At 34.8% G+C, this 144179-nt stretch overlaps 4 protein-coding genes across 4 annotated transcripts; 3 read left to right on the top strand and 1 right to left on the bottom strand.

Moving 5' to 3' along the window:
- Positions 1-8339: 8339 nt before the first annotated feature.
- On the top strand, positions 8340-46408 carry LOC123547598 (monocarboxylate transporter 9-like). Its single transcript, XM_053551883.1, has 5 exons — positions 8340-8735; positions 40376-40519; positions 41263-42057; positions 42734-42784; positions 43986-46408. The coding sequence occupies exons 1-5, from the start codon at positions 8480-8482 to the stop codon at positions 44123-44125; spliced, it is 1386 nt and encodes a 461-aa protein (XP_053407858.1). The 5' UTR covers positions 8340-8479; the 3' UTR covers positions 44126-46408.
- Positions 46409-54987: 8579 nt separating this feature from the next.
- Positions 54988-78581, top strand: LOC128559351 (uncharacterized). The gene is made up of 17 exons (XM_053550674.1): positions 54988-55179; positions 56954-57197; positions 63019-63159; positions 63343-63681; positions 63979-64035; positions 64634-64726; positions 68448-68517; positions 68665-68814; positions 69154-69291; positions 70839-70995; positions 72811-72946; positions 73831-73895; positions 74638-74810; positions 77137-77272; positions 77529-77657; positions 78072-78144; positions 78445-78581. Exons 2-17 carry the CDS (start codon positions 56960-56962, stop codon positions 78579-78581), a joined length of 2232 nt encoding a protein of 743 aa, XP_053406649.1. The 5' UTR covers positions 54988-55179; positions 56954-56959.
- Positions 78582-89555: 10974 nt separating this feature from the next.
- LOC123547597 (sideroflexin-1-like) lies at positions 89556-115968 on the bottom strand. The gene is made up of 11 exons (XM_053551882.1): positions 115815-115968; positions 111661-111827; positions 109550-109720; positions 105122-105220; positions 104551-104626; positions 102545-102630; positions 101404-101575; positions 101233-101263; positions 94215-94239; positions 94011-94058; positions 89556-91983 (listed from the first exon to the last, which is right to left on the bottom strand). Exons 2-11 carry the CDS (start codon positions 111819-111821, stop codon positions 91887-91889), a joined length of 966 nt encoding a protein of 321 aa, XP_053407857.1. The 5' UTR covers positions 111822-111827; positions 115815-115968; the 3' UTR covers positions 89556-91886.
- A 67-nt stretch (positions 115969-116035) lies between these two features.
- Positions 116036-136130, top strand: LOC123547596 (transmembrane protein 128-like). Its single transcript, XM_045334826.2, has 5 exons — positions 116036-116268; positions 124682-124812; positions 126330-126415; positions 133641-133808; positions 135885-136130. The coding sequence occupies exons 1-5, from the start codon at positions 116172-116174 to the stop codon at positions 135988-135990; spliced, it is 588 nt and encodes a 195-aa protein (XP_045190761.2). The 5' UTR covers positions 116036-116171; the 3' UTR covers positions 135991-136130.
- Positions 136131-144179: the final 8049 nt, after the last annotated feature.

Genomic DNA, 144179 nt, shown 5'->3' with positions numbered 1-144179 from the left:
GGAGTTTTTACTTTTATTTCTATTTTATTATCACAGCAGCGTTATTTGTGCCGTGTGGCGGCCGTAATACGTCTCCCCGTACATTCAATCAGAACTGTTATATTTCGATCTTTTTAGATCTTTCAGCATGACTTTTATGTTGACTGTGTTATTGGTAATTTTAGTTTACTTCGGCTTGGGTGGTTTCAATACTGCCGTTTTCATAGCTTTGGGTATTGTATAATCAACCCTTGGATATTTTAAATTCCATGTTTGTTTTTTTTAGTTCAGCCCATTGATTTCCCAGTTAGGGCAAATTCATTACATACGCATTGAAGGTTCCATGTGCATCGTCGTATGAATACGTCTGCATGTGTCTCTAAATTGTTTTTGGTACTTGTAATATGTGTAAATGTTGCGTTTTGCTTAACCCAGGGATAGAGGGCATGGACGGTAGCATCCATTTCCATAACCGTCCACGAACAAGCTCTATCAAACCGAGCCTGCAACATTTCACTTTTGTCGTGTTGAGCGACCTGTGAGTGTCTAGGTTTTCTTAAAAGATATTTTATATTTGTATCATATTTAACTAATTTCTAGTAATTTCAAATAAAACATTTAGTAATTTAAAGATATTGACAAAATAGGAAATGGCGAGTTACCTCTATTGTTCAGTATGTTTATATGTATAGAATATATTAAATCATTATTTGGCATAATTCTCCTACTCAATAATTGCTAATTTCAACCTTGATGCAGATATTCGCCACAATATTCAATGCAATCCAAGCGAATTTCACAATTTACTTGACATAAATAAAGTAAGGTTTCACAGAAGATAAACATTTGATTTATTCATATTGTATTGCTTCTTTCGCATGGTATAACAAATTCACAAATAGCGAGCGTAATTTAACACTTTTATAAATGCGTGAATATTCAACTTATGTAAAAGCAAAAGGGTCAGACAACTAGGTTTAACAATATTAGAGTGTTGGCCCTTCAAAAATAAAAGAAAAAAACCCATGCATATATATCTTGTTAATTTTAATTGCGATTGTAAAAAGGGAACCGTAATAGTATAACCACAGCATGATATATTCACTGTATGTTTCAAGAAATATTTATAAGGTCCAAAATGCCATTGCATATTAAGGTTCTTCACATGTTAACCGCAAAAATACACTTAGCAAGATAGCCGCATGAGATGCCAACGTTCTCCTGATATTGTAAAGCCCTTTCCTTTTTATTGATTAGTATTTACGTCAGATTTGGGGATGCATGTTTCAGACAAGTAATTGGTATTCACATGGTATTCCCATGGGAACAAATTGTGCACTTCTTGTCGCACATTTGTTTCTATATTATCATGAAAGAGATGTTGTACGCAGACATTCATTATTTCTAAAAACACTACTGAATCAAATATTCTAAGTACAAAAGTATAATGCTTTAAAATTATTTTTGTTAAAGTACTTAAAAAATAGATGGCCAAAACAAAACATTTAACCAAAGAAATTTGATTTTCTTAATATGATTCTGACAACAAAATGTGTCAGAGTTTTACATTTTAGAATGTTTACTATATTCTAATTCCCATGCATTGTATACTGACATGGAAACTGCAATTTATTTTATTATTGAATGTGCAGTTACGGAAAACAATAATGTGAAGAAATGCAACAAAAATTGTCGGAATGTCTGCTTACACTTTTTCACCATAATGAGAGTGTCGAATTTTAGTAACACATCGTTATTTCATATAATAAACTTAAAAGGGTATTGTTGTTATAACTATTGGCCCAACCCTTTTGTGTATTTACATTGATGTATATATGAGATTACAATGTATATATGAATAAGGTAAGGTAGCAAGGTACACTTGAATTCGAACATTTTGGGCGCAGCCAGGCGTTCATATCAGTACCACTGTATTTTTATATAAGAATATGTTATGAATACATAAAACTGAATGAAAACAATAAATCTTACTTATTTGTTTGATTGTTTGTGTTGGGTTTAACGCCGTTTTTCAATAGTATTTCAGTTGTGTAACGGCGGGCAGTTAACCTAACCAGTGTTCCTGGATTCCGTTTCAGTAAAATTCTGTTCTCCACAAGACTAGTAACTGCCAACTTCCCCACTTGAATCAGAGGTGGAGGACCAATGATGTCAGGCACAACGTCGTTTATCAAATCGTCACGGAGAACATACGCTTGGGGATCGAATCCGTAAATCTGCGGTCTCCCTATGGAACTAAGCGGACGGGCTGCCTTACTTATTTGTTGTGTATTTCATCATATTCAAGTATACCACACATCAAAGGAAGTAACCAAAAATGTGACTTGAAAACTCCATTTCTTGAAATAAAGATGATTGAAAAGGAATAAATGGCCAAAAATCTAGTTTTGTTTGTAAGCAGTTTTACAGCAGCCTTACAAAATCAGTCATTCATTAGTAACCTACACCAGAATGAAAAATGGCTTAACAATATTTGTTCGACACAGCTGACTCTTTGGAAATACACATAACCTCTTATGTTTATACACACATATATTAGTAAAATCAAAATCCCTTTCTCTAAGAAGTGTAAACAGGAGTCTTAATACTTGATATAAATAATTGTTTTGCAAGAGCTATGCTAGACGGTGCACTCGTCATTTTATTCAGTTGCCCTCATATGTGAAGCGGATTTCTCCGTAGCCACTCGCATTACAACTGCAAGTCCAGAAAAGACAATTATTTTTAACAGATTGTGTCTTTTTTAAAAATATCTTTTAATCGCAATCTTTCTACATCAATATGCAGTTTGAAGAGTGCTACAGCCATTTTTGCTAACAATTCAGCATATACATGTATATAGGAATCTGCAGGGGAAAAAAGAAGAAAAATGTGCGATATCACGGAGGTTTGTCATTAATGCACACGAGAAGTCTGTACTTTGAATTTAACGAGCTAGGGGCCAGACTAGAACAATGTGGCCGAAATACGATTTAAAACTGAAAGGAAATAATGTTACATGAATACTGAATCTATTGCAGTATGTTTTCAACCGAGCTACATTTTTTCCCATTTCAAAAAAACAAGGAAGAATATCCAACAGGGAAAGCCACGTTCCAAAAACGCAGCCTCCCCAAAGGCACACACGAACAACACTCGCACACCACACACACACACACACACATACACACAAAACAAACACACAAGGACAAAACAAACAAATACAGGAACACAGTGGGGCATAGCCTTGGAACGGTCAGTGGCAAAACCACCACTGGGGAGTTTAAACCGGTTTATGGTGCACCTAACCTCGCTCTTACCCCCCACCATGTTCCAAAGTCACAAGACAGTGTAAACAAAAGTTATCCCCGCCAGGTGAAACACTAACATACGTAAAGGCAACAGAAGGCATGTAATGCAAAACACAAAAATGCTTTTGTGTGTATATATATATAAATGCAATCCTTAGGAACCTAAAACGCATGTACTCAATACCTTTGCAGAAGACAGAGCAACAAGGGAAACACCCTTAAGGGCAGATAATATACCTCCCTTTGTTTACATACAATTTCCTTGTAAAATGCATAGAACTCAATAGTGAATAAGTCATAATTTTGATCACATTTGCATATGAATGTATTATATAATAGAAGTTTTTGTGTTGAGGTATTGAACATAAAATCAAGATAAAGGCATACCGCCAAATGAAAAAGACACAATCCACATCTATCAAGAACTGAAGCATTTATTATTCCAATATCATACATATACAAAATGCGGCGAAACAAGCTTCCATTGCCACCCAACACCACCCTTTATCCAGTGTATTTTTTCTGTTTTATCAGATAAATTTTCACATTTTCATGATTTTATCTCTGAATATTGATTTTGTTCTATTAAGGACAATTTCATATTTTGCAAAAACATTTATAATATCACTCATGTATAAACAGAAGTACGTTAATTTCTTAAAGGCCTGTTGTTTAAATTACAGGAATGCGACGTGTATTATGTTTATTTGTTCACTATTTTGTGTTTTTTATCACAAAATGAATTTAAGACACCAAACATATTTTATGATATCAAGTACTAATATCTGAAAATAATGACTTTTTTCGATATGTACTAATTGATTTTATGATATCATTAAATAAGTGAAAATCGTAAAATAATACTACTGTGTTCAAAAGAATGATATCTATCAATCGAATTAACAATAAGATATAATTATATACATTTTGACATATCTTAAATGATTTTTGATATCAAAAAAATGTATTTTCAAATATCAAAATCTTAATTTAGTATATAAAAAAAATAGAATTAAGGATATGTTGAGTAAACCATGTTTATAAATATCCAATATTCTATTTCCTGATATCTGTAATTCGGTTTATGATATCTTAAAATTCACTTAAGGAGTTATTATTTATGATATCAAAAAATCACTATAATATGTATAAAAAAAGCATACAGTGCACTAAGGACATCACAAAATGCACTTTAAGATACAACAAAATAGTGGATAAATGGATATATTTCACAAAACATTATGTAGCACATTATCTGCAATGCCCTTGTTAAATTTCACTTGATGTTACACGCAACATTGCTATCAAACTGTCATACTATAAAGTACATATAGTCATACAATAAATAGCTATAGGACATTCATATAACGAGTATATCCTAATTGTCATTGTTGGTTACAGACCTGTAAATAGATTTACATAGAATTACTGTTTGATGTTTTGAGTTCTAACTGTGACTATCCTAACTCTCGTACAGTTTTGGAATGCACTTCATTTTGCAGAACAATTTTAGTTACACATAAAGTCTTCAAACTTTTATATCAAACATATGGGTTTTTACCACTCTTTGTTGTTTGAATGACCTCACTTTCTGTTCTGAGTGATTCTTTTGCGAATTTCTACATGTAACTCTCTTATACCGTGTTCACACTAGCAGAATGGTTTTATTTTTATTAGGCACTAATTGGCTATAATTGGTATTTGACATTCAAAACCCATCAAAATATAATCTAGTTTGCGTCCACACTTGGAAAAGAAATGTGGTTTAAGTATATACATGTAATGTTGGAAGTTAACAAATATCTTGCAATAAGCAAAAAAGGTTACAAAGAATTGAGGCTAACAGAAACAAGAAGGGGTCATCAATATTTAAATTTCTGTGTTCATCTAAGAATTTCTGTTCATTCCATCTATTGTCCATTTTGAGCGTCAGCATGACTCCATATCGCAATTTAATGCTTTTGTTTCAACAACAGTCCAATTACTTTTGCCAGCCACAGCATCAATTGTTTGATACAAAAGAGAAACACATGGTATTCTTCCTCCAAAAGGTAAGATCTGTGGATTTGGGATTGTAAAACCAGTTATAACCCACATTTGCGTTCACATTTGTAAAATAATGTAGCATTACTTTTTAATGTAGTATTAAAACCACCTCCCGAGGTAGTTTTAATGCTACATTACAGAAACCACTTGACCTTTACAAAATTCACGTTTTACACCACATATAGTGTGGACGCAAACGAGTTTAAAAAATAAACCCAAGTTAATGTAGGATTAAAAACGTAGTCTGAACACGGTATTATATAAAACTTTACAGTAACTTACAAAGAAAATGTGCCTCCCCAATTGAAATACAGTAATTAATTCCTATTTACGTACCTCCTTTTAAAACATCCATGTGGTGCAACGGAATTGGGCATCGGCCTATTAGACATTTTTATTCTAAAAACAACAGTTCAAATCTCAGTGGTGGCGACATGTTCAATTTATCGACTCATCTTCCGAGTAGGGATTTTTGTCTTACCGATGCTGGAGTTCGCGTTGCCGTCTGTGTCTGTAGATTAACATAGTTTAATTCTATATATATCATTACTCATTGGTGTTACATCTCATCACATTTTATCTTCATGAAAATGTGTTTTTGTATTTTATTTTGTAATTATTGCAAGAGATTATACTCATTTTTGTGTTCGTTTTTCTATCTACTGCTTAAGGGAAGGGCAGTTACTATAATGTTGTCAAAACTTGTTGTCCGACCCTTTTGCCCTTTGATAATTTTATTATTATTATTGTTATTATTATTATTATTACACCAGATTTATATAGTGCCCTTTTCATGATAAACACGTTCAAAGGCGCTTTAAATATAGCAAACGCAGCCACACAGGGCGCGAAATTCATCCTCTACTAGTACAGACACAGAGCGATCTGACCAGAGGGACAGAATGAGTAAAGCCCCCAGAACAGATAGAGAGAATAGACAGTCTGGTTCTTTAACGTGCCCGGCGTATAGCACCGATACACGCGAAGCCGTCTTTCCTGGGAAGAACCAGTACAGGCCTCTAAGTTAGGTGGGAGACACTCAAGAGCATCTCAGAAATTTCCAATTCCTGGACCGGGATTCGAACCCCGGTCATCTGGATTGACAGTCAAGCTTTTTTTCCACTAGACCACCGGCCCACCTGTTTATGTTGAAATTGTTAGTGTAACAACTTTATATCAGAGTAATTAAATATGACTTAATCATTGGTTTAGCTTCAAGCTTAAAATAGTTGTTTTCATCAACACACTCGCCATATGACACAAGAGTCAAAGCTTTGGCGTCAGACTTTTATGAATCGTTAAAACTTTGATGCATTTTCACTTTATCTCTGTTATTACCCACTGAATTTGCTTCAAACTTAAAAGAGTCGAACAAAAATATCACCTACATCGTATAAAGTCCATAAATCCTTTTGACAATTTGACAATAATTTTCATGTATTTTGCCCCTTTTTCACATAAAATAAATTAAAGATATTATTCATTTTCTCTTTATCGCGGGGATTACATAATGAATTTGATTCAAACTTGAGACATTTGTTCCACATAATCATACAGATATCACTCAAGGTCCATACGTTTGGCCCCAAGTATTATGAATTATGTTCCATTTTTACAATGATTGTATTAACTTTCACTCTGTCTCTGTATTTACCTAGTGGGTTTATTTCTTCACTATTTTGAATTCATCTTGTCATTTAAGAAACTTCACATATAAAATGTTTCCCCAGACAAAGCAGTACGTGTATTAGGTGGTAGGGCGTGTAAATCTCTCCCATAAGAGCGCTGATCCCTTAGATATTTTTTATGATATTCCTCCTTTCTGAACACATAAATCGTCTCTTCTTGTCGCTGTTTATTCCTTTACAAATGGATTTAATGCAATGTGTCCTTTTATAACACCAAGAAGTAAAATAAATAATATAAACATACGTCATTTGCAAGTGTATACAACACATTGATTGGGTATTTAAATAGTTATTTTATACTTATTTGTAAAATGAAAATATGATAGACAAGAGATTTCTATACATTATTTTACCTTTTTCTCTTTCAATTATTTATGAAAAACCATATTGCTATATTCTATTTAAAAGATAAAACAAAAGCAGTCCGAGAGACAGCCATTCTCCCGTCGCTGTGTTTTAACTGGAATGTAGGCTAAATCAGAGATGATATGTACATATACATGTACAAACATGTATATCGTTTCGGATTAAACATTATATATATATATATCCCTATCTTTTGTGAAAATTTAAAAAGGATACAAATTCAGACGCAGGTCATATCATAACTGGTAATTCGCGGTAGCGTTGTTTGTGCCGTGTGGCGGCCGTAAAAACTCTCCCCGTACCTCCATTCAGAGCTGTTATATTTCGATCTCTTCAAATCGTTCAGCACGACATTTATTTTCTGTTAGTGTACTGTTTAAGTTTTCAGCTTAAACATTTCGGCTTGGGAGGTTCCAATATTCCCGCTTTTAAAGCTTTGAGTATTGTTTAATCAACTCTTGGATATGGTGCCTGCTTTTTAATTTTGTCTTTTGGCAGTTTCTGTGATGTGCAGGATCCATAACCACAGATCCCTTCTCTAAATTCCAGTTTATTTAGTTCTGCCAACTGTTTTCTCGTTTAGGGCAAACCCATTATTTTATCTGCGGACAATACGCCGCTTTTCATGGTATTGCACTCTGTGCATCATTGAAGGTTCCATGTGCACCGCCGTATAAATACATTTTCGGATGTCTCTAAATTGTATTCTGGTACTTATAACATGTGTAAATGTTGAGTTCTGCTCAACCCGGGGCTACAGGGCGTGGACGGTAGCTTGCATTTCCACTACCGTCCAGGAACAGACTCAGTTAAACCGAGCCTGCAACATTTTCGTTTATGACGTGTTGGGCGCCCTGTGGTTTTCCACTTTTTTATTTTATATAAATTGTCTATAAATACCCGTAATTGTTTACAACTGTTATCAAATTAACAAACAAATGGATAAGGAATGTATTCAATTTGTAATATAGTATTTGCACGTTGCGCTCTGTGATTTTAACTATAAGTACACCATTTATTGCTGTTTGTACGTAAAGTAATATTATAACTAAAACATTGCAATACACGTGAACATTTTATAAGTCTATAATGGAGAGACAACAAAATTCAGAGACAAAAGTTGAAAATTTGGAAAATTCATCTGATAAAATAGAAAAATTCAAACGCCTGGATAAAGGATGGTCTTGGGTAATAATGGTCGCCAGTTTCGGTGCATTTTGTTTAATTGGTGCAAATATGTATGGTGTAGGAATAATGCATGCTACCCTACTCAAGAGGTATGGATCAAGTGTGTCCCTTACATCATGGGCAGGATCGTTGCAGACAGCTTCCATGTCTCTCGGAGGTATGCATTACTTTGATTTTATGTTCAGTAGATCACTACAAATAATCTCTTTAGAAGTTATAATTTGACGCTGTATCTTTACATGTTAATGTATGTTGATATCAGGATATGATTTTGGTGATTTCTTAAACAAATCTGCCATATAAAAGCCTTTTTCAAAATTTTGAATCAACTACTGAATAAAAAGTTTAAAGATTGCATAAATACACATTGAAACATTCTTTATCAATTGGTATAATTAGTTTTTGAAACAAAAACAAAATAGTAAAGTATAGTTTCATAGAATAAGTTTAACCAACTGCCAAAAAATGAATTTGCCGGGAGAAGCTAATGAGGCCATGAACCACGGAGAAAAGGAAAATGTAAACAGTCATTTTTGTTACAGCAGACAGCTTCATGTATATCGATGAAATTAACACCTACAGCTTTGCTAGAAAGTAGTTTTTAAATTTGAAAGTGGGCGTTTTTATTGTATTTAAATAATTCTAATTATAGATGTAGAGAATTAAACTACATGTACTTACAATGAAACATAGAGATTAAACCTATATGAACAGCTGATCGTGTTTTAGACCTTATTGTAGCAACACTTGCTAATCTTTGTATATATCCCATACTTCTATAGTTTATTATTTCGTCACTGATTTCTAGATTATGTCCATTATCGGGTCAGTCAGCAGCGATAGAAGAAACAAATGATTCTTTGATTTTGAAGTTTACAGCTCAGTTTTCATTGAGAACATTGAATATAAGGAATGGTATTGCAATTTGTAGTTTGTTTTCATAAATTTGATTCAAATTTGGAGGAACAAAGTTATGGATAATATAATTGAATAACCAACAATATAATATAATTCTTATTTCTTCTTTAACTGGCAATTGTTTACATTTTCTTTTGAATCATTCAAGCAAGCTAGTTTTCGCTGACATACAGCCAAGAGTAGCTTGGTTATCTCCTCCCACAAATATTTACTGCCAGGGTAATAAAAGTTGGGATTCTAAATTAAGATAAAGCTGGTAATTGCGCTAACTATGTTGTTGATAAAAACTGCTATCAAAATACATACTGTAAATATATATCAGGACGCCGAATTGATTGTTCTAGCGGGGGCGCAGTAACGCCAAATTCACAGCTGTCGCCAGAGCGACAGCATAATCATTTGTTACTGGTTGTAATTGAAGAAGGTAGAGCCTCTTTACCGCCAAAGAATTTACCTGAGAGCTTGATATGCAATTCTGCGTCTTCAACCAGTGGTACAGAAAAATTCTTAGTTGATATGGTAGTTCTGTCTATTTAATTTACATTTCCAGGCTTCAACGCGAAACTAGTCTATCTGCTTCTATTTCTATATATACATAGACTAGTTTCGCGTTGAGCCCTCGACTTACCGTTTATAGTGTATTAGTCAACATTATACGAGTATTTATGGTATTGGATAGGATAAGTTAGAAAATGAAATTATTGTACAGCAAAACCTGTTTGTGAAAATAAAAGTTTTACTGTCAACACTAAATCTCTACTGAAAGTACGTTATCAATTTTTAATCGAATTTAATTTAGATTGCAAACGCTGTTGAATATGTCAGTGAGATTGTATTGCACTGAAATGGTCAGTTGACGTATCTGTCCTTTCAGTACCATCATCAGTGTACCATTTCAATAGCGGAATGGGATACAAACAAATGTTGCAAATGGATGACAGAAATGAACAATCAAACTTATTAAACAATGATAACGTTTTGCATCATTTTTATTATATTGTGTGTATGTATGTAGGAGTGGTTCACTTCTGAGTCTGTTCTTCTGAACTTTTATTTAAGCAATATTTCAGGAGATATTACCACTTTTGGTATGTTACCAAAGTCATTTGTTTGTATATAGCAAGAACAGCTGCAAAACAACAGGATATAAGTTTTTTCTCTTTTTGTTCTCTTTTTTTCAGCAGTATTATATTGCACATGTGGTTATAGTTATAATGCGTAATGATGTAATTGGAGTCAGTGAACTTTGATTTTATACCAATCTTTTGACCTTTGTGTAGGCAAAATGCAAAAAAAAAAAAGAATAAGCACAAAGTATTTTCTTTCAGAATGACGAGTTTCGTGCTATATATAATATGATAGTGTTGACAACAATTATATTAGTTACACTGCTAGTTGGTGACAGGATACGGGATTTACGTTGTCGAGGAAATCAATATCAGGCGAGAACGTAACGATTTCATCTTGCTTTCTCCCATTTACTTCCATATTCTGAATTTGGACATTATTTATAATCAAAATCCTTATTTTGCCTAATACTCTACAATTCAATATTTGCTAAATAAATCGCAATTAGACAATCAAACGGGAAGTGGTAATAAAAATGTCAATGACAAAGACTAAATACTATCAAACTGATAGGTAATGCTATAATCCGTAAATCGACAAAGATAAAAAGTACTGCAGACTGAAATTTCTTTGGTTTATGATACCACGTTTTGTTTATATAGTTGATTAACACGGGCCATATAATGCACAATGAACTGTATTTTGAATGTATCACATAAAACATGAACTGGTTCAGAAACAAACAAAAAATGTTCCATCCTTTCGAAAATCATCAGATTTCACGATGTCAGAAATGTCTTAATACTTCGGATAGCATCCCGGTTCCTGTTAAGTCCTTTATCTTGCACGTAGATTAAATGATCCTACAACAAGCTGCTTAGTAACAAATATGTTAATTCCTTTGCTTTACGATGATTTAACTTAGAGCACGATGTCAACCAAGTTCAAGTTTTAAGCTTAATTTCACATCAGGGCATATAATAATGCAGTAGATGTCAACACTGATACACATGATGAACCAGTGTAAGACAATACTTAGTGTATAAACAGCAATGCAGCATACTATACAGTTCAAAATAGTACTATATATCATCAGATGTTACTATTTCAAAAGTTACACATGTGCATCCAACTATGAGATAAGTAGAGTTAATGGAGAAATGATCTTACAAAATAAAGCTAGTTAAATTTTTGCCTTGATTTTACAATTCATAAGATCATCTAGATTGAGACAACTAGGGTGGTTAGAATAATATTTTAACATGAACTTTTTTACTTTTTTTCTACTGACACTAAAAGTGTCACATTCAAATAGATAGTGAAATTCATCCCCTATTAAAGCAGCATGCCTCCAGATTTTGGCTAAAAAATAATCTTTCTTTCAAAATGAAGTTTGTCATATTATGAACATTAGAATATGAATTTTTGTTTCTAAAATATTAGCATTTTAAAAGTTCCAAATCAAGAAAAAAATATGACCGCGCCGGGAATCGAACTCGGACCGCCGCGGCAACAAAGACATTTTTCCGTCGTTGTAACCAATAGCGCTGTAGCTGAAGTAGTGAATAATGACTTCAAAATATAGATATTTATAATCGAGACAGTTTACCTGGAGTAAAAGCGTGACAAACGCTTTTCGATCGATTTTCATCGTAAAAAGTAGTAAAAACAGCAAATTCTCATGTGTTTCATTAACATAAAGTTTGTCAGTAATTAAGTTTTAAAGCCTTCTTAAGAAATATAGCATTTATTTCAAGATATCTAAAAAAATACTTTTTGTTGTCGAACGATCTGGAGGCATGCTGCTTTAAATTTTTGTCACAAATTGTACATTTTCTTTCACGACGCTAAATTATGAGGCTAAATATCCAAATATTCTTCAAAACAATGTACTTCTGTATACATGCGGTACACATGGCATTTATGAGAGTTATCAACAGAGTAATTCAAATATTGTACAAAGTGATCTGGCAATCTAGTCTTAATAAGTGATTAAAACTTTCTCAAATTTGCAAAATTTAGATTAAGGTAAACACAGAAATATTTGATAAACAACATCTTTACCAACAATCTACTTGACCATTACATGTTTTGCTGTATGATAGATATTTAAAATATTCTGAAAAAGTTGTCACCCTCTAAAAATGAATGTCATTTGTAAAGAAATGAAATAAAACTATTGCTGAAAACCGCGTTCCACCTACTTTTGTGAAATTTAAGCACATGGACATTATTGCAAATGCATCAAAACATGATATGTAACAGTTCTTTGAAAATGGAGTTTAAAATGTGGTGACTGCCCGAAAGTTTGGCCCCTTTATGCAGTCCTTTTGCGTAATTCTATGTATATACCAGTATACTGACAATTGTTTTATAGAGTAAAATACATGTTTTATATGCTGTGCAATTTTCATGTGAAACAACCCTTTCTTTTATGTGTTGCTATTTGATTTTTTTCTCAAACTGTAAGACTAAGCGTACATAAAATACGCTCATCAAGACTAGTCTTATCAAAAGATATCCAAGGAGAAGTAAGAAAATTATTCTTATCCAAATAAGAAACAGTTTTATATAATACCTTGCAAATTTTGTCATCTTTAGCATTTAATACAGCTCTAATAACATAATGCTCGAGATTTGGCCTAAAGAGTTAGATTTAATACCTAACTCACCATATATCATACACTTCGGTGTGGATAGTTTCAAGTTCAATATGAATTTACAAAACTTTAAGGTGGAATGCGCCTAATTTGAAGTTGTTGGGTTCAGTTTCGAAATTTTGTTTAATACAAAATTCAGCATATTCCTCATAGAATGCGTATTTTAATTTTTTGATATTTCTGTAACTTTTTTCTCTACAAACCTTCAAACACGACTATTGACGTCCATTTTTGATGAACCATTATTTCACGTCCGTCAGACTGTTTTCTTAAATCGTTCTGTTCAGTCAACAAGTATCGATTTGCTTGTTTCTCATCATATTTTCATTTAAAAATGTCTTTGAAATGGTGTATAATTTGTGGAGATCATTTTAACGTTGAAGTCGATATTTACGTTCAAGTGACGTCAGAGCGACAAATATGACGTTTAGTTATGAATAAAAAGTTTGCGTTAATCTTGTCTTAATATGTAAAACCCAAACGATAGAATTTGACAAAAAACTAACATGATCATGAAAACTTTATTTTCTGTCGATTGAAGGAATAAAATTATGGGGTCACCGAATTCGTTCTCGCGTAATATTACGTTACGCTACCCCTACCCCCAAATCACAAGATAGCGCAATTGAGTATTTTTTCATGTATCTCCTCCTTTTAGGATAAACTCTACTATTTTATTTTTCCTAGTAAAATTAAATCAAAATAGCCTTTAAAACTCTGTTACAATAGAGAAATAATATCTGTGTAGAACTCAGATTTTAATGTTTAGATTATATTTGATATATGAGAATGCGACAAAATCAACACCCCGTTACCCTTTGCGCTGAATTACATTACTCTACTCCTACCTCAGATAAAAAAATATGCGTAATTCAATGGATTTTCTGATTCTCGTGATCAAGACAAACTCATCTTTAACCTATTTAAGTAGAATTTAATCAAAAGAGGCCTTTACAACTATTAATGATTTCATTCAACGTTACAAGTGAAATTATTCATCTCGCAAGTTAATAATAATACATGAAAACTCATGTGTCGATGCACATTACATTGTTAACATTTACAAAAATAAATTAAAAAAAACAAACCGACAGAATATAGTAAAAATCCTTTATTTGAATTATCACAGCCTTTTAATTTTAACAAGTACCAGTATATAATTCCATCACATGCAGCTAATAGAACTGAGGCAAACAAATATAGGCCTACATTATAAATATATGCCATAAATATCTTATTAGTTAATATAGGTGCATTCTTAATGAAGCCGATTCGAACAACAACCAGTCTTCAGAAAATAATACTGGGGTAAACAGAACCTGCATGCCAACCTCGGCACAGTACGATAAAAGTAAAACGTAGGTGAAAATGAGAAATATTCATTTTAACATAACACATAACTCGGAAAAAAGTGCTAATACAACTTTTTAAAATTTAGAAAGCCTTTAGGTAATTATAACATCATGTTCGAGTAAACATTATTTTATCTAACTTTATTACAAATTTTACGTTTTTGGAAATATTTCGATTGTTTGGAGAGTAGTCGGACACCCCGATTTCGAATAAAGTGAATCCTCCTGAATAACCGCGGGAAAACAGCTACGGAGGCTGTTGCTCTGAAAAGATTAATTTATTTAGCAACTTGGCTAGATAGAAACACCATCCTTTGCAAAGAGGTTTTAGCTCTCCGGAGATGTGTGTACAGATGTTATCCTTGTATTCATAGACACATAATAGAAACATATTCCATACATAATACTGTTTCCTAATATTAGAAACATAAGAAATACGAGTAAAGAAAACATTCCATGAGATAAAAAAGAAAGATCGTTTTTTTTTGTTTTTTTTTTTTTTTTTTGTTTTTTTTTTTTTTTTTTTTTTTTTTTTTTTTTGGTTTTAGCTCTGTTTTTCTACGTTACTGCGGCAGTTAACCTAACTGTTTCCTGAATTTGATTCTTCAACAAATTAATTCTTATTTCACACACTAAATCATGAGGTGAGGATGTACATGTTTCGGACACGTGGCATCTAGTCAAAACGCAATGCAGCATACAGTACGTAAAATGTACTATATTCATCAGATTGTACATTCAAGTTACACATGTGCATCAACTATGAGATAAGTAAGAGTTAATGGAAATGATCTTACAAAATAAGCTAGTTAAATTTTGCCTTGATTTTACAATTATAGATCTATTGAGCAAATAGGTGTGGTTAAATTAAATACTTAAACATGAACTTTTTCACTTTTCTACTGACACAAATTTGTCACATCAAATAGATAGTGAATTCATCCTATAAAGCAGCATGCCCCGATTTGGCTAAAAATAATCTTTCTTTCAAAATGGAAGTTGTCATTTATGAACTTAGAATATAATTTGTGTTTTAAATATTAGCATTTAAAGTTCCAAAATCAAGAAAACATATGACCGGCGCGGGATCGTACTCGGACCGCTGCGGAAAAAGACAATTTACGTCGTTGTAAACCAATACGCTGTGGGCTGAAGTAGTGAATAATGACTGTGGCATTCCCCTTTTGATATTTTCTTGTGTTTTTTTTTCAAATTAGATATTATAATCGAGACAGTTTACCTTGAGTAAAAGCGTGACAAACGCTTTCGATCGATTTCATCGTAAAAATAGTAAAACCAATTTCATGTTTTACAACATAAAGTTTGTCTATTGGTTTAAGCCTTCTTAAGAAAATAGCATTTTTCAGAATCTAAAAAATAACTTATTTGTGAACGATTGGAGCATGTTTAAAATTTTGTCACAATAATGTACATTTTCTTTCAACGACGTAAATTATGAGGCTAAATATCAAATTTCTTCAAAACAATGTACTCTGTAACATGCGTCACATGGCATTTTGAGAGTTATAAGGATTCAATTTGTACAAAGTGATCTGGCAATCTAGTCTTATAAGTGATTACGAATTTCTCACAATTTGCAAATTTAGATTAGGTAAACACAGAAATATTTGATAAACAACATCTTTACAACAATCACTGCCATTACATGTTTTGCTGTATGATAGTATTAAAATTTACTGAAAAGATTGTCCCCTCTAAATGATTCTTTGTAATGAAATGAAAAAAATTTGCTGATACGCGTTCACTTCTTTTGTGAAATTTAAGCATGGCATTATGCAATGCATCAAAAGATATAACCATTCTTTGAATGATTTCAAATGGTGAACTGCCGAAAGTTTGGCCCTTTATGCAGTCCTTGAATTCTGTATATACCAGTAAACTGACAATGTTTATAGAGTAAATACATGTTTATAGCGTAGAAATTTCCATGTGAAACAACCTTTTTTATGTGTTGCTATTTGATTGTTTTCAAACGTAAGACAAACGTACTTAAAATACGTCATGCAAAGACTAGTCTTAGTCAAAAGATATGCAGAGAAGTAAGAAAATTATTCTATCCAAAATAGCAAACAGTTTTATATTCCTTGCAAATATTGTCATCTTTAGCATTTAATAAGCTTAAAATACCATTGCTGAGATTTGCTAAGAGTTAGATTAATACCTAATCACATATATCATACACTTCGGTGTGGATAATTTCAAGTTCAGTATGAATTTACAAAACTTAAATGGAACTGCTGTAAAACCTTGCGATTTCTAACACCCTAGACCTCGCCATCATACAACAAAATTGGTGCAATCATGGTATCGAATAAGAAAAATTGTATAGAGATAAGGAGATTGAGTTTGCGAGATTTTTTAATAACTGAAAACATGGCTTGTGTTGCCTGTTCCAGAAGTTTTGCTTTGGTTTTAGAGAAATTGCCATTATAATTAAAAAGTATACAAAGGTATGGACAATCTTCAACAGCTTCAATTCTCTTGTCCTTATAGAAACATTCTGGAATGTGTTTCAATTTAGATTTACTAAAAACAACCATTTTGGTTTCATCCTCCTTAACTTGCGACCCCTATAATCTATAATAATCATACATAGCATTTAAAGCACTCTGTAACTCTATAATTATGGCTTTCAGCCAATAAGACTGTGTCATCAGCATATAACAAGAAATTCCCTAAATAAACTTCCATATCATCATCATCACTAAAACACTTATACTGAGTTAGATCATTCAAAAATATTGAAAACAAAATTGGCGATAAGTTTTCACCTTGACGTAAAGACACTTTTCTATAATCAACAAAGTCACAATACATCTTTCTCTTAAAAGCTAAATAAAAATCAATCAACAATTGTAAAGAAAATATGTGATCAACAGTACCTGTTCTTCACTAAGTAAATTGTAATTTTCAAAGTAACTATTAAATCTTTCATTTAAAATATTTGTTAACAAAATTTGCCAAAACAGCTAAGAATAGTAATGCCTCTGTAATTGTTGGAATCACGAACCTCACCTTTATATTTATATGTTGGCAAAACAACTCCAAGACTCCAAACATCAGGAAAAATTCCGGAATCAAATACAACGTTAAACAACTGACAAATCTCGTTATTAGCATAGTTTTAGTACTCGTTCAATATGTTGTCAAAAGGGCTTTTGTTATTTTTCAAGCTTTTAACTACCTTGTTGATTTCATCAATAGTAGTAATATCAACATTTAATTTGTCATTATTACAAAGGAAAAAATCAGTATCCAAACCATCCAAACCATCAGTAACAACCTCATCAATGTTATCAATGTCTTGGTTACCGTGGCCGTCCCCATTAGAGAGGTATTGTTCTTCTTAATCCGCTTCGTACGGCTAACTTCACGAACCTAAACTAAGTAAGAGAATGAAAACGACAAAAAAACACTAAATTTACTTTCGGAAACGATATCTATAGCTGGAGCAAATAATCTGACTTGATTCAAGTACACCAGCGATTTAGCAGATATTTAGTTTTAGTCAAACTTCATATTGGAAAATTACTAGCAGAATATGGAATATAGCGGAAATGCAAGAAACGTGTAGAAAGCTAGATAAACGCTAATATTATAAAAAAAAAAGAAGGTTAAACAAATGAAAGTGATCAAACCTTAATGTTTATATATTAAACTTATCAAAGAACTGTAAAATTATTACATAATAAAAACGCCATTATGGGGTAATATTAATTATTGTGTTTCATAGTGTAAGAAGACAGAAAGTTTGTTTTTGTGGAGTTTAAAAAACAAGGATAGGTATCCAAAAGGGAAAGGCACGTTCGAAAAACGCAGCCTCCCCAAACGTTAATCCAGAACGCAGACGCGCACACGACCAACACACACTCTGACACAAAGCAAACACACCAACATACACTCACAAAAAACAAACATACTAGGGCAAAAACGAACAAATAAAGGAACACAGTGGGGCACCGCCTTGCGATTGTCAGTGGCAACATTGGGGAGTTTAAGCCGGTTAATGGTGCATCTAACCTCTCTCTTACCCGCACCATGTTCCAAAGTCACAGGACCGTGTAAATAAAAATTATCCCCGCCAGGTGAAACCCTAACATACGCAATGGCAACAGAAGGCATGTTATGTTACAAACAAAAATACTCTTGTATATCTATATAAAAAGCACTCCTTATGAACCCAAAACGCATGTACTCTATGCTTTTGTAGAAGTCATAGCAACAAGGGAAACACCCTTAAGGGCCAGACGAAACAAGCCAGAAGACAGAAATCAAAACAGCTCTCAGTCCCTGTCGGATTTAAGAGCTACCTGTTCCGTCAGACACGATCAACGCGGAAAGAGTAGCGTTCAACGGTACAAAGGCTGAACACCAAACATGCGGTGTGTCTCAAAACAGTCGGGTCATAACCCCTTTTAATAAAACGTTTAACAACTTTTCTAAATACAATTGGAAAATTACCATGACCATAAATCTTACGCGGTTTGTAAACCACATCCCGATAAAAATCGGATTTTGATATACCTTCTCACAGGAGTGTCTTTAAATTACTTTTATATTTTAAAACCAAATCTGAATTACGATAGTAAAATGTAGCAAAGTATTTAATAACGGTAGCCCTGTTGAAGAAGCTTACTTGTAATATATTGATTACGTTCACTGAAATCCTTAACACGCTCTTGCAAACCGAATTAGTTGAGAAATATATATCCTATAAGATGTTACCTGCGGTATATTCCATCCAAATTAGGGAAATTTACAATACTAAAATTAAAAACATCCCTCTTGTTATTTTGGTATGTATACAGTTGTCATAAATAGACAGATGTAAATCTAGAAATGAAGCAGTAGTATTGGTCAGTACTGGTTCTTCCCAGGAAAGACGGCTTCGCGTGTATCGGTGCTATACACCGGGCACGTTAAAGAACCAAACTGTCTATTCGCAAAGAGCTAGGCTAAGTTAGCCGGACAAGTCTGTATCTAAAAAGGAATTCTCTCTATCTGTTCTGGGGGCTTTATCTTACTCTGTCCCCCTGGTCAGATTGCTCTGTGTCTGTACTAGTAGAGGATGAATTTCGCGCCCTGTATGGCTGCGTTTGCTATATTAAAGCGCCTTTGAACGCGTTTATCATGAAAAGGGCGCTATATAAATCTGGTATAACAATAATAATAATAATAATAATAATAATCCGAATTGTAAGTTTTATTTAACTGGAGCTCCCGGGGATAAGTGGTATCCAGCAATTGAGCAAAAAGAAGGATTATCCATATCAAGAATATCATCAAAATAGCGTTATGTATTATTAAATGCAGTAATAATTTCTGTCTGCATATTTGCATAATATCTCTTTCATAACAATATAAAAACAAATCTCCGACAAGGGGTGCACAATTTGTTCCCATGGGAATACCAATTACTTGTCTGAAAACTGCATCCCAAAATCTGACGAAAATAGTGTTCAATAAAAAGGAAAGAACTCTATAAACTTTGTCACAGGTCCACATAGTATAATTTTTAACAATGCAATTAGTAAAACGTGCCTTGTTGAAATTGCAGTCGAGAAAAGTAGCATTTTCCCTGGTAAAAGTCTTTTGAATTAGGGCAGTTAGTTTTTCATTAATTGAATTATGTGATTAAGTGGTATACAAAGTAGAAAAATCGTACATATGACTGAAGACACCTTGCAATTATTAATTCTAAACTTATCCAGGTTTTTGCCAGAGTTTCTTACCGACCAAAATAAGTTTTAACCAGAGTTTTCGCAAACTATTTCACAATATCTTTTCACGTGGGCTTTTACAGCAATATGGCATAATGTTAATAACTTAAATATTTGTAGTGGTACACGAGCTTGAATAAACGATCAAAAATCTTTATATCTTTGTTTATGTATTTTTGGAACCCAGTGCATGTACATTGTTTGAAGTTTAATTTGCCAGTCATCTATACGAACTTTCAAATTTGAAACTTCAGCGATGTGATCAATGATCAAATGTTGTTAAACAGAAACATTTAATGTATTGGCTTTAGGACTATTTAGTTCGTTTCGTAAAACATTGATATAATGTAGACGTCAAATGATTATAATGTCGTTACCGGCCTTGTCTGTTGGAACTAAAACTAATTGGAACTTTTCAAATTCCAGGTTTTAAAAAATAACTACAGTTTCCCCATATCATGGACAATCGCTACCGCCCCCGCCCCGCTCCACGTTGTACGATTTGACCGACCAGAACGAAATTGTAGACGTTTCTGTGCTAAGAAATTCTATTGCACTTAAGTACGATACCTCCGGTACTTATCAATATATATATTTCAGCATCAGATCACTTTACCGAAAATGGTACATAGTACTAGTATGGATGACAACACATTTAGCCAACCCTTAGCTTCTTTTGCTCTGGGACTATGGCTGATGATAGAAAACGAAAACAGAGAGTGGACAAGAAACATTTCAAAGGTCCGACATTATATGAAGTTTTGACAAACTTCTGTTTTTATGTCGCGAGGACTTAAGGTATTTAATGCATTGCCTGTGTATTAAATGGGCTTAAAGTTAACACAAATTGTTCATGCAAGGGTGGAGTGGAATGTCGTGATAATACTAACCCGATGGATGACGCAATTTATTTTTAGCTTCGGCAGGAAAATCAAGATATTTTATGTAATAAACATTGTGTTAGATATTGTTGCATAGCCTATCATATACACCTTTACATCCGATTTCCTAGGGTGACAGTGATGTCCCAAATATATCGATACTGTTGAGAACACTCGGGAAGTTTGAATGCGTTTGTCATTTTGGAAAGACAGTTTCCACAGAACTACAGTGTTTATTGAAGAAAACCTTTGTGAAAATAAATGGCAGTGCGAAGACACGAATATTTGACTGAGTATACACTATAGTAAAAGCATTAGTTTATATGGATGAAACTTTGTTGTATGAAGAGACTATATTGAAATAATAAAATAGCGACGAACAAGAACACGCAGTTTGAATGGCAGTTTACACGTACACAAACAATTTTTGTGCATGAGGTGTCGATTCTCTCCTGATTCTCGTCAGGCACTGCTATTGATTTTTCTATAGGCTTCCATTATAAGAAATGATTCTGTCACATACCCCAAAATTGAGATATGACAATTAAAATGTGATTCTTTTAATAAGTAAACATGTCAGACACCAAAAATAGTATTTGTATATAGGCTTAACAGATCCATTTTTTTACAGTTTCTCTTCAAACACATATAAAAACCTATAGAGGGCAAATGCCAACTGGCACGTACTATTCTAAAATGACAATTAAAAACTCATACATTCAGACACTTGTAAGCACAGAAAACATTGCATTGCTTGCTTGTGACACAAATGTTATGATTGTAAACATTCAATCAGCTTATGTCGCATTGACTCTTTCGGGTTTCAAAAACAATAACTGACCAAAGAGAATATAAAATTTCAATATACATGCATTTCAGCTATCGTAATTTTAAAGTAAACATTTACGAAAGGAACAAATGTGTTATTATCACCCTCATCCAAAATCTAAGCCTTTAACTAGTATTCCATTTTATGTTTAACATGTCATAAGTCAAGTGTACTGAAAATAAATGAAAAATGAAAAAAAACTTCATTTTCTTATTCAAATGACTCTCATGAAAATAGTGTTAGGCAATATAAATAAAACTGCTCCTGTATTGAGTGCATACAGCCCCTTAAAAAGAAATACTACTTAAATTCACTATTAAGCTTAAATGCTGCAGCAGGGTTCTGTTTTCATTCCCCTAAAAACAGTGCTTTTCTCCATTGGCAACACATTTTCTCATCCTGAAAGTGACTTCGGCATTTAATATGTAGTAAATAATCAATAGCTGTTATTTAGATAGAGCTTATATACTATTAACACTAGCATTAGAAATTGTAGATCTTACAGGTCTTTCTTCTGCATTTTTTTTTTCATCACTGTTTGGCCACATTGTCATAGAGACAGAAACAAATGCAAATAAAATGCACAAATAAAATTTAATATTCTCGTGAGAAATTATTCACTCTAAAATAAATGACTGTCAAGCATCTCTATATTTTCAGACAATTTTAGACCTTGAAAGCTAAAATGATGTTTTAGAACACATCTTTGCAATTAAGAATACCTGCCAAACTAAACTTGCATGAAAATAGTACTGTCAAGCCCAAAATACCACTCTTAAACAGTTAAAAGCTGACATATAAGAATTATAAACATTTAAATGGAGATAGTTAAATTCTAACATGTGCAACTAGTTCAATTCTGATAATTTTCTGGTTTAATTTTGGCATTTTCCTGACAAACTGACGAACAACAACACTAGAAATAAGTTATAAAGCATATACATATTGCTGGAAAGCATATTAGATATGAATGAACTTATCCAGAAATAATTTTGTTCAAATGGCATATGAGCCGTGCCATGAGAAAACCAACATAGTGCGTTTGCGACCAGGATGGATCCAGACCAGCCTGCGCATCCGCGCAGTCTGGTCAGGATCCATGCTGTTCGCTTTCAAAGCCTATTACAATTAAAGAAACTGTTAGCGAACAGCATGGATCCTGACCAGACTGCGCAGATGCGCAGGCTGGTCTGGATCCATGCTGGTCGCAAACCCACTATGTTGGTTTTCTCATGGCACGGCTCATATACTTTTCCTGCTCTATCCAACAAAATAGCACACCACAGACTATTATTTGATCCTAAGAAGTCCTTAATAATAAAACTGGAGGCTGGCTGAATACTTAAAAATACAAGTAAAATAACTATAGTTTTTTTAACATGACTTCCAACACCTTTTTCTCTTCCTAACACACCTACCTCCTTTCTTGAATGACATATAGAGACCAAATGCCAACTGCCACATACCTTTCTAAAGTGATAATAAAAGGCATGCATTCAGTCAGACACTTATAAAATATTCCAAATTTCACAGAAACCATTGAATTGCTTAGTTTTGACCAATTTTATGATTGTAAACATTACCTTCTAATGGTAACATTTACGGCGCCAAAACTGTTCCATAAAATACCTCTACTGATAGTATCATAAGCTTTCTTAAAATCAATAAAAGTTTAGAAAGAAGATTTCCATAGTTTTTTCCTAGTATCAATGATACTGGTGAGTGGTAAAATATGATCAGTAGTACTTCTACCCTTACGAAACCCATACTGTTCATCAGATACTTTACTGTGTTCTTCAGACCATTTTGATAACCTAGTATTTAATATGGAACAATACAATTTATACATTGCTGGAGCAAGTGAAATTTCTCTATAAGCTGAGGGATTTCTTTTATCCACTGTCGAAAATTTGGGGATCGGTTTAATGATACACTTACTCCACAAAGATGGAACAGTTCCATCATCCAAACATATATTAAATAAAACGTGTAAAAATGAAACAGATGTATCATTAGCTAAAACTTCAACTGGAATATTGTCAATACCACATGCCTTGCCTTTATTTGTAGAGGTTAAGACATTTTTAACTTCCAAAATGGTAATGTGATCATTAAAAGTATCATCTCCATTACTCACAGAGACACCGACATTAAGATTTACAGCACGTGTTTGTTTAGCAGTCTGAAACAAAGAACTGAAGTCATTCTTCCATTTTGAAAGAACTGCATCAACGTCACCAGAAATTGAAACATCATCTAGTATGACTTCCATAGGAATGGAATTTTTAACAGAATATTTCACTCCAATTTTGCCAATAGATTTCTAAAGCGTCAACGTTACACTCATTTAAAAGATCCTGTAATGAAAACCAGTGGATACGTTTTACTCTCTGTACCTCCGGGTCAAACAATTTGCGTTTACTTACAAAAACAGACTTAAGTCTTATTCTATTGACTCTACTATTGCAAGCTACCCAGGGGTTTTTCAGCTGTACAAACCTCAACCCAAAGTTCAGATAACTTATCAGACCACTAGGGTTTACCTGAACTCCGTTTTCTACTACGTCCGTGGGATTTTATCTCTTTGTGTGGTAGATTATTTAACATTCTTTGTTTAACGATACTACACCAGTCTGAATAAACATCATCAATATCCGATTGTCTACGTAAACCAGTCTCAAGCTTAGATCTTGCTTCATTTATTCTTAACAAAACCTCGGGATTATACAAAAATAAATATTGAGGGACAGTTTTATAGTCAAACTTAGTATACGTATCACCCTGTACATTATAATCGACGTTACTACGTTCAAAGTCGGACATAAGACTATGTATTTGTAATTCCCAGATAAGTAGGGAATGGTCTGGTAGAGAAGAATGTTCAAAAGTACCAATACTACCAACTTTGGATACAAGTTTTGACACTCTTATGACATTGAAATTCTTAAACTTAGATAAGCTATCATGGCTAACAAAACAGTGATCAACAACCGCTTTACCCTTGATTGATACAGACGTAAAATCATGGCCTTACTGCTACGGCTATTTAGCATACACATATTTGTGTTTATTAAAAAATCCATAAGAATTTCTCCGTATTCATTACATTTAAATCAATTATATCACTGTCACTAACTTCATCAACTCCTCATATACCTATTTTTTATTATTATTAAGTATTACTATTATTATTATTATTATTACTTTTATTCTACATTCACGGAAGGAAAATAAATGTCTTTCAACTCCACTATACACATCGTCTTGGTCTGCTGTGCTAATTGCCCTCCAATCAATTACTGTTACATAATCGCTGATAAGGAGCAGATAAGGTTGGAGTTGTTTATTGGACTGGGGGCACTTATATAGTGGATAGAGGCCTTTAACCTGGTCTGCACATGTCTAAAATAATGCACAAGAGAGAAATAGGTGTCTCCATGTAATATAAAGCTGGAATGTTGTACTTCTATGAGCTTCATATAACACTAAGTCCCAGCTTGTGACTCTGGGTACTTCCCCGACGTTTCCGTACTGGGATATAATTACGCCACGTGTCGAACTACTTTAACCCCTCCAAGTCGTAAACTGAGACAGGCAAGTTTGATGCAACTTTCTAGTTGATAACTTGTACCGAAATTGAAACCTACAGACAAAGAATAACTAAATATTTAATATCCTCAGATAGAACAACATCTATGTTTACTTAACGGCATGATTCTGGTATAATAACCACCAAATGACAACTTATAACTAATAAAACGACCGCAAATATCATTGATATCTAACAGCTAGGAAAATTTCAATAATTGTTATTTATGTATTTTGTATGGTTTCGTAAATAAAAATAAGTTTGATAAAACAACAAAAAGGTACATACTTTAGGGACTGAATTATACAATTATACTTGAGGCGTATTTTTACCGAGTTTTCTACAAACATTTTTCCTACATAATTTACTTATTTGATATTGTTCAGTTGTGATACATTTTGCTATTATTCAGCATTCATAACGATATGCCCAAGACGAAAATTGTGACATACTAATATACATTTGTGTATGTGTGCATTATATATACCCCTGTTTTTATATACAGCATACCACCTTCGTAATAAATGTAATGAGAAAAATATGAAACAGAAATAACAATTATAAAATGAAGAAAAATTGTCAGAAAAGAAATAAATATCAAAATTGCGAAACACATGCAAAGAGTAAGTCCGCGAGCGACATTTCATAATAGAGAGTTTGAGATTTCAACCTTCGCCTTCCCCTTCAACGTCTCTTGCGAAGTTAACGTATGAAGTTGAAGTTCGATTAAAATTCCTTGAGATTTCAAACATTAGAATGAACCTTACTTCTTTTAATCCGCCCATTCAATTTATCCGTAATTATGATCGTTTTTTTCGTGCATTTTAATACCAATTGTCCGAAAGGGCAGGAATTTTACAAGAGGTTTTAAAAATGAAAAGAATGAAAATTAAATGAAAAAAAAAACATTTCAATTAATATAATCATCGCATGGATATAAGAGCGATTACCTAAAAAACCAACAAAAAAAACAAAAACAACAACAACAAAAAAAAAACCACGATAAAACAATGTGAACAATGTAAAAACTCGTTAGTGTTGCTCCAAACATTTAGGTTTTATATAAAATTATGTCAGTATAGTCAGTATACAATGCACGATTGTAAATCATACACGAGAGGAAATAAAAATGATTATTACATACCTAAAATTATTTTCCATTGGGTTTCAATGGACCGCGATCGTGCAATATTTTTCCATATCATGACGTTGAACGCTTTCATATCGGACTAGTCCCAATCCGTGACTCTAGTTACCTCCCCTGACGGTCCGTCCATTGCGAATCTCGTTTCTTTAGATTTTTGTTGCTATTGTGCATTTGTTTAATTTGTAATTTATGCAACATTTTGTTTACTTTTACACTTTGATAGGGTAGGGGTAGGGTAGGGTCACATCGAGTTTCAAGACTGACTTTCTTTGTAAAATGTAAGAATCAAAGGGGGAATTAACCCACAATGTCTCCTGCCAGGCTCTGGTTCCAGCATTTAAAAAATGGAGTTATCCCATACGGCTAACAGGAAAAGTCTCTCATCATGATATCATAAATCTGAAATTGTCTGATACTTCAAAAGAATTTTCCGTCTTACTAGTACCATTTTACGTTTATAATTAAAACGCAATTGTCGTATTAAGTGTCCGACAGAAACAGATTGATTTTATTTGGATGTGAAAATAAAATGTTCAATCAAATGATAATCGCGCGTAATTATTTATTTTTCGAGTAAAATGACTGTCATGCCATGTGCCTCCATCCAGATTTCAGTCTTTGATGCCGAGTATGTGGATAGAGTAGATGTAAAAAGAATGAAGTTTCGACTTTCGTGACATCACATCTTCGGACGTTCAAAACTTCTCTTCATACGACAAAAAGGCCCATCTGGTATAATCGATACCGCCTGGGGACACAAATATGCCGTAGAAGTTAAAGTTTGAACAAAATCTCAAAGGTTCTCAAAATCAGTTGATAACTTTATACTTCCAGGTTCAATTCAATGTATTTAGTTAAAATCATTAGCCATACAAAACTTCATTATTCTTATACCTATTGATAGTGTTTCGCATCAAATTTAGTCTAATTATATATATGGATAATCAAATAACTTAATAAGCAGAAATCCTGAAACTAAGCTTTTTATTTCGCATAGTAATAAAGCGAAGTCTTAGGCTTACGTGATATTACATGGAAAACTTTAGTAGCAACGTGTGATTTAAATAAAATACACGCATATCGGTGATGTTTTACCCAAAATATATATGAGAGACGTTGAAGGGGAAGGCGAAGTTTGAAATCTCAAACTCTCTAATATCTAATAAAGTGAATACGTTATCTATTACACTTAAGAGTCATTTCACATTTTATTTGTTTTTGTTTTTTTTTTAAAGCTTCTTGATTTGACAACTAATGTTCAACCATTGTAACAGGTGTATATACTTAGTTATCAAGTTGCCTCTATACATTAAACAGATTAAATTCATGATTAAACTAAAGACTACGAATCGAGGTTCGTCCCCGGGTGAGGCGTATATGATAGCATTTGTAAATGATATACGGATCATCGGTTACTACAACAGAATGACGTCTGTAAAATGGTTTAAGAAACAAGAAAAAGCTAAAATTGCTTGATTCAGAAGCTTGTTCTCAGACATGTGCTCGTTTATAAATATTTCTATTTTCATCCTGTCTCACTCGCTGAATCATAACAGAATTAATTTGATCACGCATGTAGATGCTGTCTCGGTAAGAAAACAGGATAATCGCAGGTAATACGTTTATTTATACTTCAACATAAGCAAGGCGGTATCTTCAAGGGCGTTCATCTTTTGTTTAGTGGGAGCTATAGTCTCGTTACATAACGTAACATTTATGTTATATTGTTTCCTCAAAGGTAAATGGTGTTAACACTCTGTATAGAAAACACAACAACTGGTATAGATTGAATAACGGGTATTTATCAAAAATACCAAGATCTAATTTGAAATAAATTATATAAATTATACATGGTTTTCTATATCTGGGCGACAAGTTCGAATGTATCAATATGAATATGAAAAAAGTAATGATAAATAATGTACGTTTGCACATTTACTGCTTTCGGAAAACAAAGTAATGTTGTGTTGTTCTTTTTGTTTTCTCTCTATTGGCTGAACAAACTCTTGTAAGCCAATAATAAAAATAGTAGTGACAGAGATACTACAATATACAAAGAGGATAGAAAAATCGTTTTAATACTTGTGTTACGCATCATATCAGTTTGGTTTAGATGCATTAGCGGACAACGTTGATCTTTCTAACAAAACTTCCCATAAATGTTTATGTACGTGTAAGCTGCCATTGAATGCGATGTTCGTGAAAGTTGCCATTGAATGCGATGTATGTGTAAGCTGCCATTGAATGCGATATACGTGTAAGCTGCCATTGAATGCGATATACGTGTAAAATGCTATTGAATGCGATGTACGTATGTACGTGTAAGCTGCCATTGAATAAATGTTTGTGTAAGCTGTCATTGAATGCGATCTACGTGTAAGCTGCCATTGAATACGATGTACGTGTAAGCTGCCACTGAATGCGATGTACGTGTAAGCTGCCATTGAATGCGATGTACGTGTATGTTGCAATTTAATAAATTTCAATATTATCTTTTGCACAATATTTTATGCATATTTACAAATGTTCTGACTGTATTGCATGCTCATTCAAAGTTTCATATTATTGCACTGCCATTTTAAGCCGTAAATAATTTTAAAATGCATTTCTTTCAAAAATATTGTCGGTCCGCGGAAAGCGTCTTCAAAAATAACAAATGCTTTCAAACTTCCCGAGTGTTCTAAGAAAATATCAATACATGGCGCACATTACAGGTATCCAGAGAAATCGGAAGGTAAGGGGCATATGATAGGGTATGTAACAATAGCTAACTCAATGTTTATCGATATAAAATATCTTGAATTTCCTGCTGAAGCGAGAGAAAGTGTCGGCCATTTCTCCGTGCATGTCGTCATTTTAAGTCACGTGATACTGATTTGGATGCAACACTAAATCTGCTCTGTTTATAGAAAAAAAACTTATTAGATATTGACCACAGATTTTATAAATTCAATTTTATAGACATTATCACGTTGTATTATTGTTAAAAATGATCTAGATATTTTAAAACATGAAATGGGGTATTTTCAATTTTGTAAACCATTCGGTGCCTTAAAACAGTAAGAGTAATAAAATCTATAACATGATCCCCTGGAAGGGTTGAACTCAACCAAGGGATATCATAGCAAACCCAGTTTCATTTCAGGAAATGAAATGCACACACCACTCAAGCCCTTAGCACCAGCTTAAGACTTTAGGATTCAAGAGGACCATTAGTAATACAACATTCTGTATATGTACTGTCACGGTCGCTTAGCTGCTCTCTGGGTGGTAGTTAAACTCTGTAACAAGATTCTCTTGAAGCCACTAGTAGTCGATGAAGAGGAATTCTATTATTAAATGAGTGGATTCAATGATCCCAAATAACTAGAAAAATAGTATCACTGAGTCCAATTACAGAGAGTCACCATTCAACTCTTCAACACTGTTGTTAAATCTTAGTGTTATTGGAGACTATGAATATGATGAGCATACCAAAACTCTGCTGATTTTAAGTTTGCAATAACGAATGGATGTCTAAATATACTAAAACTTCAGAATAAATGGTAAATGGACTTTGAAATGATATTTTGCCACTTGATTTGCAGCTTTTCGTATTAGGTTCAATTTAGTCATTACATACAGCGCTATTCTTCATAGGCAAAAACATTTCTGCAGTTCAAACACATTTGACATTTAAATTCTCCAGCATAGTCAGTGTTGTTTTTGTTGATAATCAGACAGAAATGATTTTTGACCCCCTTTTATCATAAGTAAACATAAATTTCGAATTCAAACTCTTTACTAGTCAAATCATGTCAGTATCGAAGAAACAGTCATAGGAAAAAAAATCTTGTTTTTCATGTATACAAGCTATAGGTATTATATCTCTGAGATAACTGTTAAAACAAATTTCATTTTTTAATACGATTCTTGCCTTTATATGTTATATTCTAACACGATCCGCAGCAATTGCTATATAAACATACAGCGAAATCGCCTATACATGAATCTACGATAAAATATGGTTGGCTGTTACATTTCACCCCCTATGATTGTGACATAAGAGATTCTACTTCAGTTCCATTACAAACGAACTATTTAAGGGCAAAACGGTTGAAAACAGCATTTCAAAAACATAAATATGATACAAAGTCATACTGACTTATATGTATGTGTAGGACCGTAAAACACGTTCTGATCTCTACGAGCGAATTCAATTAGCTCAGTTATGATTCAGCGGTGACGTCATAAATGTATGACATAATGATGTGACGTCATATAAAAGTTAAGCTCGTAACTCGTAACACAGGGTCAACTCGCCTAATTTGATGATTCTGTTCATAATTAGTTTGCGAGCTGTTAGATTACTAATTTATAAATACTTCTCAAAATTCTGATAAAAAAGAAACAAATATCTATACGTTCCATTTACCATGCAACACTTTCCAACCGTAGGTGGTAAATTGTAACAGTATATGACCCGAATGACGTATTACGCTGAAAATGTAGTACTGTAAAATGCGAATTATTTGCGGTGTTAGAATCGAAATAATAAATCTGTTCCAATAATTTTATCAATTAATAAAACATGGGCAGTCGTTTGGATGCGAATAATTAAATCACTCGTGCAACGCACTCGTGATTTAATTATTGCGCATCCAAACTCCTGCCCATATTTTATTAACTGATAAAATATAGGAACAGATTTATTATTTCTTAAATCATTAGTATTTTTGTACGACTTCCAAACTACTACCCACGAAAGAAATAATTTTGAGTCGTTATTTTACAACCTTCTGTTTCCGTAACATAAATTTGAAAAAAATTCTTTTTCTGTACTTTTGTTCCATTTACACAAAGTGCTTGAGTTATCCGTCGGAAAGGCTCAAAACTTGTTGAACAATGTCTGTCAAAAGGACGCGGAGCCATTGTAAATGTAAAACTAACTTTAAAATCTCGTTGCTAATTCAAATTAAGAGATGGATATATACGTGGATGAGTACACCTTTCTAAGTACTGGATAAACTTTGTCTCTTTTCCATAAACTTGTGTCTAAATGTTTAAGAGTATACCGTTATCAGGTCTTGTGTTCGTATGTCAGGTAGAACTATGGTGGACCTTTATATGTTTCACAAATAATCGAAAATTACCTTTATTAGTTGAAGGGAACAAATTATGTTAATGTAACCATTTAAGTAAATATCACTTAAAGACTTTCAATTTAGCTTGATTATATATCATTTAAAAAGCATTTTGTATTAGGCATTTTGTATTAGGCATTATGCATTAAAAATTAGTATGAAACACCGACATTTCATAGATTCCTACATTAATATAAGCCCTTTGGAAGAACCATCCTTTACGCACCGAAGGTCTTTAGTTGCATGTCGTCATCCACTGTAATAATGAATCAATTGCTGTAAAACCGAAACATCTTGTTATTATTAATTGAATCTAAAATATAAATTCTGATTAAAAACAAGCCCCTTTGGGTTCACAGATGAACTTTGTAAAATAAAGAAATAGCAAAACTAATTCCTTTTTAAAGATAACCCAGGAGATTGTTTTTTAATTTAGTCATTACCAGCTTCTGAAGCAGCTTTCATGTATACGGCATATCCCTTAATTTCTATGGCCTCCTTTGAAATTTTAACTTACGAACGAGCTGTTTATTTAGAAAAGGTGAAAAAGTTCTGTGTGCTGAGTAAACTAAAATCTTTTTAAAGGGGTGGGGGTGGATGGGGAGGACGTGCGTATGAAGGCCTCTTAAGTTATTGAAAACGTATAGCAAACACATTTCTAATGAACAGTTTTATAGCGACTTATTTTTAGGATTGAGTGTTATATTTATTCCGTTAAGATGGGTGTGAACTACATTGGGATTTTTAAGCAAATCCGTGAATTATATTAGCTCGTAAATTCGAAGAATATGCAGACACCTGCATCAGCGTCACGATTTTATTAAGTTTTCTATGTAAGCTCGTATCGCAATATTAACTCATTGGAATACACTTAATCACTGTGATTATCTGACATACAGTGCATAGGTTCCATAAAAATCATAAGACACTATTTCAGGGATTTCACGATTTTATGCGAAAACAGCAGGTTATAGTTCTTAATTTTTGTAAAAGGTTTTACATTTCAACATTTATATTTCCAAAGTTTGTTTTATTAAACGCACTTGTTGGTAAGGCTCTATTGGTAGTGTAGTTTGTAGTATTTCTTTCTTAAATAGTATATGATGGCACCATTAACCGGGGGGATTGAACATCTATATGCAGCTCGTCTGGGCCTACCATGTGATGCTTTAAGCACTGGTATTTGCAATAGGGGCAAAATGACCTCAAGGGGAGGGATGCAATCATGACTGTTTGTTACAATAAGGCTGTTATTATTATTATTGTCATTATTAATATTGTTATGAAAACTATTATTAATATTATGTACAACGCCATTGAATATATCATTGTATAAAATAGGCGTTTAATCAAATTATTCAGTTTCAGTCAATTTACAGGATAAGCTAAATACAGTCTGCGTATCAAATTAATAAGGGTGTGATTAGCCGATCGATTAAGGTCTTCTAGGTAGAGAAGTGTCTTCCAGACCACTGCTGTAATTATTCGTCGTAGGTTAAACGAAACATAATTGCACCCCTATGAAACCTTTGTGAAAAATTAAAAGAGAACCATTTAAATTGTTAAAGTGTGGTGTTTAGTTTTGCTATTTGAAAAATGTTAGATAGATGATAGAATAACACAAATGATATGAAAACGTCATAAACTTCTTGTCTTATTACAATTCGCCATCTTTTCCAAAGATATTTCTTGTTTGTTTGTTTTTGTTTTGTTTTTCTTTTGTTTTGTTTTGTTTGTTTAATTTTTTTGTGTGGGTTTTTTTTGTGTTTTTTTCGCTGTTGTATTTTTTTTTTTTTTTTTTTTTTTTTTTTTTTTTTTTTTTTTTTTTGTTTTTTTTTCGGGGGGGGGGGGGGTTTCAAAGGTGATGACCCTTTAAAAGCTACATTTGTTTGGTTTTTGGTCCAAAAATATACCCCTTTTAGCTCACCTGAGCCACAGACTCAAAGTGAGCTATTGTGATCACTCACCGTCCGGCGTCCGTCGTCCGTCCGTCCGTCTGTTCACACTTTCCTTTAAGCAACATCTACTCCTAAACCACCAGGCCAATTTTAATGAAACTTCACAGGAATGTTTCTTGAATGGTCTTCTTTCAAAAAATGTTCAAAAAATATTGTATTCCGTACAGAACTCTGGTTGCCAAGGCAACCGAAAGGAAAAAATCTTCTTGTCCAAACCCACAGGGCCTAGGGCTTTGATATTTGGTGTGTAGCATCACCTAGTGGTCTTCTATCAAGTTTGTACAAATAATCCCCCTAGGGTCAAATATGGCCCCGCCCCGGGGGTCATATGCTTTATATAGACTCATATAGGGTAAATCTTTGATGGAAATTCTAATGGTTTCACATAGTTTACATAGACCATAAACCATAGGGCCAAGGGCTTTGATATTTGGTATGTAGCATCATCTAGTGGTCCTCTACCAAGATTGTTCAAATTATCCCCTTAGAATCAAATATGGCCCCGCCCCGGGGGTCATATGCTTTATATAGACTCATATAGGGTAAATCTTTGAAAATCTTCTTGTTCAAAACCACAGGGCCTAGGACTTTGTTATTAGGTATGTAGTGTTATGTATATGAGATTCCTTCTATAAATTTTATTGATTAGTCAATGTTTACTGACCTAGTTTTAAGACATCATTTAAATGAGTTGTTTTCTACTGTGTTCCAGAATATCCTACCTTAATACTGATAAACAGTGTATATTAATTATTTTTAGAAAAGATTGTCCTTGATTTTTTCCATAATGTTCTTTTTATTCTTAGTGTACATGAAAGTTCTGGAACCTTATATTTAAATAGGGTACTGTCTAACAAAAGGCCAGATCTTAGATTATTACTTAACGAAACTTTCCTGTATTTCTTAATAACAAAATATTACCAGTTTGGATATCTAACATTTGAAGGATTTACATTAAAATTTCTGGATTTAAAAAGTTATCTTTGAAGAGAGGAATTACAATTTTTGGATATACTAAAGTTACTTTTGACCTGTTGTAAAATATTGTGGAATTTATTCTGATTATATTTAAATTTGACCTGGACAGGATTTGGACTATTTGTACATATAAGATTGGATTTTACGGCTCTTTGACATTTTTTAGGGTATTTGAATTGTTACTTAAATTCATGAATAAATTTTTGTTGTTGTTAATAGTTGCTGGTTTGTCTTTCTGTTACTTTTTACTGTAACAAGAACTTGTTACCATTTGACGTAACAGTAGCATCATCTAGTGGTCCTCTACCGAAATTGTTCAAATTATCCCCCTAGGGTCAATATGGCCCCGCCACTGGGGGGGGGGGGCACATGGTTTAAATAGACCTGTACATGAAAAAGCCTTTAAAAATATTCTTGTCTTAAACCATAAGGCACGGAGCTTAGAAATTTAGTATGTGTTATGCTCTATTGGTTCTCTACAAAGACTGTTCAAATCAAGACCCTTCGGTCAGTATAGAAACAAAGAAAAATATCAAACAGGGAATGCCACGCACCAAAAGCGCAGCCTCCTCAAAACGAACCCCCCAGGCCACACGCGGTTAGTCCCTTGTTTTACATAGACTTATTTGTTTTTGAAGCAGTGGCAAAGAAATTCGAACCGCAAACATAATGTTTGATACAGATTTTAATATTCATCTTGAATTGTCATAACCATGACTTACTGACCTACTTTCTTGTTTTTGAAGGTAAAGCATAGAAATTTGAACCACGTTTATAACTTTTGATACTGATTTCAATACTCATCTTTAATATTCTTAACCCTAAACTACTGACCTATTTTCTTGTTTTTGAAGCTACAACAAAGAAATTTGGACCACCAGTTTAATTTCTTAACAGATTTGAGTTGTTATCTTGAAATATCTTTACCATGACCTACTCACCTTGTTTTTGTTAGTGACGCTTAAGCAAAGAAATTTCTTTAAGCAAGCAAACTCATGTGAGCGATATATGGCCATCATGGTCCTCTTTTATGTCTTTGCAATATTTCGCTTATTTTTGTTTGTAAGCTAGTACTTAGGTAATTACGAGTGGGAAGGGGTTAAACTTTACATAGAGAATATTACATGAGTGACTTTTCATATTGAATTTACTAAACGAGTTGAATAAAATAAGGCGAGGCTCTGTCGAGCATTTTATCAATTTTATTCAACGAGTTTAATAAATTAAATGTGAAACATCACAAATGTAATATTCTTTTCATCACATGTTAGCTTTTCATGTTGAAACATCAAAAACTTCTACTGTCTTTAACTACTATAAACAAGTCAAATTGACAAACGTCTCCAATATTGTACAAGATGACCAACGTCTCCTATATTGTAAACGACGTCGGCGTCAAAGCTTTATTAGACTAGTGTATTATCAATTTTATGTAATGGCTTTGTTACACACCTGCGACGTCAAACATGTATTAAATACGTGTTCACTGTGTTGATTTGATACGCAGTGCACAATTCCATAATCCTACTCTGCATTTTTACAAGGTTATCCCCTTTCGCAGTTTTTGGGGTACATTTTTGTATGTAAATTTGTATTTCTGTAGCCCTTTCTGGATTGAAACTTCACACATTTGTTCACTGTGGCAATATGACATGCTACGCAAAGATCCCGTTAACACTATTCTGCTTCATCAAAGAAACGGCTCATTTTAGACGTTTGGAATAATTGAGTGTTGCTGTCCACTGACAGCTCTTTTTAAAGAAGCTTGTCTGTTTTGAGTAATGAATATCAGATCTTTACAACCTTGATTAAAAGATCCGCCCAAGTTAATTTGTGTCGATTGTCGTAAGAAAGGAGTGGGGTTTTTTAATAAATAAGTGTTTGTTTTTCGCCGATTCGAAACTAGAAAAACAATGAACGAACTCTTTCGCTCATGTTTTTGTAAATGATGTGAAATCTTGCGAAAGATATTGCCCCGATTTATTTTGCACCATTGTTGTTTTCCAAGAAGGTTAATCAAAGCTTGATTTTTAATGTGGATTTGTTTACATTGTAAAATTTTAGGTCATGACAATTTTCAAACTTTGTTTGGTATAGTTATAAACAGTTTTATTAGAAGTGGTTAAGATTAAACTGTTTTGAGACATACTGCATGTTATTTTTGAAATTGTACGCTACGCTTTCCTACTCTGTTTGACAAAAAAGGCAAAGGACCCTAGGAAAGGTAGTTCTTAAATCCCAAACGGACTGAGCTGTTATGTAATTTGGCTTCTGGCCTGCTCCGCCGAGCCATTAATGGTGTTTCTCTTGGTGCTCTATGTTCTGCAATGGCATTGAGTATATGTTATTTTTGGTCCTGGTCCTGAATGTTTTCTTTTTATTTAAAATTGGATATCCATCCTTGTTTTTAGTCAATAATAGATAAAAGTGAGTGAAAAGATACCTCCATTTTCCATTCGTAGCAATCAACATCTGTGGATATAGACAACGTCATTACTAAAGCCTTCTTATCATTATTGTCTTCATCATCATTATCGTCGTCGTCGTCGTTGCCGTCGTTACACAATCATCTTTATTAGCTTCTAAATTACTATCTGAGGCAACAACTATTATGTCTAAAGGTAACAACTGCTTCTTATTTAAAATTCTAAAGGTATTAGAAAACAAACCAGCAGCTATTAAAAATAATAAATATATTTAGAAAAATAACACTTCAAATACCATGCAAATTTTAACTAGCCATAAAGTCCAATTATAATATGCAAGAACAGTCAAAATCCTGTCCTGATCAAATTTAAATTCAGTCAGTATTAATTCCAAATTCCTCACACAGAATTTAAACTAAATGTAGTTTATCCAAAGAATATAAATCCTCTCTTTAAAGATGATTGTTTTATCCACAAAGTGAATCCATCAAATGTTATATGCTCAAGCTGATAATTCTGCCATTAAGAAATGTAGGGAAGTTTTTAATACGAACTTACTTTAGGTTCTGTCCTGTCCTCAGACATTTCTCTACTTAAAGCGTCATGGAAGGTTCCAGCACTTACATGTATAACCAAGAATAAAAAGAAGATTCTGAAAAGAAATTCAGAATAACCCAGACTTGAAAAATAGTATAAACATACTGAAAAAACCATCTATTTTAATCTACAAATAACTTATCGCCATACTTGATGTCTTAAAACTAGAAAAGGCTTTGCGATGAATAATAAAGTGTAAGACTCTTTGATGCTTTTCTCCTAAATTCAGTAAAAACGGACGGAGGGAGAGGATTTTTGTATTTGAGGAATTCTCTTTTAACGATGTTTCTTATTACAGATCTGGTGCAGTCGTTATCATCGGAGCGCACGGCAAACATAGGCAATATTTACATGTCAGCACGCAATTAGATTACAATATGAATAATATACTGACTATAGGTTGGATTTAGGATTACCATGGTTACAAAATATATTCATGAAAGATAAAAGATTTCAAATCGCTTGAATCCGGTATATACCGGAGCCTTTAATATATCACAGGCGCGCCAGATCTGTTTATGTCACAGTCATATCTTAATTACCATAACGCAATCTGTATCCGTGGCCGAGTGGCTAAGGTCGCTGACTTCAAATCACTTGCCCCTCATCGATGAGGGTTCGAGCCTCACTCGGGGCTTGAATTCTTCATGTGAGGAAGCCATCCAGCTGGCTTACGGAAGGTCGGTGGTTCTACCCAGGTGCCCGCTCGTGATGAAATAATGCACGGAGGGGCACCTGGGGTCTTCCTCCACCATCAAAGCTGGAAAGTCGCCATATGACCTAAAATTGTGTCGGTGCGACGTTAAACCCAACCAAAAAAACCCAACCAATCTGTATCAAAACAAGGAAGAATATCCAACAGGGAAAGCCACGTTCAAAAAACGCAGCCTCCCCAAAGACACACACGAACAACACTCGCACACTACACACACACACACTCACACACGCACACGCACACGCACACATAAAATAAACACACAAGGACAAAACAAACAAATACAGGAACACAGTGGGGCACCGCCTTGGAACGGTCAGTGGCAAAACAACCACTGGGGAGTTTAAACCGGTTTATGGTGCACCTAACCTCACTCCTTACCCCCACCATGTTCCAAAGTCACAAGACAGTGTAAATAAAAGTTATCCCCGCCAGGTGAAACCCTAACATACGTAAAGGCAACAGAAGGCATTTAATGTAAAACACAAAAATGCTATTATATAAATGCAATCCTTAAGAACCTAAAACGTATGTACTCAATGCCTTTGCAGAAGACAGAGCAACAAGGGAAGCACCCTTAAGGGCCCAACAGGCCAGATGACGGAAATCATAATAGCTCAGTCCTGGTGGGAGTCCTCCACCTGTTCCGTCAGACACAATCAAAGAGGAAAGCGTAGCGTCCAACTGTAAAAGGGCTGAACACCAAACATGCGGTGTTTCTCAAAATAGTTGGGTCAAAACCTCTTTTCATAAAACGTTTAATCACTTTACTAAATACAATTGGAAAATTGCCATGACCCAAAATCTTACGAAGTTTGTAAACCAAATCCCCTTAAAAAGCGGGTTTTGATATACCTCCTCATACTTTAAACTTTTAGCATTTCAGTACGTTAACGCAATACAATTTTGCATCATGACCCTTCCTTGGATATGGAAATACATCTGATACATCGGTATAATGACATGATACCGAAGTTTAAAGAAGATAATGTATTATAAGTTATTGTGGAGAAACAAAAGATCAAGACAAAATCTTACACTGACTGCACTAAATACACGAAAAAAAAATTACATACTTGACATCATTTTTTTTTAATTCTTAAGAATAAAACGAAAACTCCATTAACAGATGTCTAGCACTGTCTTATAAAAAAAAATGTGGCCGAAATTTACAGATCGCCGTCTACATGAATAAGTTCTATTTTTCTGAAAGGAATTTACATTTCTTCATGCAACGCTGAAAGACACGTGTGTAACAGCCAAATCAAAATAGAAATTATCAGTCACAGACTCCTTTGTTTAACTCTTAACATTTACAGTATTCTCTTATATGGACAAGAACACTCTAAATTCATCGTCTGTAACAAGACCGAGAGACCTTCCATTACAGTGATGATATTAGCGAAGCTGATAATAGATTTTGAATCATGAACATTAATTTCAATATCTTAAACAAAGTCATTAAGAAAAAGATAGGTTCAAATGTACGAGAGACCTTTCATTTCAGTGACGACAGCTGATAATAGAAATCGAATCATGAATATTTATTTCAATATTTAAAAGAAGTCATTTCAAATATATTTAGCGGGAAATTTGCATCGGCAATGATCAATTTAACAAGAGAGCAATAAAATATTGTTCAATGATTATAACAATATTTTAAAGCTGTAACATATGTTTAATTGCTCCGGTACATTACAAGTCTAAAGCGTTTAGGTTTTAAGGTTTGTGTGAATGCCTCATACATTTCCTAATTGCAGCGTACAGAAAATCTTCATACTGACTTGATAAGATGACTTGACTTATATTTTACAGCTCCTTTTTCAAGCTTTTTTGTGGACAGATTCAGTTGTCGGACAGCGGTAATGTTATCAGGAATACTTTTTGCGGCTGGATATCTGGGTACAGCATTTGCGCCTAACATTGAAACAGCAATTTTCACCTTGGGAATCGTTGCCGGTATGCTCAATCTTTAAATATAAGTATTGTTTTATAAATAGAAACTCCAGATGGTTTATTAAAGGCAACCTTACATTATAAAATTAAAGCTTTCAAAGGTAGTCCTGTTAACAAATTACAGCCTCAGTAACTTAGTAGTAGAGCGCCCACTTTAGTATGGGAGGTCATGGGTTCGCTCCCTTTCCACATCATAAAAACAAAGAAAAGTATCAAACAGGGAATGCCACGCACCAAAAGCGCAGCCTCCTCAAAACGAACCCCCCAGTACGCAAACGCGTGCACCACACACACACACACACACTCAAAGCTTACACATCAGGATACCATGGCCGTGAAACATGGTACTGATTCAGATATAAGTTATATATAATTCTAGTTAGGACATTAAATGATTCTATTTATCAGAATGAAATGAAACAATCAACAAAGATTAATACGAAAATGTAGTTGGAGAGACGGACCGCATAAAGTGATTCCTATAAACCTGGAAAATAATGTTTGTTTGGGGGTAATGATTATGTTTTTTGTTGTTGTTTTTTTTGTTGTTTTTTTTTATGTTTTTTTTTTCTCTTTTTAATCAGGTTTTTTATCAGGAAGGAAAATAATAATGTCTTTTAAAACACAACGGCTATGTTTTCACAGTTAACTTACAAGACCTTTTATAACGAAATGCCTAACGACTGGTGGTTATACATTTCACACAAATTCACCCCTGATTCTTATATATATATATATTTCTGCAGGTTGTGGTGCTGGTGTTGGATATACAGCAAGCATGGTTGTCATTGAATTCAATTTCAAACGTAGACGCCACATTGCTTTAGGTTTTGCGGTTTCTGGAATGGGTGCCGGTCTCTTTGCGCTCTCACACCTGATGCAACTGGCTCGCAATTACTATGGATCTGCAGGGTTTTTTATTATACAGGCCACAATGTCTCTGAACATTGTAACGTTTGGAGCGATGTATTTTCCAAGTCAACTGGAACTACATACACAAGAAATGCGCAAATGTAACAAAGATAATGCAAGGTCCGACAAATCAAAATCAAATTCCAGCGAAGGCTTTACGCAGTATTGCAACGCTTTATTTAACAAACCAATAGCTCTTTTGAGTGTTGGAATGTTTTTTAACTGTGTCGGGACATATTTGATATATTTGCATCTGCCCGTATATATTGTGTCGAAAGGGTTCACTGATAATCAAGCTGCATGGATGGTATCAGTGACAGGTATATTGGCTGTCGTTGGCCGTATAATAACCGGATTCGTTGCAAATCTGAGCATGTTCAAAGAAATTTGGCTATACGCAGGTACATTGGGCGTCGTTTCTGTTATCACAATTGTGTATCCGCACATATCATATACATTTGCAGGGCATATCGTCTTTGCGGCAGTCCTTGGTACGTTTTTCGGCAGCTGCTATGTACTGATGACGGCAGTAAATATACGTATTGTTGGTATCAAGTTTGTGTCTGCAGCAGTAGGAACTGAGCTTTTCTTTGGCGGAATTGGTGCAGTTTTAGGACCAGTAATTGCTGGTAAATACAAAAACATCTTCTTACATCTAATTTTACATCGTCTAATAATCATAATTTCACACACTAGTATATTAGTTATCAAGCACCTAAAAATATCTTCTGTTTTAAAATTCAAGACTAATAAATAATAAAGGAAAGGAACCCTCTTTGAATGTGTCTGAAGTAACAGGCAAAAGTCTCTATGATACCTTTAAAATCCAACCGGAACTAAGCTGGTTTGATATTTGTCTTCTGGCCTGTTTCGTCGAGCCCTTACGAGAGGTTTTCTTAATGCGCTGTCTTCTGCAAAGTAAGCCATTGAGTACACGCGTTTTTATGTTGTTTTTTGTTTCTTTTTTTCTCCTTTTTGTTGTTCTTAAGGTTAATTTACAGGAACGTTTTTTGTATTTTACATGTTTTGCTTTTGTTTATACTGTAATTTTGGAACATGGTGGGGGTAGGAGTGAGTGTAGGTGCGCACCATTCTAAGGCGGTGCCCCACAGTGTTCCTTTATTTGTTCGTTTTGTCCTCGAATGTTTGCTTTGTCTTTGTCTGTGCTTGCCCGTACATGTGCTTTTCTGTGTATACTAGTCTTGCGCACATCCGCGCGCTTTTGGGCGGCTGTGTGGCTTCACCTGTTGCATATTCATCCTGTTGATCGTTTTATCATAATGTACTATTTGCCTTTATTTTCAGGTGTATTGGTGGACAATGGCGGTACATACGAACAATCGTTTACTTTTGCAGGTATAGTAAATATCATATATTTTCTAAATGATAATCTTTGTCGTCCGCCATAATATTGAACAAACATTTATAAACAACCGCATTTGTGTTGACCTTTGGTCTATACGGGTTTTGGACAAACAATTACATCATTCATGTGATTAAATCAGTTATACATACAGCGTAATAAGATATCAATATTAATTGAAAATGTGAGAATCACAGGATTTGAAGCTGATAGTATTAACATTTTGCATGTTCTGCCGCGCTGCGGCCGAGGTGCTGTAAATGTGAAGAGCATATGTTTATTTACAGGTTAAAACATCTGCAAAATATCAAGGGATAGATTGGTACCCAAGCGCAGTAAGGCGATGGTATCCCTATATCCCGAGTAATTCTGCAGACGTTATGATACGAAACGAACATGTGTTAACGCTATTCTAGCATAAAACTTGTAAAACATTTAAGAAATTAATATATTGTCCATCAATCCGTTATTCGTTTTAACCTTGGCGCTAAACGCACATATGTAAAAATAATGTGACAACAGTGCGTGAGTGCGAAACTTTCACGATTAACACATTTTACTTTCCAGATTAAACACCCCTGACAGCGACAAACACTGTAGTTTTATGTTAACATACCCGTTAAACACACTAAACTCGCTTACATGATACCCTTAACAAAAGTTAAGTTGTTGAGTTGTTATACCCACCTAGTAAAATTAAAAAAACGTATTTGTATACATACATAGTTTTCATAAAGTGCCATACTGGCCAAATACGAGTATCTGACAGTGTTCACAGCACCAGTTTTACGAACGACTGAGTTACTGTCTCTCAACATTACAATATTTACTACGTATCTAAAATTCAAGCTTCTGATACAGGAACGCTGTTTTATTTTGCAACTCCACAGACCGCTCAACACAACAAAAACGAATTCGCAGATGTGTTCATACGGCAGTGCACATGAAATTCGCATGTAATTCCATGAAAAGCGGCGTATAGTTCCCAGTTAAAATAAAAGAGAAAACAATAGGTAGAACTACACAAACTTGAATTTAGAAAGGGGATCTGAGGTTATGGAGCCTGCATAATATATAAGTTAACATTTACTTAGTGTATTTGCCAGTTGATATTTGTTAGTACATAAGTAAGTCTTCAATTTGAGAGAATTGTTCCATTGGCACAGTCACAATCAATACCTTAATTCTTTTCAGGTGTTTGTATCTTCCTAGCGGCAGTTTTAAGCATTCTTACAGTGTGTCATAATGTTCCTCGAAAAGAATTGGAAAATCAGAATGCAGACGAAGATAGTAAACCTGTGAAGCTGATATCAGTCACTTCATTGTCTATGTAAGACATGATAACTGATATATCGTGAATTTGTTGCTAGTTTCCTGGATACTGGCTATTAACAGTAACCTATATAACAGGAGAGAAAAGGGGAGAAGAACTATATCAGTTCTTTTTCGTCCTAATCCCTTTCATGTAATATGTTTTCTTATTTGTGAAATGTAATTGTAATTAGGCCGGATATAATGTCAGAATCTCAAACTGATTCCAACATAGGGTTTCATTCATGATTTACAATCTTTAGTTACCTTAATAAAGAATCTAAACCAAACTCTAAACATTAGAGCAGTTTCCTTTTAATTTAACAGGGTATTGCAAATTTAACTGAAATAAAAGCAATTAAACGAAGAACATTAGTATCATTTCTCTATTCATATGCTTGTATTACATATTAACACATTACAAAGTAGTTTGAGAAGATCTTCTAAATAGTTGCTGTAACTGTTAAGGTGCCGCCACAAACACAATTTAATAGCAGTTCATATTTTCAGGCCTAGTATTTTTCTCTTGAAAATTGCACTAAAGTCTTAACAGTTGGTCAAATTATCATCAACATGGAAACACATGATGATTTATAGTATATACGCCGCTTGGGAAATGTTTGAGTCTCGTTTAGACCGAAAGCTTACCCTAAAATATTGAAATCTTACGGGCATTCAAACTCCATTAAACACATATTTACAAAAGACAAAATTTAGTTCTTTTTGAAGTACAATATGTATACTGCAAAATCTTATGGAATGTTTGTCAAAATTGTTCCTGGTTGTTGCATTTGACACAAAAATACAACTCCATGTAAATTTAATTTAAAAAGTTGTTTGTACATGCATTACTGACCACAGCTAGCTAGGTAAACCAGTACACATCGATTGTTGAATGCAACACTACACTAACTCTATTGATTTATATTGGAAGATAAGATAGTTTTTCATTGTACAGTCAACCTATAATATCATCTGTTATTATGTCACTGTATATTATGTGTGAACAGATTTACAAATTGGATAAATTGGATTTTTGTGTATAATTCAGTAACCATGTAAAATTTCAAAATAAATTCTCTAAGACTGTGTTCTTTACAGTCTGATTTACAATTGGTTGTAATTATTTTTTTTTACATGATAGAATATATATTGAATTTGACTAAATGTAAAATTGCATAATTTTGTCATTTTAGCCAGAGAAAAATATCTAATAAAGCATAATACAGGTAGTGAAATGCAAATCCTTTTACGTGCATATGTTCAATTCAGAACATAATTTATGACAAAATTATTGACTTTAGTGCAATATTCAAGAGAAAAATACTCGGCCTGAAAATATGAACTGCTACTGAATTGTGATTGTGGCGGCACCTTAATGTATTGTAGCAAAAGTTGATGTTATCAAGTACCCAACTCATCTGCAGTAACATTGGGATTACATTTTTCTTTTCAAATCCCCTATAAATGTTTTTTTTCTTGTTTCTGACTTTGAGATACAATTGTTCGATGTTCAACTACTTTTAACTCCAATGCCGACGAGTTTGTTTAAAATTCTATGCTCTGAATTTGGCAGCTATGTTCTGAATTTTGACACCCAGTCGCTTTGTGACAATAATGATAAAATACTAAACGGAACCTACCAGTTCTTTCCAGAAATCTAAACATTTCATTTTATTCTGATATTTAAAAGAACATTTATGCTATAGTATACCAGTAGTAGAAAATTACAGCACATGATCAACAGTAATTGACACAATACGTATTAGAGAATTCTAGATGCAATATCTCAAAAAAATGTGGAATGATATTTTAATAGTTTCGTTTCCTAACATATTACTTATTCCACACCAAAACGTTTATGTTGGAATTAGTTCAACCTCAAAAGTCAAAATGACCAGCCTAAATGCAATTTTGAAGTAAATAATTATATTTTAACTAACGGTAACGTACTTATTAACAAATTATATCTTTATAGCAGATTTTCCTTATGCTCTATGCTTATGATATATCACCGTCATTTATTCAATATCGACACTAAAGCATCATGCTGCTTGTTAATTGTTTCGCAATGTAGGACTTGGTATTAAGCCAGATTACCGCTATCTAAAAGTGACAGAAGTGTAAGGAGCTATCGGCATTTACGTGGTGGCACTATCGCAATACCTAAAAGCACTTTGTGTAACAATGCAACATTTCAATGTAGAGAAGAGTTTGTTTGTTTGTTTGTTTGCTTGTTTGTTGTTTTTTATATATAACGGTATATATAATGGTGGTTTGGATTTCAATAAATCATGTACATATACGTTTGTTGAAAATGTCTTTGATAAAAAAGAAATTATTTTAAACTATTATGCTCCGAAATGCAAAACAAAGTGGTTGGGGCCTTAAAATGTACTGGTTCGATTCCCGGTCGCGGCTGATATCCCGACTAGTGTTCAGTGCTGGGTGATTTACTTAAAATGGTACTGTTTCCAGCAGTATCGGCCTAAACTGGATGTTGGGGAGGTAAATATGACGTCTGCCGTGGCCTTGGCTTGGAACAAGTTGTTCCATTCATTCCAGTTGGGAACTTTCGTTGACTACTCACGTTAAACAAGGACCTTTACTTTACTTTTACATCACCATGTTGTGAATGTCTATTCTGAGAAAAAGAAATCAGACTACTTCATTCTTCCATTCCATGTATAAATAGGTCGGCAGTTTCGACTTTATTAATACTTATTCACAAGTAATAAGGCCTCTCCACCAAGAAAGCAAGTCAAATTCGGTTATGTTTACCTGGTAAAAATCATCCATATATTTGCGGGTTACATCAAAGCCATATAACTCCCATTAACGCCCCCTCTAGAGCCTTGGTTGACCACATTATAATTACTGAGAATCAGGAAATCCAAAGCTAAGCTGATGGTCCAGAATCTCGTGACTAAATTTATAGCCTGGCTGTTTTTTGTGGTGTTTTTTTTTTTTTTTTTTTTTTTTGGAGAAGGGTGTTATTGCAATACATGTAAAATATTAACTGTTTATCCTTAGAACTCATCAAATAAAGGTCTTATATCAAAACTTTAAAATTCATTTTTTGGCATCTGATAGAGGAAAGAATGTTGAATTTATATGAAATAAAAACAAAAAACAATGTCCAAAAAATGTCAATTCACCCCTCTGAGTATCCTTCATGACAGAAATGACTTTCTCTTAAAACTCAGTAGCATGAAGATTTTAGTGTCTAAAATACAACATTGTTGCAGGATGGATTTTCTCCTCGACTAGTCTCCCTCACCCTCCTTCACTTTAGTATACATACACACATAATACACTGTATACACTATCTTGAGTCAGGGGTGAAGCCAACACACCCCTGTTCCTAAAAATTACAAGCATACATTTTTAAAGCCTGGAATTCAGATATCGGAGCATTTTAAATATTTTTTTCTGCTCGCTCTGCTCGCAAGCCTGGCATCAGTAATATTATATTAAGCTGAAGGCCAGAAGAGAGCATGTCTTCTAGTTATACAAGATAGTTTGCTTCTTCTCCCTTTTTCTACCAAACAGACTGCTTGTACCTTGTATAAGGTCTAGACAGTCATCATTTTTGTTTTACCTAAAATATATTGGTGAACTTTATCAGAAATTCTGCATTTTCATCAGATAACCACACAGGTCCAAAGGCCAGGGCATGCTCACGATGCTGACAGGTATAATTACTATATAAAAAATCTAAAAGTGGAAAGTTTCCAAATATACATGGAAATGTAACAGAGATGTTCTGCAACTGTTTTTTTTTTTCGTGGAAGCATGCACCCGAGCCCCACTAACATCAAGTTATGGCTGGCTTTGCCCCATTTATCTTTTAGATATCAATTACATGTATATAATTAATGCGTACGAACAGTCATGGCCATGTTTTACCATTTTTGCTTAGAGAAGTCTATTACTGTCCTCCAAATCAGAGACTCGCATTTAGCTATTTCATGTGTACTTGGGCAAATTACTCAATACAGAATGTATGCCTTTATCGCACTTGTAAGTTTTGAATAACATTTGGGCCTAACAAATGAAATTAAGGCCTTGAAACTTTGATGTTGAAATATACCTATTCTATAAGAAACAAATAAATATATAGAATGAATTATAAATGTAAAGTATTGGACGTAAACTGCAATTCTACAATTTATCGGTATCTTAAAGTTGTTTCCCCTTTTTGCAAGTTTGGTGATCCGAAGTTCATATCTCTTGTGATTTTTGACACTAATTATAACTTTCTTAAAGATTATGTCCAACAATACCACCATTATGTTTTTAATTGTCCACAAAGTTGAAAAATATTACAGTGTACTTACAGCCAAGACTTTAGCCGACTGACTAAAACAAAAGTCGTAAGAAAAAAAAGTGAGTTCGAGCCCCGGTCCTCAAACTAAAAATTACTAATATAGGGATAAGAATCCCATCTGTGGGTGCTTTACACATGACTTGCTCAAGAACCAGGAACGCTTCTGGAATTGGAGCGTCTTCTGTATCTTGCAATATCCTCCCAGTAATACTGCTAACTGTTCTGGAAAAGTCGCCCAAATGGATAACCGGTGGCGACTATAAACAAGCTTACATACATAGGGAAAGTACCATCTGAAGGTATAAGAACTTTTGTTTCGAATCTCTCGGGTTGGGCGTAAAACAACACATCACGTGTATCAATGCTTTACATTGGGAAAGCCCTGCTTTAGTTCTTCTGTGTCTCCTGAAATTTTATGAGCGCCTGAAATTTTGAATAATTTAAATTTCGCCGAATCTCGGAATATTTTACGATATACAAATGAGCGTTGCAATTATGAATTATACACTCGTTGATAATTAGGAGTCACCGAAACCCAGAAATGTGCCAGTTGTGAATAACACTCTTCAGGGTATAAAAATTCTTCTAGCATTTGCGTTACGAATTACACCTTTTGGCATAACTTTAACTTTGCCCGATCACTGACCAATTCTAAATAAACGTGAGGAAAATCATCTATGAGCGTCAGCTATGAATTTATACACACTTCGTGATTCCATTTTAGCACACGAAATATGCAAATGATTTACCGATAATTGGGCTGCAAATGATTGCCGGTACTTGCGACTAAACTTCTATTGCCGATCACGGCCGGAAATCCGGACACGTTTTTTTAAATCAAATACATGCGTCACCTCGTTTTATGAAATATACATAGGATGCACAGTATCATGGACGAAAACAAGGTATTTAGCCGAGGTGTGTAATTTGTAACTTACATGTGTGTCGTTCACTATTTTGGAATTAACCATTTGAAATTATAATTTTTAATTTTCATCTGTTTATATATTTTTGGCAATAAAATCTTTAGGGTCGACGGTACAAAAATAGGGTCGGTAGGGTCAGTGAAAACAAACAGTTGATTTCATTTTAATTCCGTCATTTGAAAAAAACAAGAGGGCCATGAAGGCCTTGTATCGCTCACCTGACCTATTGACCTAAAGTTCATCAAGATTATTCTGACCAAGTTTCGTTAAGATATGGTCATAAATGTGGTCTCTAAATTGTTAACTAGATTTTCCTTTAATTTGACCAGGTAGTCTAGTTTTTGACCCCACATGACCCAGATTCGAACTTGACCTAAAGATCATCAAGATTAACATTCCAACTAAGTTTCATGAAGATACAGTCATAAATGTGGCCTCTAGAGTGTTAACAAGCTTTTCCTTTGATTTGACCCAGTGACCTAGTTTTTAACCTCCCCTGACCCAGATTTGAACTTGACCTATAGATCATCAAGATCAACATTCTGACCAAGATTCATTTAGATATGGTCATAAATGTGGCCTCTACAGTGTTAACTAACTTTTCCTTTGATTTGACCTGATGACCTAGTTTTTGATCCTACATGACCCAGATTCAAACTGGACCTTGAGACTGTCAAGATTAATATTCTGACCAAGATTCATGAAGATACAGTCATAAATGTGGCCTCTACAGTTTTAACAAGCTTTTCCTTTGATTTTACACGGTGACCTAGTTTTTGACCCTAGATGACCCAATATCTAACTCATCCAATATTTTATTGAGGGTAACATTCTGACCAAGTTTCATTAAGATTGGGCTTAAATTGTGACCTCTGGAGTGTTAATGATCTTTTCTTTCGATTTGACCTGGTGACCTAGTTTTTGACTCCAGATGACCCAATAGCAAACTCGTCCAAGATTTTATTTGAGGGTAACATTCTGACCAAGTTTCATTAAGATTGGGCCAAAATTGTGACCTCTAGAGTGTTAACAATCGTTTCCTTTGATTTGACCTGGTGACCTAGTTTTTTAACTCAGATGACCCAATATCGAACTCGTCCAAGATTTATTGAAGGTAACACTCTGACTAAGTTTCATTAAGATTGGGCTAAAATTGTGACCTCTAGAGTGTTAACAGTCAAATTGTTGACGACGGACGGACGGACGATACGATGGACGACGACGGACACAGGGCGATCACAAAAGCTCACCTTTGAGCACTTCGTGCTCAGGTGAGCTGAAAATCACGTATATGAATGCTCACTCCGGACAAGTTATGTTCTGGGCAATGTGGGAGTTTGACGTTTCTTTAACGTAACAGTGTGTACATACCACGTGGTTTGTGACGTCATTTTCGGGTATTACGGCAAGAAAATTAATAAACAAATCCGTCGATTCAGAACTTAAAAACACCGTAAGTATTTCATTTTTTTCGCCGATTTTAATAATTCTTTTACGAGGCTCAAGCAAAAATAGTGGGCTTTAAACGTAAGGTAATGATTTTCTGAAATTCTAAGCAGTTTTTGCAAAGGTCCGTTCCAACCCTGAAATACTGAAAATTTTTGGAGGGTATAACGGCAAGAAAATCCTGTGTTTTACAAAATAATGCAGGATTGCTTTCTTTTACATTGTTGTGCCTTTCACCGCTGGTTATTTCGGTTCCAAGAAGACTCGCGAACCACTTTTCTTAAAATGAAATGGTAGGTATCCGTGAAAAAAATGTGTCTTCGGAAAATGCTAATACGGCAAGAATGATATGACGGCAAGCAGATTCATGAATACACTTATTGTTCCTTTACGAACAGACTGGCAGATTATTGTGTTTGAGATTCATTTCCTCTTGAAAAATACCTGTTAACAGATTTCTTTAGCTTTTAAGATTTATTTCGGTATGATGTGATATGAAAGAAGGGTTTTTTTTAATGCTTCTTAAAGATCGTTTAGTAGATCGTTTTTTTTTGTGTCATTACTTGTTATCTAATAATTTCGGGCTTTCAGAAGTTTCCAAATTTTTACTTTAATTATAATCTCAAGAGGTATCTTAAAGATGATTCCCTTTGTACCTATACTGTTGCATCCACGAATGCTAACAACTAAATTGCCAAAAAGTGAACAAAAAGTATTAATAATTGAAAAATATATCCTAAATGTTCACATTATATCTTTCCTTATCAAGCATTAGTGAGAGTTGGGCCTCTGATCAATACCTGATAATGTATCGAAACTTCATATAGGATAAGTCTTTGAGATTTCGAGATTACAGTGATAGATCTACAAACATATTGATACGAAAAACCTGATGTTGAAGACGAATACTCGGACGACGTATTTTAACTTTTTAAGAGTAATGACGCGAACAAAGACTAAACTTAAACTTGGGAAACGATCTAAGACGTCAGAGTTCAGACACAGACACCAACAAGCGAGTTCAAATGTAAAGTCTGTTACCTCATTGGTACATACAGAAGTTATCAATAAGGTTTTTTACTATAAAAAATAACACATTAAATTATGATAGTATAAGCAGATAATTAAACACTTTTAAAAATTGGTTAAGATTTTGAAATGTAAAACATAACAGTAATATTTAATAAAGAAATGAAATGATTTTTTCGGTGTTCATGCGAAATGAACGACAGAATAGAATCGGCAATTTAATAGGATCGGCAATAGGAATGGATCGGCAAGTTTAATAGGATCGGCAAGTTTAATTTCTTATAATTACATTATATTTTCTTTCCATTTGTAAACTATATAATATTATGAATTGCATATGATTTGTAGTATTGAGCATTAAAATCAACTTCCCGGCGATTCTGTTCACCAGACGGAACAACTGCGATGTCGTCTGAGGAACGTTCTTCCTGACTATACGCGGACGTCGTAAAAACACCGGTAGGTTATCACTAAGTAGCGATGATGTAACTTTCGCGCCTTTCCTTTTGCTGTTCATACGAAATGAACGTCAAATGTAAAAATGTAAAATTGGAAATATTCATTTTATCAGACCCAACAAAGCAATGGCAATACAACAAATGCAAAATCAACAAAAGGCCACCAAGCCAGGTTTGTAGTTTCCATATACGCAACGATATATCACGCACATTGAAACTCATAAATGAAGACTGTGCAGCATCCTTTTGTGATAAATTTGTATTTCAAAATTATCTTTTATGTAAACAAAAAGTTTTACTGACGATGGGGAAACTATGATGAACGTATATGATATATTATTGTAAGAGTAAAGCTTTTCCATTTCGACTTTGCATCTGCCGTATCGTCCATTAATCGCAGTTTAAACAATGTAAAACATATAATTGTAAATAACAGAACTATGCATATGTATGCAGTATTTCCTGTATGTCATACTAGAGTGTAAAATGCAGATGCACCTTTAAAAATAAAAACAATATCTAAAACGTATATTACAGTAATGTGTTAGAATATTTTCTAAAATTGGACACTTCCATAGCGTAAAACAACGACTAGAAGAATGTGATAAATTCGATTTTGAGTAAAACAAGTTTGTATCTCATAAAAAACACACTGAACGTGAGACAAAGAACTATTGCTTTGAATAAAGCGTTAATGATAAGACAAAGAGCATATTTAAGTATGATATTGATCTGCTCCTGTTGGTTAATAAAACATAGTTGACACAGACGGAATCAAGGGTCGGTGTAATATCTTCCAAATACAGGTCATGTAATGAAACTGTTGTTTACCAAGTTACGATCCAAGTTATGGTAAGGATCGCAGAATCATTACTGAAGATAACTTCGACTTATCATGAAACTTAATTAAGAATCATGTATCCAGTCATATATAGATGAAACCATAAAGTGGTGAAACTTTATGCTCTAAAAAGGGAGCATATAAGTAAACGTATGAAAAGAAAAGGTTTATCCTGCTTGATAAACGTAACATTGTAAATGTGAATATTCTTAAGATTTTGCATAAATTGTACAGTAATACATGCATTCTTCAGACCCCTATAAGTATATTGTCGTAGTATAAAATTATTTTTTACAAACAATAAGTATCTTTTATGAACAATATTACAATCGTTCAAAATATCGTTTCAGAATCATGTTCGTGGTCGTAAATTGGAATGTAAGACTATGCCTATACAATCACTTAACTTGCCAACAATATAAGTAAAAAGTATTTTCAAGTTGTGTTAAACAGACTTTAAAAAGTAATCCCGAGACGACTATGAAAGTCCTATGTCGCTGACATAGAACATGTACAACTGTTTGTACAGCAAAGCTCCCATCCTTCCTATGGACGGAAAGTGCATGAAAAGGTAACAATAACTTTGAAAACAGACCCCTGAATTATTCTTTCTAATAAAGAAAATGTTTTGTCAACACTTCAAAAATGAAACAGGGCTTTACTGTTTATAAACGGTTCAAATTAGTTTAGCATACCATGCACTAAGTAGGTAGGCCCTATTTACTTACCTGCTGACGGAAGTAAGTAGTTTTAGAGAACCAAATCTCAACTGCTGTTAGGGACAATAGGTGTATAAATGAATCTGCTTACCGTCATATCATTCTTGCCGTATTAGCATTTTCCCAAGACATATGTTTTCAATGAGAAACCTATCATTTCATTTCCAGTAAAGTCGTTCGCTGGTCTTTTTGGGACCGAAATAAACAGCGGTGAAAGGCACAACAATGTAAAGCAAATCAATCCTGCAATTTTTTTGTAAAACGCAAGGTTTTCTTGCCGTATTACCCTCCAAGAATTTGCAGCATTTCATGGTTGGAACGGACCTTTGCAAAAACTGCTTAGAATTTCAGAAAATCATTGCCTTACGTTCATAGCCCACTATTTTTGCTTGAGCCTCGTAAAAGAATTATTCAAATCGGTGAGAAAATGAAGTACTTACAGTGTTTTTAAGTTCTGAATCGACGGATTTGTTTATTAATTTTCTTGCCGTAATACCCGAAAATGACGTCACAAACCACGTGGTATGTACACACTGCGTAATTTCGCAGGACGTTTGTACAAACTGTTAATAAATTTTATTTATAACATATATTTGGTTTCCCATGTGTAGTAAGTCCTCAAATCATCTAGACCGTCACATCTCATAAGGGGTCACGTTCAGACGACCTTTCCGCTAACCAGTCAGAGTTTTGCTTTTAAGATTTTGAACGTGCAAGTAGAAGTTAAAAAATAAACAACCATATTTAGCCTGGGATTCCAATTTTCGATATTAATTATCACGGGTTATAATTCATATGCCTCGTAATTTTTAATTGTGACGAAATTAAAACATAAAGCAAAAAGAAGATAGATATGCCGGAATCCACGCCTAGGAAACAACATGTTGTGGTCGGTAAATGTGTTTTTGCACAGTTTGTAGGTTCGTGCGATAATAAAGGTTAAGCCGAACGCTTGTTGAAATGAGTTGTTTGATTGGTTCAAATAAAACAATTGCGGAAATAAAAATAGTGATACTGGAAATCCGATTATACAAGTGGGCAGCTATCGGACCTTCCTTCGAGTATAGCCAGATTGACCGGTAACACCGGGAAAGGATATTCTTTCTGTAAATAAATTATGTCTATAAATAAATTGTGGGGTTTCCGGCACACGTTATTGAATATTGTTTTAAGTCATAACATAAACTTACATCAACATTTTAAAGTGAATTAGGGAGACTATTTCAGAATTATATTGTAAGCCAGTTAATATGATCAAATATATAATTAAGAATTATTTGGATATTTGTATTCGAACACCAGTGTTACTTTCGTTATGATAAAGAAAGGTAAACGATTGCACTGTTATATGTATACATGTACTATAAGCGCGATCATAAAATAACTACTTTACAAATACATGTCAAGTGTGTTATGAATGTTTTATAAATTAGGATAACATGTCAGCTGACTCCACACGTCGTTATTTCTTGTTTTCTATGAGCCGTAATAGATATGTAAACACGTAAATGAAAAAAGAGGGGTTTTCTCAACGCATTTTTTTTCTTTTTTTAAAATACAATATCGGACACTTAAACATTAGGTCATGTTTTCGTTTGTGTCATTGGTTTAGCTCGCATATAATTGTCCTGTGCCTTCTGATCGTCCACCATCGGTTGCTTAGTAACACTCTAGAGGTCACAGTTTTGACCCATTTTTTATGACATTAGATCAGAATGTTTACTTTAATACAATCTCAGTAGAATTTGATACTGGAGCATCTGGTGTAAAACATGAATCACAAGACTTAATAAACAATAAAAAGCCTTGGCAACATTTTCTACATGAGAAGTGATAACAAAAGAAAAATGTATTTTTACGAAATCTAAGACAAGTAGTTCTAAACTAAAGTTTTAATTTCTGTGTTAGAAAACCAGGCCACTCCTTCATTTTATAGAAAACCCTTATTAACGTACATAAATACTTTTCATGAGAATGTTTCTTTTTATGAAATCTCCTATATCATAAAGATCTCAAAAATATATCGCTATGCAAACAATAGAAGAAAAAAATAACTCACTAAAGCCCACATTTTCTACGTGATTTACATGAACCTGGCCTGAATGTTTTGTTGGGGATTTTTTTTCAATATAGATCAAGATTGAAACTTCGTCACCTAGGTCTAAAACCTAGATCGTTAGATCTTAATATATTAAAATCTTTCCGCTCTGATCCCCATGAAAAAATGTGGGGCTGTTAAATGAATAAGTAACAAAACGATAATAGACCTTTACAATGGATACGTAAATGTAAAATGCAATGTAAATGTACAAAAAATTGCTCAAAAACAAATAATTGCAAACAAGGAGTGTGCTCTACCAACTGAGTTAACAAATGATCCAGTTCGCCATTCTTCCTCGAAATTGGCAGGTTCATGATATTGCAAGCGTCATAAGCCTGACCAAGTAACCATGCTATTGGCACACGTTACGCGCAAAATGTTACTGAAGGGAGAGAAATATGTGCAGTTAGTCAATGGCCCGACACGCACCCTACAGTAAGGGGACATTCCGGAGGTGTATAACATTGCAAATGTCTAAAGACTAACGAAGCATGCTTGCCGTGGTCCCACGATGTGACCGATATGGGTATGAGCCTCACTTGGGACGTTGAATTCTTAATGCGAGGAAGCAATCCAGCTGGCTTATGGAAGGTCGGTAGTTCTACCCAGGTGTCAGCCCGTGATGACATGATGCACGGAGGGACATCTGGGGGTCTTCCTCCACCACGAAAGACACCATTTACCTATAATAGTGTCGTGGCGACGTTAAACCCAATAAAACATTTCATTTAGCATAAATTTACCTGATTTACGATTGAAGATATAACATGGTGTATATTTATGGCGTAGATTACATGATACAGAAGTTTGTACCTAGTTTTCAGGTTGTAATATACTTTAATACTTTAAACTTGATCTGATCTACATACTTTCAAAATTTAGATGACATTTAAGGCGAATTTTAATCAGACTCTCTCATTAAAAAATTAGTATAATCTTCAGTTATTTTATTTTCCATGGTTGATGATATTTTGTATGCAAAGGTTGATGACATTTTGCAGTTGAGAATGTCTGTCACTACACCGAAAATGCCTTCAACAAATCCTGTCAAATCTGCGGAAACGGAGGACAAAACAGAGGTTGAATCTCTCGAGTTGCCGACAAAAGATCTTAATGTATCATCGGAATTAGGGGAACGGAACGAAGCTGAATCAGTCATACAATATTTCCTTGAAGCTTATAAGGGTTATATTGTTCAGTGTGTCGACCACAAAGATCTACTGTTTTATAAATACTTCTGCCGCGGTAAGTTTGTGTGTGTGTGTGTGTGTGTGTGTGTGTGTGTGTGTGTGTGCCCGTTTTGGGACATAATATGTGAAGGCGAGTGTATTTGTCTGTTCGTCTCTTCGTCTTACTTCGTGTCCGGAGCACCTTAAAAACCATTCAAGATATTGACATTAGGTGGTGATTAGGCATTATGAGAGTGTAGGGTCACAAAAGGAGCTCGAAGGTTAAATATGTCCTGTCCTGAAACTGGGAATGTAGGTTGGTGGTGATGAGACGATGTGCAGAGTTCAACAGCCCTCAGTACTCCCTTACCCGCACCCAACGTATATTAACCTCCGTCATTTGTTTCACTTTTACTTACTTGTGCCTTAGTATCCCGTCATCGTCGCCGCATAAAACCCCTTACATTCCCCTGCGTCGCAACCTATTACCCCATTAAACGCTACATTACACACCCATCCCTGTCCATAAAACCATGTACCTGTGTTTTTTGTTGTTTTTCTTTTTTGTTGTTTTTTATGCACATAATACACTGCCCGCAACACGTGTAATATTTGCTGATAATTAGATGCAGTAAATCCACACTACCGATACCTATTTCCCATTACGTGTCTAACTGATTGGTCAAATAAATTGTATACTCATTATTCAATATGGCTACGTGATAATGTTATGTCTGGTTCAAAACATCAAATCTGCTCAAGGTATTGATTAAAAAATAGAATTATATGTAGGTGGCGATAAGAGGATGAGCAGAGTGTCATAACCAGTTCAGTAGTTGAAATGTTACTGAGCTTAAACTTAACAAATAAAAACAAGGATGAAATATCCAACAGGGAAAGTCACGTTCCGTTCAAAAAACGCAGCTTTCCCAAACGCAAACCCAGCACGCGGACGGCACAGTGACAGTGTAAATAAAAGTTATCCCCGCCAGGTGAAACCCAATATACGCAAAGGCAACAGAATGCATGTAATGTAAAACACAAAAATGCTCTTGTATATTTATATAAATGCAATCCTTAAGAACCTAAAGCGCATGTACTAATGCCTTTGCAGAAGACAGAGCAAAAAGGGAAACAACACCCTTAAGGGCCAGACGACAGAAATCAAAATAGGTCAGTCCTGGTGGGATTTAAGAACTACCTATCATAGAGTCCTCCACCTGTTCCGTCAGACAATCAAAGAGGAAAGCGTAGCATTTAACTGTAAAAGGGCTGAACACCAAACATGCCGTGTGTCTCTAAGACGTAAATCTTTGTGTCCGAAGCATAGCTTACAAATTGTATTAAGGTATTGGTTACTTGCGATGAGACAATGTGCAAAGAGTATGAACCGGGTTTAAGGTCACAAATTGAACTCGTCAGAAGTCAAATCTGTTTGTCATAGTTAATGTCTGTAGCATAACCTAAAATCTATTCAAGGTTTTGACTTGACACTTGGAATATAGGTAGATTGTGATGAGACCATATGCATAATGCAACAACCCACATTAATTCCTCCACTACCTCTCCCCCGACCAAAATGCTTTAGATTCCTGTACCACGGCTACTCAAAACTCCTGACCGCCTCCGCTCTAGTCCATCCCTGTATTTAGTTTCTGCCAACTTTTAAATTATCCCAATGTTTTTTTTTATATACTGAATATGTACTCTTAAAATGTACCGTATAATATTTTGAAAGATTAGTTACATCGTTCTTTTTTGACATGAAGGACTATGTATTATTTACTATGAATTTAAATCGTACCAAATTTCAGTCAAATACTTTAAGTATTTTAAGATTATTTAACAGTTCTTTGTGCACTGTCAACCTTCTGTCTATACGCAACTGTACACTGTATTATATGCAAACATTTAGACAAAATAAACGTGCAGAGGCTCTAATTTGACGTTAAGTAAATGTTATTATATTGATAACGGCTAGCTGTGTGAAATCAGTAGTAAGGTGCATCTTAACCGTTATAGCAGACGAACAGCAAAGGCACGAAGGTCTGGGTCTCCACTCCTCCTCCCCTGTCAACTGCGGGTCAAACTATATAATCACTTTAAAACGAGATTACCATAATTTTTTGGCGATCATAGAACATGTTTTATCGCAATTTCAGCTTGTTTTAAAATTCACTTTTTTTTTACTATCAATGCTCTGAATACTAGAACATGGGAAAGAGAGAACTGACAATTGGAAACAATAGCCGGCTTAGCCTGTTATCAATCGACGCGTATGTAATCATTGATACTGGTCCTGACAACTGACACTCGAAATTCGATGAGAAATTGATAACTTTGATAAACTGGTCAATTTTTCTTCTAAGCAACAACTTCGAGCACCAAAATTAATACACTTTTAACTCCATTTTTAATGTATAATTACTACACCTGGACCGTTCGCTATGAAACGGTATTGAGACAAAAATTGAAGGTGGTATCGTTGCATTTACTATCCAATAATTGAAAACTCATATCTTCTCCGTTAGTCTATGTTATTCATCATGTTTTTCGGTCATGCCACAATTCACTATATTTGTTAATGGCAAACTTGCATCCTGCCTTCCACCATAGATACTAATGGATTTCGCGATGTGTTAAACGGCGATTGAGCATTTTCACAATTGCCATTTGTACAACTGAATAAACGTCGTTAAAAATCTAAAACATTCAAAAGAAATAACCTTTTATCAGAAGCAAGGAAATACACGAGCTTTCATAGTAAAGTCATGGTTTTCTCGTGCTGAAACCCGACATATACCATGATAACTTGACGCTAAACTTGTAATAGTATCTTATTACTAGCTAGTATCTTAGGGGCCGATCATTTGATATTCCGGGGATGGGCTGGGATTTTATTTCTTTGACAAAAATTCTCTGTCTTTGGAGTAGCTTTGGAAAAACATATAATATTCTGGCTTCAACATAATGGAAAAAAACTGACTCCCAAATCGCGGAAAAGAAGTCTGGCTCCAGGTCAGATTTTTTAAACAAATATTTCCATTACTCTGAAAGCCAGTTGCTTTTGAATTACTTTTAGATTTAATATTATATAGTAATGTGTGTGTGTCAGTACACAGTGCTTTTTTATTATTATTATTAAGGATGAGCAGCATTCCCATCAATGTTTAAATATTAAACACTGCAGAAGAGTGCAAGATTAATTGAAAGTATTAAAACTGTAAGGTGTAGTTTTGGCTGCATTATTTCAATATATGAACAGCGACTTTTACCGCATACACAGGCATCATAAGAGCAGGGGAGGATACCACCTTTTTAGTGTATATATGTTTCCACTTAAAGATAAGAATATATAGATAATTTTATCATAAAAGCTTACTAGAAGTCTTCATTTGTTACCACTTCTAGACCGGTTATATTACTAGAAAAAAATATCAGAACCTTAAACTAATTCCAACATGAAGTTTTATGGATGATTACATACATTGAAAAGGCTTGATGAAATGATTAAAAAAATAGACTTTTCCTTAAATATATAATACATTCATGCATCCTTAAAGGTGTTTCAGGTAGCAGGAAAATGCATCTTTTCATGTGCCATATTAAAAAAATATTCGACATCGGGAGGGGATACCCCTCCCAAACCCACACCATGTTGGGCCCCCCCGCCCCCCCCCCCCCCCCCCCAACAAAAAAAACCTGGACGTGGGTCTGGATTTATAATCTTTAGTTAAGTAAGGAGTACAGGAAACCAAAGCTAAACTCTGAAAATTAGGTAATATTTGAAGGCAGCTTTCTTTAGATTAAAGTATTGTAAGTTAACTTAAATAAAATCAATTGAACAGAATATTAGTATCATTTCTTTATTCACATGTATGCATTATATAATAAAGCAGTTCAAAAAGCATAAATAATTGTCGTAATTATTTGTGAATTTCTTGCAAATACTAATGATACCAAGTACCCCACCCATCTGCAGTAACACTGAGAATACATTTTTGTTGTATGAATCCCATATAAATGTGTTTTTTTTCTTGTTTCTGACTTTGAGATACACATGTATGATGTTCAAATCCTTTTACCTAACTCCAATGCCGACGAGTTTGTATTAGAAGTATGTATGTATATATTTGGTTAGATATTCTGTTCTGAATTTTGATTCTAACAAAGATGGTAAAATACTAAACATAGCCAGAAATAAATCTTGAAATATCTTTTTTTTCTTATATTCAAAGAAAACGTTTATGCTACAGTATACCATAGAAGAACAATACAGCATATGGTCTACAGTAATGGCTAAAATACGTACTAGAGGTTGCTTCAGAATTCCAAATGCAGTATCTCAAAAATGTTCCATGATTTTTTTATGTTTCATTCCCCTACATACTACTTATTCCATGTTGGAATTATTGAGCTGCTTGTACAATTCATATTTTTCCGGAGGTGGGAACATTCTCCCGTACTCCCCTGATTTATCCCCCAACATTAATGTTTGGCTAGCTATGCCCTTTATGGCTCAATTATCTTTTAGGTGTCACATTGCGCTTATGGATATATATATATATATATATGACAGTGCTCAAAAACTTCTTATTAAAAATATGATCAATAGACTTGCATTTAGCTATTTTATGTGTATTTATTAAAGCAAATTATTCGATACACAACTTATTTCTTTAACGTGCTTATTAGCTTTTGAGTAACAAAAACTATATATTTTGAAAAAAGAAATTATTTTTGTTTTTAAGTATTTAATATTAATCAAAACTCACAGGATTGTCATTGAGCATTTAAAGTTTTCCCATCTGTTGTGTTTGAATTAACTGGACTGGAGTAAAGGCCCATTTTGATTTAATCAAAAACATATATAATTATGTCCAAATGTATGTCGAAAATGTTTTATCTAGGGTTATAAGATGTTAAATTGTGCACTTGGAGTTTTGTTTGAGATTTCACGTCGTCGGACTAGAGATATGGCGTTTGACTTAACCAAAAATAAACATGAAAGGGCATAAAAGTTTGAATGATAAAACTTGGTTGGCCTAGAGTCAAGAAACATGCTAGAAATAATATTCAGCATGTGATGTTGTGCAACTGTGGTTTTGTTTAGAATTTCAATAGGTAAGACCAGAAATATGCCCTCGATTAAGTGAAAATTTGCATAAAGGGCATACCAGTTTGTATCGCATGTATGTCAAAAAGTGTTTGATTTCGAGTCATTAAACATTAGAAGCTTGTTATATGTGTTGTTGTGCATCTGATGCTCTGATAGAGATTTTCACTCAGCCAGACTATGGTTATGGTCCTTGCTATAGTAAATTCAAGTACTTAAAAGAATATTTATTTATTTATTTATTTATTTGGGTTTTACGGCGAACCAACACAGTATAGGTTACATGGCGCCAAACAGGACTACAAATTTTGGTTCCACATCTCATTTACACCGAAATAAAAACATGAGGTATGGAATCAAAATTTGCATACCTGCTGGAATCACAGAGTTACAGCAAAACCAGGTGTTAAGACCCTATTAGTCGCCTCTTACGATCATGCAAGGGTAAGGCAGTGGTTCCAATTCTTTTCATACACAGATCGTCCCAGAACCACATGGGGCATGTTGCATATTTATATCTTAAAACTGTTTGGCCTGGAGTCATGAAACCATGTTGGAATATTACTCAGCATGTGAATTTGTGCACATGAGTTCTTTTTTAATAAACCAAAACTAAGAGATTATAACATTACTTTCTTTATTTGAGAAATGTCACACCCAACGTTATGGTGCTAAGGTTGTTTCTTTTTCCTGAAAAGTTATATTTCGTGTTGTAAAAAATTGTGCTAAACGTAGAATTCTACATCAAAAGCATTACAAAATACTGTTCATTTCAATGCAGAAAAGAGGAAGCACTTCCGTGAAATTGCCGCCTTACAAAGCAAAGACAGTGTAACACATGAAATGATAGACACGATCCTTTCAATGGAGGATATTCCTGACAGATTTTCAGCACTTGTCGCACTATTTGAAGAAGAGTTCGGTAAGTGGTAAGCTTTCATTGCATTTGTAAAACGGTACTCGGATATGCACATTTGGACGTTTCCGTTTTCTGATCAGTTTTACCGCTTTTGCTTGTTAATCGGACATTTTAAAATTGCTGTTATGTTTACTTGCATTCTTCAATACGATTCTCGCACTTTTAACGTTGTACATCTTTCTTCAGAAAATGAAAAGGTTTTGCGTATTTTGAAAGGAGAAAAAATTCCATCGAATCGTAGTGAAAACAAAGAAAAAATACAGCGGGTGTGTATGAAAGAAATATGCGAAAACCTTCTCGTAACTGAAATTATTCCATACCTTATAAAAGATCGCCTGATTTCTGAATGCGAAGGAGAGTACCTTTTCAATATAGCGAAACGTGAAACACAGAGAGATGCTGTAATGGAGTTACTTCTAAAACTTCCATCAAGGCATCCAAATTGGTATGCAACATTCATATTATGTCTGATAGAATCAGGCCATCACCAACTAGCAGAAATGGTGGATAAAGAATTATATCAAAGTGAATCTGTTTTTCTGTAACTAACTTGCATAAGCACTGTTTATAAATTAGTAAATATATAGCATTCTTTCCATTCAAGTATCAGTCTAAGTCGTAGCGTTACAACAACTGAAGCTGAGTGCTTTCAAGTGTAGTTTTTAACCAGATGAATAAAATATTTCGAAAAAAAGTTATAATACAAGTGGATGCAGTCAAAGAAATAAGTTTTCGAAACTTTAAAAATTGTTGATGTGCATTGGTGTGCCTTATTTGCTGCCTTTAGTTGTATGTATATCATTATTTATTTATTTTTTTTAGAAATAATGAAAGATGACAGAAAACTGAATGACAACCTTGATGAAATGATGTCTTTAGGTATACTGTGTTATATCGTTTCGGTGACTTGTAGTGTTGTCAATTAAATAATAATATCTGTAGTTTTTTCTTTCTTTGCTTCTCTTTTTTGCATTTAATGCCGTTTAAAACATTTAAGAATTTGATATGGTCCTGTGCAATCGTTTGCAACCTTGAAATTGTAAAATTGTCACTGGATTGGAAAGTTAAATTCCTTCTTTATGTCATAGTTTTATGTAGTGTTCTTAAATATGTCATAGTTTATGCAGTGTGGAAAATTAAATTCTTACATAACGTCATATTTGAATGTGACATGAAATGCTACTAACCTGATATACACTCACCTTACCAATATGCATTTGTTTACATTATTTTTTTATTCTTTATTTTAATTCCACAAATCACTCATAAGTTTACAATTTGTCCTTGTAGTTTCAGTTATATTTTTTCATCATTAAATCGATTAACGATTAAAATGACCGAGTCATTGTAGTTTGGCATGGGAAATAGAATATTCATGTTCATTGACAAGAAGACGGTTCATTCAACGTTTCAGTTGTTTCGTAACATAGTTTAGAATCTTGTGTGATTATTTTATATTTTCGTCATATTTGAAAAGTTTCTGGTCCAATGAAGACATGTACATCATTTCCTGAATTCAGGCGTAGACTCAATTTGCAGCAGTGTTCAACTCAACAATCTACACCTCTAGGTAAGCCGACAAATTTCAAATTGAGTAATACAGATTATTTTGTAGTCAAGCAATGTTATTGTCAAAGGGGCTTCCTTATGCGTGCGCGCATGTGTGCTTATGCAGTTATGACATTAATAACTTACTTAAACTATCATAAATAAATAACCAGTTGACATGTATGGTCCTTGGCTTGACGTTTCGGTTTTGATTGAAATATGGACAGATGGTTATTTAAGACTAAGCCGCTTTACCTGTTTGATTTTCATCCTTGTTTTGTGCATTTAGACGAAAGTAAACTTATACCCGTCTGAACGCACAGTATCATTAATTTATTCTTATATTTATACTTTTATAATAGCTTGCCACAAAAAAAAGGTGTTTTGCTGTATATGCGTAGTAGAAAATCAAAATAAATGACAGAAGCAGGCAATCTATGATATAAATCAACGTGTTTGTTAGATTTGTTTAATATGTAATTAGTCTAGATGCGAAATGTGAAAATTACGTGAATATTTCACATTACGGAGATATCCTTTCCGCAGCCTTAACGTACTAAAACGTATTAGCGTCTGATGGCCCTTTCACGCTTCCGTAGAAACAACATTTATTACACGAAACTTATTTTGAAAATATTTCTGAAATGTCTTGGTCTGCAGCTCTCAAATACGGTTATATCTTACATCTGAGGCATATACTGACACTCTCAGACAACATCAAAAATGACATTTTAAGCGATTTGATGAACTTCCAAAACTATCAATGTACCCTTGGTCCGTTACGGACTCCTGTGGGATTTCTGTTTATACAGAGCTCAAATATTTTTTCATAGATTAAAAGCTGACATGCTGTACTAAAGCCCAGGTAACTATCTACGAATCAAAATGCGGCTTTCGTTTTCAAGTTTAGCATTTCTACTTTCATTTTATTTACTTCCGGAAGTAGCTGAAGGTCGAGTGACGTCATTTTCTGTGTTGTCAAAAACATACATATGCCTGGCGAGATTGCATAAATATGTGCTGGCCGTCCTAAGGATATGAAAGCCCGTACTCCAGCTTGTACAGACTAACGACAGATGATAACTTTATGCATATGAAATATGTTGTCAGACGGCTATGTTATTTTCCCCCGAAATAAACGTTTTTCTTCAAGGTACAGGCCGTATGAATGATAATGCTATTGATTGAGCTATGTAAGCATACCATACTTGAATACGTACTGGGTTGCCCAGTTAAAATCCAAAACACTTTCGTTAAAAACAGGTGATCCAGTCAAGTAGACTATCTGTGTAATTGGGACACAAGCTCTTGTTAACATTATTATAAGCTTTGCTGTGTCGGATCCAAATATTTTGTCTGATCGTTGTTCCGGTTGAATTTGATTAAACATGGAGTCTCTCTGTGTGTGTGTATGTGTGTGTGTGTGTGTGTGTGTGTGTACGTATGTGCTTGCGTGTTTAGAGTCTTTTTCAACTATGCCAGTCATATAAACGACGGTGTCTGCTTGTAGCATTGAACAGAATGAGTAACTTTATAGTGCTGCCTCACTTGAATATCACGCCGCAGACAAATGACATGATTGCCCCGACCATACAAATTATGACACCGCGCTGACCAGACTTATCTGTCCTTTTATAAACTATGTAGTAATGACACAGATGATGAATGAGTTTGAAAATAAGATGACCTGAACAATGATCAAACAAAGTCTACATCATTTTCATTTTTGTCGTGTTGGGCGACCACTGGAGTTTCCATATTTTCTGTAATTTTGATGGATTTACGTTAGATCATATTGCAGACTAATTAAACGGTTTTGAAACGCATGTAATTATAGAGGTTAAGAACAAGATATTAGTTCTTTTAATATTCTCTTTTTTTCTATTTTGATAGAAGTTGTGTCGCCTTTGGAAAATGATACGTTCGGTATTTTCTGGTAACCATAAACCAGGGTTCAATAAAGAATGTTTCGAAAAAAAAATTGTAACAGAATTCCTGTTGACATTTTTCATAAAACAAAATGCCAGCCAATACGAAGTCCTCTTCAAAGTAAGGTGACTACACCAGTTTCTGTGAAAGGATTATCAGTCGTAGATTATTGTATTACAGGCCATGGTGATATTTCACTTTTCTCTGATTTTTCTGTCACGCAGACTTTGTATTTGACCAGCCAGTGTGGTGATGTTAGACTTCTAGCACCCACAAGCTAGCACACCCTACCATTCTTTGAACAAATGGAAAATTGATTTTAGTACAGATTAACACTTGACTGCTGTTAAACAGAATAAATGAGATTCTCATAATACATATGATATATTTGAAGTAAAAGGTTTACATTGCACCTCCTACTTTCTTAAGTGAAAGAGATGTTGTTAATCAGGTGAACGACACTATTTCCAATCACAAAACGCAAACCGATATCGATAAAGTTTACGATGATTGGTGTAACATTTTAAAAAGTAACATTTATCAATCAATTCAACTTAAAAGCATTCACTGTAGCAGTAATAATAAAATCGCAGACCTGGCAAAGCCTGGTGGGATAATGCTTTAAACGACCTGTGGAACAGTGTTTGTACAGCAAACACCCCAGGGTGCGAGTTAAAGGAAATACCCTATACCTAGCAGATTATTTTCTCGAAACATAGATAATGTGTTCAGTGAACGTATAAAGATAAATGAATAACATTTCAAAGAACAACATGTGGAGAAAAATGCCTCATTTTACCACAATTGATCAATAGCGCGGCCGTCTGTAATAAATCGCTGTCCACCCATTAATTGTACAACAAGAACTTCTACATAGATAAGTAAATGTTGCATATTTTAAAACGCAGATTTTTTTCCGATAATGACTGAAATGCATAGCTTAAACGTTTAGGATAAGTTATAACACTTTATTATTTATAGTTTTGATATTTTTAGTTTGATATCATTTCGGGTATGCCCCTTTACGTTCGTTTTCCAGAACCGGCAAAATCACGGGAAAATCCTACTTGGCATCGATATCTTCTTGTAGGGGGTCATAGTTTTTGGTTTTCCTTTATCATTACATACGTGCATATCAATTAAAATGCGATTATGTGATTATTCAAATGCATAGGCCAAGTGAAATTTGAATTTTGATATCCGTTTTCAATGACTAGAAAACGCTTTTCATGTTTTACTTTAAGATGGTATTTTTAATGACATGTTAAAAAGATTAATTTATTTTATTGTTATCATCGTAGCAGAGCTGACGTTTTTTTCAGCCGAATACATGACTACAGTGGCATATAACTGCGGTCATGGAGTGTCTTACGGTATGGTAAATCTGTGGGCCTTGATATCTTAATTATTTTACACAGAATGGTCCTAAGGTGATCTTTTATCAAACATTTTTTAACTTTTTTTCATTTCTATTTTTTTTTTTTTAAACAACATGGCCACGACAGGGCGTGCTCTCTTTTTCCTATATATTCATACAGCGGAACTTCAATAATCATCTTACTAGAAAAATCTCATAAAATGCCTGGTTGAACTCTCGATTGGGCCAAACCAGGCAGCGTAAACCAATCTGTGGCCTCCTTTTATTTTGTCTTCTTTTTGCATTTCATTTCGCGTTTTCTAAAACTCTAAACTTCTTTTAGGAACGCAAAATAACCGAAAACAGTGTAATGGCTATCTTCAATAAATATCCAGTTGGTGTTTCCACCAATATACCAAGAAATAAATGGCTCATATCATATTATAATCTGTTACAGAGAACAGAGAAAGTCTTAAAGACAAGCCGTCTACGATGAGCCAATCAAAGAGCTCTCCAAATGATGAAAGGTCTGAAATTTTACTACACACTTATTACCTAATTTGTGTATATTTGTTAATTAATTATTCATAGGATAATCTGTAACATTTTTTTTTCATTTATGTTTAAGAAGTGTTGTTGGACCGAATTGTACCATTTCATTGTTTTAATTCAAGAGTTTGTAAGTGGATAATGGACAATGAAATTGGGACTCAATGTTTGGAGCCAGAGAGTGACCACAGGCAATCGAACGACAGACCCAGTAAAAACAAGAAATTTAAAAGAAAGCGAAACATTGAAAGAACTTTGTCCCTTGTACGAGACAGGTAGTTTGATAAATAACATATATTTGTATAAAATTATTTTGACAAATTTTGTGATGATACACATCACAGTTTATTGCGAAAAGAATTCACTTTATACATGTATGTCAAATTCTTTGCGCCTTATTAATGTACATTTTATGATCCTTTGGTAAGATAATAATGACATATACAACAGTTATACAGATGTAAAAGAAATGTCCACACAGCTAGGTAAATGGACATGGGACAAAAGTCGATGGACAATTATAATTTAAATAACTAATTTTAAATGTATACCTATTACTACAGATATTAATCTGAAATTCCGCACATTTATGTAAACGTTCTCTTTCTTATTAGCAGTCCTTTACATCAAGCTGGCTCTCATCAGGTTCATGGACGCTACCAGACCATGAATATTCCATTTAGTAACATGGGAGAGCTACAAAAAGAACTGCATGAGCAGACTCTCGTAAAGAAATTGCTAGAAAATCAAAGGTAGTTGCTTTACAGTATTTACCAGATCTGTCTGATTCGGCCATTATGCAACGATGAACTACGCATATGAATGCAAAACAAATAAGTAAGCATGGGGTTCCTTAATATGTGATCATTTTTTTTGCCTCAACCTAGTAAGGGCTAAGCGAAACCGGGTTTTTTTGTCAACGCGGTCCCAAGAGTTTGAAAAAGATCAGGCGGAAATGTTGCTTACCATTGCAAAATTTTCCAAAATCTTTTTTATGTTATCGCGCATGTAGTTTATGACGTCACAATGTTCGCAAGGCTCTTACATGCCTACCTGTGTAAGACATTGTTTTCCCTATCCATGGGGCAGCATGGAATGAAAAACCGAATCTAAGAAAGGTTTATCAGCCATGCTGTCCCGAGGGTCAAGAAAATACTTGTCTTTCACAGACAGTAATGTTAGATCTTAAGTTTTTTTTTTTTCATTTTGGTCCGTTTGGGCATCAGAATTGAATAGCACAGTGCATGAACAATAGAGCATGAACAGAAATCAGATTTAGATTTACAAACATAATGGGTTAAGACTTCTGTTAAATCCTACAAAAATAATCCTACAAAAAAGGACGGAGGGAGTGGAATTTTGTCTTGCGGCTTGCTTAGTCACGCCCTTTAAATATAGACTCTTGGTGCTCTGACCTCTGATTACCTTAGACTGGCCCTATTTAAATGTCATGCCTGATATAATCTGGTATGTTGTCAATAATGTTAGAGCCTTCCACAGTATTACACTTTCTTATCTAACTTGTAGAAAATATGGTAAACGCGAGGTTGGCATGCATTTAATGCATTTATCCCTCCATTTTCCTTTCTATAGGTTACTGACCATTCCCAGGCGGTGCTCCTGCTTTAAACGTGTTTTCCGTTACTCATTTTATGTTACGTATATTGTTGTGATTCTTTATTCATTCCACTCCCACCTCATCCCCTAATACCCCCTTGCATTTACGCCCCCTCTTCTTTTACTGGAGGTTATGTGCTCGCCATAATGTGCGTGCGTGCACGTCCATGTTGGTATGTTTTTGGTGATGAAGTGAGACTGCGCATTTTTCGAGCGTTGGTTTTCTGTTGAATATTCATTCTTGGTATTTCTACGCCTCCCAACAACCCTAACCCCTTTTCTATCCCTGACCCTTTTTGTACTTTGCATATAATCAAATCGCGCTGTTGTTGGATATTTAAGCAACCTGTCTGCTATATCTTTCTCCTACAGTTTCGTTTTTTGCGGACCTATTTTGCGATGCACGGCGCTCTGTACTTCCAGGAAATCTGCCCTAACCTTTTATTAACTTACACAAAATAAATCGGGACTTTTTTTATTTGCGTGACCGCAATAGATCAATGTTCCTTAAAACATTTATTTTAGTATAAAAAAATAAAAAAGCAAAACGGCTCCTCTTTAAAGTACCGAATGTGTACATCATGTTGTGTAAGATTCTTGTCGAAGCACTGTGCTACGATACTGATGTTGGGCAGCATCAAAGTATTAACCTCTATATATATATATGTGTGTGTGGTTTAAGGTTTGATGAAATAGAGCAAGGTTCAACTGATTTGTTAGAACTCGGCAGCATTGACAATCTGTGTGTTGACAATGACTGGAATATACAAATAGGAAGAAGTGAATCCGATCTTAGCAATATATGTGTAGAACTGACAAGAAATGAACCCCGTCGTATGGTAACGTATTTTGTACGAATACATTTTTGCTATGTTATCATTTACGTAATGTGCTTAAGGCATTAGTAGTGATTATGTATGCGAAATTGTAACTATTAGTATGTAACAGTAACAAAACATAAGATACCACCAATTTCAAGCGTCTTTGTTTGATCTCTAGATCAGGTCCGTTTTTTTCATAAAGCCTACAACGAAGACATCATGTAAAAGCTTTTGAGATCTTGAAGAACTCTATAAATATACCATTGCCACACATTGAAGATGTAATCATAAATGCGGGAAACTACATGTATCTACGAAAAGCACTGTTTAAAGTAACAAATAAATGAAAGTCTGTTAACATGTTTTCAGTCCTACCAAATATACTAATGCTTCTTCAGAGTTGCTTCCAAAATCAGGACCGTAAAAATGCCTTAGCTGATGAGGGTGTCCATTGAGTAAACACATTCAAAAGTACATTACTAAGACCAAAGACATTTTCCCATTTCATTATTTACAAATGTAATACACCTTTAGAGTAAGGATAATATGTATATATCCATTGGATTTAGAAATGAATATCACCCGAGGTGTTTTTGTCTTCTTGGTCTCTGGATCAAGTCATTGGAACGTGTGTCTGTATGTGGTTACATCTGGCCGGGTGATATTCAAAATATTTATCACGCCTTGATTGTGTTCAATAAAAATTCCAAAGGGGCTATGTGAATTTTACATACAGAGTGTTTACTCGGGGTTTAAGAATAAGAAATATAAACTAAACATCTTAATATGTAATGTCTGTAACGTGCCATGCTTTTTCACAATACCATATCACCCAGCACTGAACACTAGTCGGGATATCATCCCGGACCGCTGGCGTTGTAGTCCAGCCTGCTAACCACTGCGCCACTGTATGACTTTCTTTAAACAAACAATTAGGCCGAAAATCAGTATGATTTATTCTTTTCTGTGTATTTTGGAAAAATATATATAACAGAGTATACCTTTATCATTTATTCATTAAATACCTGTTAAACCCGCAGCAGTTACCTCCTATTGTCTTTCTGTATACTAGTTCTTCCTTTGATCAACATTTTTCTCACTTATCGGACAGAAAAATCTCTATTTTTAGAAATGCTGGAAAATCTTATCTCACATGGGTTATCCCACACTCTGTGACGGACTATTTCATGCACTGAATATACATATTATTTATGTAAAATAATTAAAAATCAGGTACCTTTATCTTTTCTCTCCGTTCCTTATAGTGTATTTCTCGATTCAAAATTCGTTACTTTATGATAAGAACGTACCGTTACGCTACAAACGATAAAACTAAAGCCGAACTTTGTTATTATGCGTCACTGAAATGTCATGACGTCACTTCTGCTTACGGACGTCAATTTCCCGCGTTTTAAATAGTTCCATATTTTCATACTTGTTTTCATTGTTTCTGTTGTGGTAAGTGAGAAATAGAATCCATCATTGGTGTTTGGTGAAGATCGAAAATCCCAGCCCTCTGGCTCACCGCTCAAGTCTTAAACTCGGCACAGCCTCGTTTAAGGCTTGAGCGGTGCGCCCTCGGGTTGGGATTTTCTGATCTTAACCGAAAACCAATGACAGAGTCTCTATATCTCGGTCAGAACCACATACTATATCCGTGGAGAACACAATACTAGATTCATGAAACCGTCTCATCTATTCTTTTGCTCTAGGAAATCAGTTTCGTTAAAATATTCTCAGGCTATTTTATTACAAATGTTTACTCTTACAATTTTATACGTCTAAATTGATTTGTAAACATCCAGCTTAAAATATGATTTGCTTTATTATCAGAATACAGCATTTTCATCTGGCACTGAGGCCAACGAAATTATAAGCGAAAGTACTGCTTCAGCATTGGAAGGGACTTCACAACAAAGTCGTGGACAGAAAAACAGTGATCAAAATAACGGAAACATTCCAAATGAAGGTAAAGACGTTTAATGTTGTATGTTAGGTCTTACTACTCATGAACAGACCCAGTCAAACCGAGTCTGCTATAGTCTTGCTTGGTTCCGTTCTATGTTTCTCAAGTATCTTCATACAGATTTCATTAACTATCACAAAATGAGTCTTTAAGTGTCGTATGACAGCTGTTAAAAAGTCTGCCCTTAATTGGACTCTGTATTGTTATACCTTATGATCCTTTGGGATCACGGATACATTCAGTTATTTTTTATGTAATTGGGCTGATTCCATTGAGGTCATATTGCGACGTTTTGGCTTTAATTAATGACGAAGAAAACCAAACCCCTAATTGCTCCTCTGGACACTAAATCTGGCACCTGGGTAGATTGCCTACCTTTTCAAATTAGTAGATGGTTTTCTCACATGACGGTCCAACCAGGGCTCGAACCAAAAGAGTTGACGTCCAAGTAATTGAAAGTAAGCAACCTTTTCCATAGGCCACGGCAGCCTATTGATATATTGTGTTTGCCGGTAGTTTTTAAAATATGATAGAGGGGTCTACTAACTTCGTATTTCCCGATACTGGCCATATAATGCTCTTAATAATATTATACATTTAAACAAGGCTTTTTTATCAGTTTAATTTGTTATTTTAAAAATTGAATTGTTCCAGTGGATCCAAAGACGATAAATAGCCTACTAGTTTGGATTTTGTCAGTTACGTATTGTTATACGCGCTTTACGAAAGGTACTAAACGCGAATATGTTCTATTCTCCGTGACTCAACTGGCCTGTCAAAATCTTGCATACTATTAGGGTTATATTGGGCTAGTTGCTGTATTGTTTGCATAAAATATAGAATACAAAATATGTGCTAACACTTATTCATCTGCTTTGTTATTATAGATCAGAAGTCCAACTTTCCAACCTTAAAACAGCTGTTCAGTGTGTCTTGTTTGCATCCAGTCAAGGTAATATTATTTCAGCTTTGTGACCAATATAATAAAAATATATTCATTATATTTGCAGGAAAATGGCCTAATACATGTTTCGAAAACCTTTTTCTGGCCTGTTCATAAGAGGTATTACTTAAAGTCATTGCTCTTGGATTTGCTACTTATATTTAGTTTTCTTTTGCACTATATTGTCTAATGTCTTCACAGCTTACTAAGAATTGAATAATGTATTATTTACATATTCAGCAGCAGTCATACTCGGTTTAGTACTCCCGTATTTTTGTTACGATATTTTCAATGCTCTCCAGGTACTATAGATTGTGTTTTGTGTGTACTCCTGAGTCATGTTCAACACTTCAAGGTATATGACTTCCAGTAGTCCAAACACCAGTCCATTCTCATCCGTTTCGGAAACGTCAATTACTTCAACCGTACACGGACCACCAATTTAAGAAAAACATCCCAGAGTACATTTTTTTTTTAATTAAATATGTAATATTGAATATCTCATCACAAAGTGAGAAAATGTTCACATTTTCACTCGCGCTTCGCGCTCATGAAAATATTTGAATTTCCTCATTTCTAAGTGAGATATGTTCCATATTCACTCAGAACAAACAAATATCCTCTATATAATATCAATTTTATATAATTGCCTTAAAATTTCATTTCCACGGTGTCAAACATGTGATAAATTAGCATATGCTAAAACATTATCATAATGGTTGTTATTATCATCATTATAATTTCATCACAGATAACAATGACTTTAAAAGAACACCCAGAATTGGATAAAGCAAGCAACCTTATTAACTGGATATCAAAAAGGGCAAAGGAGTTTGATGATGATATACTTGCACTGAAAGCTCACTACATTTCTACAGTCATACAAAAGGCTAAAGCCGAAAATATTGACGTTTGGATAAACAGGTTTGTAAAATTTAAAGAAAATTTCATATACATGTATGTTTTTCTAATGAACAGTTCTCGAAAGAAAATATCGAAGGATTGGATTCAGTGTCGTTATATTTTCTGGTCATTTGGGATTTTGGAATCCATTCAGTAACTGTGTAAATGTGTTTCGCTTAAGCCGGTGCTAGGGGGTGGGGGCGTGAGGACTATTGCACTCTCTATAACCTCTCATGAACAGATTAACTCAATCCGAGTCTATATTGCTTGTTTGCATTCTGTACTCCTGTGGGCTCTCTTTACAGATTTTATTGTATTATCTAAAGTGTGACTATCCTGTTGTTAGCTCACCTGAGCAGGTGAGTTTTTCTGATCGCTCGATGTCCGGCGTCCGTCGTCTGTCGTCTGTCGTCCGTCAACATTTAGCTTGTGTATGCGATAGAGGCTGTATTTTTCAACTGATCTTCATGAAATTTGGTCAGAATGATAACCTTGATAAAATCTAGGATAAGTTTGAAAATGGGTCATCTGGGGTCAAAAACTAGGTCACTAGGTCAAATCAAAGAAAAACCTTGTGTATGCGATAGAGGCTGTATTTTTCAACTGATCTTCATGAATTTTAGTCAGAATGATTACCTTGATGAAATCTAGGCTGAGTTTAAAAATGGGTCATCTGGGGTCAAAAACTAGGTCACTAGGTCAAATCGAAGAAAAACCTTGTGTATGCGATAGAGGCTGTATTTTTCAACTGATCTTCATGGAATTTAGTCAGAATGATAACCTTGATAAAATCTAGATTAAGTTTGAAGATGGGTCATCTGGGATCAAAAACTAGGTCACTAGGTCAAATCAAAGAAAAACCTTGTGTATGCGATAGAGGCTGTATTTGTCAACTGATCTTCATGAATTTTAGTCAGAATAATTGCCATGATAAAATCTAGGCCAAGTTCGAAAATGTAGGTCACAAATCTGGGGTCAAAAACTAGGTCACTAGGTTAAATCAAAGAAAAACCTTGTGTATGCGATAGAGGCTGTATTTTTCAATTGATCTTCATGAGTTTTTGTCAGAATGATTACCTTGATGAAATCTAGGGCGAGTTTGAAAATGGGTCATCTGGGTTCAAAAACTAGGTCACTAGGTCAAAACAAAGAAAAACCTTGTGTATGCGATAGAGGCTGTATTTTTCAACTGATCTTCATGAATTTTGGTCAGAATGATTATCTTGATGAAATCTAGGCCAAGTTCGAAAATGGGTCATCTGGGGTCAAAAACTAGGTCACTAGGTTAATTCAAGGAAAAACCTTGTGTATGCGATAGAGGCTGTATTTTTTAATTGATCTTCATGAAATTTGGTCAGAATGATTGTCTTGATAAAGTCTAGGCCGACTTCAAAAATGGGTCTTCTGGGATCAAAAAATAGGTCACTAGGTCAAATCAAAGAAAAACCTTGTGTATGCGATAGAGGCTGTATTTTTCAATTGATCTTCATGAATTTTAGTCAGAATGATTGCCTTGGTAAAATCTAAGGCAGGTTGGAATATGGGTCGTCTGGGTTCAAAAACTAGGTCACTAGGTCAAATCAAAGAAAAACCTTGTGTATGTGATAGAGGCTGTATTTTTCAAATGATCTTCATGAATTTTAGTCAGAGTGATTACCTTGATGAAATCTAGGTAAAATTAGATGACTGGTCGTCTGGTATCAAAAACTAGGTCACTAGGTCAAATCAAAGAAAAACCTTGTGTATGCGATAGAGGCTGTATTTTTCAATTGCTCTTCATAAAATTCGGTCAGAATGATTGCCTTGATGAAATCTAAGTCAAATTTGAATATTGGTCATCTGGCATCAAAAACTAGGTCACTAGGTCATATCAAATAAAATACTTGTTTAAACTCAAGTGTGTCCACATTTTTGGTCCAATTCTTATCAAAATTGGCCAGAATATATGGTTCCATGAAATCCCTAGGTCAAACATGTTTACACTGTTATGGTGTGTTTCTCGGGTGAGCGACCTAGGGCCATCTTGGCCCTCTTGTTTTCTGTCTTCTGTCTCATTTTTATTTATTACATCGCTATAAATGGAAAATATTTTGACGTTTAACTTTTTAAACCCCTACTAAAGTTTTCTAGAATATTTTACCTAGCTGACGAGGGTCCTGCAGACATAGTAATGGATGCATTTTAATATCATGTAAAGTTATTTTGAGCACTTTTGGATTTTCAAATTTGTTTCATTTATTAAGGACTTTTGACTGAGTTCAAACATGTCATATTCTGCGAATATTAAGCATGAATATATAATCGTTAAATATTCGTTAACAACATAGTAACAGTTGTTCCTTTACAGATTGCTCACAGGAAGGGAACCAGACGGGTATTATGAATGTCAAGATCAGTTGATACGACTTGCGTTGAATGAGTTTCCGTATAAAGAGTCTAGACACTTTCAGAGTATTTTCTCACAGCTGCAAACTTTACCAGTGGTGATCCAACTTTATTAGATCTTAAACATGCATTTTGTTATAAATAAGTCCTATACTTTTTGTTATACGAAATAGAATATGCTGTTAATATATAAGTATGTCATAATGGTCTTAGTTTTGCGTTTTTATAAAAAAAAAAAGTTATAAGGAAATATATTCAGAGATGTAGCATTTTTTGTGTTTATTGTTAAACTGTGATAAACAAACAGATGTTATTTTGAATTAATTGATGAAACATACGTCAATTTTATAACAGGGAGATGGACTTTCATCTTTAAAAACGTTAATTAAAGGCTTAACAGTGAAATTGTTATCTGTTGACGAAAATGTGACCTGTCCTACAAGCGACGATGCAAATATACCAGGAGTATCCGGTCCTTCAGAGGTTGATTTCGAAAAATATTTATATTCATATATATCAGAAGTTATTCGTTTTCGTAATTTCTTAGAGTAGACGATTAATTAACTCGAACCGGAGTTTTGTGTGTATTAACTTCCTCCAAGTCAAGATTAGAGATGCTGAAACACTGAATGCTTTTGAATGCCTGTTCAATCCCATAATTTTTTAAATATACTGATAAATTAATCATATATTTTTAAATGTTTATATCTATCTCCGTTTGTTTTATGTAGTTTATATCTGTACTCCTCTGAATGTGTATAGTAAAACAGTTTTGAACGTGTATATAAATGAAAAGAGTACTGTATAAATGTTGTTTTAATAATAATAATAATAATAATAGTGACTAGTTTTAATTGCTTTAATATTTTGATATACTTTTTATCTCTTATATTTCAGATTCACATCCCCGATACGACTAACCAGATATCATCCCTTGTTACGCACGCATGGCTTTGTAATTGTCCCACAGGTGATGAACCTCTTTTTGCTGAATTATTAGTGTATCTAGTCATAAGTGCATAACATTTCCAGAGATGTTTTCAGCGGGATTTATCGATATACATAGCTATATTTGTAAGACAACCATTCAATGCATAGTCCAAAGATTTGCTAGGAAGACCTTGAACCAATACTACGATATGCATATTTTTCCAACTCCTACCGAACGAAACCTTGCCATATTAGATACGGTTTACTTTTTCTACCTTCTAATACTAACTTAACTTGAGTTGTTTCTCTGAAAGCAGTGTTTTATTTTGCATTTTTGCAGAAAGAGGAGCATCGCTGCAATCTAAACCAGGAGTACGTTTAGAACATGTGACATCAAATAATCGAGAGTACCAATTAATCAAAGAGAAAATGGCAAAAGGGTGTAGAATTATCTGTGTAAGTTCCTGTCGTCTATAATGAAGTCCAATACGCCATGATGCAATAGGAAAATGCGTTTTATTTAGTTCAAACTATTGGAATATACTATATCGATAATCATATATAGGATAGTCGGACTTAAATTCCTAATAATAGTACACTAGCAGCTTGAAAAGTTTTAAATTTGCATGCCAAATGACAGAATTATTTTTTCAATTGATAATGTTTTAAGGCCTGAATTTTAAGGCCTAAGGGCAAGGTGTGATATATTATACAGTTGAAACTCGGTATCGCAAAGTCCAAGCAATCGAGCGTTTTTCTTCGAGATAACCGAAACTCGACTTCAAATGATATTTTGTGCACGTGTTTTCTGGACGGGACTTGAAAATGTATACGAGATAACCTGTATTTCGAGATAAACGAGATCGAGATGTCGAGTTTCAACTGTATTGTTAAAGATTTATGCCTATTTTGTATTTGTTAAATAGATACATAAGATTCGAAACGAAGCTTTACTTGAAAAGTATAAACAACAGAAAGGAATAATAAGTACAGAAAATGGTGGAAGTTCAAACGAGCAATATCTGTTTCACGAATCTACATTTATACAGACAACGCTAGAAAATGGGTTTGGGGTACTAAGTAGAGAGCAACTTGACAAAGGTAATAATATGAGATAATATCACGGGTCGACTTAGTCATTTAAATAGGTTGCTTACTTTGTATCGAAAAATATGCACGAGTTTTTCATCGAAAATGTTGCGCGACTTTAAACGAGCAAAACAGTAGAGCAGGTATATTATTTCCCGAAAAAATGAGTAACACATTCCTTAATGCAATAGATATCTACTAATACTCTTTCAGCACACGCATCTTCTTTGATCTGTATTAAATAAATTAGATTATCTAGATGAATTTCTGTTTAAACTTTTGTAACACTGCAAACATCGGCCTGTGTGGCGACACACATTAAAACGACGTCAGAAGTGACGCCAAGGACCCGACGTGAAACTTAACAGTCAAGTCTGTGGGTAACTTTGTACGAATTCTGCAATGGTGATTTTGTGCGACTTGAGGAGCGCAGTATTATTCCGCAAAAGAACACTTTTTTTATTATATTACCTACGCTTCCACTCATTATCATTATATAAATGATAGAAAACTGTTAGTTTAGGTAAATTAAAAACATATCGCCGGCAAAGAACTTTTTTAACGCGACGACACATTAATGGCTCCATAAGTGACATCATCCACCTGATATAAAATTTAGGGCTCAGTATGGAAAATATTTACGTTTCATGTACCATTGTAACTTAATGGAGTAAGAAACTGAGTTTGGTGGAAAATATTGACTTTCAGATGGAATAAGAGTATGGTATTACCTTTGAACGATATATAGAGTTGAGCGTAAAAATAACTACGTGCCTATAAGAATAAAATTGATTCCTATTTTAAAGACGTAGATCTGTTATTGTTACAGTAGTTCCTTTTTTCAGAAATATATTTTGCTGATGATTCATTTCTGTGCGAACCACCAAAGTGTAACGGAAATTCAGTTACTGGGAAAACTGAGGAATGCGAAAGGCAGGTTCTTTCATTATATGGTGTATAAGCAACTAATATGTATAATAACGAAACAGATATATATATATAGTAGAGAGACCAATTACGGCAAAGCGCCTAGCAGTACAAACGAACACGCACATGCCACAGCAAGTCCACTAACCCAATAAGGTTAGGTTCGGTGCTGCTTTATATACGAGCCCGAATTGTACTACACATTCGTACTGGTTCAACATTTGCATATATATACTCAAATCTCTGTTTTCATGTCTCATAAATCAGCAGTGACATTTTAGTCTTTTTAACTGATTGGGACCAGAGAAGCTATATTTTCTCTCTCTAAAAGTTAACTGGATCTCAAGGATACTTTGAATATATATATATATAATTTGCATTAAGGGATATAATTATATTCAGAACAGTTGACTTTCCCATACGTGAGATCTGCTAGGATACAAGTTCGCATTATAAATTATTATATAGTAGAGAGAATTTATATGAACTAAATCACCACCACAATATACCAGACCAGTTACGGCAAAGCGCCTTGCAGTACAAACGAACACGCACATGCCACAGCAAGTTCACTAACCCAATAAGATTAGTTTAGGTGCTGCTTTATATACGAGCCCGAATTGTACTACACATTCGTACTGGTTCAACATTTGCATATATATATAGTGTTTTGACCTTTGACCCCTAAGTGGGACCTTGACCTTGATGCGAGCCATCCAGGACATACGCTCTACATGTCGTCCCGATGTGGTGAACATTTGTGTCTAGTTTCTTTGAAATCCTTTAAGGGGTTCAATAGTTACAAAACGGACACGAACTTGATAACGGACAGACGGGCACCGGGGCTATAACATAATACTTCCCTTCGGGCGTATAAAAAAATAAGGCAAAAATCCTAGTTCAGAGGGTTTCTTCGAAAATAGTAGAGGATATTTATTCAAACAAACAAGCTCCCCTGAAGAAAACCTAGGACTCCAAAATAAATGGAAAAGTCTGACTGGATTTGGTTTCCGAGATGACATGTCAGTTGAATCCGGTTTAAAAGAGTATTTCGGTTACATTACCGTTTTCAGGTATCTCTCTAGCATATTTGCATTTAGTAATAATAAGTTGTTCTCAAACATTCCTTGAGGTACACGGATTTCGAGGTTATATCCCATTGTCTTGCTTTGTGAAATTTCATGGTATCTATCGAAAAAAATGTATTGTTTCTTTCGTTTTGCAGGAGGTCTGAGTTACCTGCTAATAGTTTTGACTATTGACCGGCAAGCCATTTAAATGTTTTATTGTGTTATTCAAAGATTTTTGTGTCAGTATTTTACTTTAGTCCCATATTTTCGCCAGCCAATATCGAAGGTTTATGTAAGGATTCGTGTAATAACCTCTCATATGTCACCGGATGCATACATATTGTCAGACTCCAGGCAACGACTACCTCTCCTGGCACCATATTAATCACTACCATCACAAATACCACGTGACCATTGAAATCACAGGACCGTTGGAAAGAAATACAAATATAATTATTGTTATTTTTTTATTCTATATTTCAAATCTATTACGAACATTAGCCTAAAATACCCACAACAGTTGCAATAAATAAAATCTAAGTTGTAAATGTTGAATTTTTTTTTATCAAAATCTTGTAAAAAAAAACTGTCAGGGGAAACCATTGCGTAGGAAACTGATGCACTGTATGTGCATGCTTAATACAGGCACCCAGTGTAATACAGTAAATATGAAAGAATGAAATTTGTAAGTTAATAAAATGATCTACTTCTTTCCCCGAATTTTCCCTTACTTTACCTTTTTTTACCTTATCTAATTAAGGTATTTTGAAAGTTTATGTCTTTCTATGAATATGTGTCTCAGAATGTTTATATGTTTATGTTAAAGGTGGTTGTGGATAGTCTAGCTATCACTGAGCAAAATTCTATAATGCTATTTCATTTCACAATATTGTATAATATGCTTTGTGTTAGGCTCACTACTTTTAGCATTGCGTTTCATGTTTTTGTGGAAATTGTAAATGTTGATGCCCATATGGCCAAACGTATGAAAATAAACTTGAAACTTGAACTTGTGTTTTCAGACGTATTTTGCTCTGTCGTGTTTGTTTGGGACAAACAATTGCAGATTCATGTACAACGGGTACTAGTACATCGTCTGATTATCACTCCATTAAAGTTAGGCAGTGCATTGATGGTCACTTCTATCATAAATACAGGGTTGTTAGCGGCGAACAGGTGAGAAATTCCGAAATTCCTTGAAATCCTTTCTGCGTTATAAAAATATTTATATTTAGAGCGATTAAATCGAGTTTTGACATTGTAACAAATAGTCTTCCGAAATGTAAATAATCTAAACAAGTTACTTTTTTGTGAAAGAAAATTAATCTCCCGGTCCAATTTGTCATTCTTCCACTTCTTCAGGAGCAATCACCTCTTCCAACGTTTAACCCCAACTTTTTTCGACAATTTTGAACTAATCTTGACGCCCTAAAAACGTAGCATAATGAGATACTTTTCTGGTAAATAATATATTGTTGTAGTACCAACGGTGAAAATAAATTTTCAGGGCTGTTATTCGGCATACTTTCGTCTAAACTGTTCATGTAAAAAATAACAACGTTCAGTAAAATGATAGGTTTTCTGCTTTTATCGTGTCCCTAGTCAGTCAAAGAACTGATGTCAACAATTCTCTTTCTTTCCTTCAGTGTATTTTAAGTGACGTCATCAACCATTTGAATAATAACCGCCGAACGCTCGATGCTTAATTACGCGATTCGGACTTCATATTTTTAGAAAAAGTGCGTGTTCTTAAACATTTTTTCCCGAAAAAAATCAGAAGTCGACTTTTTAACTTAATTTAAATTACGGTATCTATGTGTAGGCTTTCACGAACATGAGGCTCTGTAGATAATAATACCTAAAGTATCTTATCCCTAACTGTATGTGCCTGCAAGTAATTTTGTTTTAAAATAAATAAATGTATTTGTAATTTCGTAATAAAATAACACCACTGTATTTTAGGTGTATCCAGAGTATTTGGTTACGTTTGGAAGTTGACAAAACAGACATTACAGTAAATCAAGATAGGAAAGTGTAGAGCACGTTCTGAGCGTACAAGAGCCGCTCACTACAATGCAAGCTACACACAAATTGACACTGTTGTGGAAAGATATAGCAGATGGAGTAAAGATGGAATGCCTCCAATACAGATCAAGAAGAAATCTTTTCATCATAACGAGCAATATATAAAAAAGAAGGATTACACCTCATATGTTTAACTTATAGAATGACACGGACAAAAGACAGGGTGAAAATAGGGTCAATGTCTTGGAACTGTCAGCTACCTATATAAAGGAACTTGGGGTATATGAATTTATCACAACCAGCTTCACACGTGTTAAACAAAACAGTGCAAATATAATAATTCATGGCCAAGATGTTCTCATACATAAGTGATCAAGACTAATTGTATAAAATATAATACAATTGAAACCAAGTATCTCAACCTCGCTGTATGTTGGTACAACTTTCCGGTCAAGTTTGATAATTTGCAAGATTGCACGACAAATACGAGAGCAATGACCCTTGTAATATAAAAAAAATGCAATATTTTACATTGATTATACATTAGCAGCAATATTTTACATTGATTATACATTGGCAGCAATATTTCTCCATCAGTCTTCATGAAGCTTAATTGTGTCCAGATTGCTCCAATAATACCAGATTTGAAGCCATTAAATAAGTCGAAAGTGTCACATTTCACATTGTTAACACAAATGTCTTTAAAAGGCCACTTTCTAGAGCAGCCGCCTTAATGGAATGTAGGAAGAATTTATTCGGCAACAAGATCATAATTTTAAATCAAAGTAGATAATGAAAAAGACCGAGCCAATAACAGAGCAGTAATGATCCTTAAATCTGTCAAAATTTCTAAATTTCACAAGTTTATCACATACCGGTATTCAATTACACAATAGTGATGGCTCTTTAATTTCAACTTGTCACATTTCACATTGTTTTAAGGCCACTGTTTTGGAGAAATTGTAATGAAAATTACATTGAATTGCCACGTGATTTGCAGATACATTTATTCAATAATGGGCATTTCCCCAGCAGCATCCGATCACACTGTTTACGCATTAGTAGGCACATGTGAGCAATAATCATGAAATAAACACTGTATGTATGTATATAACCACTGATTCCTAGACAAACTTAAAACTGGACAAGTTGAAATGATGCAAGTTATGGCCATTGATTTAGTAAATATAACTGTCATATTTCACATGTTTACACATTAGAAGCAACATTTCTTGGAGCAATTTTCATTATGACCCATTCTATCTGTAAACAACTTATCACAAGAGTTATGGCTCATAAATTTGTCATAATTAATGTGTTCTATATTGTTTACATATAAGAAGCTACATTTCTTTCAGTCTTCATGAAACTTTCAATTAATTTAAATATGCTTAAGTTCTGGTGCAGTTATCGGAGGTATATCAAGACCTCTCCATAGTGTTGGCTTTCACACTAGGATTTAGACTAATCTCCTAATTTTACGGCGTTAGATTTCACTTTCTAGCGCCAAATTACTGTGAGCCAGTCTAAAATGGCCCAATGCGCTTGCGCACAAGTAAGTTTTGAAATCCTCTAAGACGAAAATAATTGTTCGTTTAAAATATAGAAATATAGTGTACTACTATTGTTACAAATGTTGGAAACGGTTCAGTTATTAATAGCAAAATATATAAATATATATTAACTATTCTTTGTTCACAGTATTCAAAGATATGCATATACATTGAATCACGTTAAAACATATTTCGTTCAATAAAATAAATTCATTGTTTATCTGCCCCGTTCGTTTGGGCCACGGAAGATCTGCCGGAATAAGAAGAGCTCTTCCGAAATGCTCGATTGTGCGTCTTCTGTTTTTAGAAGATCTTCTGTGTCTTCCACCCGACAGTCGGAAGAGGTAGCAGAGATGTTAATCACGTGATCAAAACAAGGCACCAATTCAACATATAAATCTTACAAACTGAGTGATAAACTAGAACAAATAAAATGTTTAGAATTTCTTTTTCAAATAGCACATTTACAATACCAATCTCTGAAAAAATAAATTAAAAAAAAAAAGATATATTTTTTCACTTCCGGCAGACGTCCGTTCGATTGGGATTTTCTTCAAAGCTTTTCTAAAGCTTCTCAGAAGCTATTCTCTTGGGCCCAAACGAACGGGACAGTTGACAAACAAGCTTGTCAGGTGAGGTTCTCGCAAAAATGGTAAGATGCCAATTTGGCAGCTTTCACAAGGGCCAAGTTCGGACTTGGAGCCAAAGACTTCAGTGTACAATTATTGCAGTGGTAGCTTTTGAACATTTTTAAATGAAATTCAGTAACTAGGAAATGCTTGGGTCTACAGTCCTCGGATTGGCGGAGGTTGATCATATCCTGAAGATGACTTATTGATTTTGAGATCATTAGGTCGTGGTTACAGTGACCTGGACCAGGAAAACAGTTTCCAGACTATTACCCAAGAAAGCTTGGGCCTAGGATCTCTAAACTTGATACGAAGGTTGGCCATCACCAACAGAATGATGACCCCTAAAAGGTCACATTAATCTGCATCAGGGAAACTGTTTTTCGTATATAGCACAACCTATCATATAACCAGAGACATAGATAACAATTGTTATCTATGTTTCTGATATAACTTTAAAAGGAACATTGGACCTCTCCTGGGTTTCTTTTTTAAAAGAAGCCTACTTGTGAAAATTGATACGATTCCTCTAATAACAACATAGTTTTCCTCTAATAACAACATAGTTATATGGTCCTTTGGTCAATCAAAATCACCATAGTTCACATTTTAGCATCACACACCTCATTTCTGGAGAAATCTTTAAAATAGAATATACATAAATAACACAGAGAGTTCAAAAAGGGCCATTAATTCTCTGATAACACAATATTCATGGCCGTGATTCAGTAGTAAATATACTGAAACCTAAAGTAACTAACGTGTACAGGTAATCTGGTTAGCGATATAGGGCCATCATCGCCATCTTCTTTCATTGTGTATTTAAAAGCCTTTTATATAAATTGCAAGCGTTATTTTGTCAGTATTTATACAGACTGTCATCCACTTTATTTTTACGAGTAAATTATTTTTGAAAGTTTTATATTTTGATAACATATTTCATGTGATTGTTTTTACTGAATAAATTATGTAAGTATCGTTAAAACATCATGCATTTGTTTTATTGTGAATTAAAAGCTTTTATGTAATTGGAAGCTGTTATTGTATGTATATATGACTGTTGTCCCTTATTTCGATAATTTCTTTTTGATAATTTATTTACTTTAATAAATAGTGATGTTTTTTGTAGAAAAGCATATGTTCCCAATAGCATAGTTACATATAGCAAAATTATTTGTGGTTGGTAGTGTTAGAAATGTTATATGCCTGTTGTTCCTCATTGCGATATTACTTAAAGTCAATATCTACTAAGCCTACTTCAGAAAACTGGAAACGGTTTTTCCATGTTCCCCACTGTGACTTGACCTTAGATCGGAGTGAAACCAAAATCACTGTTGGTGGTCAATCTTACTTGCATGTCCAATCATCCACTAAGTTCACATCTTCAGTTATTCAAGTTATTGATATGGAACGGTTTTCTATGTTCAGGCCCTGTGACCTTGACCTTTGATGAGTGACCCAAAATCATAGGGTCATCTACTTGTCCAATTCCTACTAGTTTAAATTCTGTCAAGTGGTTTTTAAGTTATATGGAAAGGATTTCTTGTTCATTCTGTGACCTTGACCTGTTGAGTGACACAAAAAACATAGTTTGTCATCCTAGGAAGTTTCATCATCTGGATCGTGGTTCTCAAGTTACTGACCGGAAATGGTTTTCCATGTTCAGGCACCTGTGACCTTGACCTTTTATAGAGTGACCCCAAAATCAGTATGAATCATCTACTCTGCATGACCAATCACCCTATGAAGTTTCAACATTCTGGGTCAAGTGGTTCTCAAGTTATTGACTGGAAATAGTTTTCCATGTTCAGGCCCCTGTGACCGTGGATAGAGTGACCCCAAAAACAATAGGGGTCGTCTACTCCATAAGCCCTACCAACCTATGAAGTTTGAAGGTTCTAGGGCAAATGGTTCTCAGTTATTGATCGGAAATGAAGTGTGACGGACGGACGGATGGATGGAAAGGGCAAAAACAATACGTCTCCCCAAGTGGTACCCTAACAGCTATGTTTTAATTTTCACATTCTTGATGAAGAGTCACCCAAGGATTGGTAGAGGGTCATCAAAGAACTTTCTTTCCGACTGCTTTCTGGCAAGTATCCACCGCCATCTGGGTTTATGGTCTGTCTTTTATATGCATGCAATGACAATTCGCTGACTACAAGGAATGGTTCTTGTTTTGAATGTGTCGTACTTGCGTTATATCAATTAAGCTAAAGCCTGTAAATTCACAATGAATGTTACATTTGTAGTTTAGATCTTTAATCAATACAATAACGTATAAATTCAAGCCAAAAATAAAACTGCCACATTACATTCCTCATAATACCATATGAAGTCAACAACATGGAACTACATTTCAGACTATTTCACATGTAACACTGAGAAGGCACTCCTATTTGATGTAAACAGTCCTTTTAATGAGGAAGAAGACAGCAGGTGCCCCTTAAAATCATTTCAGGTATGGACAGGCATGTGGTTTGAACCAGCCAGATAACTTCCCCACATGAAAGAACTCTCAATCCAAAGTTGGGTTTCAAACTGTGCTATATAAATCTGGTAGGATATTTAAACCACCCAGCCATCTTTTCTATTCCAGAGTACTTGGGACATAGTTAATAAGCAATGACCTATTGAATGTAATTGATTTTTTTTATTATATATTCAGATTAGCACATATATATGACTTACAGTTTGTGTAATACATAAAAACATGTGAAACAAAAACAGTAATCAGTGCATATATCAAAGGTGTGTGTGACATACTTCAATATAAAAATTAAATTATCAACAATAACAACACCATGAAGTTCACAATTAAACTGCAACAACAATGGTCTGAAGGACACCTTTGGCGTTATTAAAACTGTTGCCAACAAATAAGCACAAAGGTGAATACAATATCCCTCATTATTTGTATAAGTGACTTTAAAAAATCACTTATCTCCCTTTTTTAGTAACTCTTCGAAAGCCTTAAAGATTAAATGACATACTGTTTGTTGTAACTGATTTGTTTAGGCTCTTCTATGAAATATCACCAAATAAACAGCAAATCAACTAATTTGGTAAATAGCCTGATAATGACTACTACAGATTTGCCGGTGTAGTATTCTAACATGCCTACTATGGTTGTTTCTTACTTTCATATCCAAGGTTTGTAGACCAGTCTCAAAATGCAGCCCTGCCATTGGTCAATTTTAAATTTGTGCTCAGAAACAACCAATCATGTGCTAGAGTTTCTCAGACCGGTATCAAACCTTTTTTTTATAACCTTGGGTCCTGGGCTAATGGAAGTATGAAAACCAAGCCCAGTATCATTTTGCTCAATATGGAAGAGGTCTTCAGCAGAAATGTTGGGTTTAAGGTCACATCAACACAATTATAGGTCATAGCTATTTTCCAGCTTTTCACGGTGGAGGAAGACCCCAGATGCCCCTCCGGACATTATTTCACCATAGGCCAGCAACTCGTTAGAACCACCAACCTTCCATAAGCATGCTGGATGGCCTCCTCACGAAGAATTCTATGCCCTAAGCATGGCTTAAACCCACATTGATGAGGAGCAATTCGAAGCCAGTGAAATTAACCACTCGGCCACGGAGGCCCCCTTCACCCAATTATGAACACAACTTTAAATATCTTCAAGAGAATTATATCAAAAGAGCTCTAAGCTCAAAGCACTGCAAGCACAATTATAACATATGGTAACACAATTACTACCTGATTTATCAGGTGTATACTACTGTAAGATATTTTTAACTTAAATGTTTGACAAACGTTTTTTTATTTCATTTTTTTTTCAGTGTTTTTAACTAAATACCACCACTTTTGCAGTTCTATAAAAATAGCAAATATCCCACAGATCTGAATTTCACTGCTTTTTCCAAAAAAAATACCCTGAAAGTTTAGGTAATAGATCGTTTTTTGACCTAATAAAATTAAGTTGTGCAACAGAGCTCAGTGAAGCAATTAAGCAATAACTTGATTCCTAAGAATGGCAATAAGTGATGTATAACCTTACTTATAATTATACTGAACAGTAAAAGAAACTATCCAGATGTATAACTGGGGTACTTTTTAATAAAAAATTAAATTTGGACTTTTTTTCTTCATATCATATTAAACTTGAAGAACTTCACATGTTAAATTTTTAAAAAATTGATCAACCGTGAAGTCAGTAGTCCCACATTAGCGGTTTTGCATGAAATTCCGGCTATATCTTCTGCGCGTCTGTTGTATTGTAACATCCCAATTGCGCGCTTGCGCTGAATTTGATTCAATCGTGCCATGCAACCAGCAATATTGTTTTTAGCTTTATGCTGTTTTTCGAGTGAGTCAATCATCAATTATTCCAATGACAATAAAATTTTACAAAGAAAACTGTTAATTACACGCGCACGTGAATTTCATGCAAAACAGCTATTGTGGGACTAATGACTTCATGGTTGACTGATTTTCAAAATTTGACATGTGAAGTTCTTCCAGTGTAATGTTGTATGACGAAAACAAGCCAAATTTATAAATTTAAGTTTTCTATTAAAAAATACCCTAGTTATACATCTGGATAGTTTCTTTTGATGTTCAGTATAGTTTAACAAGTTAAACTGTAAGTAACCAATAGCAACATCATATTTGCGATCTTAACAATCAATAAATGGATTCACTCAATAGGTACAGTGTACCCTGGTTTAATAAACCAGTAAGCGAGTCAAAAATTTAAATATTTGAAAATCTGTAGCAGCTTATTAGGTATTACTATAAAACATACAATAGTTTTCTTTTTCTGCAAATGTACTTTAAATACAATAAAATTATTCTTTTTCGTTGTAGACTGTCTTTTGTAGATTTCGACTTGTGCTAATCTATGACATTTAATCAGTGAAGCAATTAAATCCCATTCAATTTATGTTCAAAAGTCAAAATCCACATCCCCAAGAAATTGTTGCCTTTGACAAAACCACAAAAGTTAATGCCCATGAAATAAAATGACTTTACAAGATCTGAAGAGACTTCATGAAAATATGCTTTTTTTAAGACAGACATGTGGCTTTACAACTTCTAAATTTGATATGAGAACTTCAAAATGCAAAATACTATAACTGATTTCTTGTATATAAAGAAACTGAGAAACATAGTTCCTTGCAAACCAGATTGGGATTTCTGGTGACTTCACCGGTGTAAGAAAACTCCATCTTTCACCCCAGGGTAGTATGATGTCATGACATACTTCCTGTTTACAGACGTACAGTTCCTGCGCATTCTTAATACACTATTGTAAGAAGAAAGTGCTGTAGGAAAGTCATTTGTTTAAATTTATTTAACTATTATTTGTTGAATATGGCATGCAAGAAAAAGTTTCAACCACTGGTGGTAAGTGCAGGTGGAAATATCCGGCTCTCAGGTAGCTGTTTACGCGGTAACTCTGCAGAGCCTGATTCTCCCATCTGCATCTACCACCAGTGAAAGAATCTTACACTCTTATTCTTATTCATATAGGTCAAAAATATCAAAAAGTAAATTTAATGATATGAAAACTTCAAAACTCAAAAAAGTATTATAGCTTTCTTGTGTGTATATATATATACAGTCTCTCATTTGATTATAATAATCATTCATGTCAAAAATATCAAAAACAATTTTTACAGATGGTGTAACTAAAAACAAAACTGAAAATGAATTCATATTAAAAAATGTGTGACTGTTACTATGCATGTTACTATGCATTATGTTCAAAAGCAAGTACAAAAAATTCAATTAGGACATTGTGGATCGCGTAACTAACAACAGCATGTGATAGGAGGAAAAAATCATTAAAATAAGGAGCTGCATTCAATAAACGCTTGATGCCCCCGGTGGCATCCTTGTCGATACAAAGCAACCTAAGTCCAAAACGAGGTCAAGGTCAAACTGAGGTCAGGTGATGTCTGAAGATGATGAATGGTCACAGGTTACATCTGCATTAGTATCAAGTCATTGTAGTAAGGGGTATTGATGCTAGACGAAACGGTCCCATTTGGTTAACCAAGAGATGGCCCATATAAAGCAACCTAAGTCCAAAATGAGGTCAAGGTCAAACTAAGGTCAGGTGATGTCTGAAGATGAGGAATGGTCACAGGTTACATCTTCATTAGTATCAAGTAATTGTAGTAAGGGGTATTGATGCTAGACGAAACGGTCCCATTTGGTTAACCTCGTATGGACGGACGGACGGACGAACGAACGAACGAACGAACGAATATGGACAGGTCAATCACTATATGCCTCCCGCATCAGTAGATGCCGGGGGCATAAAAACAGTTTTCACACAAAAATGCTGTTCCGGACAGCATAATATCACACATTTTTATCAGTTAGTACTTGTGACTAGGGAAAAACATCAACCTGTTTCTTTCTCTCTATCAATAACAATTCAAAATTTATAAACTTCTACAGCCATACTGTCACTCGGTTTATACGCTGGAAGACCCTGTATGTTATACAAGTCACACATTATAGCCCTTTGTTGAAGTATACCCTGTCAATAGAGTGAGGTAGCTTGTGAATTTTCTCTTGGAGATCGTGCTCTAAATGTTTTACTGCCATTGAACTGAAAAGAAGAAAAAAAGATGTATCTACATGCCTGTCTGAAAAATAAAATATTTTTTTATTAGCATACTGCAACTGAACTGTCTGTCCTTCTGTCAGTACGAATCAGATTTTTATGCATGCAAACTTTAACCAGAAGTTTTAAGTTCAAAAGGTTATATAATTTGACCAAAATTCATGTCAGAGTTATGGGACTTGATGCAATCAACTAGTTTTATAACCCCGAAGGCACATGTGAAGTTTCAATTAAATATCTGCATTTGTTCTGCAGATAGTAACTTTAACGCAAAACTTTAACCAGAATTTTCTAAGTCCAAAAGGGGGCATAATTTGGCCAAAATGCAGGTCAGAGTTATGGGACATGATGCTATCAACTAGTTTTATAACCCCAAAGACACATGTGAAGTTTCAATTCAATATCTGCATTAGTTTTGGAGATAGTGACTTGCACGTAAAACTTTAACCAGGACTTTTTAAGTCCAAAAGGGGGCATAATTTGCCCAAAATACATGTCAAGAGTTATGGAACTTGACCCAGTGAGGTTGGTAATTGATCTAGAAAAAGAAAAAATAAGCTTCAAATCTATATGCTTTTTAGTAATAGCTGTATGTACTTGCACGCACAACTTTAACCAGGATTTTCTAAGTCCAAAAGGGGGCATAATTTGGCCAAAATGCAGGTAAGAGTTATGGGACTTGATGCTATCAACTAGTTTAATAACCCCGAAGACACATGTGAAGTTTCAATTCAATATCTGCATTAGTTTTGGAGACAGTAACTTACATGTAAAACTTTAACCAGTAACTTGCATGTAAAACTTTAACCAGGACTTTCTTAGTCCAAAAGGGGGCATAATTTGCTCAAAATACATGTCAGAGTTATGGGACTTGACCCAGTGAGATTAGTTATTGACCTAGAAAAAGAAAAAATAAGTTTCAAAGCTATATGCCTTTAAATTATAGCCATATGTACTTTGCATGCAAAACTTTAACCAAGGTGTGATGCCGACGCCAACGCCAGGTTGAGTAGAATAGCTAGACTATTCGAAGTCGAGCTAAAAAGGGAAAAAGATCAGGTATCAGGAAATTTATGCTATATTTCTTAGGAAATTCTTTGAACCTTAATTACTGACAGACTATATGTTATGGAAACACATGAGAATATGTTGTTTTAACTAACTTTTACAATGAAAATCGGAAAGCATTTGTAATGCTTTACTCGAGGTAAACTGCCTTAATTATAAATATCTATATTTAACCTCGGTTAAATACATAATCCTCAAAAGCGGTATTGGTAACAACAGCAGAAAGACATTTTATTGCCGCCGCGGCCAGAGTTCAATTCCTGACATGGGCATCTTTTTTTTCTTGATTGGCATTTTTAAGACAGTTTAGAAACAAAAACTCATATTCTAATATTCATAATATGACCAAACTTCAATTGAAAGAAAGGTCATTTTTAGCCAAAACCTGGAAGTCAGTGCCTTTGATATAAATTAAATGGCAAATTTTGTTGTTCCAAGAATAATTAAAGTGGGTTTATAGTATTTAAAAGTAAAAACCTCAGTTTTTTTGTGAACGTATATTTTTAGATAATGCTACAGTGAAATACAGCTCACTAGAGCGTTGGTGACTCAAGCAACCCAGCTTTTTCAGCAATTCATGCAAATGTTTTCCCTGTATTTTCTACTTTTGTAGCGCATTGGCTCGTAAACTCCAGTGATTAAGTTAATTTCAGTCACAATTATTAATCTGGTATATGTAGGATATTTGTTTGTTTCAGTGTTAGATCAAAATTTTATTTCACCAAGTGAACACCATATGCAATATTTCCACGAGTGAAAATGTAAATTATGGGGTTCACTAGTGAAATATATTTCTATCTTACATGTAAAACAAACAAATTTTCTTTTTATTTCATATATACACCATACAGGGATTTTGCCAGGCCAAGATGACAAGTTCTGGCAAAGAGCTGTGTTCAAATTATCCAAGTTCAAGCAAACGAAGTTTGACTGTAATTACATACCTTTTCTGAGGAAACAGTGCACAACACAGAGGTGTAGCAAACACCAAACTGAAAACATGAAACTAATAAAAGTTTGTGTGCTAATCAAAAATGATCAGTAAAACAGATGTAATACATATACTTGATTAAAGTACATAGTTTTAACTAAGTTGCTGTTGTTTTTTATAACTGAATTTATTAAACAAGTATCAATAATACACAAACAAGAATGATAACAGCAACATATGCACTATTTCTAACAATTGTCAACTGAATAATATCACAGTCGACAAAAGCATTGTTTGGTAAAATGCTGGTCACAGTTATGGAACCTGTACCATGCATATCAGATTATCACCGTGAACAAGTGTGTGAAGTTTCAATGCATTCCTATTAGTGGATAATGAGATACCAGCTTACATACAAAAACTTAACCAAAAATTGTTAAGTTGAAAAAGGGGCAAAAAAAAAAATGCAAAATAGTTATGGATCTGTGCAGTGTTAAGTCAGTTTATCAAAGGAGTAACGTGTGATGAAGTTTTACCTGCGCCACAAGTGGTTACTGCGAGTACTGAACTAAAAACTTATCCAATTCGAGCTGCCAACTAATTGCCTATGCAATGGCTACAACAGCTCTACTATTCTTTGAATAGCGAGCTAAATAAATAGGCCACATCCACAAATACTCCTAACAGCAATTACTTACATCGAATAACGAGATAAGTGAAAATGCATCAAACTTTAACTGAACCTTAGCTAAAAAGGGGGAACAATTCATGAAAAATTGTGCCAATTAGTTGCATTGCTGGCCAATGTAGGTGATAATTGATTTGAATCCAAACTATTTTACATTTGAATAAATCCAGCAAATAATAAAATCACCATGAGCAGTAAGTACTTATCTAAACTTATAACATTCTCAAGTATAAAAAAAAAAGAATTAATTCATGAAACATGATGCCAGGTATATAGCACCTTGTTATTGCAATTTTAGTAATAGGGCCATAAAAGATAGTTGAATCAATCCTGGTTATAACTGAGAGATTAACTTTAATATTACCAATTCACAACTTGTAAACTGAAGAATTACTAAGTAAAAAGGGCATAATCATGTATAAAACTGGTTAGCTTCAGAGTTTATGCACCGTTGATTCATTTGATGGGTTGATGATTGTATATAACATAGTATTTATTTGATCCAAATCCATTCAGTAGTAAGAGATAGAGTGAAAGTGCATCTAAACTTAGCTTAGAAAAACTAAGTGAAATGGGGAAAATCATGAAAATTTGTGCGATTGTTGCCCTTAAATAGAGTGGCGTAAGATAGAATCAAATATTTACAAATTGATCAAGTCATGACAATAATTACATGAGATAAAATATCGGAATAAAATGAGAAAAATAGGATAAAAATAAAAAAACTTTAACAAGTGTGAACATGTAAGACGCCAGCGCCTGGGTCGAGTAAATACCCTCCTTAACTAACTTCTAAACTACATTGTCAAAACTTGTATTCTTACATTTAACTAATAAAAATTCTGTAACTTGTTCTATTACTTTTAAGCATAGAGTCTAGGCTAAAATCTTGACATATTCAACTTAAACTATTACAAGAATGATTCTGACATCAAATGAAACAATAAAATTACAGCCGGATAAAAATCATCCCGATAGATATCTCTGCACGGATGAAAATCAAAAGGATAAAAATATCACAAAAACTACAAGTAAACTTGTTATAGGTGCATTAGCCAAGGTCTGCCTGAATGAAAAATTTAACTTTTAAAGCAAAAAATATCTGCAACAAACAGTTTATAGTTTTATTTTGTAACCTCTAGACTGTAGATCATAAATATCTAAACAATGTGTACTGGTAATTACCATTTTTTTCTTAGTGCTTATACAGAAGTTTCATCCATTTCAGATATTTTTAACAAAATAGATGGCACATATTCTATTGCATACTAAAATTCTTATATATGAGAAACTGTGAGATTTCAAGATGCATTCATATATCCTATCGCTGAAAAACTCTAATATTATGTGTTGACTAGAAAATGAGAAATTACAAGACTTTTATTTAATATTTGTTTTCTATGTGGATTTTAATGTTGATCATCACAATTTAGGTCATATGGACATTCAGTCTTGATGGTGAGAAGATCCAGGTGCCCTATGAGCATATTCTACATCACGGTGGTGGAAGGTCCTGGTAAACACTGAACCTTCTAAGTCAGCTGGTTGGCTTCTTCATGAAACATTCAATGTCCTGAGAGGCTTACCCAACTGCTATAGGCACGTATTCGAAGTCCGTGACCTTAACCACTACACGAAGCCCAGACTGTTTTAAACATCAAGTTTTGGGTTTACTACATTCATATACTTTTTGTCTGGACTGCTGAAACTATGAAAGAAATACCCTCGAACTAAACAGCAAATATTCATGGTTACGAGGTAAAGAATGAAATCTATGGATAGATCATATTTTACTTAATATTCAAATATTAACTGCATTCACTTTATAATAGGTTTCCTACAATCTCAAGCCTAAGGTTCATGTTGTTACTCATTTCAAACCTGACATTCTCACATTACCAACTCTTAAACCAAAGCATCCTACCCTACTCACAGACCCTGGCCCAAGCTAATCAAAACTCCCACACTCTGCCACACATAGATATCAAAAATGTTACACAGTAACATATGCGTTATGATGAAAATGCAGAGCAAATACATTAACAACAACTATTTAACACAGAATATTGATAACACATCTTCTTATGGCAATCAGTATTTCAATGTCACATCTTTAAATTAGACATGCTTTTGAGAAAAAGTGAAATGACTTACCACAAAACGCCTAATCATCTAAATATACAGTCAGTCTTTATATATGTTTACTAACAAAATTAACATTTAAAAGTAACAAGAAGGATAATTTTCAGACGCGCTCACTTTCTAAGATTGATTGAAGAATGGGTTCAAAATATTTCCACGATTATCAGTCCTAAGAAATAAATAAAAAATTAAATCAATGATTCCTGTATTACTTTGTTTGATAAGTCTTGCACATATTGCAATATATGAGCCAAATTTAAATCCCAAAAGGGCCATAATTCAGTCAAAAAATAAGATTATGTACTTTGCCTACTAGATGATCATAATGATAAACAAGTGTTCAAATTTCAAATGCCTAGAAATATTTGATATAACATAGACTTGTAAAAACAAACCAATTCAAAGTCCAAAATGAGGCCATATTCAGCCAAAATAGATGAATAGATCAGTTCTCTTTCCTACAGATAGAGACTTATACTAAAAAGTGAAAAAGTTTCAAAGCTATCTCAAACACTTTACAAAAATATGAAGGTACGAAAAATTAACAAGATTCTAAGTCAAAAAGGGCCATAATTCAGCCAAAATCCTCGATTGAGTTAGGTTTGCCATAACTGGAGGGCAAGGATTGTAACTACAGTGTCTAAAGTTCAAAGTATATTATAAATAAGACTTTGTCAAATATGAACTGTACGAAAAACTTAACCTGTTTCTAAGTCAAAGAGGTGCCATATTCAAGCCAAATCTCCTGAGGGATATGTGCTCTGCCATTACTGGACATTGTGGGTGTAAACATTGGGCAGAATTATCAAAGCTTTATCTCAAACAGCTTTGGTAAAAATATGTACGATTAAACCAGATTTTCTAAGTCAAAAAGGGCCATAATTCAGCCAAAATCCTTGATGGAGTTATGTGCTTTGCCTATAACTGGTACATGGTGAATGGTAACCAACTGTTAGAAAGAAACTTTAACTCCAAAGACTTTTGGGTTACAGAGATATGTGGACTGCTAGAAATATTACACCAGATTTCTTAAGTCAAAAAGGGATAATTCAGTGCCAAATCTTGATGAGTTATGTGCTCTGCCTAATAACTGAGTTAGATTTAAACCAAGTGTGAAAAGTTTCAAATTTTTCAAAAGACTTGTCAAAATATATGGTACGAAAAACTTATCAGATTCTAAGTCAAAGGGGCCATAATTAGCAAAATCCTTGATGGAGTTATGTGCTTTGCCTATACTGCATATGATGTCAAAAGTGTTGAAAGTTTCAAAGCTTTATCTCTAAAAGAATTGTCAAATGTGGACTGGTACAAAAAACTTAACCCAATGTTACGCACGACAGCTGATGAGTAAAAAATTTAATAGTCATTATCTTTTACGAAAAGTATGCTAAAACGAGCTTATATGGTTAATCTAGGGCCAATAATTCTGAATGATGTGAGCCGTTGAGTTATCAAACTTTGCCAAGGACTTATGTCAAACACATTTTGTTCAAGTTTGGTGAAGTTACAGATGAGAAAGTATCAATTAGAGTGGGACAAAAACTTGGTGCAACAACAACAGACAGGCCAGATAGGGGTAAAATATTGCCACTACTCACTGTGTGGTGGGAGACATGATTACATTAATTCAATAATGGAAATGGATTAATTTACAAACGGCTTTTTGTCAAAGCATTTGCATGATTATTGTGGAAATCATGAAAACAGAAAGATTACAAGTATTAAAATAGTTAAGTACAGGGAAAAAATTTTTCAAATGCTCATTTTCATAACTTACAGATCTTGCATTTTTCATAAGTAAGTTTCTTCTTTAAAAGAAATTACTCCTTTGGCTACTTGTCATTTAAAACTGCATTTAGAATTCAATAAATCCAGGAGCATAAGTTATGTTTACAGAATGCTGCACATATCTTCAGTACTGTTGAAAAACAGTGTTAAATCCCCTACACTAAAAAAGAACAAAACAAATCAAAAAATTACCATGTAACTTGATATTTTCCACTATGTACTAACACTAGGCCCTGTTTCCATATTTTTCTGAAAATAAATCGCCAACTAGCAACTCAAAATTAGTGAAAATAAAACCATGAAATGTTCAAATATTCAAAACAACACGTTTTGTTTTCTTGGGTGTCAAACAGACACAACTGCAGATCATATGACAACTTTCCAGCTTTAGATGGCGGAGCAAGACCCCAGATTCACCTCCTAGCATTATTGCTGGAAAACGCAAATAAACGAGTATACATTCCTCACAATAGAAAATTTCTACATCCCATCCAAGGTTTCAAACCCAGAGGTGATGGGCAAGTGATTTGACTCTGACATGAAAGTCCCTTTAAAAATGATAGAAAAGCAAGTGAATAATTGGAAAATAATGCTTCTTTCTTGCCATGTAATTAAAATGTTAGAGTGGAATCAATGGTACGGATGCTTTGGTTCAGAGGGCTAAGACGCTTTCCAACAGAGGTGAAGACCCCTGGGTTCGATTCCAGGTTACTCCCATTGTGGTTGTGTCCTTGGGCAAGCACTTAATGATGATTGCCTCAGTTGACCCAGCTGTAAATGGGTACCAGCAAATTTCTGGGGTTAAGGTATAAATGGTTTTAACTATTATTATATTAGGGTCACTCAAAAGCTCAACAGAACTTACAGTCATTGTTTCACAAAGCGACGGTAAATAAAATTTACCTTTACCTTTAGGACTTAGAACAAGAGCTGTCCATAAGACAGCGCACTCCAGTGTTTGGTGATTTGACAGTAAAATGAATATATGTCTCAATAAGAGCCCTCTACTTTAAAAGAAAGATACACCAAGGGGCATAATTCTGTCAAGAACATAAATTAGAGTTATTTGGATTGTTACCACACATGCAGATGATGACAGTAAAAATATATTTTGAGTTTCAAGTCATTATCTTATACAGTACCGAAGTTAAGTCCAGAAAACGAAGTTTGTCAAAAAAATTTAAGTATGGTAGGGGCATAATTTGGTCAAAAGTACAAATCAGAGTTACGGGGATTGTTACCACACATGCAGATGATGATGATGATGATAAAGATACATTTTAAGTTTCAAGTCTTTATCTTATATTGTACTAAAGTTATATCCAGAAAGCGAAGACTGCCAAAAAACTTTAAATATGAAAGAGACATAATTCTGTCAAAAACACAATAAGAGTTATGGTGACTGTATCCACACATGTAGATGATGATTATAAAAAAAAAACATTTTTAATTTCAAGTCATTATCTTTTAAAGTACAAAAGATATGTCTATAAACGAAGCTTTCAAAAATATTTAACATGAAAATAATTCCAAGTATAATGACTTTGTGACCTTGACCTTCAGTATAATGGGCTCAGCCCCTGCACATATTTTGTTTGTATGCTGGACAATGTTTATGTGAAGTTACAGTAAGATATAAGCAACAGTAACAAAGATATGACAGAAAAACAAGGGTTGCCGAAAAACTTTAAAGGTCCATTACTAAGGAAAAGTGAGTTGGCAATTTTTTTCATAGCCAGTGCATAGACTTCTGCAAGACACTAAATAATGAAGATTGGCAGGTCAAAATTTACAGAAGGTCTTTGGAACTCAAAGAAATGTATGTGTATTATGTTGAAATTTCAATGAATCGACAGAATGACCCCCCAGGTCTTTTTAACTTTCTTCATACTTCATAGAAAAATAATTGTACATATACTGCGATTTACTTCGAATTTCTACATACCAACTTTCATTTTCCAATAAAATGAAATAGTTTCTGTGCTTTTTAAAAGAAATTAAAATGTTCACTTTCCTTAGTATTGGACCTTTAACCTTAAAAATAATCTAAGTATAACACCTTGGTAACCTGGACCTTATGTCTAATGGGCCCAGCCCCTGCACATACTTTGTAAGTATGCTGGACAATGTTTATGTGAAGTTACAGCAAGATATAAGCAATAGTAACAAAGATATGACAGAAAAACAAAGGCTGCCAAGAAACTTCAACCAAGAAAGCTCACGCCTTCACAGAGGCGAGTAGAATAGCCCCCCCTGTTATCCGAATAGTGGAGCTAAAAAATAAAAATACCCTTTAACTCAAGCAAACTAGAGTTAATTATACAGTGTGAAGAAAACCCCTTATTGTCCTGTAAATTGCAATAAAATTTGGATGTATTAAAATAGAAGGAATTGACCTGTGATTCAAATAACATCAAAGACAGAACTTAAATAACAGTAATTTATGGAATCTTATACTTAACAAGTGATGTTATTTTCAAAATTTTGATATTTTGCTGTACATCTAGAAGTTAGCCCTTTAATATAGCAAAGACACCTGCAATGACTGCATTTCAAAATTCAGTGGTGACAAAGCTAAATGAGCTGTGCCACTGGAAAACCAACATAGTGGCTTTGCGACCAGCATGGATCCAGACCAGCCTACGCATCTGTGCAGTCTGGTCAGGATCCATGCTGTTCGCTTTTAAAGCCTATTAGAATTGGAGAAATTGTTAGCGAACAGCATGGATTCTGACCAGACTGCGCGGATGCGCAGGCTGGTCTGGATCCATGCAGGTCACAAAGCCACTATGTTGGTTTTCTCATGGCACGGCTCAAATATCAACAACTTACTCATTCCTGGAGTAGCCATCATTATTCTGGAAAATACAACCTGAGCTATCGCTGACCTTGCAGCATTCTTAGACTCCCCGACACGATTACCGTTTATATCAAACACTGGAATTCCATGCATTATCTCTCTAAAAATAGAAACATTTGTAATTCAAACTTTCAATTTATAGATAATCAATTCAGAACTAATACAGGCAAACAGCCATTACTATAAATTCCTACACAATGAAAAAAAAATAAGCATTTGAATATTTAAAACATATGAATATAAGAAGTGATGATCAGCAAAGAGATTGTAGTAGAATCTATAACCAGATAATTTATTATTTTAAAATTGCTGTCAGGTAATATGCAAAATGTTTTTTTCTCTTTTTTTGTGCTTAGTTTTGCAAATAGTGTAACTTGCAAATTTAAAACAGGCTAAAATAGAACTGTATAAGGGTATATTTTTTATAACCTCAGGAACAAATTATGGAATGAATAGATCTATCAAAGGACATGCATGACTCAAATGTAGCCCCCATTTACTTTGTACCTGAGGTTATAAAAATATACAGCAGATGGACTATTACAGACGAATTTCTAAGACAAAATTGAGGGATTTTATGACTTAATTTGGTAAAATTTAAAACAGGTACTGTAACTACTTTGTCTGTCCTTTCTAAATATGTAACATTTTAAGATGCATTTTAAATAAGGACAACTGTTGAACTTTTGACCTGACCACAATTACACTTTGTGCAAAAACTTTTTGTTTAATTGGGTTTAATGTCACACCGCCACAACTGTAGGTCATATGGCGACTTTCCAGCTTTGATGGTGGAGGAAGACCCCAGGTGCCTCTCCGTGTATAATTTCATCAAAAGCGGGCACCTGGGTAGAACCACACCTGGGTAGAACCACTACCTTCCAGCTGAATGACTTCCTCATATGAGGAATTCAACGCCCTGAGTGAGGCTCGAACCCACATCGGTGTGGGGCAAGTTATTCAAAGTTGGCAACCACTAGGCCATGGAGGCCTCTTTGTGCAAAAACTTAACTCTAAATTATATATATATAAAAAAATATTCATGACTGTGTCCAATATTTATTCTTACCTACTCCTCATACAAGGTATATTTATACAGTTAGCGGCCGCTACAGCTGTGAATGGTACAAAACGTCCTATAAGTGGTGGAAATTTCTGGAAAGCAAAAAACATAATACTTGTATGTCATTTTTTACAGCTCTAAGTCAAAGATAAATAACAAGCAAAACAAAGTTTCATTTTCCTCAAGTGATGTTACTGTTACCATGACAATATATAACTTGTTATATTTTACATTTTCTTTGTCAATATATGTACATGTTGTCTTATTTCACTTCAGTTAATAATAATGTACATGCTGCATAACTGCATGTTTTACATAAACGCAAAATAACATACACCACAATTTATTACCAATGTTTTTTCTGATGTAATATACCTTATTCATTCAATTAAACATGCTTAGAAAAATTTACTGTTTTAAAACAACTACATGACTTGTACATGTTTCTCTTGTGGATAAATTCAAAACGCATGTTACAATCATCATCATCATCACCACCAACACTAACACTACTCACACCTCCACTATCATCATCATCAATGCCATGATCATCAATTATATCATATCTTCACAAACATTACCATCAATTACACCATCATCTTCATTATCATGATTTCACCATCATCAACAATATCATCACCATCATCATCATTGATCATGTTTTACTGTGGCAATGAAAGTAACAAATCTACTCAGGAAAGAAAGTTGTTGGGGGCCTCTGTGAACAAGTGGTTAAGGTCACTGACTACAAATCACTTGCCCCTCACCAATGTTGGTTCAAGCCTCACTTGGGCATTGAATTCTTCATGTGTGAAAGCCTTCCAGCTGGCTTATGGTTGGTGGTTCTATCAAAGTGCCCGGCCATGATGACATAATGCTCCGAGGGGCACCTAGTTTCTTCCTCCATCATAAAAGCTGGAAAGTCACAATGTGACCTATATTGTGTCTGTGGGATGTTAACCCCAACAAAAACAAAAACAAGAGGGTCATGATGACCCTGGATCTCTCACCAGAGTAATATGAGCTACATGTTTCAAATGTCAAACTGATGCTAAAAAGAAAGTCATGAACAATGTTTTACGATCGGTGTGTAAAACTGCCTCTTTTAACCCCAGGAGCATAATTTGAATAATTTTGGTACAGGACTACTAGGCAATGCATCATACCAAATATCAAAAGCCTAGGTCGTGTGGTTTCAGACAAGAAGATTTTTAAAGTTTTTTCCTATATATGTCTATATAAAACATGGAACCCCCATGGCAGGGCCTCTGTTCACCCCAGGGGTAAAATTTTAACAATTTTGGTTGAGGACCATAAGACAATGCTACAAACAAAATATCAAAGGTTTAAGTCTTGTGGTTTCAGACAAGATTTTTAAACTTTTTTCCCTATATAAGTCTATGTAAAACTTGGGACCCCCGGGGCAGGGCCACATTTGACCCTAGGGGGATAATCTGAACAATCTTAGTAAAGGACCACTACATGATGCTACATACCAAATATCAAAGCCCTAGGCCGTGTGATTTTGTACAAGAAGATTTTCAAAGTTTTCCCTATATAAGTTTATATAAACTCCGTGAACCCTGGGGTGGGGCCATATTTGACCCTAGAGGGATAATTTGAACAATCTTGGTAGAGAACCACTAGATATCAAAGCCATGGTTTTGGTCAAGAAGATTTTTAAAGTGTTTCCTTTCGGTTGCCATGGCAACCAGAGTTCTACATGGAATTCTATTCTTTGAACAATTTTGAAAGGGGGCCACCAAAGGATCATTCCTGTGAAGTTAAGTGAAATTCTACCCAGTGGTTTTCATGAAGATTTCTTTAGAAAATGTTGACGGACACACGACGGACGACGGACATTGACCAGTCACAAAAGCACACCATGAGCCTTTGGCTCAGGTAAGCTAACAAAACAAGAATAGTTGCCAATTAACACACAGTAAGTTATTGATGGACAACAGCAAGCAAAATCAATTCAATCTAATATATAAGGAATATCTAGCATTTACCTTGACTAGTTGATTGATAGTGAGGGCTGTACCAACTGCACCCCCTGTTGCAAGAGTATACGATATACCTAAATGTCTGCAAGAAAACAAATGTGTTAGTTTAACAAAACTCAAGTAAGTGCTTGTCTAAGTACATTGTATTGATAATCTTATCTCTTTACTCTGCAACACCATTTGCAACTCAGTCTCTCTCAAAAGATGCGTTTCAATATTTCTTACAGTTTCTATAAAAATGATTTCAAAATTATGACTAGAAATGTGTGTAAAGGACACAAATGCCCCTGCAATGTCATGTAAGGTCATAGTAGTGTATGTTCTGAGTTTTGTCAAAGAAGTATAAAATTATTTTTATAGCTCTTTGGTTTTGTTAAGATGGTCATTTATGCCATTTAAAATTCCACAATGAATCTGGGATTGCCAAAAATTGCACAAAGGTTGTAGCATATTCATATGAATTACATTATAGCTTAAAGATAGGACACCAAGAATTTTGTTATGATTCAAATATGTATCAGTAGTTATGATTCTATTCTATTCCAGTCCTTGCAAACGCTGGTCAAGAAAAACTTACACAGGTGATACAGGATGTTCTCCGCTTCTGTTTGTGAAATTTACTAAAGCGTTGAATGTCTGGTTAAACCATTGCCAAAATATCACTTCCCTAGGAGTCCTGAAATTAAATACAGTACAGAATATAAAATATAATATTACATTCTCATTTTAAACCCTTTGAAGTTGTAATGGAATTTTCATATTAACATTTTTCCATAATAAGGTGAAAATTTTAAATCAGAAGTTAATGTGTCGGCTGCTCAATCCCCGAGTCAATGATGTCAGCACAAACGGGGTCAAGACGGGACCTTCTCATGACATCAGTAACATGTTTTCAAGGAAGATGACTGGAGTGATTAAAATAAGCTTTAAGCTTTCGTTACAATCAAGCTAGAAGTATAACCTATTTCAAATTGGGCATGTGACACCATTTGTGACATTGCCTTAACCTTTAGCCTGCTGGCGGCAAGAGATTTTGGCTTTGCGACCAATTAGCCTACAAAGATCATGGTCTGCACTGTCTGCTATTCAGTCAGCAAATTATCAGTCATCACCTCTTTGAGTAGTAAGTGGTACTGCCCAAATTAAACTAGAGTTGTCACAAGAGTGACAAATTATACCCCCACAATATGACCTTGTCACAGAACTAAGCCAACGTCAAAGCCAAACATGTTTGACCTTTCACTTACTGACCTCAAAATCAACAGTGGTCATCTACTGGTCTTGATCAACCTCCCTATGAAGTATCGTGATCCTCAGCCCAAGCGTTCTCAAGTTATTGTCCAGAAAATGTTTAAATATTCAGGGTCACTCTGACCTTTGACCTTTTGAACTAGAAATCAATAGGGGTCATCTGTTGGTCATAAGCAACCTCCCTATTAAGTTTCATGATCCTAGGCCCAAGCATTCTGAAGTTATAGTCCGAAAACTGTTTAAATGTTCCAGGTCACTGCGACACTGACCTTTCACATACAGACCTCAAAATCATTAGGGGTCATCTGCTGGTCTTGACCAACATCCCTATCAATTTTCAAGATCCTTAGCCTAACTGTTCTAAAGTTATCATCTGGAAACCGTTTAACTGTTTCGTGACATTGTTACCTTGACCTTTGACCTACTAACCTCAAAGTCAAACTTAACCTCATGTTACACCTGTGTACAAAAATTTATGATCCTAGACCCAAGCGTTCTCAAGTTATCATCTGGAAATCGTTTAACTGTTCCGGGTCACTGTGACCTTGACCTTTGACCTACTGGCCTCAAAGTCGAATTTACCTGTATATTCTGATGTTATACCTGTGTACCAAAAATTATTCAGAGCGGTCAAGCCTTTTATGAGTTATTGTCCAGAACCACTGAAAACCAATGGAGAGACAGACCGACAAGCTCACTTCTATATATCCCCTCAAACTTCATTTTGTGGGGGTATAATGATGGACCAGTCCATTTAAGAAATTTATTGAGGTAAAGGCTAATGTTTAGCTGGTTTAAAAATTCCATTAACAATTCATTGATTGATAAAGCTATACAAAATAATAACATCTGTAATTTGTAAGAGTAAATAAGTACATGTATGTAAAACAAGACCTGTCCGTACGACAGCACGCACAACTTTTCTCAGTGCTTGACTCTGAATAAGAGCTTTGCCATTAAAATCTTTATAAAACTTTAACCAAAAAATTCTAAGTTAAAAAGAGGCATAACTCTGTTGAAATTCAATCAGAGTTATGGGGACTGTTTCTCCTGGTGAAAACTTTGATAGTAAATAACAATTTTAAGTTTCAACTTCAACCAACACCGACGTAAGGGCAATTGCAATTCCTCCACTTTTTCTTCGAAAAGTCAAGCTTAAAATATAAAAATAGATTATAAGAATTTCATTGAGAAATTTCAATTCCTTCACCTAGTTATATGCAGAATACTGTAAATTTATTACTATAAATTTTCAGGACTAATTTCCCTAAATTTCATGGTGGAGTCAATCCATGAAACTTAATCTCAACGAACAAGTAAAACTACAATTTATTTTATGTCCATTAGTTGGAATCCATGACTTTACATTCCCAAGAAATAGCAGTTTTGATCAAACCCACAGAGAATTTCATAATAAAGAAATTAAATGTTCTCATAATACATGCATATCTGGCAATATAAACTTAATTACCTACAAATATTCAATTGAAATAATCAAACTTTAAAACATGATTTAATGATAAATCATACATGATAAATGATGTTTTTGTGAAGTCTAATGAAATGTAAGGTAGATGTTAATATAAACAGATTTGTAACGACTGTAGTACATGTGTAATCTGAAATAAAACAGAAATTAAGTTAATATTCATGCACTGCATATGCAATAAAATATCGGATTGCAAACATGTGTTTTGCCTGAATGTTATGTAATACAAGTTAAACAAGAATATAAAACATGAAAGACTTTACATGTCTTCATTTCAATGATGATAAAATCTGATATGCACCATATATAACCTCAATATTTAATATGTGATTTCTTTAACTACCAACTATATTAAACAGGCTTACCTATGATTTTATCATTATCATCACTATTATTATTATTATCATTATGACACATTTATACAGCACTCTTTTAATGCACATGCAAACGTTCAAAAGTGCTTTACAGAATAAATTGAAAAAATACAATTTCAAATTCAATACAAAACAAAAACTAGAAATGTGTCCATGGGACACAGATGCCCCCACTACATGAGAAAGGACACAATTTTTTCCTAGGTCAGGGGCCATAACTCCTACAATGCTGAATGAATCCGGTCACGAAACCCCAGGTGCACAACTGCACATGCTGGCCAACATTTCCTGTAAACTTTGGTGACTCTAGATCAAATACTTTTGGAGCTATGCGAGACACAACATTAAATGATCAATTTTTAACTAAGCCAGGGGCCATAACTCCTACACGACTGAGTGAATCTGGACGCGAAACCCCAGGTGCACAACTGTACATGCTGACCAACATTCCTGTAAACTTTGGTGACTCTAGGTCAAATACTTTTGGAGCTACGCTCAACACAACATTAAAATCACCAATTTTTTACTAAGTCAGGGGCCATAACTACTACACAACTGAATGAATCCTGATGCAAAACCCCAGGTGCACAACTACACATGCTGACCAACATTCCTGTAAAGTTTTGTGACTCTAGGTCAAATACTTTTGGAGCTAGGCGCAACACAAGATTAAAATGACCGATTTTTACAAAGTCAGGGGCCGTAACTCCTACATGACTGAATGAATCCGGATGCGAAACCCCAGGTGCACAACTACACATGCTGACCAACATTCCTGTAAAGTTTTGTGACTCTACGTCAAATACTTTTGGAGCTATGCGCGACACAACATTCTCGGAAGGACGGACGGAAAGACAGAAGGACGGACGGACGGACAAGGGCAAATCTATATGCCCCCCCAAAAAGTGGGGGCATAAAAACTAGAAATGTGTCCATGGGACACAGATGCCCCCACTACATGAGAAAGGACACAATTTGTTCCTAGGTCAGGGGCCATAACTCCTACAATGCTGAATGAATCTGGTCACGAAACCCCAGGTGCACAACTGCACATGCTGACCAACATTTCCTGTAAACTTTGGTGACTCTAGGTCAAATACTTTTGGAGCTATGCGCGACACAACATTAAAATGATCAATTTTTAACTAAGTCAGGGGCCATAACTCCTACACGACTGAGTGAATCCGGACGCGAAACCCCAGGTGCACAACTGCACATGCTGACCAACATTCCTGTAAACTTTGGTGACTCTAGGTCAAATACTTTTGGAGCTACGCTCGACACAACATTAAAATGACCAATTTTTTACTAAGTCAGGGGCCATAACTACTACACAACTGAATGAATCCGGACGCAAAACCCCAGGTGCGCAACTACACATGCTGACCAACATTCCTGTAAAGTTTTGTGACTCTACGTCAAATACTTTTGGAGCTATGCGCGACACAATATTCTCGGAAGGACGGACGGACGGAGGACGGACGGAGGGCGGACGGAAAGACGGAAGGACAGACGGACGGACAAGGGCAAATCTATATGCCCCCCCACAAAAGTGGGGGCATAAAAATGCCTTCTTACATTAACAAAGTTCTAATATGAACCATATAGATATAACCAAACAAGACATAATTTATATACATACTTAAAAATAATATAAAGTAATTTTAGGATAAAATACTGCTCCATACTTTGATATGGAAAAAAGTCATACTGAATGGCCTTCGTATGTCCCATTCTGGGTGACAAAATTAGCTGATTTTACAATCTATGCACTGCATTATGTCAACTGTACTGACAACTGCCGTAAATAAAATGCCCAAAAATAAATAAATTCATATGGACTGACTAGAAATAATGCACTTATAGAAATATCTAAGCCGTAACAGCTTACTTGTAAAACGTCATCATACATCCTGTGATGGTCATATTACACGGAACCTGTGCGGACATTCGCCCAAGTATAAACATCTTCTCCTTAGTGTCAGGATGAAATGCGGAGTCATACAAATGTTTGGCATCCCATATCTGTTCATCTGTCAGATCAGGTAAATCTTCCCCTTTCCTGTTGAAAAAAGAAGTTATAACTTTCACATAAAAGTAACAAATAGTACATGTTTTTATCCAAAAGTAACCCATTTTTTGATATAAAATAGGTTGAGTTTTGATATTTTAACTGTACATATATTTTCCTATCTTAGCTTGTAAAACTAATGCTAACGGCCATCTGTGACCAATGACTTCCTGGTTCTAAAGACACCCAATTTCATTCCCAATTCCCAAGCATTCCTAATTAAAACATTTTCTTTGCATTATAACTCTGTAAGAAAATACCAAGATTTCAAGACTGGTTTTATAGACAGGTTTGACTGTACTTCACTGTTTATGGAAAAAGTTTGGGAAAGCCACCATTTCTAATTGAATTAGGAAAATGTCATTAAACTGGGAAAATTGAAACTTACCAGTTTTCGATATTTGTGGAATGGCACTTTGGTAGTTGTTAACCATGAACTTGCTGGCAGCAAATGATTCTGCCTTTGCGGCTAGTGCATACACCTGTGCAGGCTGATCTTAGTCTGCACTGTTTGCTATTCAGTCAGTAAATTTTCAGTGAACACCCCTTTGAATCATAAATGGTACTGCCAAAATTCAATGATAGACCAGTCCATTTTAGAAATTTAGCAGGGTAAAGGTTATAGGCCTGTGATTCAGGGAAAAAACTATACCTATTTGCTTTGAGAATGTTTCCTTTTACCTGAGATAGCTTTACAGGGGAAACAAGAGCTGTCACTATTGGTGACAAATGCCCCCAAAATAAGCCCAAGAATGCCACAGTTGAATGCGCAAAAAATCACATATCATTTTGTGACCTTGACCTAAGAGGCCTCTTCATAAGTGTGAGACATCTTCTCAATATGGTTAACATTTGTGTCAAATTATTTTCAAATCCCTTGATAAATGGCAGAGTTATGGACCAGACAAGAAATACCTTTGACTTCTAAGTGTGACCTTGGCCTTGGAGCTAGGCGTCCGGGTCTTGCACATGACACCTCATCTCATTATAGGGAACATTTATGCCAAGTAATTTCAAAATCCCTTCATCAATGGCAGAGTTATGGACCGGACAAGAAACAGACCATGTTAACCTTTGACCTCTAAGTGTGACCTTGACCTTGGAGCTAGGGGTCTGGGTCTTGCGCATGACACGTCGTCTCATTATGAGGAACATTTATGCCAAGTAATTTCAAAACCCTTTAATGAATGGCAGAGTTATGGACCGGACACGAAACATACCCTGTTAACCTTTGACTTGTGTGACCTTGACCTTGGAACTAGGGGTCTGGGTCTTGCGCATGACACGTCGTCTCATTATGGTAAACATTTATGCCAAGTTGTTTCAAAATCCCTTCATGGATGGCAGAGTTATGGACCGGACACAAAACAGACCATGTTAACCTTTGACCTCTGTGAACTTGACCTTGGAGCTAGGGGTCTGGGTTTTGCGCATGAAACGTTGTCTCATTATGGTGAACATTTATGCCAAGTTATTTCAAAATCCCTTTATGGATGGAAGAGTTACAGCCCGGACAAGAATTTACCGGACGGACACTCACTGAAGTTCCTACATATGGATACTTATGTGGCTACTCTTTTGTTCTCTCTATTGTTCTTTTAGCCACGTAAGAGAAAAATAGCCACATAAAAGCCTTACGGAATGAATGACATCAAAGAAAAAGTACAGTTACCTATTGTTCCTATAGCCACCTAAGTATGCAAATGTGAGCTCGCTCGGACACACGCACGGACGGACAGTGCGATTTTAATATGCCCACCTTCGGGGGCATAAAAAGACCTGACATCTAATGCTGACATTATTCAGCTGTTCACCTATGGCTAAAATTATGCACAGAATGGGTTCTGGTGTCTTCCTTGGCAGACTGAAAAGTTTCCTCATGACCCGAACTGATATGGTGTACCTTAAAACTGACAAAAAACTATACATACTTGTATCTTTCAACAATATCCTTAGCTTCATCAAGTTGTTTGCCTGTAGCAAGAACATTCAAAGGATTTGTTGTGATGAAGAAATGCTTTGCTCTTCCCATGAAAGTACTCTGGTCATATCTTGGTTCATCCAAGTTAATGTGAGGTCTCGCAGAAGGCATTTTGTCCTAAAAAAGCACAAAAGATTAAGATACCATTGATATAAATCATATCAATTCAGCAGACATGGTCAGTTGGATAGTAACTTCCACTCCCCACACCCACCCCCGCCCTCTTTCTTCCTGGCACTCTTTCTTCAACAGCATTGTTAACTGAATGCCACTCAAAATCATAAGCTATCAAATGGGTCAAATTGCTTTTCATAAAAATAAAACAAGTTACAAGACAACATTATGTCAAAATACATATGTTCAAGTGTACTCCTATCTTGCTCCTTCAAGAGAAAATGAGAAATGTCAAGACAAACATGTATTAAGAATTAAAATAAAGGTTAATAACACCTATGTCTAGTCCCAACTAGAATATTGTTCAACTGTTTGGTATGCCTGGCAAAAGTCAATAACTACCGTCATCATACGAGTATAGGACGCACTCGTGTATAAGATGCAGTGAAAAAATATTTACAGATTTCCGGAAAGATGCTTATACCCGTGTATTGGTCGCAGAAAAAAAGGGAATCTCAAAAACATGTAAGGAAATGCGATTTTTCCGGCATCGGTCGGCTATTGTTGCGGTACCCGTGATGTTAACAAAGTTGTGAAAATGACTTATTAAAATCACGAGGTGAGATACTACTAAACTGACAGTTTCAATGGAATTTACAGCTGAGACAATAGAGGTATATCTATCAAAATAACTCAGAGGTTAATCAAGTGACAGATGTCAGACTCAAATTGAGTATGAGATGCTATCAAAAACACAGATATTTAAAGTTGAGTCCAAACTATCACAAACTTCTCAACACCTTTTCGATCTCATCATCTTCTCAAACATCTCCTAATTATCGACTTGTGTGTTGTGGCAACTTGTAATTGCGGTTGGTTTGATGTACTTGCAAAATGTGTGAAAACACGTTGGGAAAGTTTTACACAGGTAGTAAAATTCAAATGACAACTATGTCTGTAATAACTATGACTATGCACGCAGTGTTTCCCACATGGTAATACCCTAAACTTGCAAGATCTAGAACAATGCAGTCTCCAAACTTCTCTGACTGTATACTACAAAATCAAATGTAACCTGCTGGTAGTCAATGTAGGCCAACCATCACCTCAACCCTACCAGGAACCTAAAGTATCTAATCCCATATTCACACACACAATATTTCTCAAATTCCATTTTTCCAAGAACAATATGACTATGGAATTCCTTTACAATCGATGTACAGTCCATGTAACCACATTCTTGGTCTATTTAACAAACTGCTGGCATTTGTTTTGTTTCCACCTTAAGCACTGTTGACTTCTTTTAACCTTGCATTCATTGATTTCTTTCTCACATAGAAAGACACTCCATATTAATGAAACAGTTTTTTTCTCTCTAAAAAAACGTAATGTTATGTACATGTCATTTCCCCTTAAGCTTTTTCTTTTAATAGTTTTATTGATAAGTCATTGTTTACTGACCTAGTTCTGAGACTTTATGTGTTATTTTCTATTCTATGGTGTTCGAGAATGCTCTACCACAATACTGATAAACAGGGTGTTACAATTATTATTAAAGGGACTGGCCTCCAGATCGTTCGACAACAAATTTTAAAAATTTTTTTTTAGATATCTGGAAATAAATGCTACATTTCTTAAGAAGGCTTTAAAACTTAATTACTGACAAACTATATTTACAGAAACACATGAGAATTTGCTGTTTTTACTACTTTTTAAGATGAAAATCGAAAAGCGTTTGTAATGCTTTACTCCAAGTAAACTGTCTTGATTATAAATATCTATATTTTGAAGTCATAATTCACTAATTCCACTATAGCGCTATTAGTTACAACGATGGGAAAATGTCACTATTGTCACAGTGGTGCGGGGTTCGATTCCCAATGCTGTTATCTTTTTTTCTTGATTTGGAATTTTTAAAATATTTTAGAAACAAAAACTCATATTCTAATGTTCATAATATGACCAAACTTCAATTTGAAAGAAAGATCATTTTTGCCAAATCTGGAGGTTGCGCCTTTAAAGTCTGGATTGTTCTTGGTTTTTTTTTTTTTCAGAATCTTCTTTTTTTGTACTTGGTGATGCATCCAAGTTCTGGAACCTTCCATGATACTTTAAGTAGGAAGCCGTCAGAGGACAGGGCAGAACCTACAGTAAGATGTTATTGAAAAACTTTCCTTTATTTAAGAAATAATAAGTTCCCAAACATGGTTTAACGTAGAATAACCATTTTGAGTTCTTATGCGTAAGAATATATCGCCGTAGGCCTGAGTGATATATTGTTTCACATAAGAATGAAAAAACTCGGGTTATTCTCCAATAAATCACACTTGGGAACTTGTTATTTCCATTCTAACACGACATACTTAGAAAAAATTGTGACTACTTTTACGGCCGTGCTATGCACCTGGATCAGATGACGTCATTGCACACGAGTGGTTTATTGCAGAATAACCCGAGATAGATTTTGCTCCAGGTTAGAGACCACCAGTTGTTTTCCCATAGACTTACATTGTAACATTATGGTGTGTACGGCCTTCCATACATCGAAACATGTATTATCTAATTACAAGTTTTTCAAGAACTATCTTAGTTCTACCAAAATATCGGACGAAAAACATATGAATAGTGATACTTTATTTAAGTAATTTTCATGTGAATGAGATGACCCCCTGTTTACATCATTGACATGGCGGGAGAAATTCGTTTGATAAAACTTTTTTTTAAATACACATGAAATGTAGCAAATTTTGTCAAAATGTATAATAAAATACTGTAAATGCAGTGAAAAAATATCAATTTTGAAAAAATAATCACTTCCTGGGTTTGTTTACATGACTGACCAATCAGAATGCACAGACGTTACCTTATTCCCAGGTATACACTTACCTCATTCCCAGTAAGTTGAATTGGTGGTCTCTGACCTCTACATGTATTTAGGTTATTTGCTGGTCGTGTTAGAATTCTCAATAACAAAATATTACCAGTTTGGACATTTAACATATTTGAAGGATTTTATACATTAAGTCAACATTGTGGATTATAAAAAAATCTTTGAAGAAGAGAGGATTTACATTCTTTGGACATAATTCATTCAGTTTGAATTTGTGAATAATTTGGAATTATTACTATTTGGATTTCAATTTGACCAGGACAGGAATTTGACTTTTCTTGCATATATTAGATTGGACTTTGCAGTTAGTTACATTTTTAAGATATTTGCATTGTTACTTTTATAAAATAAAATTTGTTATTGTTCATATTTGCTGGTTTGTTTTTCTGTTCCCTAATACACGTAGATAAATCAGTAAGCAAATTGAGTATAGATAATCAGATAAAATTTATCAAGCAATTTTCATGGTAAGAGTGAATAAGTATATCACAGTAATAGGTAGAGTGCAGCATACAAGATATAAATAATTACTTGCCAAAAAGATCTGAAAAGCATGTTTCTGCCTCCACCCAGCCCCAACCTCCTAAAAAATATGCTACCTCCTCCTAACCCCAAATCCTTGACACTGCTGTACTTATAAAAGGTAAAGGTAAAGTTAAATTTAATTACTGTTGCTTTGTGAAACGACAAACATGAGCTCTGTGGAGCTTTTGAGCGGCCCTATTTTAAGAACAGTTAAAACCAATGATACCTTACCCCCAGCAATTTGCAGGTACCCATATACATGCAGCTGGGTCGACTGAGGCAATCATGATAAAGTGACTTGCCCCAAGGACACACACAGTGACACAGCAATGGGAGTGGCCAGGAATCAAACCCGGGGCCTTCACCTCCATAGAAAGCATCTTAGCCCTCTTAAGCAATGCACCTCTGACATGATAGCCAAGGTCATGGACATAAATCATGATGAATATTGATGTCCATTCAAATATATGTAAATTGTACAATGATGAACTGAAAGTGACACATTGCAAAGTGGACAAACATCAGTCAGAACAAATGACACGTCCACATTCATATTTCAAACGACAGATAAATACCTGAAATGTAAGTGTACTCAAACAGTAAAGACGATCTTCTTTTGAATTAAATATTAAACTAAATTTGCTTCTTATCTGCCTGGCCGCTCTCAGACCTTGACCTCTATAATGTGGAGGTGTGTTTCCTAGAAATCATTTAATTGGTCAATTGATAATGTGCTTACTTGACAAATACCACGATATTTTCGTACCAGAAACTAACACCCAAGATCAGAAAACCTGTGTGTGTGTTTACAAAGGGAATCTAATTTACTTGAATTTACGATCATCCCCATCATTTTATCTAAAATGTACAATTCATTTTTTTTTACAATTTTTCAGTGACTTTTGCCTGAAGTAAGTACAATATTCAGAAAAATGGAAACACAAACAACAACAAATGAGAGACAACAACAAATTCACCGCCGTGTCCAGAAAAGAATCGCTGGAAAATACTTAGATCAACTTGATCCAGGTATGATTACCTTCTTACAATCGTTCAAATGCAGAAATGGAAAGAAAAGCAACCAGATATGTAAATCTGACCAAAATAGAACTGGTTTCGGATAGAACCATTATATCGAAATAGTCAATGGAAATGTCCCGGTTTGGCCTAATTACATATTTTATGTATCCAGTATTTATCATCTGCTGTACAAGTGTTTGTGAAAATGTCCAAAAAAGCTGTAGATCTTTTGAGCGACCCTTAGTCAAAATAATTCAGCATGTTCAATGTGCTTAGCAGGGTATCAAGTCAACTCGTCCCCTAGTCAACTCGTCCCCAAGTCAACTCGTCCCCGATTTGGTCATTTCGTCCCCCAAAATTGGTCATTTCGTCCCCCTCATGATAAAATTTGGTCAACTCGTCCCCATTTTGGTCAACTCGTCCCCCTTTTGGTCAATTCGTCCTCCTTTTGGTAATTTTGCCCCCCTTAATATTTTAGGCAGTTTTGCTTTTTTTATGATATCTTTGACTTTGAAAACTTGTATTTAAAATCATCGTGAGTTTTGAAGGAGTTATATTGGAAATGGTTAACTTTAAATAATTAGGTTTGATAAAATAATAAAAGAAATATACTGAAAATATAAGACAATCAACTGAAATAAAATAAAAAAAATGAATGCAATGCCTTTAGTAATAAAAATGTAATATAATAGAAAATCTAATTAACTTTTTAAAAATCATAGTAAGAAAAGAGAAAGCAATAAATCCTTATCCCTGGTCATAATAAAAGAAAGTTTTAATTAGAAATACAATAAAGAACAAATAAACAACTAATATTTGTCACATATGTTTTACTAAAAATAACCAACATGCCTTATATTCATTTTTGCCATTGAAATAAAAAAAAAACTTCAAAAGTAGGGAGACAGTGGTTTCTAAAAAAAGCAGAATGAGCCATACCTGCATAAGAAAGGTGTGAAAGGTTATTAATCACATTAAAAGGCGTTGATTGGGCTGACTGGAAGGTGTTAATGGTATTTAATTGCAAGAGAAGTTGTTGATTGACCAAATGAAATGTGTCAAAATGTTTCCCTAGTAGAATTAAACTGTTAATAGTTGATTGAGGAAATTATTTGTTATAAAAAAGTTTAATAACAAGTTAAACTTATTCAAGAGTTTGAAAATAAGCAGCATCAAATACGGACATTTAAACAGCAACCATGTTATCCAACATAGCAGACTTACAAAAACAAAGAGAGAAACCCCCCACCCCCCAGAAAATCCTCCTTGTTAAATCGATCATTTTTATTTTAAAGCAAATGTTCTTAAAACAAACGAAAACTTATGTATATTTTTACCATAAAATATACTTATTTGAAAGAAAAAATGACTTAGTTTATCATACTTTGATTTTTTTCAAAAATACGTTTCAAAAAGGGGGGCCGAAAAAGCGGGGACGAAATGACCAATTTGAAATCGCTGAGGGGGACGAAATGACCAAATCGGGGACGAGTTGACTGGGGGACGAGTTGACTAAGGGACGAGTTGACTGTAAATCCTTAGCAGCTTGTTCTGCAGGACCGGACGCGTCTTTTCATTACACCCAGCCAGTTTAATTCTATGCTTGTACTCTCATTTTGTTCTTTTGCTTTTTTATTTTGATATTTTTATTTTTATTTGCTTGGTAGTTTTTGCTTTGTGTAGCTGATTTTGAATTTTTGATGTATGCCTTTTTCCTCATAGTTTGCTACAATTAGTATGTGTACCTTGCTTTCCTTGTGTGGTTGACATAGTTTTATGCTTTTTCTCCATGTTTAGCTGCTTTAGTTATTTACTGTGCCTTTTGTATTGTGCTGTCAATACTTTACTTGCTCTGCATGCTTTAGCTACCTTTTGTATACCTTGTTTCCCTGTGTAGTCGACATCTAGATCTATGACTTGTTCTCCATGTTTAGATGCTTTAGCTAGTTTCTTTGTTTAGTTGCTTTAGTTGCACACTTTTCTTTCTATTATTTTTTATTTAATAATTTGCATGCATTTTATGTTCTCTATGTGCTATTGTCATTATTACATCTTATTTTCATGCTGTTTTATGTGCTACTGTGAAGGAGCTGCTGCTCAGTTCATTTCAGATCTGATCTGAGGTGATATTCTCGTTTAGCAATTTTTTATTCAGCTTTTTGCGCCAGTTTTGCCTTTCAGTTTTTTATTTCATGTTTATCTTAAGTAGTTCTTAGGCTTTTGGTCAAGAGCAGCAGATCTTTCACAGGTTTAACTTCAGTGTTGTACTGCTACATGTAATTTTGTATAACCCTATCTCTTATTTTACAGCTTGCTTACTATATGTTTTAACTGTTTATCTTTGTTATGTATAGTCGGTTAGAAAGCGCTTGCCGCTTATGTTGTATTGTTTCTCTGTCTTGCCGACTTAAAATAAAATTTATCTTATCTTATCTTATCTTATCATTTTAATAGATTGTTTTATCTTAATAAATAAACTGTGATGAAACAAATTCAGCCGTACAGTAGCAATTCCAGAAGAAGAGAGGCTTTAAAAGGGCTTTAAGCCTTCCACCAGATCCCAGAATCATCCTATAGGTACAGTGTTATATTTGTGACGGGGCAATCTAAACGTCAAAACTTTGAACATGTTGAAGGACCAAAATAATGGAGGATTAATCACAGTACACAGTCATTTTGAATTTTCTACTTCTACGAGTTACTCCACAACAATCAACGAAGATTATGACTGGGAGGTGCTAGTCAGGGAAACAGTGTTAGTCTAAAATAAAATAGTTAAGTGCATTAGTTAAAAGATAATAAAATAAAAGAACCTGGTGCAAAGTTAAAATTAAAATGGAGATAATGCTCTAGAGATTGACTGTCGCCAGCCTCTCTGTAAAGATATTGAGGCTGGGACTAGCTTGGATGGGACCTGGGAGAGTATTCCAGTAGCAGATAGCTCTAGGGAAGAAAGAGTTGAGATGGTACTGAGTTCGAGACTGGGGTATGAGGAAATTCAGGTTTCTAGTGTGGGTCAGGTGATCATGATCAACAAAAACTAGCTGGTGTTGTATTTTGTAAAGGAATATTACTGAGTTATAGACCCTTCTTTGATATAATGTTTTCCAGTGTAGTTCTTCTAACATCTGAGTAACACTGCTCATGAGGTCATAATTGTTACAGACGTACCTGGCCGCAGCTCTCTATACATTTTCTACCTTATGGGCAAGATGTTTCTGCCAGGGGTGCCAAACAACTGAACAATATTCCACCTGGGGTCTGACATAAGTTGTGTAGGCAGCCTCCTTAACCTTTTTGTTTGTTGTTTTGATGTTACGTTTAATGAATCTAAGTGAATTGTTTGCTTTGGAGGTGATGTTATCTATATGCTGTGACCAGTTCAAATCTTTTGAAATGGTAACCCCAAGGTATTTTGCCGAGTCAGTTGTTTTGAGTGTTGTGTTATGCAAGGTATAAGGGAATATTAATGGTTGTTTTTTCCTAGTAATTCGAAGGACCTCACACTTGCCTTACTCTTGATGGATTCAGGAAGATCATTAATATATGTTAAGAAGAGACAAGGACTAATAACCGAGCCCTGTGGAACACCTTTAGTACTGGGAGTTCCTCAGATAAGTGACCATCTACCGCAACTCTTTGAGAGCGGTTATGTAGGAATGAACTCATCCAATTGACAGTTTCTAAATTAACACCATATCTGTGAAGTTTATGGATAAGCTTATGGTGGTCTCCTTTGTCGAAAGCTTTTGAAAAATCCATGACTATCACGTCTGTTTGTTGACCTTTTTCTAACCTATCAAATACTTCTTGTGTAAAACTGACTAGTTGTGTCTCACAGCTGCGTTTTGACCTAAATCCATGTTGGAAGGGACTAAGAATATTATCGCTATCAAAGTAGTTCATCAAGCTGGAGACTATTATATGTTCCATGAGTTTGGAAGCAATACAAGTCAATAAGATAGGCCTGTAATTGCTGGGCTTTGACTTTGGGCCTTTCTTATAGACAGGGGCTATTGTTGCTTTTTTCCAATCCTGAGGGACAATACTAGTGTGAAGAGAAAATTTGAAAATTTCACAGAGGATGGGAGCAATTTCAGAGTGCAGTTCTTTGAGGACTCTTGGTGAAATTTTATCAGGGCCATTTGCTTTATTTGGCGAGAGACCACATAGCAACTTATCTATACCTTCGACAGTAATAGTAATTGGGGGCATGTGACCTTTTGGTAGGTTTACTAGACTTGTACAAAGCTGTTTCAATGATACAGGTTGTGGACGAGAAAAGACAGATTCAGACTGTCTGTTTAGGTTAGATTTATCAGTGGGGTCCATGTAGGTAACTCCCTCTGACTTTAGAGGTGAAACTCCACAGTTTTCAGTTTTGTTTTGTTATTTTTGGTTTTATTGCTTGCTTATATTGGTGTGTAGTGGGGTAAACATTAATTGTGTACAGTACATTCATAGGTTTCAATCACCAGAAAATTCGTAATGGAAATTACTTGATCATTTTTACATAAATCAATGAGGAATTGAATCCCCTTTTGATACATGTAAGTTTTATTTGAATTTATGGCCAATTCGTGACATAATCAGCATTTAAACCTAAAGCATGTGAAGCGCTGGCCACGAAGAAAATTTCATCGGAAATTTCCTCCACTATTTTGGTCTTTTGAGTGTTTGACGCGAGTGGAGATATTACCCATATGAAAAAAATAGCTCAATATTTCATAGGATCACATCAGATTTGTTGGACTAGAGTGACCCAGTTTTAAGAATTTAACCGCTAAAACCAACTTCAACTGTGTTACTTTCAACAATCAAATTTGATTATGACATGAAGGTCGGGGGTCATTAGTAAAATCTCATTATGATACAAGGGTGTTAGTTATAGTTAGAAATAAAAACAAGATGATTGTGTTAAAACATTTAAGCAGCTAGGCTGTTAGAGAAGCACTGAAGGCTTGTACTAGCCTCGATGTTGTATGGGAGTACATTCCAGTATCAGATTGAAAAAGTTGATTTGAGACTGTGTTCGTGAGAATGGCACAAAGAAGTTATTTTTATACGCCCGAAGGGACGTATTATGTTATGACGCTGGTGTCCGTCTGTCCGTCCGTCTGTCCGTTAGCAATTTCGTGTCCGCTCTGTAACTCTTGAACCCCTTGAAGGATTTCAAGGAAACTTTACACAAATGTTCACCACACAGAGACGATGTGCAGAGCGCATGTTTTGGATGTCTCGCTTCAAGGTCAAGGTCACACTTAGGAGTCAAAGGTCATATCAGTTTGTTTCGTGTCCGCTCTGTAACTCTTGAACCCCTTGAAGGATTTCAAAGAAACTTGACACAAATGTTCACCACACCAAGACGACGTGCAGAGCACATGTTCCGGATGACTTGCTTCAAGGTCAAGGTCACACTTAGGGGTCAAAAGTCATATCAGTTTGTTTCATGTCCGCTCTGTAACTCTTGAACTGCTGGAAGGATTTCAAAGAAACTTGGCAGAAATGTTCACCACATTGTAACGATGTGCAGAGCGCATGTTCCGGATGACTCGCTTCAAGGTCAAGGTCACACTTAAGGGTCAAAGGTCATATATGACTTTGCTTTGTGTATATTGCTCTGCATTGCAGTGCTCTTGTTTTTATTTGGCAGATCTCTTTTTTGTACTTACAATAATTTTTTTTTGAATTACTTCCCTTTTATGTTACTATAAATAGCTTATTTTGAAACTTTTTTATTATTAGCCGTAGGGAAAAACTGAGACCACTTTTCTGTGGTACAACATAGATGGTACCTCCAATTTTAAGGTGTATTTTTACATACCTGTACCTGATAAGGATTTTTTTGTAGACTTTGAATATTTTTTTTGTGGACTTAGATTTGTTTTTTGAAGTTTTCCTTTTTTTGTTCCAGTCCTTTGGGGCTACAACAGTCAAGTTCTTAAAATTTTGCTCCCATCCTATGATGTAAGCCTTCGGGCGTATATTGCCCCGCTTGGCGGCGCTCTTGTTTCTAAGATAGTGTTAGGTGGTTGTGGTCTAACATGACAATGCTATTGGAGCTCTTATATAGCATGAACAGTGAAGCATTTATTCTACGTTGTTCTAAAGTTGGTCAGTTCAGTAATGTAAGCGTTGCTGTGACACTACTTTGGTATGAGTAGTCATTCATGACATATATCTAGCTGCAGCTCTTTGCACTCTTTTTATATCATGTGTAAGAGTTTATTGCCATGGGTGCCATACTGTGCTACTGTATTCTAAAACAGGTCTCACATAGGTTGTGTATGTTTTTTCTTTAAAATTTGTACTTTTGTTACAACTTACTAGTATGTACGTTTCTTTTTATAAATCTAAAGTATTACACGCTTATGATGTTACATAATTATCAATATGCTTTTTCCGATTGAAGTCATCACTGATAGTTACTACAAGGTATTTTTCATTTTTAGCTCATCTGATTTTTTGAAAAAAAATGATGAGTTATTGTCATCACTTGAGCGGTTGTCGGCGTCTGCGTCTGCGTCGGCGTTGCCTGGTTAAGTTTTATGTTTAGGTCAGCTTTTCTCCTAAACTATCAAAGCTATTGCTTTGAAACTTGGAATACTTGTTCACCATCATCAGCTGACCCTGTATAACAAGAAACATAACTCCATCTTGCTTTTTGCAAGATTTATGGCCCCTTTTATACTTAGAAAATATCAGATTTCTTGGTTAAGTTTTATGTTTAGGTCAACTTTTCTCCTAAACTATCAAAGCTATTGCTTTGAAACTTGGAATACTTGTTCACCATCATAAGCAGACCCTGTACATCAAGAAACATAACTCCATCTTGCTTTTTGCAAGAATTATTGCCCCTTTTGGACTTAGAAAATCAGTTTTCTTGGTTAAGTTTTATGTTTAGGTCAGCTTTTGTCCTAAACTATCAAAGCTATTGCTTTAAAACTTGCAACACTTGTTCACCATCATTAGCTGACCCTGTACAGCAAGAAACATAACTCCATCCTGCTTTTTGCAAGATTTATGGCCCCTTTTGGACTTAGAAAATATCAGATTTCTTGGTTAAGTTTTATGTTTAGGTCAACTTTTTCTCTTAAACTATCAAAGCTATTGCTTTGAAACTTGCAACACTTGTTCACCATCATAAGCTGACCCTGTACAGCAAGCAACATAACTCCATCCTGCTTTTTGCAATAATTATTGCCCCTTTTGGACTTAGAAAATCATTTTCTTGGTTGAGTATTATGTTTAAGTCAACTTTTCTAATAAACTATCAAAGCTATTGCTTTAAAACTTGCAACAGTTTTTCACCATGACAAGTGGACACTGTACATCAAGAAACATAACTCTATCCTGCTTTTTGCCAGAATGATGGCCCTTTTTAGACTTAGAAAATCATGAGTAGGACAATATTTCTATTATACAAAAAAAATCAGATGAGCGTCAGCACCCGCAAGGCGGTGCTCTTGTTTTGTTAGTTTTAATTCAATGTTGTGAAGTTTGTAGGGGTAAATGACAGGTTTTTTCTTCCTGGTAATTCTAATGATTTCACATTTGTCCGGGTTAAACTCCATTGGCCAATTATTTTCCCAGATTTCCAAATTTCTTAAGTTATTTAGTAGGTTTTCAGAGTCAAGATTGGGTGTCAATGGTAAGGTATACAACTGTATCATCGGTGAAAAGCCTGACCCTACTTTTTACTAAATCAGGAACAGATATAACAGGAATAGACAGGGGCCCAGCACTGACCCTTGAGGCACTCCTGACAAGACTGACTGGCACTGATTGGGATTGGTGGCCCTGAACTTCAACTGTCTGGGTTCTATTTAAAAGAAATGATTTAGTCTAAAATACTAAAATACCATATTCCTTTTCCTCGGCGATATATGACCATTTTGTGTTGATTCATCGTAAAACCCAACTCACTCACTATATTCCTTTTCACACCAAGATTCATCAATTTGTAAATTAGAAGCTGGTGGTCTACTTTATCAATGCTTTAGAAAAATCCATAACAATTAAATCAGATTGCTTACCAGCATCAAGGTTATCAAAGAGCTCTTGACGTGTAAAAGAGATCTGTTGCGTTTCGCATGAATGTTCCGAGCGAAAGCCTTGTTGAAAAGTTATCAGGAGGTTGTTGGAGTCAAGACAATCCTTTAAGTTTGAAACTATGATGTGCGCCATCATTTTCAATGCTATACATGTTAAGGAAATGGGTCGATAATTGCTAGCTTTACTTTTAGGTCCTTTCTTATATGCTAGGACAACTACTGCAGTTCAAACCAATTATACCGTAACCTTACCCCCAGCAATTTACTTGTACCCATTTACAGAATCTTATGATCTATCTTAATTAATTTATATTACTGACCAGTTTATGAAGAATAATGTTTCTAATTCTTTCCTTTCCAAACTTTAGATGGTATTTTAAAGAATGAATATGATGGTGACAAATTAACAGAGTTCCGACAGCTTGACAGTGATACCAAGAAAAAGTTTGATGCCCAAAACAGCCGCTTCAGAAAGATAGAATCAGCTTATAGTATCCAGGTGAGTTAACTTGAAGACAGAGTTCAGTAAGGATGCTCTGAGAGTCCCAATGAAGTAAGTACTTCAAGGTCCATGCACAGGTACATAGGTTAGAGTTGGCTTTTTCACTGCTGTAACTTTTAAATTTTTAAAATTGTTAAAACTAATACTGTGAAATCATTAATATTCATGGGGGACTAATTTTCGTAGATTTTGTGCATGAAATTTAATCCTAACAAACAAGTAAAATTCCCATTCATTTTATTTCCAAAAGTTGAAAACCACAAATTCATATCCCCACGAAATTGCCGTTTTGACCAAAACCACAAAATTTCATGCCCATGAAATTGAATGATTTTACAGTACATTTTTATACAGCTAAATACTCCTTTTAAAGAAACACTTTCATAAATCATTAAAATTGAGACTTTCATTATCGAAATGAACATAGGAACTCTGCCAGAGCGCAGAAAATTTTATAGCTCTTTAGTTTTAGTAAGTTTATTATTTAACTTCTAGCTTGAAAGGTATATACAGTTACATACAGTCAAAATTCAGTAACTTTACATAAAAACCAGAATTTTATTTATTATAGAATTAGAAATAAACTTGATTTATAGTAAAATATATCAGTTACAGTTGCTGTCAAATCACTTATTGTTACAGGCACAAAATTTCATGGATTTAGCCAAAACGGCTGTTTCTTGTGGCATATGAATTTATCGATTTTAACTTTTTAACATAAAATGAATGGGGCATTTTACTTGTTTGTTTGGATTAAATTTTGAAGTTTGGCTCAACAGAAAAAATGCTCAGAAATTAGTCCCCCACAAATATTAACCTTTACCCTGCTATATTTCTAAACTGGACTGGTCTATCATTCAATTTGGGTACATGTAGTTTTAACTAGTTTATTATTTGAAGGGGTGTTCAATGAAAAATTACTGACTGAATATCGAACAATGCAGACCATGATCAGCCTGCGGGGACATGCAGGCTGATCTTGGTCTGCACTGGTCGCAAAGGCAGAATCATTTGCCACACGCAGGCTTTCACAATATGTTAGAGCGATTAATTCTTAATGATGATTCCATGGTGTGTAAATCTATAGAATAATACTTGATATAAGCATATTTAGTAAAGGAGTTTAGAATAAAGACACCAGGCCAAAAACATAATATATTTCAGATTGACTAAGTAGACATATCTCCATGTGAGCGCAAAAACTGGATAACTGACATTTTCATAATTTTTCAGGAGAGCCAAAAAACTAATAACTCCTACTTTAATTTGAGCTCCTTTTATATGTGTATAATTTTCCAACAGTTGAAAATACATGAATTTATACCTTAGATGTATTTTTTATAAAATCATTACTTTAAAAGAGTTTTTTGTTAAAATTATATATGTTTCAGAGTAAACTTATATATGTTTGTTTAAGAATGACTGAGTAGTAAGTAAGCTTGTCTGTGTGTTAGAATGACTAAGTAAACTAATATATGTGCTTAGAATTACTTAAAGAAAACTTTTATTTTCAGAATATTTGCTGGCTAATTGCATCATTAGGTGTATTCTACTATACAGACTTCTACAGAGCAATTCTTTATGACCAGAGAATAAACAGGTTTGTTTATCATTTGTGTTGAGAATATGTCACAGTGTCTTTACAGAAAGGCAAGAAGTAGTAGTTGTTATTTCCCTTTGATTTTCATCACAGTATTTTTGATCATTAACTTCATAATTTTCAAGTTGTATACAAGAGCACAGACAGAAGGTACTGAGGCGGAATCTTTTAGGAGCGTCCAGGTTATGTTCTCTTAATCTGGGGTATGTTCCCTCAGTTTGGGTATGTTCCTTCAGTTTGGGTATGTTCCCACAATACAGGGTATGTTCCTTCAATTTGGTAATGTTCCCTCAATCCAGAGTATGTTCCCTTAATTTGGGTATGTTTCCTCAATTTGGGTATGTTCCAACAATCCAGGGTATGTTCCTTCAATTTGGTTATGTTCCCTCAATCCAGGGTATGTTCTCTTAATTTGGGTATGCCCCTCACTTTGGGTATGTTCCCACAATCCAGGGTATGTTCCTTCAATTTGGTTATGTTACCTCAATCCAGAGTATGCTCCCTCAATTTGGGTATGTTCCCTCAATCTCTAGGGTATGTTTCTTCAATTTGGTTATGTTCCCTCAATCCGGAGTATGTTCCCTTAATTTGGGTATGCTCCCTCAATTTTGGTATTAACTATTTTCTTTCAATCCAGGGTATGTTCCCTCAATTTGGATATGTTCCCTTAATCCAGAGTATGTTTCCTCAATTTGGGTGTGTTTCTTCAATCCAGGGTATGTTCCTTTGATTCAGTGTATGATCCTTCAGTCAAGGCTTTGTTTCCTCAATCCAGGGTATGCTCGCTTTATGGAGGGTATGTTCTCTCAGTAAAGTCAAGTTCTTTACCTTTTCCCCAGTTTCTCTAAGAGAAACTTAGACAACTGTCTTGATATAGCTATATCGTATTAAAACAACAGTAATCATAGTTTTAGTTAAATGTTGAAATTAATTCACAAGAGTTTAGAAGATAGTATTCGCATATCAGTGAATAATTTCTTTAAAACATAACTTTCATTTGTATTTTTGGCCAGGACGTTTTTTAAAAGCTTTTAGACTTTATTATTAAGTTTAAGTATATTTCCCTCAAGATTATGCCTCATTAGCTGGGTGGTTAATGTCACGGACTGAATTGCTTGTCCCTTATGGATGTGGGCTTAAGCTTTGCTCAAAATTTAATGTGAGGAAGCCATCCAGTTGTCTTCTGTCAGTGTTTCTGCCTAGGTACCTGTTCTTGCCTGAAGGATATAATTATGGTAGGCACCTGAGATTTTCTTCCTTCATTCAGAGTTGGAAAAAAATCCTCAGAAAAATGCTAATGGCTACTGCCTCAGACTACATTAATAAACTTTTAACAACATGTTGGTGTGACACCAGTAATATATTCAAGTGCCTCATTGTCCAACAAACCCTAAAGTGGATTATCAAGGTAAAAGCAAACACACTTCTATAAGCCAATCTGTACATGTAGGTATATATATTTTATGTCTATCTGAGACAACAGCTGTTCAAGATAGAGACCAATAAATAGATACAATTCATTAATCTGTATCAGCAAAATGTCAACAGAATAGATAGGCTGTTTAAGGTTTTTATAGACTATATATATACTTTTTTTCTTTTTTTTTTATTGCTTTGTAATGAGCCTGGCTGAATTAGCACTGATTGTTTTAAAAATATCTTGTGTAGTCTTTGCAGTTAAATACATACAATTTTTTTAATCGTAGATGCAGACAGATTTTTTTAATTATATATACAGATTGTTCAAAGCAGTTCCATTCATGTATACCAGGCAGGAGTTTCCAGTGTTTTCACAAATTCCTGAAAAGTTCATCTTACACCCGGGATGTATGACGACTCTTGTGCTGTGAATGACATATGATTAACTAGATTTATGTAGTAAATTTGTGCAGAATATTTTTCCTCATTTTTAGCTCGACTATTCGAAGAATAAGTAGAGCTATCCTACTCACCACGGCGTCGGCGTCACACCTTGGTTAAGTTTTTCGTACCAGTCCACATTTTGACAAAGTCTTTTGAGATAAAGCTTTGAAACTTTCAACACTTGTTTACCATCATCATGGCCAGTTATAGGCAAGAGCACATAACTCCATCAAGGATTTTGGCTGAATTATGGCCCCTTTTGACTTAGAAATCATGGTTAAGTTTTTCGTACCACTTCATATTTTGACAAAGTCTTTTAAGGTAAAGCTTAGAAACTTTCAACACTTGTTTACCATCACCATGGCCAGTTATAGGCAAGAGTACATAACTCCATCAGGGATTTTGGCTGAATTATGGCCCCTTTCGACTTAGAAATCTTGGTTAAGTTTTTCGTACCAGTTCATATTTAGACAAAGTCTTTTGAGATAAAGCTTTGAAACTTTCAACACTTGTTTACCATCACCATGTCCAGTTATAGGCAAGAGCACATAACTCCATCAAGGATTTTGGCTGAATTATGGCCCTTTTTGACTTTGAAATCTGGGTTAATATTTCGTACCAGTTCATATTTTGACAAAGTCTTTTGAGATAAAGCCTTGAAACTTTCAACACCTGTTTACCATCACCATGTCCAGTTATAGGCAAGAGTACATAACTCCATCAAGGATTTTGGCTGAATTATGGCCCCTTTTGACTTAGAAATCTTGGTTAAGTTTTTCGTACCAGTTCATATTTTTTGTAAAGTGTTTGACATATGGCTTTGAAACTTTTATCACTTGTTTAGTATAATCGTCTCTATCTGTAGGAAAGAGAACATAACTCTGTCATCTATTTTGGCTGAATTATGGCCCTTTTTGGACTTTGAAATTGGTTCTGTTTTCATACAAGTCCATGTTTTGTCAAAACTATTTGACATATGGCTTTTAAACTTTGAACACTTGTTTATCATTATGATTTCCATCTGTAGGCAAGAGTACATAACTATTTTGACTGAATTATGGCCCTTTTTGGACTTTGAAATTGGCTCATTTATTGCCATTTAGTGCAAGACTTATCGAAATCAAAGTAATACAGGAACATTGTTTGTCTAATCTATTTATTTATTTTGTCTGAATATCCGTGGAAATAATTTGACCCCATTCTTCAATCAATTCTTTGAATAGTCGAGCGCGCTGTCATCAGACAGCTCTTGTTTTATGTAAAATCAGATCAACATCAAATACTTTAACCCTTACCCTGCTAAATTTCTATAATGAACTTGTTGATCTTTCATTTTGGATAGTACCATTAACTATTAAAAGGGGTGCTTACCTAAAAGCTGCTGACTGAATGGCAAACAGTGCAGATCATGAGCAGACTGCACAGATGTGCAGGCTGGTCATCATCTACACTGACCGCAAAGGCAGAATCAGTGGTGTCAGGCTAAGGGTTAAAAGTTTTTAATTGTTCTGTGTAGTATATTTCTCTACTCGTATTCATAAAACATTAAAATGATGATAAAGCAAAAATGGAAGTCATTATTGTTTGCCTTTGAAATGTCATGATGTCTTTCCTATTTATACAGACATGGATTTTCCATGCTTTGTTTAAATGTGATATTTTAATAAAATAGTTTAATATAGAAAGTTTAACTTTAGAAAAACATGAAGCCTGCTGGCAGCAGCTGATTCTGCCTTTGTGACCAGTGCAGACCCAGGATCAGCCTGCACATCCATGCAGACTGATCTTGTTCTGCGCTGTTTGCTATTCAGTCAGTAAATTTTCAGTGAATACCCCTTCGAATAATAAATAGTGCTGCCCAAATTGAATAATAGATCAGTCCATTTTAGAAATTTGGCAGGATAAAGGTTAACTTCTTTTTAGCTCGGCTATTCGAAGAATAAGTAGATTTATTCTACTCACCATGGCGTCGGCATCGGTCTCAGCATCGGCATCACACTTTGGTTAAGTTTTTGTCGTATCAGTCCAGTTTGACAAAGTTTTTTGAGATAAAACTTTCAGCACTTGTGTACCATCACCATGTCCAGTTTTAGGCAAGAGGACATAAGTCCATCAAGTTTTCGTACCAGTTCACTTTTTGTGTAAAGTGTTTGACATATGGCTTTGAAACTTTTATCACTTGCTTATTATAACAGTCTTTATCTGTAGGCAAGAGTACATAACTCTGTCAACTATTATGGCTGAATTATGGCCCTTTTTGGACTTGGAAATTGGTTCAATTTTTGTACAAATCCATGTTTTGTCAAAACTATTTGACATGCGGCTTTGAACAATTGTTTATCATCATGATTTCCATCTGTAGGCAAGGGTACATAACTCTGTCAACTATTTTGGCTGAATTATGGCCCTTTTTGGACTTGGAAATTGGTTCAGTTTTCCTACAAATCCATGTTTTGTCACTACTATTTGACCTGTGGCTTTGAAACTTTGAACACTTGCTTATCGTCATGGTTATCATCTGTAGGCAAGAGTACATAACTCTGTCAAGTATTTTGGCTGAATTATGGCCCTTTTTGGACTTAGAAATTGGTTCAGTTTTCTTACAAGTCAACGTTTTGTCAAAACTATTTGACATGTGGCTTTGAAACTTTTACACTTGTTTATCATCATGATTTCCATCTGTAGGCAAGAGTACATAACTCTTGTCAACTATTTTGGCTGAATTATGGCCCTTTTTGGACTTGGAAATCAGTTAAGTTTTTCATACCAGTCCATATTTTACCCAACCTCTTTGTCATATGGCTTTGAAATTTTAACCACTTGTTTACCATCATAGTCTACATAACTAAGACAAGGACTTAAGCTCAGTTATGGCCTTTTTCTGACACAGAAATTTGTTAAGTTTCACATAACATGCCATATTTTGTCTAAACAGTTTGATACATGGGTTTGAAACTTTTAACACTTGTGTACATCATGGTCACACATTGCCATATAGTGCAAGACATTTCCAAATCCACAAATGCAGGTACATTGTTTGTCTTATCTATTCTTCTTTTTGTCTGAAAATCTCTGGTAATATTTTGACCTATACTTCCATCAATTCTTCGAATAGTCGAGCGCGCTGTCAACAGACAGCTCTTGTTGTTTAATAAGGTATGCAAGAAAAAGATTCTATCACTGGTTGTAGACACGGATGGGAGTACACAGCTCTAGGGTAACTGTTATGTATGCAGTATCTCAACAGAGCCTTAATAATGCATAAAACCCTCGAATCGGATATTCCCATCCGGGGTCACAACCAGTGAAAGAATCTTATAGTATGATCATGCAAAGATTGACATAAAAGCAAAATAGAGAAATACCAATGGATATTCAGATATTTCAGAAAATAGTAATTATTATTATTATTATACCAGATGTATATAGCGCCCTTTTCATGATAAATCATTCAAAGGTGCTTAACATATAGCAAACGCAGCCACACAGGGCGCAAAATTCATCCTCTACTATGTCTCATTACTCAAGCTAACATTTTGTCAAATATTATATCCCATTATAGATATTCTGTTGAACATTTAGCATGTAGGTGGGTTTCTCAGGAACTGCTGGACTGTATCCTTTCAGACCGTACACAAATCTCTGGCATCATGAATGTAACTGACATACATTGTACAAAATTATGCCGCTTTATTTAAAAAATGTAGTTTTATGTGGTCTATGGAAGTTTCTAAGCTTCTAAGCAACTCATGGACTGATTTTTTTCAAACTCGCCACAAGTCTTCTACTGTCAAATGACCTCAGGAAGCAAAGATAGAACATTTTGAGTTTTTGACAAAATTACGCCCATTTCGTATAACAAAAAATTCGCAAGCTTTTTATATAAACAAATGTACTGTAGAAGGGACTGGGCTTGATATTTTCAGTCTAGCAACTCTGATTGCACAGCTCTTATTTAGAATGTGTGTTTAGTTGCTTTTATAAACTGTTGATGGTTTTTAAAGAAAGTGATTGAAACATAGGCTTTGATTTCTTTGTTTTGCTTGGTGAAACATTACACCAACACAATACTGGTAATGATGCTGGAGGGAAACCCCTGATGCCTCTCCAGGTACTATTTCAGGCATGGCGGGCACCAAGGTAGAACCACCGGCCTTCTGCTTTTGAATTTCTCATTTCTTTTGATTAAAACATTACATATCCATATTGTTGTTGAATAAAATCATGGTTTGGAGCTCAGATGCAAGGGAACTGTATTATGAAGGTGCAGTCGTACACATTCGAATGACAAAAAATGATTTTATTCAAAAGTAAGTCTCTGTTTGAGATTCTAACATGTTATCAAGGATTGTTATCTACATCCTTGAAGATAACCATCAAATAGTTGCCTGTTTTGTCCAGTTTTCCCAGTCAGGGTGCATCTATGACTTTTGCTGCTATGACATAATGATTATCAAGTACAGACAGTGAACATGTTACATAATAATACACAGTTTCAGTCTTCTTGTGGGGGTGTGGGGGTGTTCTGGATTAACATCTTTTTAAACAATTTTTATGCCCCCCACATTGTCTGTCCATCCGTGTAAATTCTTGTCCGGGCTGTAACACTGCCATCCATGAAGGGATTTTGAAATAACTTGGTATAAATGTTTACCATGTATCATGCGCAAGACCCGGACCCCTAGCTCCAAGGTCAAAGTCAGACTTCGAAGTCAAAGGTTAACAAGGTCTGTTTTGTGTCTGGCTCATAACTCTGCCATTCATTAAGGGATTTTGAAATTACTTGGCATAAATGTTCCCCATAATGAGACGATATGTCATGCGCAAGGTCCAGACCCCTAGCTCTAAGGTCAAGGTCACACTGTAGAGGTTAAAGGTTAACATGGTTTGTTTCTTGCCTGGTCCATAACTCTGCCATTGATGAAGGGATTTTAAAATTACTTGGCGTAAATGCTCAGGGGCATTTGTCACTAATTATGACAGCTCTTGTTTAGTTATATAAAAGATGGTGTCTACTTGTAGCAGTGAACACAATGCCCAACTTTATAGTGCTGCCTCACTGGACTAACACGCCATTATAGAAACATGACATGGTACCCCACCCAGTCACATTTTACTGACACCGGGCTGACCAGTCCTAGCACTATTCTCTTAATCATGAGCACTAAGCAAGGAAGCTACTAGTACCATTTTTCATGTCTTTGGTATGACGCGGTCAGGGATCAAAACCTACGACCTTCCGCTTTCTTCAGTCTTCTTTGTTTGATAGGGAAATAAATTGTGTCTTGTTAGAATTATTGATAAAATGATGAATACAGTCATGTTCTGAATCTTTTTACATTGAAAAGTGTTTTTATTTCAGGTTATGGTTTAACATTGGTGCTTTATCAGTTGGAGCGAATGTTTCTATAGCAATATTTCTCATTGTTTACCTCTCCTTTATAAAGAAAGTTAGCTCAGATGATTGGGAGAGAAAATATCCTGCATTAATACCCATAGCGACAGCAGCTTTTGTTGTTGGTGGAATATTGTAAGTATTTATTAATGTTTAGCCTGCTGTCAGCAAGTGATTCTGCCTTTGAGACATTCTGCCTTTGCAACATTCTGCCTTTGCGACCAGTGAAGACAAAGATGATCATGGTCTGCACTGATGGCTATTCAGTCAGTAAATTTTCAGTGGATACCCCTTCGAATAATAAATGGTGCTGCCCAAATTGAATGATAAATCAGTCCATTTTAGAAACTTAGAAAAGTAAAGTGTAAAAGAGTAGTGTATTCATTTGTTTGCCACTTTCAGTCTACCATACTGCCCACTAATTGCCTTTAGTGAGGTCATTTTAAGGGTTTGTCGACCAGGAAAATGTGATACCAACCAAATGCACTCTTGTGATGTAAGAACATTGCCATGACATCACTGCTCGAGTGTTTTTGACTCCATGTACAAGTCAGTACCATATTTTATCATTAATTAGTGATATGATTGTGTTTGATAATAATGATGCAGAACTATTGCTTCAAAAGTGTTTAGCTCGGTCCAACATTTTGCAAAATTTTGTTCTTGTAAAAAATGCAGTGGAAAGAGGTACTGATTTTGTAAATAAGACATCGCTTTGGTATCTTCAAACTTAAATATTTAAAATGAACTTGTTCCGCATTCATTTTGGACAGTACACTGGCACCAGACCAGAAAGAAAATGCCTCTGTACATGTTATACCCTACCCCTAGGTATCATATAAGAACCATGGTCGTGAACGGGAAAATATACTAACCCATTTCAATCACGTATTTCATACCTAAAAGACGCAGTTCAGTAAATGTGTACTATCGATATTAAACAAGCGATAATTTATCTTCATTCGTGCACCTGTCACATTGTCTCAATATTCCATATTGCAGAGATGTTCCACATATTTTATGCTTTAGTCAACGTTACAGAAAAAACTTGCGTGAACTCCCCTAATGAACATCCGGTCTAGAGGTCACGGCAGTGTGCACGTGTTAAGCGAAATGTAAACAAACAAAAACAGAATGCAATATATTCACAGTTTTACGATAAGACTCGAAATCATGAATGAAATTCATCTTGTATATGATTTTGAATTTGAAATCATACATTGGTATACATCTATTCTGTTTATTTTATTCATTTTGTACATTTATGCCGCATATAAATATTTAAGCGTACACGTGTAGTAAAATGACGACGGACATACATTTTCAAATCAGCCAATCAGAGTGTGTCTGTAATCTAGACCGGAACTTCACCAGGGAAGTTCAAGCAAGTGTTTTGAGTACCGTTGAAAAAAACTATAAACTACACGTTGTTTTTCTAAGATAAGAAGTATTGAAGAAATGTGACAGGTACACAACGGAAGATAAATTACCACTTGTTTAATATCAATAGTACACATTTACTGAACTGCGCGTTTTAGGTATGAAATACGCGATTGAAATGGGTTAGTATATTTTCCCGTTCACGACCACGGTTCTTATATGATACCTAGGGGTAGGGTATAACATGTCAGGGGCATTTTCTTTCTGGTCTGGTGCCAGGGGACAGTACCACTTATTATTCAAAGAGGTTTTCACTGAAAATTTACTGACTGAATGGCGAACAGTGCAGACAATGATCAACTGATCTTTGTCTTCACTGGTTGCAAAGGCACAGGCTAAAGGTTAATATGCCTGCAGCATTGCAAAACTTCGGGGTTTCAGATCAAGTCTGGCCACTGGAAATTATCTTCCAGCCAACTTTGAGGCCAGTGTTCTATTCAGGAAAGAGTGTTTCGCATGAGTCAGTGTTTTACACAATGCATATTAAAGAATTAAAGAACAAAGGGTTTTATTTTGTGAAGAGCTAGGGTATCGCACCAAGATCCCTGGTATTTAAATACATGTCAGGCTCTAACTTTTCTTAACCTGTCAGATAGTTTATGGTAAGATATAAGCACCTTCCACTAATAATCATTAATGATTGTTTGAGAGTAAGAAGTAGAAATAGATATTTGTAACAACTCGTTTCTTCTGAAATACAAGTTACATTGTTTTACACTCTGTCTTTCACATAGGACTGCTTACAATATACTCTTATTTTTCTATTTTCAGTTTAACAGTCGGCTTATGGCCAGTGTGGGGACCATTCACTCCTATTATACTGTTTGTTTTGTTTATGGGATTTGTGGTAACTGTGGCTATGTTGCCGAACTTTTGAATACATCTGGAAAAGTACAGTGACAATTTGTCAGTGGATTGTCAGCTATGGCTTCCAATCATCAAGTTCTCAGTTATCAGTGCTTGGAGTGAAATTATTGACTGTAAAATTAGTTAACTGTCAGAGCAGTGTAGGACCACATTCGTAACATATCGCATTTGTAACAGGTGTTACAAATGCGATCGCATATGTAACACGTGTTACAAATGAGATCGCAACCGTAACAGAAATCAAGCACATATGTAACAATTTTTGTGACGAATGTGATCGATGCCGATTTTTGATGTGACATCTGATCACGTTTGTCACATGTCATTTTCAATCGGAAAAATGAACAAAAAAGTGCATTTTTACATCTGAAACACATTTGTAACATGTTTTAACTCACTTGTACGAAGTGACAAAGTAAGCTATTGCGATCATCCGTCCGTTCACATTTTTCTTGCGAATATGACAGAGACAACATTTATCATTCGATTTTGACAAAACTTGCACAGAACTTAATATAGATCTATATCTCGGTTCCTTTCGAAAACCAGCCATATCACCTTATTCATCTAGATCTATATCTCGGTTCCTTTCGAAAACCAGCCATATTAAGACATGTTTTGTTATTTTGACTCAGTATGCATACAACTTATATATCTATAAGATCTCAGTTCCTTTCAAAGACAACCGTATTGCACCATTTATTTGACTTCGAGTTACGGCCCCTGAATTGGTAAAAAATGCTGCTTGTGAAGACAATGGAGACTACATTTATTATTTGATTTTCATTAAACTTATATAGGATCTCACTTTCTTTTAAAACAGCCATATCGCGCCACTTATCTCAGAGTTATGGCTGAAATGGCAAAATTTGCTTATTTTAGTCTTGTGAACACAATAGAGACCATATTTATTATTTCATTTTGACTAAACTTATATAGAAGTTATATATCTATAAAAGCTTGGTTCCTTACGAAAATCAGCTATATAGCAACATTTGTGCTGGAGTTATGGCCCCTTAAATGATAAAATTTGCTGATTTTAGCATTGTGAACATGACAGGGATCACATTTATGATTTGATTTTGACCAAGCTTGCATAGAAATTATATATCATAGGAATTATATATCTTTTTTCCTCGAAGAGTAGCCATATCACGCTATTTGTCTTAAGAATTATGACCCCTAAAATGGCAAAATCGCACATTTAATAACATGTATAGTGTAGTATTACTCATGTGAGCGATAGTGGGCCATGACGGCCCTCTTGTTGATTAGAGGGATATTTCCGGTTAGGTTCATATCTTGGTACTGGTTGGTTATCTGGCAATTAAACTTGACAAGAATACCGAATGGTTATCATGACTGGTCTGTTCATAGTACTTCATGTACATGTCACTTATAAAGTTCCCATATAGGTTTTGGTTTGTAAGATTCATTTTTTTATTAAATGCATGAATACATGTATATGAATATGTGTGATTAAAGGGGAAGATACACCACATGCGATCCCTGTTCAACTTTCATAATCGGCAATTCTCTGGTTGTATCGCTTCAACAACAAATAAAGTGCACTCGAAAATCAAGATCAAGGCAGTCTCATCTAACATAGAAAGTCTTGCTAAAGCTGAACACTGGGTATATATACATCTATGTATACTTAAAATGGTGACTAGCTTGACAATTCGAGGACTGCTAATGGCTATTGTTCTGATCCTGATGTCGTCGGTGTCCGTGGGTTCGCTGCAAGATAGGTTTTTCGTTTTCGTTTTGTTTATCTTTGTCAATTCGCATTGCTTTAAACATAAAAAACTTAAACTGACGACAAATGAAATATGTCCAACTTAAAACCCTGACGTGAACTTTATTGGATTATATTTACTATGAGAGTTTTCTTGCCAGGCCTTGTGTCTGCACTCGTATGGAAACACTCTTATTTTGTATATCTATAGGAGCGGCACGAGTAACTCCATCGGTGAGGCTGGTGCAGTGGATAGCTTTGCAGATTACGAAACCGGCGGAGCGGGTTGAATTCCTAGTCAGGGCCGGAATTTCCAGAGATATTGTGTCTCTCATCCACCCAGTTAATACCTTACGTGTATCGGTGCGTTTTACCAGACCCATAAAAGAACACACGAGTGTAAACTCGTATATGAGCCAGGGTATAAATTCAATTGAAATTAATGGGAAGAACTTACCATCGACTAGAGTGTCGAGGGACACACGTTCGAGACCGGGTGAAAACTACTCGTATCTGTTGCTATTTTCGCCACTCAGTGCTGTTTCAAGCTGGGACGTTGTCGGTTACTAACATAAAGATACTGTTGTACTGATTTTAATATTACTGACATTTTTATCATCATTATCATCATCATCTTGGACTGGTCCGTTTTAGGATTAATGGTAAGATTAACTGCCTGAAACTGTATTACCTAAATACTGTTGGAAACAGGCGCTCTGAATCCAACAAACAAAAATAATATTCATCAAAACCATTCTACAGGGTCCCAAAATTTGAGACGTTTGCAGTAATAGGTGTAATATGATCACTACAGATTGTCAATAAATGGTGGTTATTTGTACCAAAGTATTTGGAAATCTGACTAAAGCGGGTTATGATCCGGGCACAAACATATATATTACAACAAAATAACAAAACAAATCTAAGTTCAAAGCTGTAAACTTGATCTTGGATATATACATGTAGCAACAAGGATCATGATCTCAACACACCTTCTATCCATGCTGATCATTTGTACCAAATAATTTTAAAATCTGACTATGAATGGGCAAGTTATACCAAGGACATGAACTTATATATATAACTGTACGAACGCACAGACTCCGCTATTTTACGGCGGGATTATAATAAAAGAAGGCCTACAGACGGACTCAGTGAGGTGAGGGTAATTAGAAAATAAGGTGTATTTTCTTAAAATCCCATAGGCATTAGTTCGCAGCACAAGGTCGGGCCCTCCTAGACTTAAGGCTAACGACTCCGTCCATGACAAGTTGTATATAATTTGTCCCGTGACATAGCAGCTTCCTGTTTGTCAACCAACTTGAAACAGCTCTGGATGACGAAAGATAGCTACAAATGTATGTCGCCACCGGGTTCGAACCAGTGACCTGAGCATGTGGGTCTACATTTCAGCAAGTCGAGGTAACAGTAGAAGTAGCTGAAGTTGTAATCATATTAAAGTGGTAGTGGCAGTGGATGCAGAAATGATTATAAAAATTGAGCCACGTCACGGAAAAAATGGCATTCGGACATTTTCGTGAATTTCCGGAAAGTCTATATTTAGGCTGACCTGTGCATTTATGCATCTGAATCAGGGTCAGAAAATTTCATATTCAGGTAGAATAAGCTTTCTTTGAAATAACAGCGAACGGTGTGGGCCATGATCAGACTGCGCGGATGCGCAGGCTGATCTGGGCCCACACTGGTCGCAAAGCCTCGAAGATTCCCGAAGGCCCATTTTCTCATGATGCGGCTCAAATAATTTTATGATGTCATTGACCTCGACGACGACCACGCTAACTTGTGATGGTGCTTATGGCAGTCATTTAATGATGTTGCGATGACAACCAACTCATTGAACATTTGCAGTATAAAACTCAACATGATACATATGTGCTTCTCATGTCAACCCCCATGTTGGACAAACACATTCGTAACACATTTTACCTGTTACGAATGCGATCGCATACGTACCAAATCTGTTACAAATGCGATCTGTTACAAATGTGGTTCTACAGAGCAGTGTTAAGGCATCTGCAGCACAGTAATTATATATTTGAACCGCGCCATGAGAAAACCAACATAGTGTGTGCGACCAGCATGGATCCAGACCAACCTGTGCATCTGCGCAGTCTGGTCAGGATCCATGCTGTTTGTTTTCAAAGCCTATTGCAATTAGAGAAACCACTAGCGAAAAGCATGGATCCTGACCAGACTGTGCAGATGTGCAGGCTGGTCTGGATCCATGCTGGTCGCAAACGCACTATGTTGGTTTTCTCATGGTGCAGCTCATTTTATAGTTCTGTTTTAGGCTTTCACTTTTTCATTACATAAGACATAGATATTTTGTAGAAAGAAACCTGTTAAATCATTAAAAAGATTTATTTTTTTATAGATATGTAATAGCAGAAGCAACTCTTCCTCTTTTCATCTAACCTGAGTCAGGGTGAGCTATTAGGTGAATGATCTGGTGTTCATCGCCCTGCATCAACATTTTTATTTAAACATCTCTAGTTAAACTACCTATCAAAATTGCACAAAACTTGCCCATTAGCATCCTGGCATGGACTTCTCCCAAGTTTGTTCAGATGGTTTAGCATGGCCCTTTTTAGGGGCCATCAGAGCTAAAATTAGAAGAAAAAAAACTCTTAGCAACTTCTCATGAACCATCCATGGATTTTCACTAAACTTGGTCTTTAGGATCATTGAGAGGTCCATTAATAGTTTTGCTTGGTCCCTTTGAATGGCTGCAAAAGTTGAAACTAAAATGCGCAGAGCTGTAAACAACTTCCTATGAACCACTTGATGAATCTTTTTAATCAACAGCATCCTTGTATGGTCCTCTGGATTTTGTTCAGATGGTTCATGTGTGCATGATTGTGTACTTCTCTAACACCGTATGACTATTCAATACAATGAATAAAACTGGAAGTTCTTTAACAAATGACTGTTTTTAGTATTACTAGTTAGGTATGATATTTAAATGCATTTGCAGCTTTTCATAAACAGTCAGTTTACAGTAGAACCTTTACAACTAACAATATAAATCAGACACTTGTCTTAAGCAGCCAGTCAGCTGACTTCCTAAATTTACTTTTTGTTCTAATTACAGCTTGCCTTGAGGTAGTTCTGCACGCTCGGAACAAAATTTTCTATAATGTAGAATTTGATTAAATAATGATATTTCAAAACCTTAGAATACACTTTTCAGCATAGGGTTGTATGCTAAATTATGTTTCCCCCCCCCCCCCCCACACCCACACACACACTGGGGGAGATGTATTGTTTTTGCCCCATTCGTCCGTACGTCACACTTCATTTCCGATCAATAACTGGAGAACTATTTGACCTAGAACCTTCAAATTTCATAGGGTGGCAGGGCTTATGGACTAGATAACCCCTATTGTTTTGGGGGTCACTCCATCAAAAGTCAAGGTCACAGGGACCCAAACATTGAAAATGGTTTCCGATCAATAACTTGAGAACCACTTGACCCAGAATGTTGAAACTTTATAGGATAATTGGAGATGCAGAGTAGATGACCCATATTGATTTTTGGGTCACTCTATTAAAGGTCAAGGTCACAGGGGCCTGAACGTGGAAAACCATTTTCGATCAATAACTTGAGAACCATTTGACCCAGAATGTTGAAACTTCATAGGTTGATTGGACATGCAGAGTAGATGATCCCTATTGGTTTTGGGGTCACTCTGTTAAAGGTCAAGGTCACAGGGGCCTGAACATGGAAAACCCCTTCCAATCAATAACTTGAGAACTACTTGACCTAGAATGTTGAAACAAAGGATGATTAAACACGCTGAGTAGATGACCCCTATTGATTTTAGGGTCACTCTATTAAAGGTCAAGGTCACAGGGGCCTGAACATGGAAATCCGTTACCCATCAGTAACTTGAGAAGCATTTGACCTAGATCCTTCAAACTTCATAAGATGATAGGACTTATGGAGTAGATGTCCCCTATTGTTTTTGGGGTCACTTGATCAAAAGTCAAGGTCACAGGGGCCTGAATATTGAAAACCGTTTCTGATCAATAACTTGAGAACCACATGAACCAGACTTTTGAAACTTTATAGGATGATAGGACATGTAGAGAAGATGACCCATATTGACTTTTGGGTCACTTGATCAAAGGTCAAGGTCACAGGGACCCAAACATTGAAAATAGTTTCCGCTCAATAACTTGAAAACCATTAGACCAAGAACCTTCAAACTTCATAGGATGATAGGACTTACAGAGTAGATGACCCTTATCACTTTTGGGTTCACTTGTATAAAGGTCAAGGTCTCTTGCCTGAACATTGAAAACGCTTTCCGATCAATAACTTGAGAATAACTTGATCCAGAATGCTGAAACTTTATAGGATGCTTGGGCATGCAGAGTAGATGACCCCTATTGTATTTAAGGTCACTCAATCAAAGGTCAAGGTCATGGGCCAGAAGATGGAAAACCATTTCCAATCCATAACTTGAACCATTAGGCCCAGAATGTTGAAACTTAGTGGGATGATTTGACATGCTGAGTAGATGATCCATTCGCAGCCAACCATCAGTGTCTCTTTGACTTTCCCTTCTGTCCCCTATTGACTTCTTGCCTGTTACTATGCGCTTGGGGAGACATGCGCTTTTCTACAAAAGCATCTTCTAGTTAAATGAGGATTTGTACCAAAGTTTTTGCACTGTCCAGTAATGAATATATTGTATCCAGTAGAGCAATGTTCACAATACTGAAATGGTATGAATGTAAAGAGAAAAATAGGTGTAGAATAATTAATTATTTAAATACAAAAGAAAACATTTGGTAGGTCAAATATTTTTGAAAGTGCTGGAATTTTGTATTGTATAAATATTTAGGTTTAATGATTAAATTTTTTTTTTTATTATATGCCTACAAAATTTAATGCAATATAGTTTACAGAATATTCAACAAACAGCTGTTAACTTTTAAAGAATATTAACTTTTATAATCTCTGTTTTTGAGGCCCACATGGTAGATGGGGACACCCAGTGTGTAGCCTCATTAAAAAAAGTCATTACTTACTTACTTACCGTTCATGTCTAGACTGTATGGCTTAAATTGAATTAAAATGTGTTTTAATACAGTATTCCTGCTTTCAATGATTTTAAGCATTTCATTGCATCAGGTTATACTATTAGATTCACAAGAAATTCAAAATTACAAACATTTTCCAATCATCTTGACCGGCCCTATACAGGAACAATGCTGTCATTTCTCACACTTGAAGCAGGAGTGTCATGCATTTCAACACTTTCATATTATACTGTTAAGATCAACATGGTTATTCTCATGCATTTATATTATCTTAATGATAAAAATCTACAAAAGAAGTAACTATTTTATCAAGATATCCAGATCTGTGTTCAATATTGTTATTACAGGCTTGGCACATTGTTCAAAACTGTTTTGCCCACTTGGCTTTCTCGGGCAAATTTATGATATTGCATCTGTTCATTTATGTTGTACCATTTTTAGATTTTTATGACACTTAGATTCCTAGACGTTTAAAGCGGCGTCTTTCTGATATCTTCTCCAGTATTGAGACCTTTAAAGGGGCATACTTCCAATACCTACACCAATAGCTAGACATTGGTAGGGGTATGCCAGCAATATCTACCCCTTTGAAGAGGCATGCTTCCAATATTTGTTTGGATATCTAGACCTTTAAAGGGGCATATCTCCTATATATATACTCCAATATCTTAGGCATTGGTAGGGGTATGCCCGCAATATTCATACCTTTAAAGGGGCATGCTTCCAATTCCTACACCAATAGCTAGACATTGTTAGGGGTATGCCCGCAATATTTAGACCTTTTAAAGGGGAATGCTTCAAATATATTTTCCAATATCTAGAGGGTCATGCCTCCATATATATCTGTACAGTATCAAAAATATGAAAAATTGATAGCAGTGTAAAAGGCATAGATCAAAATTATCATTTTGAAGATACAAAATGCAGCTAAAATCTTTAATTTACATTAAATGTTCACTGTGTGATTAACATGGTACAGGTTACTGTAAACACTGTTTAGTCTTCTTCTTTTTTCTGTAGCAGTTTTACTAATAAATGAAAGTCTTTTGAACAAATTTGAGATGAATATGGCGGTGTACCCTTAGGATGCTCCACCCATTCAAACCTTTCTCTTGCCAAAAACCCACTGTGTTTTGGTTTACAACGTATGAGCCGGGCCACGAGAAAACCAACATAGTGCGCTTACGACCAGCATGGATCCAGACCAGATTGTGCGAGGATCCATGCTGTTCGCTTTCAAAGCCTATTGCAATTAAAGAAACCAATAGCGAACAGCATGGATCCTGACCAGACTGTGTGGATGCGCAGGCTGGTCTGGATCCATGCTGGTCGCAAACGCACTATGCTGGTTTTCTCATGACGTGGCTCATATTCTTTTACAAGGACCAACT

This window comes from Mercenaria mercenaria, chromosome 9 (genome assembly GCF_021730395.1).
Source record: "Mercenaria mercenaria strain notata chromosome 9, MADL_Memer_1, whole genome shotgun sequence".
Taxonomy (NCBI): Eukaryota; Metazoa; Mollusca; class Bivalvia; order Venerida; family Veneridae; genus Mercenaria; species Mercenaria mercenaria.
Note: the sequence above shows the minus strand (reverse complement) of the source record. Positions and strands in the feature narration are given on the sequence as shown.

What these genes read in the sequence shown, in the direction of transcription:
- LOC123547598 (XM_053551883.1), top strand. Translation starts at nt 8,480, where the DNA reads ATGGAGAGACAACAAAATTCAGAGACAAAAGTTGAAAATTTGGAAAAT. An exon ending in AGCTTCCATGTCTCTCGGAG is followed by an intron (nt 8,736 to 40,375) that starts GTATGCATTACT and finishes TATATTTTACAG; the next exon opens with CTCCTTTTTCAAGCTTTTTT. An exon ending in TTTAGGACCAGTAATTGCTG is followed by an intron (nt 42,058 to 42,733) that starts GTAAATACAAAA and finishes CTTTATTTTCAG; the next exon opens with GTGTATTGGTGGACAATGGC.
- LOC128559351 (XM_053550674.1), top strand. Translation starts at nt 56,960, where the DNA reads ATGTCTGTCACTACACCGAAAATGCCTTCAACAAATCCTGTCAAATCT. An exon ending in TTATAAATACTTCTGCCGCG is followed by an intron (nt 57,198 to 63,018) that starts GTAAGTTTGTGT and finishes ATTTCAATGCAG; the next exon opens with AAAAGAGGAAGCACTTCCGT. An exon ending in ACTATTTGAAGAAGAGTTCG is followed by an intron (nt 63,160 to 63,342) that starts GTAAGTGGTAAG and finishes ATCTTTCTTCAG; the next exon opens with AAAATGAAAAGGTTTTGCGT.
- LOC123547597 (XM_053551882.1), bottom strand. Translation starts at nt 111,821, where the DNA reads ATGCCTTCTGCGAGACCTCACATTAACTTGGATGAACCAAGATATGAC. An exon ending in GATATTGTTGAAAGATACAA is followed by an intron (nt 109,721 to 111,660) that starts GTATGTATAGTT and finishes TTTTTTCAACAG; the next exon opens with GAAAGGGGAAGATTTACCTG. An exon ending in GCACTGTTTCCTCAGAAAAG is followed by an intron (nt 91,984 to 94,010) that starts GTATGTAATTAC and finishes TCTTCTTTTCAG; the next exon opens with TTCAATGGCAGTAAAACATT.
- LOC123547596 (XM_045334826.2), top strand. Translation starts at nt 116,172, where the DNA reads ATGGAAACACAAACAACAACAAATGAGAGACAACAACAAATTCACCGC. An exon ending in CTTAGATCAACTTGATCCAG is followed by an intron (nt 116,269 to 124,681) that starts GTATGATTACCT and finishes TCCAAACTTTAG; the next exon opens with ATGGTATTTTAAAGAATGAA. An exon ending in TTTGTTGTTGGTGGAATATT is followed by an intron (nt 133,809 to 135,884) that starts GTAAGTATTTAT and finishes TTCTATTTTCAG; the next exon opens with TTTAACAGTCGGCTTATGGC.